This window comes from Triturus cristatus, chromosome 6 (assembly GCF_964204655.1).
Source record: "Triturus cristatus chromosome 6, aTriCri1.1, whole genome shotgun sequence".
Classification (NCBI taxonomy): domain Eukaryota; kingdom Metazoa; phylum Chordata; class Amphibia; order Caudata; family Salamandridae; genus Triturus; species Triturus cristatus.
In genome coordinates this window covers 1,869,319,738-1,869,463,022 of record NC_140589.1, presented here as the reverse complement: position 1 = coordinate 1,869,463,022, position 143,285 = coordinate 1,869,319,738, and the positions used below count along the sequence as shown (strand labels likewise).

At 45.5% G+C, this 143,285-nt stretch overlaps 1 protein-coding gene across 1 annotated transcript; it reads right to left on the bottom strand.

Annotated features, from left to right (window-relative positions):
- Positions 1–22,619: 22,619 nt before the first annotated feature.
- On the bottom strand, positions 22,620–91,817 carry CDK5RAP3 (CDK5 regulatory subunit associated protein 3). The gene is made up of 14 exons (XM_085613377.1): positions 91,673–91,817; positions 86,749–86,794; positions 85,466–85,597; positions 83,882–83,982; positions 78,935–78,983; positions 78,512–78,690; positions 75,555–75,691; positions 70,462–70,606; positions 68,050–68,178; positions 58,783–58,861; positions 36,770–36,858; positions 33,060–33,265; positions 28,708–28,879; positions 22,620–26,676 (listed from the first exon to the last, which is right to left on the bottom strand). Exons 1-14 carry the CDS (start codon positions 91,679–91,681, stop codon positions 26,611–26,613), a joined length of 1,539 nt encoding a protein of 512 aa, XP_085469503.1. The 5' UTR covers positions 91,682–91,817; the 3' UTR covers positions 22,620–26,610.
- Positions 91,818–143,285: the final 51,468 nt, after the last annotated feature.

Below are 143,285 nucleotides of genomic sequence, written 5' to 3'. Positions count from 1 at the left end.
GATAACATGGGCTGCGTCTCGACCTGCCCACTTCTGCCAATAATCCTTCCACGTGGTATACCAACGGTAATCCGCATAAACAAGCGCTAACTTTACGCTCTATTCTTTCCCTTCTCATACCAATCCCCTAACCAAACCCTCCTTCCTTTTTCTTACTGTCCTACGAGTTCCTCAGGCTTATACAGGGAACCAAATAAGACTCTGTTTACAAGGGCATAACAAAGTAAGAGATACTTTCTACTTGTCGCGTAATTACAGCTACCTTCGTCCTTGATATATGAATTGTGTCTCTGCTTAGTCCTACAACTTTTAGGAATCAAGCGCTATGCATATCCCACTGGGTACTGTTGATGCCTGGGGATCATACTGATTAGGGTGAGTACCTTATAATGTTTCTGCTGCATCACGGTATTCCATAGGGGCTTATAGTCCCACTAGCTCACTATGGAGACCCACCACCTGTTTTTTTAATCGTTTTAGTCCTCTAACGTAATAACGTTCACTTCACAAGTGTTTTAGATCAGAAGTCAGAGTCACTGTTAGACCGTGCCTATGCTTATATTGTACCACCTCAACGTGAATGATATCTATATGTGTTTTCTCCCTCAACAGGTAGATCCAGGTACTATAATCATTAGACACTACTATCGTGAGTAGAAAACCCACCACACAGCTTAGGTGTAGATAGTTATTATTATTTAGGTCCTGAAGAATCACAAGGATATTAATCCAAGAGCGAGAAACATGTTGACCTACACTGAGTAAAACAAGGAATTACACTACACTAGACATTACACTTGGGGTAGTGCCTTGTATTTTGTTTTTACTTAGGGTAGGAGACCCCCAGAATAAATACTTGCTTACTTCGGCACTCCCAACCCTATTTTAATTCATTTCACTTCATCTACACAATACTGCCCCTATACCCGCACTTCACCATACGGCATTCGGATAAAAAGATCTCCGGCAAACAGCCCCTATTATAGGGAGCCCGTCGAGTATTGCAATGCCGACCCGACGAGGAGCAGCCCAGATGATGAAGCAGGACACCTGCTAGGGTGTGTGAGGGCATTACTATCCGATTTATGGATTCCCCACACTGACCCCAGTCCTTGGGGCAGCTGGGATCCCCTTCTTCCCTGACTCTGTACTTTTTTACTTGAGAGGAACGGCATAACCTTCTTTTTGTAAAACAGACACCAGTAGTCCCACAATTTGCTTCCAAATACGAGGCGAAGATAGGGACACAGACTCCAAGTTGGTGCGTGATTTATTTTATTCAGGTAAGCAGACGCTTCGGCATGGTGGCATGATGCGTTTCGCCCGACAAGTGGGCTTGTTCACCTGGTGACAGCTTCTTGATTGTCTGCAGAAGGTGTCATAGATGTTATAATAATAAAGCTAATGGGGCGACCCGGTGTCCCTCAGAACCTGGGTATAAGTATTTGGTAAAACAATTGGGTCTGTCGGGGATTATCAATTGCTTGGCATACTCAAGCAGTAAAGACTTATTTATAACACATGTATCACTAAATGGTGAAGAGAGATAAAATAACACACACCAAAATTAGAATTCAATAATGTATTCAAAATTAAGTATCAACTATTTAGGGCTGTCACAATTTACAAATTCAATTGTAGTGAGGAATAGGTGACTGTGGTGAAAAAAGTGACATAGTGATTGGTGATATTGACAGTACACTATATACAAGACAAATAGACATGTGATACTGAGCTTGGAAAAGAAGGGGATTTTGTTTTGTCATTATTTTTGCACATATGCTGTAGGATCGATTGATAAGTTTAAACTGTGATCATGAGCGCTGTGCGGACATATACAGCAAGTCGACATTTCGACCCTGTAAGTGGCGCAAATGTAAAAAGCATCAAGGTGGGTCTTCCTCAGGACTGGAAGGGCGGGGAGGGTTTGACAGCCAATGAGCAGATGCTTCAGTAGATGAAATCTGCAGGTGGTGTGATTCCTCTTATTTAGTATAAAGTCAGGTCTCCACCAGCCGGTTGGAGCCTCAATTGTTCTTCACTTAACTTCCACCTGGTGTTGAAGTTTCTTCAGTTGAAATTGGAAAGATGTCTTTGGAGGTATAGTTGGAGGTGAGAATATGAAGCTCAGAGACTCGCCATGTTGCACAATATTGAGCACCCATCTGTCTTTGTAAGAGCATTGCCGCTCTAGCGGATGCTCCATGATGCTTCGCCGTACTGGAGGGGTATACGAAAGAGGGAGAAGGAAGGAGCCCCTTTTTGATACTGCAGGAGGCTTTCCTGCTGCCGCCAGCAGTTGACGGCAACCTTTGCCCCCTGAAAAAGTCTTATGTTGGTATGATTTGATGCTGTGGTTGCCAGTGTTGAGACCAGTGAGGAGTCTGAACCCTCCGAGGAAAGTACTGATGATCACAAGGCTTGTAATGCTTCCTGTATTTCTTCAAGCTTTACCACATCAGCTTGAGTATAAAATAAGCAAGTGTCAGAAGCAGGAAGGTTTAGGATCCGTTGTTGTGCTTGAACGTTTGGGCCAGTAAGCATTAAACATGAAATTCATTGCATTGCTAATCCATGACTGCTGCCATAGACAGCCAAGTCAGCGGAATCCTCAGTCACACTTAAGATCCAAGACAATTATTCCTTCTGATAAAAGCTCCTGAAGACCCTGTCTTCCTACTGAAATCGGTCTAAAAAGTGTTGTAATGAATTCCATAAGGGATCTGTGATCTCTGCCAAGTAAAGATCCTACGCGGGGGGATTTAATGTCAGCAGCTCCTGTGCCACACATTTTTCTCTAACTAGAATACTTACATTTACTTTTATTGAGGAAACGTTGAACTTGATGAGGTACAGTTGTATTTTCTTACTGCAGACACAATCACCAAATTTTGTTGAGGGGCTGCTCTAAATAATAAGCATTGGCATGGCCAATAGATCGCACCTATGTTGGATCTATTGGTTTTGCCAAGGTTTCTTAGCTATGTTGAAACATAACCGAAAAAAAAGCTGTATGACACAAGTCAGTGTTACCCGCGTCATAGACTTTTTTTTTCTTTCAGGCATGCTGCACTGAAGCCAGCATTGCTGTACAATACGGCTGAAGAAGACCTATTGGTTTTGTCAATGCTGTTTTTTTGTTGTTTTTTTTGTTTTACTTCGAGGCAAGAAGCACCTAGGTAATCACAGCACTGGGTAAGTATTAAAATCACCTGCCACTGATGATGATTTTAATGTCAGTTATTTTAATACTATTAGTAATTCTCACACCTAGTGTTACTCCTGACCTCCCAACGTTACCTGGGCAAATGGCTCCGCCGCTAGCCCCTTGCTGGCTCCTTCTTAGCAGTCTGAGTGGCAAACCTGTGTAATAAAACGCATGTTTGACATAGCAAAATATCTGCATAGCAAAATTAAAATACCACAACCTAAAATTAAAACCTAAAAACAACATGTAGCAAAAATATGCATGTGTGTTTTATACACGTGGTGCTTAAAAGCTGCTGCTTTAGCGAGTGCTATATTTGCTATTACTGTTTTTTTCAAGCGCTTCGTGCGCGCTACGATTAACTGCACAGTCCATGTGAACATATTTGTATATGGGTCTATTGAGTGCAGCCTATGTTCTTGGTGTTCTGCAGTGCACCATCGCATGTGGCATAGTGCATTGTGTGGGGTCCTTGAATGTACAACACGTCGTATATTTGCAGGAAACGACTTTTGTGCATTCTTATAAACACTACATTTTTTATGTATAATCAATTCAGCGCAGCACCAGTATGCACAGTTCTGTGCAGTGCACATGCCACTGACAACTTTAAGATGTACAACACATCGTATTTTTCATAAAACACTGAATAGTCTGTGTTAGACACGCAATGTAGTTGAAACCAACTGTACTGCGCACAGCACAATACCACCTGACAAAGCTGTAGATGAATCCTACAGGGTTCAAGAACACATCTCGTGTTTTGTATAAAGTGCTGGTAGTGTGCATTCCGTGATGATATCCGCTCTGACTGTACTGCACTGTGTTGCACGATGAGCCGCAGCTCTTATGAAAAGAACAGGGCTTATTTACAACTGACACGTTCTCATGTCCGAAGGACTCCATTTTTTAGGTCTCGGCCTGACGTAGGCAGCGCATGAGCTGCCTACGTCTTACGAGGCTTTTTGGAATCAATACGATTCCAGAAGCCTCGTCCCAGCTCCGCCTTCAACTTTGATTCATGCGCGTCGTTTGGCGTCACGAATTATGCCAAAGGAAGTGGAATGTTTGCACTGAAGGCATGCCACTCGCTGATTGTTGCCACCTTGTCTCCTTTTAACCACGCCCTGCGAGATTGGATCTTTTACCCGCGGCATTATACAGTAGGTTTATTTCTTGCACTTTTTTTGAATGACTTTGTAACTGTATGCTTAATGCTGTCTTTTGTTTCTTTTATTTCTAGGTTCGTTGTGCAAGTGTAAATTAAAAAAAAAGCATTTTAAATGTGTTGCCGATTTTCTTCTTCTTGTGTCCAACCCGCAAATCTGTTTTTGCTCCGTGTTCTTTTCTCCACTGTTCAGTGTCCCCGTTCGTTAACATGCAACAGTGCTGGAGTTGGGGGGGGGGGGGTGGGGGGGGGGGTGAGGAAATACTTCATCATCCCATAAATTGGGAATCAGTGTGTGACAGCGGCAAGAGGGTGGAGTCCCAAGGGATGTGTTGCCGATTTTCTTCTTCTTGAGTCCAACCCGCAAATCTGTTTTTGATCTGTGTTCTTTTCTCCACTGTTCAGTGTCCCCGTTCGTTAACATGCAACAGTGCTGGAATTGGGGGTGGGAAATACTTCATCATCCCATAAATTGGGATTCAGTGTGTGACAGCGGCAAGAAGGTGGAGTCCCAGGGGGCAGTCATAAAAATAGGAGTCTGATGGTCAATTTAAACTTTAAAAAAGATGTTAGCAGCAAGGGCAGATGTGATATCAGTCTGTTCTGGTTTACTTAATTAGTCACAGAGGGTCCGATTCACAGAACAAACTTAAGACTAAATCCTAAACTTACTACCATTCTGGTATTCACAGAATGCACCTACTACTACTGGTATTCACAGAGTGAACTTACTACTTTTGCTATTCACAGAATGAACTTAGAACTTTTGCTATTCACAGAATCCATTTACGACCACTAAACTTACGTCCGCACTCGGGCCGGAATTTCCGCCCCCGGAGCGGAAAGTCCGCTCGCGGGCCGGATAGTCCGCATACGGGCCGGAAAGTCCGCATACGGGCCGGAAACTCCGCTCTCAGGCCGGAAATTTCGCTCTCGGGCCGGAAAGTCAGGTTTGGGACCAGACTACATTAACTGTGGCCATTGATCATTTGAGCCAAGGGTAAACACCTGTCCAAGTCCCTACCATCCCCCACCATGCATCAGCTGACGCACTCCAGCCAATCCCAGCCAACAGCTCCAGTTAGCCATCAAATTGCTAGTGCCTACCATCCCCCACCATGATCCAGCTGAAGCCAATTAACACTGATTGACCAGCAACAAAAAACATTTAAAAGCAGCACACAGTGAAGGAACAGGTTCGGCCACACAGAGTTTGTCTTTGCAAGCTGACACCGGCTGAGAAAAATGGACCTCCTGAAAAGAATGAATATGCTACTTACCAGTATGCATCTGTTCTTGGCATGTAGGGCTGCTGACATTCATATCTGTGCATAGATCGCCGCCTAGTGTTGGGTCCGGATGTTTGCACGTTGTTGTCCTGGAAGAGTCTTCGAAGTATCCTGGGATAGGTGACTCCTCCCCTGGACTACAGTGCGCATGGGCATCCTCTCCATCCTCAGATTGTTTTTCGCCATTGTGGCAGTGATGGAGTAGATACAGAAAGTGATGACCATGCTTACAGTAATTCTGAGAGCTGCAGCTGCTACAGGCGCCGGGGAGGAGGGAGGGCGATATGAATGTCAGCAGCCCTACATGCCAAGAACAGATGCATACTGGTAAGTAGCATATTCAGTTCGAGGCATGTGGGCTGCTGAATTCATATCTGTGCATAGAATATATAGCAGTACCCTCTATTAGCAGCGGCTACCAGTGCCAGCTGCAGCGGTCTGAAAAAGAGTTTTGAGAACAGCCTGTCCTACACCTGCCTGCTGTTTCGATTGCACATCTACACAATAGTGTTTGGTAAATGTGTGTGTAGTGGACCAGGTGGCTGCTCTACATATATCATGCAAAGGAATGTTTCCAAGGAAAGCCATGGAGGCCCCTAACTTACGTGTTGAGTGGGCTCGTGGGGGAATCGTTAATGTGCGTTTAGCCTTTTGATAGCAAATTTGAATACATTTAACGATCCATCTGGCTATACCTGCTTTGGAGATGGCGTTACCTTTGTGGTGTGGGGCAAAGGCAACGAAAAGTTGTTTTGTTTTCCCAAAGACTTTAGTCCTGTCGATGTAGTACATGAGGGCTCTCTTTACATCCAGTGTATGGAGTGCTCTTTCTGCGACAGTTTGTGGGTTTTGAAAGAAAACGGGCAGTTCAATAGTTTGATTCATGTGGAACTGCGATATTACTTTGGGCATGAATTTGGGGTTGGTACGTAGTACGACCCTGTTGGCGTGAACCTGTATGAATGGCTCTTGAATGGTTAGTGCCTGGAGTTCACTAACTCTTCTTAACGAAGTGATTGCCACTAGGAAAGCTACTTTCCAGGTGAGGAATTGAATCTCACATGAGTGGAGAGGTTCGAAGGGTGGACCCATCAGTCGGGTGAGGACCAGGTTGAGGTTCCACACCGGTGCTGGTGGGTGTCTTGGGGGAATTACTCGTTTAAGTCCCTCCAAGAAGGCTTTGATGGCAGGCACTTTGAATAAGGAGAGGTGCTGCCTGTTTTGGAGATAGGCTGATATTGCGGTCAAATGGACACGTATTGAGGTGTATGCCAGATTGCATCGGTACAGGTGTAGGAGGTAACAAATTATGTTTTGGATGGATGCGTCTAGCGGGTTAATGTCAGAATTATTGCAATAAATGACGAACCTTTTCCATTTGGCTGCATAGCAAGCCCTGGTAGTGGGTCTCCTGGCCTCCTTAATGATGTCCATACAGTCAGGTGGCAGGTTTAGGTAGCCAAACTCTAGGACTTCAGGAGCCAGATTGCCAGGTTCAGCTGTTGCGGATCTGGGTGCTGAATCTCTCCATGGTTCTGCGTCAAATGCGCGGGTTTGATCCGCAGTCTTTGATGGGGCACCACGGAAAGTTCGAGAAAGGTGGTGTACCATGGCTGGCGTGCCCACGTTGGAGCAACCAGGACGAGTGTTAGTGAGTGTTGTCTGAGTTTGCGAGCCACCAGCGGTATCAATGGTGCTGGGGGAAAAGCGTACGCAAATCTGCCGGACCAGTTCATCCATATCGCATTGCCCTGCGACTGTGGATGTGGGAACCTGGCGGCAAAGCTTTGGCATTTTGCGTTTTCGCTTGTGGCGAATAGGTCTATCTCTGGGTGACCCCACTGCTGGAAGTACGGTTGGAGTACTGATGGGTGTAACTCCCACTCGTGCATCTGGTGGGTGTGTCTGCTGAGCAGATCCGCCATCTGGTTGTCTTTGCCGGGGAGGTGTTCCGCCATGAGGAACATGTTCCTCTGAATGGCCCACTTCCACATGCTCTGAGCCAGATGAGACAACTGTGGAGAGTGTGTTACTCCCTGCTTCTGTATGTAGTACATGGCAGTCATGTTGTCCGTCCGGATCAACACGACTTTGTTGCACAAGTGTACTTTGAATGCCTTCATGGCTAGGAAGATTGCCATCAGTTCTAGAAGGTTGATGTGCATCTTCTTTTGTTGTGTTGTCCATAGTCCCTGCACTGTGTAATTGAGTACATGAGCTCCCCATCCCTGGAGAGACGCGTCCGCTGTCAGTATTATTTGTGGAACAGGCTCTTGGAACGGTCGGCCCTTGCAAAGGTTTTGTGGATTCCACCAATGCAGAGAGTTGTATGCCCGACCGCTTACCAACACTAGGTCTTTTAGTTGCCCGTGAGCCTGAGTCCATTGACGTGCTAAGCACTCCTGAAGCGGGCGCATATGTAGTCTCGCGTGTGGGACTATGAAAATGCAGGAGGCCATCATGCCTATCAACTGCATGAACACTCGTGCGGGAAGGGAATGTTGGGGTTTGAACTTGGAAATCAGCATTTGCATGCTGTTGATCCTCACCAAATTTGGCTGAGCTGTGGCTGCCAGAGTGTCTATGGTCGCACCCAGGTACTGTTGTACGTGTGCGGGTTGGAGATGTGATTTTGGGTAATTTAGTGAGAACCCCAGGCTGTGAAGGAGGTGAATGGTGCGGGACATGTGGCTGGCGCATTGCTGGGCTGACTTTGCCTGAACAAGCCAGTTGTCCAGGTAAGGGTAGACATGAATGTGTTGCCTCCGTAAATGTGCAGCCACTGTAGCTAGGCACTTTGTGAAGACCCTTGGCGCTGTTGTCACGCCGAAGGGAAGAACCTTGAATTGGTAGTGCTGACCCTGAATAGTGAACCTGAGATATTTTCTGTGTGATGGGTGAATGGGTATGTGGAAATACGCATCTTTGAGGTCTAGCGTGGCTAGGAAGTCTCCCTGTTTGAGCAGTGGGAGGACTTGTTGGAGGGTGAGCATGTGGAAATGCTCTGAGAGAATGTAGCGGTTGAGGGGTCTCAGGTCTAGTATGGGTCTGAGTGACCCGTCCTTCTTTGGTATTAAAAAGTACAGGGAGTACACCCCCGTACCGTGCTCGTGGACGGGTACGACCTCTATTGCGCCTTTTTGCAGCATACTTAGCACTTCCTGCTGTAATAGCGCTAAGTGCTCTGAGGACATAGGACGGTGTCTTGGCGGTATTGTGGGTGGAGTTGATGTCAATTGTAGGCAGTAACCGTGTTTGATAATATCTTTGACCCACCTGTCCGTGGTGATGGAGTTCCACGTGGACAGGAACCTTTGTAGCCTTCCCCCGACAGGTGTTATGTGGTCGGGAGGAAGGGAGAGGGCGTCACTGTTTGTTCTTGGGAGAGGATCTGGTATTGCCGTATCCGCGTCCTCTGCCCTTTGTGCTTGAACCACGATATCCACCCCGGGTGTTTTTATCGTAGGTACTTTGGGTGTTGCCCTTGTTGTAGGTTTGCTGTGACCCCTGTCCTCTACCTGCTCCTCTATTTCCGGGGCGACGAAAGGAGCCACTCCGAAAGGTCTGCGTTTGGAGAGCCCCCATGGACTTTGCAGTGTCTGTGTCCTTTTTTATTTTCTCTAGGGTGGTGTCAACCTCTGGTCCGAATAAGTAGTCGGGGTTGACCGGCTGATTGAGGATGTTATTCTGAACCTCCGGTTTGAATCCGGAGATTCGCAACCAGGCGTGTCGTCGTAACATGACGCTAGTGTTTATTGCTCTGGCAGCTGTGTCTGCGGCATCCAGTGCACACTTAATGGATGCGTTAGTGAGGAGTTGTCCCTCCCTGATGAGGATCTCTGCTCCCTCTTTGTATTGGTCAGGGAGATGTTGGAGCAATGTTTCTAATGTGTCATAGTGTGCGCGATCGTAGCGAGCTAGGAGCGCCTGAGTATAGGCAATACGCCATATGTTAGCTGCCTGGGCTGCAACCCGTTTTCCGGAGGTCTCTAACACCTTGGACTCTTTGTCCGGGGGAGGAGCATCCCCAGTTGTCTGTGAGTGCGCCCGTTTGCGAGCATTGGCGACTACGATGGAATCCAGAGGCAACTGGCCTCTAATGTAGGTAGGGTCCCCAGGCGCCGACCTATATTTCTTGTCGATCCTGGGGTTTATTACTCGTGCCCTGGTGGGTTCTTTGAAAATGTCCTTTGCTGGTTTGAGGACACCTTTCAACATGGGTAGAGTTTTGATATTCCGTTCTGAGGATGCAAAAGTATCCATTAGAAAATCGTCCTCGATTGTGTCAGAGTGGAGTTGCACACCATGATTGGCCGCAGCACGTTCAATAAGGGCGTTGAATGCGGCAGTGTCCTCTGTGGGAGATGTTTTCACGCCATATAGCTGCGTGTCCTGTATCCATATGTGCACCCGGGTCTGCAGGGTCATCCCAAGCCTGATCAGGGTCCTGTTGGCCGTCAGGGTCCATCTCTCCGGGGTAGGGGACGTGTTCACCCATGTAGTCCTCCAAAACGTCGGTTTCGGAGTGTGTCAGAGAGAAGGACTGTGGATCTTGGTAAGAGGTATGGAGAGGTTCGTAAAGAACTGGTTCCGAATCCACTGGCAGCTTTTTCTTTAGAGGGATCCGGTAGGAGTCCAAAGCTGGCTCGGAAGTTATCCTCCGCTTGTGGAGCATCATTCTGCCGGTGTCGGCATCGATGATGTGGGATGGTGACGTCTCCGTAGGAGAGCGTTCGGCAGGCGTGATCCTAGTGTGGGTGACACGTGTTCTGATTTCGAACAGTTTGGGTGCCGTGGATGGCGGCAGGCCAAAAGTGATGTTGGCCGGTGCCGGAGAAGCTTTTTGAGCTTTTTTCGGCTCGGAGCCTGAAGGGTCCTGTAGGGCTGCCTTTTCTTTGATGCGTTGCAAGGACGCTGCAACTTGCCGCACCTGGAACGCCGACGGTTCTTTGGCGCCGACCGGTTCTGTAGAGGCAGGCGTGGACTTTTTCGGCGCCACGGGGTCATCGAGTCGAGGAGAGGTAGTAGCTGTTGACGGCGTCGATGATTGTGCCTTTGGTGCTGCTTTCGAAGTAGTGTGAGACGCAGCAGCTATTTTTACCTTTGTGGCTGGAGCAGATTGTTTCGGTGCCGGGAGCCGAGGCGGTTTGGCGGCACCGATGGCTTTTTTCCGTGTGTCGGCACCGACGTCGGCTGCTGCGAGCTCGGCACCGAAGTCCCGTTTGGTGCGGTCGGTGCCGACGGGTTTGGCTGGCGTCGAAGGTGTGGTGGGCCTCGATCCGACCAGTGTTACTTTCAGTTTCGGTTTCTGTGGAACCGATACGGCTTTCGGTTTCGGTTTCGATGAAGGGAAACCAGTCGTTTTGGGTAGTAATGGCTGCCGCTGAATGTCCGAGGCCGGGCCAGAGGGCGGGGCCGAAGAACTGCGGGATAGGTCTTGGGTAAGGCCCGAAGGCGATCCCTCGACCGGAGCCATAGACTGACGCACTGGGATATCCTCCGTCTGTACGGGTAGGCCTTGCTCGTCACCGGAGCTACTCTCTTCGGCCCCTAAGGCCTCATTGTAGTCTCCTACCTCGGTGTCGGCTTCGTCTCTGTGAAAGAGTCGTTCTTCGACGTCTTCCGATCCGGAGTCGTGTTCGGAAACGGGGCTGGAGGGTAGGTTCTCCACGTCTTCCACATCTTCGTACTCGGCGCTGAAGATGTTGGTCGGGGCCGGTGCCGCTTGCTGCGCTTCAAGTCTCGCTGCTCGTCGATTCCGGAGAGTCTTTTTGGATCGGAATCGGGCACAGGCCATACATGTGGACTCGTCGTGATCCGGTGAAAGGCATTTGTTGCACACCGGGTGGACGTCGACATGGGGATATTTCGCATTGCATACAGGACACCGCTTGAATGGTGTCCTCGATTCCATCGTCGAAGTCGGGTCGATGGTCGGATATGATGCGAAAAGAGTTGGTCTTGAAGTTAGTAAACTAACAAATAACTATCGATACCGATCGGGAACAGTACCGACGCGAACTAAAAGCCTTTTGGCCTGAAAAAAGTTTTTCCTAACTTGAGTCAAGATAAGCACATCCAAACCCAATGGCGGAAAAAACAATCTGAGGATGGAGAGGATGCCCATGCGCACTGTAGTCCAGGGGAGGAGTCACCTATCCCAGGATACTTCGAAGACTCTTCCAGGACAACAACGTGCAAACATCCGGACCCAACACTAGGCGGCGATCTATGCACAGATATGAATTCAGCAGCCCACATGCCTCGAACAGAGGAATTTCACTGCAGAGGAGACCACCATGCTTGTGAAGTTCATTGTCAGGCACCACAAACGCCTCTATGGACTCCCACCCTACTGCACCAGTGGGACACAGAAGGCAGCCCTGTGGCAGCAATTATCCACTGCTGTCACAGCATTGGGGGAGGAGAGGCGCACAGTCCAGGACCTCAAAAAAAAATGGCAGGATGAGCGGCTGAGGGTAAAGGAGAAACACTCCCGGATTGAATTACAACGGATCCTCCCAGCCGCATACTCTGGACCACGCATCCGCCTCACCCCACTGGAGGAGGATATCCTGACAACGATACACCCCCACTTGGTCCATGGGCTGCCTGTCAGTGACGTCCGCTATGTGGTACCAGGTAAGTGGGATGAAAAGAAAAAGTGCATGAAAAGAATGTCTGTGTTGCACTGTCAGTGTGAATAAGGAAGTAGTCCAAAGTGTATAAAAAAATCCGTCAGAGACTCCTGTGTCACCCTCTGTATGTAGCACTACAAGTCCCACAATCCTTAGCGATGGAAATGGCAAATCCCTCCCCCACTTCAGAAAACATGGGCACTGTCCAGTTGCAGTAATACACCAGCCCGCTAAGTAGCAATTGACAAATATCAGCAGAGATGCGCCAGTAACAATGCCACACGCAATCCAACTCTTGTGCAACCGCCGATGCGTCACATTTACAATGCGGTGCACTGTGGCGCTGGGGTAGACAGATGGGTGTCGCAAATGATGGCATTAGGGGGGTGCTCTGCTGGAGTAGTGTCGCAAGTGTGACGCAACTCCAAAAATGTCCATGGACCGCCTACACCTAACGTTCTGGGCCACTCAATACATGTGCCTCAAGCTGGTGTAAGTTTGCATGGCACCACCCTATGAAAAGTGACTACGTGAAAAGCCGTCGATTACAATGCATCACTTGTACGAGGCATAACCAAATAAACACACACCCTGCCTACATCACAGCTGATGCATGTTTAATGTTGCGCAGGACCGCACAACGCGAGGCATCCCCATAGATGCATAACATTGTGAATAAGTCTAAATGTGTCACCTGTATTACCCCACCGCTGTGTCACAGAAGTGACGCAACTGCGGTGTAAATGTATTACAAGGGGCGTGTAAACATGCCACAAAATATCAAAGAAGTAAATCACCCCGTGCAAGCTTAAAGCACAAAGCAGAAGGTGAGAGATTCATCAGATCTAAAAAGTCATACACCTATTCTGTTGTACATTTCCCACCCTGCCACGCCATTACGTCCCCAAAGCACCACTGCTCCTCCCTGCCCAGTCTGCGGCAGTACTGCATAACACTGTTAGCATGCAGAAGAAATGGGGAAATCACAGAAATGTCCCACAAGCACATATTCCATATGTTTAGTTTTCTCTCTTCTCACCCATTGACACATTCAGCCAGAGCACAGACAACTGCCGCAGCAGAGGTCCCTGCATCGACTGGGAGGAATCACCACCGTACAGTGATAGGCATACCACCCTCACCGACTGGTAAGTCAAAGTGGCCAGGAGATGGTCAAAATACATAAATTGTCAGGAGTGACCGAGGGACATATTGTGCCCACATATGAAAGTCAACCAGAGATGAACAAATAGCTGCATTACTATTGGAGTTGTCAATGGACATCCACCTTTAGCTAATTATAATTGTGAACAGCTGAAGACAATATATTACATGTCTTGGCTCATCAAACCTTCGTAATTGCGGAACATGACATGTTTTTCATCAACAGCCCCAGACCTGGCAATCCAATCCTGTTATCGAGTGCCACAACTACTCAAAAGGGTGTCCCCACTATGTTGTAATGGTGTCTGTAGACGTAATCAATCAATCTAATTGACAGAAATATGGCAATGATGAACAAGTGAGATCCCAGGGTCATTAGTATTGACAATGCATACACTGTCCAACTTTGAATGTTTCCAATATAGATCAAATTCCCAGTCCACACAGCTGGTCATGTACCACTTACATTGTCTGGCTTTTGTGTTGCCCATCAACAAAACACGATAGTGGACCTCACATCAGGATCCGTAGACATGTTGCATTCAGGTAGTGGGCCCATTCGAAGTTATGTGGGAGCAATCATGATATTACGTATAACACACTTCAGCAACGCTGGTGCCCACAACTGCTTGTGCTCATCCTTTGTGCCAGAAATCTAGTGCATCACATGTGGCTGCAGGAATGTAAAGTAGCAAAACACACTTATCATTGTAGGTACAACGAGGTCCTCCCAGAATCAAAGACACACACTGACTTCTGCTACAAGGTTGGTTGTGACATCTGTTCAGGGCCCACACACCGTTCCGGTGCTGTGTCAAGGGAGGGGAACCCAAGAATATATCAGGCTGACTGCTCATGAAATGTGCCTTTCACGTCCGCCGTATGTTGTATGTGTATTACAACACTGTTGTCCTGCATCACAATATGCTCACATATGGCATTTGAACCCATGCAAGATCAGACCCTGGTGGCTAATGAAAGGATGACACAAAATGTATGCCAAGTGAGTGCAGAATGGACCTTCAATAGTACCATGAGTCATATGAAGTGACCAAAACCCAACCGGCTTGCAATTCAATGATAGGAAACACCATGATGAAAATAGCATGGCTGAGGCCAACACTGATGCCAGTAGTGTACCTTTGAGATGAATGTAGGGGCTGCTAAGGTGAATCTTCCTGCAGTTACACCTGCTAAATGACTAGGCTGAAGAGCAACACGCTAATCCAGTGCAGGCAGAAGGCATCAAAGCCTCTCAGACTATCCGCAATGTGTGAGTATAAACCAAATGTTACATTCTGCTTGCCTCCTCTCCTACTGTATTCACATGTATAGGTGAGTGTTTGACATATGAGGTTTGGATGTCTGCTGTACAAGACACCAATCGTCGTCAGCTAAGTAGTACCATGATCTGGGAAATAGAGTACGCAAAGAGAGGACACTCAAAGGATGGACATAAGACATCTGTGTTCTCTCATACAAATATGTGTGACTTCATGCGTGGGGAAGCACAAATGAGCAACATCATGTCCCTGACTATTGCAAATCTCACACATGAAACCCTTTCTGACTTGACAACAAACAACATGAGACTCAGGAAATATGTAAGTCTGAATGGCAAAGGTGAAAGCAGTGTAATGGGGAGGATTCCGGGTCATTTATCCCTTCCTATCCGTAATCTTCTCATACATGTGTGTCTGTTGATGTGTCATCTTATTGATGTCAGTGCTGTGTGGAGGAAACGGCTGGCAAATGCTGCATGTCAGCAGGTGCCCAAATGTAAAGTTCAGGAGCTAAACATGTTGCACATTGTTCTGGATTACCCACAAATGGTCATTGAGAATGACATGTTGGCTCAGAGCTACCATCTGTGGTTGAAAAATATAGACCTGTATGTCTTATCACAGCTGCTGACAGGATGACACCACAGCAGCGTGCACCATCCCGGGGACTGCATGACATCCTGGCTGCAGCAGTTCAACCCTCGCGCACCCGTCCTTCAGGTAATTCTAGCATGAGGTGTGGCAGTTGATGTGTCATCTTATTGATGTCACTGCTGTGTGGAGGAAACGGCTGCCAAATGCTGCATGTGAGCAGGTGCCCTAATGTAAAGTTCAGGAGCTAAACATGCTGCACATTGTTCTGGATTACCCACAAATGGTCATTGAGAATGACATGTTGGCTCAGAGCTACCACCTGTGGTTGAAAAATATAGACCTGTATGTCTTATCACAGCTGCTGACAGGATGACACCACAGCAGCGGACACCGTCCCGGGGACTGCATGACAGCCTGGCTGCAGCAGTTCAACCCTCGCGCACCCGTCCTTCAGGTAATTCTAGCATGAAGTGTGTCTGTTGATGTGTCATCTTATTGATGTCACTGCTGTGTGGAGGAAATGGCTGCCAAATGCTGCATGTGAGCAGGTGCCCAAATGTAAAGTTCAGGAGCTAAACATGCTGCACAATGCTCTGGATTACCCACAAATGGTCATTGAGAATGACATGTTGGCTCAGAGCTACCATCTGTGGTTGAAAAATATAGACCTGTATGTCTTATCACAGCTGCTGACAGGATGAGACCACAGCACCGTGCACCATCCCGGGGACTGCATGACAGCCTGGCTGCAGCGTTGAAACCATCGCGCACCTGTCCTTCAGGTAATTCTGGCATGAGGTGTGTCACTGGCTTCGACTCCAAAGCCATGACAGAGATCCTGATTCCCCTCTGCATGTAATCAGCAGTTGTTGTGTACAAAGTGAAATACAAATCAGGAGTGTCATGTGCCTGTCTGACAATTGGTGATGCAGATAATTGAGAATGTTGTCACTTCCCTCTACAGCTGCTGGTTCAGGGACAGCTAGGCCTACAAAAGCCGTGAGGAGACAGGTCCAGCAGGTGACACTAGGGGGGAACACCAAGGGACAGAGAGTTGTGGCTGGAGCTGGTGAGTTTGCCTGTATCTGTGTAACACCTCAGTGCTATGGTGTGAGCTGTCATTTGTGGTGGTACCCTACACAGGTCACATGATCCTCATCTGTTGATGCAAAGTACAGTTAATACAAACCCTTGTGTTGCACCACATGTTATACCAGGTCAATCCCTAATATGGTTGCAACCTCTGGTCCAGGGGATGCTGAGGACGAGGATGACAGGCCTATGACCAGTGCGGGCCGACGGGGAATCAGATGGGAGAATCCCCTGATCCTCCAAGCTGTGATGTCGGCTTCAAGCACTGCTCAAGAGGAGGAGGATGAATTTCCTGAGGACGTCTACTTGGTGGATGATGAGGACTACATGTCTGATGACGATGAAGATACCAATGCGCGTTATCGTGCCAGATTGGCTAAATCGGTCAGGGCATCACATCCTCTGCCAAGCAACGTTCGTCAGCCTACTCCCAAGCATAGCATGGCCTGTCCCCAGACTCGAGCAAACCAGCCACAGCACCCACGCATCACAACACAGACATCACTCCCTCACAGTCCTCACGTCCAGGACCAACATGGTGGTTCCCCTACCCGCTCTTCCCTAGACAGTGTATCCCTGCCATCCTCTCCACCATCTGGGGGTAGTACCAGCCCTGTTGTGCTGCCGGAATCCCCTGGGCACCATTCACCTGCCCACAGGCTCCCACCTGCCACCCCCCCCCCCTGCTGTAGGACCTGCTCGTCCCATCCATGGCAGACAGCTGCAGAGAGGGCCTGCACCTGGCTGTGATGGCCAGTGGGAGCAGGACTTCTACCAACAGCAGACCGATGTGAGGCAGGACATTAGTGCCATAGGGGCTACCCTGTCCGACATGTCGGACTCCCTGCAGGACATGGTCCACTTCCCTCAGGTGGTGGAGCGGCTGAGTAAAGTGTTGGATAGGATGGATAGGACTTGGCAGGACATGTCCAGAAATATGCGAGACATGCTATCCATCCAAAGGGAAGAGGGTGCAAGACACCATGCCTTGGCCATGAAGATGATGGAGGGCATATTGAAAGTGAGCCAAACTTTCCCTTCACGGTCAACGCAGGGAGGGGAGCCATCATATCTGCCCACAGGACAGCACATCCCCACACCTGTACCAACTGCACAGCAACAGAGCAAAGGGAGACATCCACACCAGCGGCCTGAACTGGCACTCCCAACACCAACCCCTGTACAGGCACTCCCGCCACCTGCACAACCACCACCAACCCCTGTACAGGCACTCCCGCCACCTGCATAACCACCACCAACCCCTGTAGAGGCACTCCCACCACCTGCACAACCACCACCACCCCATGTACAGGCACTCCCGCCACCTGCACAACCACCACCAACCCCTGTACAGGCACTCCCGCCACCTGCACAACCACCATCAACACCTGTACAGGCACTCCCGCCACCTGCACAACCACCATCAACCCCTGTACAGGCACTGCCACCACCTGCACAACCACCACCAACCCCTGTACAGGCACTGCCACCAACTGCACAACCACCAACAACCCCTGTACAGGCACTCCCACCACCTGCACAACCACCACCACCCCTTGTACAGGCACTCCCACCACTTGCACAACCGGCCCTTGTCCAGGCACAACCATCAAGTGTGCACACACCATCTGCACCAGCACATGTAGATGACCCTGGACAGTCCCTTGGACAGTACCCACCTCCACGTAGGTGGCGAGCCAGAGCTGAGCACTCCGAGCGGTCCTCCCCCCCCAAATTGCAACGTCGCAAGCTCGATCCCCGGTGACAGGAACCCAGGACAATGTAACCACGTGATTGTGTGTTCACCAAATAAAGACCTCAAAAAAAAGAACTCTGTTGTGTCTCATGTCCTGTGTAACGATGTAGGTGGCCTCGAGATGTGAGAAGGTATGTGTGTGTGTGACACAGTTACAAGTGTAACCCTTCATTGCAACAAGCCATTATGTGCATAGCAGATGACTCACCAAATATGTGTCCTGATTCAGAACCCGACATTCTAAATGAAGTCAAACAAGTATCTGTCTTCCCTTTCTTGGGGAATGGAAAATGTCTGATCTGCTCTGAAACGGCCCCTTCCAATATGACTCACACTTTTTAGAAAGTGATGGTGTATCTGGCGGTAGTTGGGCAACAATATGCCCAGTGTCAGGATTAAGGTATATTGTTCTTGGTCTTCCATCTGGTATTTCCAATCCCTCCTGCTGGCCCAGAGGGCTGGGTACCAAAGACTTGTACAGCCTCAAACCCTATTTCAGTGTCGAGGCACTACAGGCCTCATACGTTTTGAGTCATATCAGCTTTAAGAGACCTTTCCTCAACTTTGAAACTTCTGTGGCGTCATATTCACAAACTGCACTTCTAAAGTTACTGCCGCCAAAAAGGACCCAAAAAGATGCAATTTAACCCGAGTTAAGTCCAGCACCATACATGACTAAACACTGGTACTGCAATGCTGTCGCTTAGAAAATATTGGAGGTAGGGGCTCAAAATAAAACCCATAGAAAAAAATGCTGAATTACATTATTTAAACTAATTAAAAATACCAATTAATTTAATGATACAAATGTATCTAAAATAAATCTTTATTTTGATGTAACATTTAATAAACTTTTTTAAATATAAAAATGTATGACTTTTACTAAATTCTACACACCAGTTTTAATACTTTTTAACACAATATAAAAATAAAATTTTACTTTATGTGGGAATTTTCTAACATTATAAACTTCACTAAAATAATGTTAATTTAATATATTCAAATTAATGACATTTTAAATACGGTTATTAATGCTGCAGCTGTCTTTATATTGCTCTACAATTAAAATAAATATGTAAAATTATTTAACGTTAATATTTTAAATTCAAATATTTTTTTAAGTTACTAAAACTTTTATACTTTCCTCTATTCTTTACCAATCTGAGCTTTTGGCGGAGACATCTGCCTACCTGATAAAGTTACTAGTAAACTATTAACTACTTTTTAAAAATAATTATTATGTTAATTCAGATATAATAATAAAATAGAAAATAATTGTTAAAGATTTCTTTTTAAAAATGCCACCTGAAGTAAACTGTTTGTATTTACTTAACATGTATTAAGAATTACAAAAAGCAAAATTTAGGAAAAATATTTACTTTTCTTTTAACATTCAATATAATTTATATATATTTTCAGAAAGACGAAATAAATGATTCAAAATAATTTTTGATGGGGCACTACTTCAAGACCTTGCCTCCATTATTTTCTATGGGAGGATGTTGCAGTATTAGTCGCTGGCCATGTGTAGTACTGAACTTACTCCTGATTCTTTTTGGCTGTAGTAACTTTACACTCGTAAATTTGGTTCCTCCATGTTTCAGATGGTAGAGACATGCCTTTACACTTATGAGTAACTATACACTTGTAAATGGTGAACAGCCAAAAGTAGTAAAGTTACTCAAAAGTGTAGGAGTAAACTTACAAATGAGGATTTACTAACGTTTAAGTTTCCTTTTGTGAACCGCCCCTCTTGTGTTGGACTGAGCATAGTACTTTGATACTGCGAGCAGGGCAAAACGCCAGTAGCGTGAGCCATTCTCATACGATCTGCTCCTGGGTGTTCAACTTGAATGTATTCTGTTCAACGCCATGGCAGTCCTTTTTACGATTGTCTGGCTTCAAAATCTTTCCCTTTCCCATTGCAGCAGTGAAAGCACACAAGAAGAACTCCAGCTTGACTGGGGAAAAACAATATAAGCTGAAGTCTGTATCCTGGTGCATTGTGAATTTCAGAGAAGGTACCATGAATCACCTTGAAACCAAAACTCCTTCGAACAAAAACAACTTATAATGGTCCAAGCCACACACCCGATGAAGGAGTGTGAACAGCATGTGATCTACAGCTACACAAGCAGCAAACCAAAAAAAACATCCTTCTAGGTGGCCAGCAATCAGGGCTCAGAGTGGGACCACTCACGAGGAAGAGAGAGAGAGACTTTGATACATCACCTACCAGGAAGTCTCCACCACACCTACTGGACCACTTGGCAGATTTCAAAGTGAAACACCTCTAAATTTTAGCTGACAGAATTAAAGCAGCAAAGAGAACTAAATGGTTGACATCCTTCCTTAACAATAGAGACACAAAGCTCATAAATGGAGAATGTAACTCCTTCCAACAGGCATGTACATAATGCTCCTTACAGATCCATAACGGGATCCACAAGCCACTATCCAATGTAACCAATCATTAAACGGTTCATAAGTCTACTTCAGCCTCAGCAGCTGAAACGCAACATGAATCACCTCAAAACAATACCAAACATAGCCAAATACGTCAACCGACCACCTGGTGAGTATCCCAATACCATAAATTGCACTCAGATTTAAATGCACTATGCATCATACAATGGACCATACAAGTAATAGCAAAGAGCACTTACCATCACACGCATAGTCTCACCACTCATTTAACATAATCAAGCACCATAATCAAGCACCAATTGCTTGAATAGCAGTCAATATGGAGGTTGTTTCTAGCAAGCACCAGTCACACACAGCTCTGGAATCTCAGAGAAGCCACTTAGGGGTTCAGACACCGGAGGCGTACAGCTATAAACATTTTCAGCCTCAACAAGAAGGGGAAAAAAGTAAGCTGACTTCCAGATGAACACAGAAACACATAAAACCACCTACCAGTGCACAAAGGCTTCTGAAGACATTGGACGCGTACTCTAGAACAACGAGAAGGACCACAATAGTAGTGGGAGTTATTAGGGCAACATTACCAACTGCAAACGTCTCCACCTTAGTTTAGCTCAAAAAGTAATCTACTGACTATGCAAGGTTTGCAACACTGCAACGAAAGCAGCAAAGGCCAGACAAACATTCTCCCTAGCAACCCCAGACCCTCCAAAATCTTCAGTGGTTCTGAATCGCTAAACAGATTCAAAGCCACAGGTATGACTAAAACAATGCTACATGGACTCACTCACTAATAATTCCAAGAAGAGATACACCACTACATTTCAATCTACACCAACCTGTCTATTTTCCAAAAGAAGGCGGAAGACGAAGATGGGAGTAAAACAGATTCTTCGTAGTACGGTCAAGAATTTAGACTGTTGTACCAATCGCACTACTGCACCAAATTCAGTCAATTTATCCAAAAAAATAACTCAAAGTTTAAAAAGATGATTAAACACACAAAACAATTAAAATACATTTGAGACTGAAAAACCAAATATTTACAATTACAAAAAAACAGCACAACCATGCAGGGTTGGCTAGAACACCAAGCACTGAGGTAGGACATATATTACAGTACAGCAATGCCACTTGGGACAGTACATCAGAAGTGGTGGGGGCATGAGACAGAACAGAACAGCACAGACCTGTCAAAACATCACATTGTGTCAAACCAGGGAAAACAACCCAATACCACTTTACCACAATATATGGCTACTTAACAACCATCAACACATCTGCATACCATACCAATTTAAGGCATAATACAAAACCATGCCTCCCTATACAACACGAAACCTGACAAACCATAATGCATCTGAATACATCATACTAGTGAACACACAGCTACACATCACACGTCGCAAACCATGTCAAACCACTCACTACCAGACATGCAGTCCAACCACACAGTGATCTTAGTAAAGCATACAAGTCGTTGAAGGTAGAAAAGACAGTACAGATACAACCAAGGCCAGTAGCACCATGAAAAACTAGTACGTACCAGGTGGAATCTACCAAGGGTAGCAAGACCCAATAAAAGACCTGTAGGCACATTAATGCACCCTGCATTTCTGCGTATGCAGGTTTCCACAATCAGCAGTCAGGGAAAGCACAAGAACAATAAGAATACACATGGACTACTAATACCCAACAGAAATGCACACTGACGCAACATACTCTCTGAGGGTCAGACAGCACAATTTAATTAGAGGTAAAAATACACAGATATGGGTAGCGGGTCACCTAGTTGAGGTCTAAGACATTAACCACACAAAACCAAAGCCCTAGAGTCGTGTTGGGCATTACAGCAAGAAGTGGACAGCAAGATCAGCTGTAAGAAAGTGGTAGCATAAAAGGAATATCTCTGGACTGAGATGGGATTGGGAGTTGCAAATGCTGCTACAAACTGTCTCCGTTACATGTTCTGATTCTAAAACACATAGCAGTTGGAAATATTGATTTTATAATAATTCTTTAATAAATGATGTTCTTCTTTACAGATGCAGCACGTTAGTCAGTCCCCTGGCATCCCATTTCCCCACAAAAGATGGACAATTCTTTGGTGTGTGACTGCATCCTGCTCCTTTAGCTTATGAGCCTTAATCAAGTTAAGCCTGAATGGTCACGGACACAGGTCCGAATGCTTTGGACCGGTAAGGACCCGAACTCTGATAGGTCACAGGGCAAGGACATGGAGTGCCAAAGCATGGTACTTGGGATGAGGGTCACAAGGTTAAGAGATGAGAAGTCACAAATTGGGACTTTAGAGAGTTCTGGAGTGATGGTTGAGGATAGAGGGGTTTGGAAGCACATGTTGGTGTGAGCAGGTGGTAGGGGCAAGGGACGGAAATTCACCAACCGTGTTGAATCCCAGAGATGGTTTAGCTGAATGTCAGTTATGTGTAACAATACGTGTAACAACAATATAAAAGCAACGTGCAGTAATGGCCACTATCCCTGTACTTTTGCCACTGCATTTAAAACCACAGGGCACTGCATTTACCACTAGTCTGACTATTGTTGGCCATATCTCACTATGGGAACAAACACAATGTAGCTATTGTAGCCCACAATGGGCGCCAGCCTGTCGCAACAACAGCACAGGTGACTGCCGAAGTAAAGGCACCATGAGATGTGGGTTATTTCTGCACAGGTTGCGGGCACAAGCAAGGCTCCAGTTCACATCTGCAACCTGTATGAGCAAGGGACATGTGCACACCAGCAATCTCCATGAGCGAGTGGCATGTGTGCATCAGCAACCTCCACAGGGGAAAGCGGCTGCTCCATAATTCTTGTAAAACTATTTATATTTTATTTTAGGTTGAAAAAGTATTTTGGAGCGCCTGGATATCCTCACGGGATGACAAGAAGCGCTCTACAAGTCTACTAATTAATTGATTGATAATTTCCTGCCACGGGGAAATTACATTCATAGGGTTATTTTAATATCAAATACAGATTTGTGCTAACGGCAACTGTATATTATAGATACTATATATTCTGTAGCTGTAGATACAAATCAATTAACCAGATGGAAACTAGGTCTTCCCTTATTAGTCTCCTCTGCTGTCACAACAAGGTAGTCCAGTATAAATTAATGATACAAACTGGGTGTGGTTTAAGGATTTTTTTGCACAGGTACATAACCCATTGTTACAAACTAGGACTTCTTATTTTATCAACGGGTTGGGTGTTCCCCAAGAAACTTCCAACAGAATGTTTTGTTATATTTAGATTAGAGTTACTTCTCTCCTGTAGGACTCTTTAATTCGTAACAGACTGGTCAACGTCACAATGCGTCACATTGACTCCACCAGCGGTCAATTTCCGCAGTAAAAAGTTTATGTTTAAAGATACACCTCCGGACGCAACCAACAGAAATTATTAGTGAGATTTTCAACGTCAACAACCAACTTTGGGATCAAGCCAAAATGCAGCTATGGGATAGGGGCACATTAATACCACGGGTCTCTTATGGCTTTAAAACCTGCACAGATCAAGTATCAAGGTTTGCCAAGTGTGTTATTCTAGCTTGAACTATGCCTGAGCAATCTTGCCTCAAGCATCAAGGGGTTGGCAAGACTGCTGACCAAGGCTGAGGGAGACAGCCTCAATCTTATCTCATGAGCTTTTGGGGAAATGCTGCTTTGCTGATAAAAATTCTTGCCAACTGAAGTTTGTGCCTGGTAGCAGGACCAGAGAAGACTGCAGTACCAGAGGATGCAAGAGAGGTGCCCAGCAGAAGTAGTTCCAATTGCCTGGAAGCCACATTTCCAAGAACTTTGCCTGCTGGCTGCAAGAGGTGCTGAACACAGCACATCACTAGTGGTATGACAGAGAGGTGTGGTGGGACCATGGTCATCTGATGAACACTTTTGAAGAACAGCTTTTCAGCATGTGCAGCCAACTTCATTTGAGACATTTTTGTTGTGTGAAAAAATTACAGTACAATAAACAATTGGTCACAGTAGCAACAATTTTTCAATACAAAAGAAATAACAGCATTCACAATACCAATCTTGCATAGACTGCAGTGAATGCAATTTATTATCAAAGTAATATTCACTTTAGTTTAGGCAACACAGTTGCTCTCGCATTTAGAATCATTAAAGTATTTTTGATAAAAGGTGCTCTAGTGTTGGGAAAGAAAGGGTAAGGGTATTTAGGATCAAAGTGAGTGAGGGTAGCGGACAAGGGAAAGGTGATGTGACATATATACATCAAATTCACATAGTGAGACCAATCTGGCCTATCACCGGTCATTTGTTCCAGTAAAAACACATAGCATTGGAAGACACTGATAATGAATTACAGTTGTCGGGGCTTGTACAGTAGTAGTAGTCAACGTTTTGACCCCTAGGATGTTCGAGGTGATTCAAGCCTTAGAGTGGGGTCTTCATCAGGACTGTGTGAAAGGTGCACCTAATCTGGCCAACAGCGTGTACAGTCTGGCTCTGCAGTCAAGGAGAGTGGGCTCAGCAGAGCTCTAAATTAAGGGAAACAGTACTGCCAGGCGTGCACGCACAAGCATCTGTATTAAAACTGGGGGGGTCAAAGGATCCCTCGCAGTAACAGGATAAATCTCAAAATGTAACCATCCGGCTCCACGACTGTAATGCATTCTCAGTGTCTTCTAATGCTATGTGTTTTTACTGGAACAATTGACCTGTGATAGGCCGGATTGGTCTCACTATGTGAATTTGATGAATATATGTCACATCACCTTTCCCTTGTCCGCTACCCTCACTCACTCACTTTGATCCTGAATACTCTTACCCTTCCTTTCCCAACACTAGAGCACCTTTTTTCAAAAATACTTTAATGATTCTAAATGCGAGAGCAACTGTTTTGCCTAAACTAAAGTGAATATTGCTTTGATAATAAATTGCTTTCACTGCAGACTATGCAAGATTGGTATTGTGAATGCTGTTATTTCTTTTGTATTGAAAAATTGTTGCTACTGTGACCAATTGTTTATTGTACTGCAATTTTGACTCGGGTCTGGTAGCATTTCGGGTAACGCCCATTGATACTTAACACCGTGAATAAATTAGGCCCGAAACTTAATACTTTCTACAAGATTTGGCCTCTCGCCAACATCATCCATTTACAATGCAGCATTCTTAATGTGCAGTACTGGAAGTCCTATAATGGGACTTTGTTATTCACCTCACAGAGATCAATGAACTTCCATATGAATAACGTTCACCGCAGTCATTCATTGGCATGCTTAAAGACCATCTACTTTTTATAAGTATTATCAATTCGAATAGTAAGAATATATTTTATAAATCCTTTGGCCTAAGCTCTTCTGGGTTTCATCTTTTCAGTCTACACTGGTTGTGCATACTGATTTCAGTCTTCCCCAGTACCTCAGCTAAAGGTAAGCCTTTGAATTCAACCTGTGTTGCTACTAGTGAACCAAAGAGTACTTAAAGGAGGCCCTACAACCGGCCTTAACTTGCAGTTTTCTAGATGTGGGCGTTGGGGGAACTTAGATAGTGCATGTTAAACCTGTAGCCACTGAACCAGTTGTGCACATGCAGACAGTTACCCAAAGGAGGTCAGGAAGTGATGCTTTAGGGAGGCACTAAATGATGCTCTGCGTAGCAATCAGGGAAGTGACACTGGTCAAGACTTTGCAAGTCACAGAGGTATGCTTGCAGTCAAGGCAGTGATATAGAAGGTCACAGGCAGGGTGGTGCTTTGTAGGGATAACTCCACAGGCCAGTGCTAGGTGACACAAAGGAAATGGTGCTCGTGGTCGCCAAACAGGAATGTGAGGATTCCTGGCCTGTGACATGGAAGTGCTCTGGGAGATTCCAGCGGGGAAGATGACAACGAGAGAAGGGCAATGCTTAGATGCTAATGGCATGTGTTTTTTTTGGGGGGTGGGGGGGGATCACAGGGCGATGAGTGGCTGTCAGAGGGCTGAGCTCCAAGAGATCAGAGGGTAGTCCCCATGAGGTTGACCGGACGCCTGTTGTACTTTTTGCTGATATCCACCTCGATCTGGAAAAAAAATGCAACTGAGTCAGATATTGAAATATGAACAAGCAAATGAGTGAAGAAGGAACATAACGGGCAATACAAAACAGAGGACTGGGAAGGGGGTCGCGGGACAGAGGGGAAAATATGGAACGAAATACATAGAGAAAGAAGCTAATGAGCAAGAGAGGAGGAGTGGAACCTCCGGTGGAGGGAGCCACAGTTAGACACCATCATACTAAATGTCCCAAACCCACACCTTGCATCACAACCGGAGAACCCACCCAGAGAGCACTAATGGGCAAACTACATCTACCAGTCAGTTTGTCAGTAGCCTGCAAATTCATCACTATGGGGAGGTGGGTGGGGGCTGACATGAACTATAGCTTGAAACCCAACTCTTGCATCTTCTGGAAAATATTTATGCCTGTTCGTTGCTTAAGTTTGGGTCAGCTAGCCTTTTGCACTGCAAGTATTATAGTCAGAGGCAACATATTGCTTCAGCCCCTAGATCTGGCTTCCTCTCTACTGTCAGAGGCCACGGGCTGCAGGGGGGATTGCCACTGAATGCAGCAGATCAGGGTGCAGACCTGCTTTGTCCCACTAGCAGGCACTGGTAAAGCAGAGTTCAAGTTCTCATTTCAAGAAACCAACGTCTTTGTCAAGGGCCCTTGTACTTGATCGTTTGTCAAAGTGCAGCCTGGTGACTCATTTAGTCTTATCTTTTCTAAGAATTTCTCAATGGCAGAAGAATTCTGCATATAGCCTTGAACCCTGAATTATTCCATGGCTTTAAATGATATAGACTGCCTCTGTCCCTCAATTGCTTCTGCATTCCCCACTGTCCGAGCTGTCATTCCACAGTGCTTGTCTCTATGTCTTACTTGAATCTTTAAGTGTGCCACCTCTGCAGCCTTCAGCTCACAGCTGTCAGGGTTCTGCCATCCTACCTATAGGACTAGTTGATGTAAGAACACTCTCCAGGACACTGCACACCTTGCTTCACTTCATCCTGATGCATTGTCTCTTGTGATTATGCTGAAAATTTAAACGTATTTTCACCTACGGATGCCAGCGAGTTCCAAGCCTTTATACATCTGGAACAGAGATTTAATCAGTGCTCTTCATAAAAGCTGCTGGGTGATTTCCAAGACTCTGAGACTATCTGCTCCTTGCCTCATTGTTAGGTGTATACGGTTACACAGATAATTTTCCACAGAGCATAAAACTATAATTTATGATAGTTTGTCTAGTGTTCTTGTGCTTTTTTATTGCCTTTCTGTTGTTTGTTGTACAGTATATACTTTGTTTTTCTGGTTCGGTCTTCGACAGACATTGCCTATTTCCAGACCAGTCCTCTTCCTTCTTCAGCCCTGGTACTGTATTTCTCCTTCCAGATTTCAGACGCTCCCTTGTGTGTGATGACCCCCTCCTACTGAATTACCATGTCCTGCCAGACTGCTATTTCTCCCCGTCTCTCGTTTAGTCTGGTCCCATTAGCATGAGCCCTGACAAAAATCTTTGCAGGCAGTCCTTCAATTAGGCCTAGCTTTCCTGTTATGAGCCTGTGCTGTGTTTAAGGCAGACTATCCACATTTGTTTCGGCAGCATTCAATATTCCTGGGTAAATTTGGCATTCCCTGCTTTTGCCCATTAGGAAAAACAGAATCGGAAGAAGGTGGACTTATGGTCTGGCTTAAGGAGCTTCAGTTTGACCCCATCAAGAGTCATATTGTCTCTGCTTGACCCCCCCCCCTCCCAAAGCATAATTCATGCAAACAAGATGCTTTTTCTGAACCAAACTACTAAATGGTGGAATAATGCACAGCAAATAGCTGATGCTAAACAACATTATAGGCCATTGCTACACTCACAACTGCCAGAAGAGCCTAAAGCCCATGCAACAAGAGTCTAAGCTTAGGCTGTAGGGATCTCTTACATGTGTCATCTCAGGACTGGAGGGTGGGGGGGTGGGGGGTGAGGGAGCTGAGAAGAAAGTATAGAGATGAGAAGCCATGTTGACGCAGCACCATCCAGCTCATACCCAACACTTACCAGTCTCTGGAGTTCTTTGGTCCTTTGTATCATGAGGTCCAGTCTCGGCTCCAGCGTCGCTTGCTCCTGTAGTGCTTCTTGCCTTCGCTGCACCATTAGCTCCTTCTTCACCTCCAGAAGCTCTGCCTGTTTGAGCCGCTGTCGTAGACGCTCACACACACGGTCTACGTACCTACAAATTGAGAAAATGAAAGCAAGAGCCACTCATACCAAGATGCTCTTATCTACACGTACTTCTACTTCTTAAGCCAGCCACATATTGAGTTAATTCACACCCTCTGGAAATTACAATTTATCCAGAATGATCTCGCTAAAATTGTAGAAGGGCGAAGTGCATGAATGGTCAGTGCAAACAGATAGGAGCACGTGCCAGCACTCAGCGGAACTAAATACATTTCCTACCACAAAGATGCCTGGTCCCTGCAAATGACTTAAAAACCAGAACATTTCCCACTCTTTTGAATTCAAACACTTCATAGAAGTCATTTCAAATATGAACAGAGGACACATTCATTTGCTCCAGCCCCCCAATATAAAGCAGAGAGATTTTCTTGAGCGAAGGCCAGTTCAGGCAGTGTTGCGCTAAACATGTTCTTTTATTATTTCCAACTGCCCATTGTTTATATATAAGTACCAGTCTTTCTGGCTCAACATTCTACAATAACAGAAGCATTTGCAGGGTGAGCCTGGCACTGAAAACTTCTGACATTTTCAAGGTGTTCATCTGCATTGATCAGGTAATCAACTGCTCGAGAGGCATTTAAGATGGCTGTGCACATCATGGGCCGCGCATCCTTATCCAATCTGACTAAACAGGCAAATGTGAGCGAAAGCCATCACACTATGATATTTTGTTTCCCAAGTGCGAGTGCGCCATTCACACAATAAACTTCAGGTGAGATATACACTGATTATGTATGTAGTATGAGGGGCTCAGACTTGAGTAAGAGGTTTGGTTACATAGATATAACACAACAGGATTGCTAGCACACCAGACATCTGACGTACACACCCTATTGAACATATCACTTTAAACTTTCATCTGCATGGTTAGTATACAAGTTTAAGTTCAAGAAAAGGTTTATTGAACACATTATTATTATCATAAAAACAATACTTCATATATGAAGTTATTTGTTAATACATAAATACATGAAGGTGTAATAAAGAACAATAACGATATATAATACCCATTAAAATAGTAAAAGGATAATATAGAAGATGATATGAATACAAGCAAAGGTTCACAGAAATCGTAAATAACAGTACATGTCAAAAATACACAATTAAAATAAAAACTATATATATATATATATATTATAGAAAATGATAAATCAAACATAATTATAAATAAACAATAGGAGGTCAAGGAGGCTTGGTCACTTCTTGTTGTGAGGGAGCAGGTAAAGGAGTTTTCTTCACGGTATCGTCTAGAAATTGTGTGAGTGGGCCCCAAAGGTGAGAACGTTTAGTAGCAAGAGAGATAGGATGAACGAGTGCTGTATCGAGGCGATGATTGTGACATACAGCATACCACCAAGCTAAAGAGGACAATTTAGAGGAATCTTTCCAGTTTTTTGATATTTGCTGAAAAGCTACAGCTATTAACAAATCAATAAGTGGTAACCGGGATTGACTTGTTTTCCGGTCCGGTGTTAAACTACCTAGGAAAATGTTTGTAGGGGAGAGTGGAATTGTGGTGTGAAATATAGTGTTGATTTGGTGCCAGACCCGTTTCCAGAATATAATGTTGATTTGGTGCCAGACCTGTTTCCAGAAGTATACAAGTTAAACAGCGTGATTACTATATACCAAAATATGCAATCTGTGAAAAGGCGACTTGTCTTCCATGGCTCTCTGCCTCCCGCGCTAGATGTGCTTGATTGATCACAACGTTGACATATTCGCAGAGTAGCAGGCTGGCACATATAAACATTCATATAGTTAAAGGGGCACTGCAGGGTACCATATTGCCATAGGTATTGTGTATTAATAGGATATAGATTTATGGGTACTGTATTGTGTGAGTGTCTTGGCAGCAGCATTAGGACTCACAAGTGTTAACTGTGAGTGAACAACATGAGGGGGTTTTAAGACACCTAGCATTTAATTGCAGATGTAGAGAATTAAGAACATCAGCAATGTACAATAAGAAAAGTCATTTGTGAAAATGAGTGATTTCAGGTTTTTCATCAAATGTGGAAAGCTAGGGTTCAGGAACAGCAGTGAGATTTGCAGATTTTTGTAGACACACCAAGAAAAGTGTTTTTTAGAATGTGCGAGTTGTCAGATCAAGAAATTATTTGCTGTGCAACATGTTTCTACATGGACACACTGCTGCATTTCTGAGATCAGACCTGCTGCTTTTAGTAAGTCGCCTTAGTTTGAGGCTGGCTAGTGAAGCGCTTCCATAGTTACTCTCCACTTCTCTAGGGTCAACACTAATGGCTGAAGCTCATTATATATTGTATGCAACACATGCACAGCAGAGACACCAAGTGTCCAAAGTGAAAACTGTATTTTTCCTTTTTGGATCTAGATCTGTGGCACGCAAGATCCCATGTATTGTTACGAGTTACGACATCGTTTTAATTAGTGACTTTGTAGGGGAAAACCAGATCAATTTTAGATAGTTTGGTCATGCAGCTTTCTATTATAGCCAGACATTTTATTGGATGTGATATGTCTTTGCCTGTTGTTACTTTGAGGTACAGCTGAACGTGATTGGAGGATTGATAAATGGAGACGCTCAAGCTGCCAACCATGGCTCCAAGAGCTCTCTATCAAAGCTGAAAAGTACTGGACAGACAACTACAGTATTCCTAGCATCCATATAGCGGTTAGATTTAGAATGTTCGCTAGTAGGAAGGTGGGACCCAATGGTGCAGAAAGGCAGTGAAACAGCAATATCTTTCCTGTCACTGGCGATGATCCTGTAGTCGCTTGTTATGCTAGCTGCTCGAAGGCAGCGTAGAAGCAGGGGCAGCGCAGCCCTGTCGTCCATGATTCAGATGGACATACAGCCTCATCAGCTCTTTGTACAGTGATCATACTACAACCTGGACAGACTCAGAACTGATATTAACTGATGCAGGAGCACGATTTCGGTAACAGATGGTTGATTGGCAAAGTGTTCTGTAGTTAGCGATAAGGGAATGGTCCAAAATGGGTTTTTTGAGCAGGAGGTTACTGGCAGAGTTAAATATTCCTATTCAAAGAAGGGGTCATGGTCAAGCCAGAGCAGGGTGACTGTGCTGAAGGCCGTCTTTGATTCGAGTTGTGGATTTGGGGATTAGAGGTGTTCTAAAGAAAACTTCTCGAAGATAGCAGTGTTGAGGGATCTCGGAGTCTTGGACTCAGAACCAGTCACCCCTAGCGCTGTACTGTTCGGTATCATGTACACAGCACTTCATTCATCGGATGGGGATCATAAGGTGCTCCTATTTGAATTCTGTTCCTGGGCACACTTTTCAGAATGCATGGTTGAAAAGGATGTTGTCTGTAGATTGTTTTACAAGGAGGTGTTTCTTGAAGTGTGCTTGGATTGGCGACGTCCTAAAAATATGGGGCGGCGACATTGCTGTGCTTCAGTAGGAAGGGTCACATTGAACGGGAGAGCAGAAGCGGTTGTGAAGGCAGACACTTACCATGCTCCATAAAGGTCAGTGGGTTCCAACAAGTGATACACTATGTGGGCTACCCAGGAGTGACAAAGGCTGCTCTATGGGGGTAGGATAAGTGACCAGAGAAAGATAGATGGAGTCCACCTATGAGCGACACCAGCCCAAAACCTAAACACATGGTTAATCGAACAGATGCTAGAATATAGAGTCCACGCAGGCCCCACCCCCTGCAGGCCTGATTAAACTAGCAGAGAATATTATATGAACCCATGAGCAATAAAAGCCCAACCCCCTGGAGGCACTACGTTGAGTCCACCCAAGAGAGATAAAGGCCCCCAATCACTGGATGCATGCTTAAGTAACCTAAGAACACCACCGGAGTCCACCAAAGAGTGTTACACACCCTCACCACCAACCCCTGGAAGCACGGTTAAGCAGCCTGTGTATAGTGTAGTTGGTCCCCCCTCGAGCGATACAGGCCCCCTATCCCCGGAAGCATGGCTAAGCAATCACAGAATGCTATATGGAGTCCACTCAAGAGTGATATAGACGCCCAACCCTGGTAGGAGTCCTGGCAATCTCTATACCGTGTGTACAAGACAGCAAAATTGTCTTCACTGTGTTTGCATTTAGACAAATTACCAAGACTTATCAGAGCTAATTCATATCAGTATTAGTCATTGATTAGGTGCCCAGTTACCACCAGGTACACCGCCACATCCTCCTCACCTGGGGGAAGCGAGAATCATGAAGAGATGCTGCATCCTCAGGCCCGTCAAGCGTTCGATGAGATCCTTCACCAGGGAGGCCATGGCGGTTACACTCTCAGTCGTCTGACCTTGAAGGATATTGGGGGCAAGCTGGAACTGGCTGACGGACACTACATCGGCTTCTTCCTTCATCTCCGCGAGCCGCTGTGACAGGAAGACCTTGAGCTAAGAGAGAGTGAACATCAAGATTCGACAAATCACTCTCACCCACACTGCATCTCTTGATCCCATTCTTATTGTTAATTCTCAATTATACAGCACTCAACCTGACTGTACCAACCATCAAGAAGTCAGTCACTTGCCCCGTCAAGAACAGGAAACCGTCTATGGCTCTAGACGCGAACCACTTATGCGATCTACTTTTGGGGGGCTGTATATAACCAGACGTTAACCACTTATGCACAATTGAGTAGTGGAAGCTGTGTATGACCCCAGAAGTAAATCGTGTTGGCTTTTAACAAATAAAAAAGACCCAGGGATGGAGTAATTTTATAGTATTAGGACATCTTTGATTTTCTCAACTGAGACCAAAAGTATGTCCTCATTTCATTCTACAATCCACAATATAACCTTATATCTAATCTTGTCCAGATGACATCAGGTAAAAACCCAGAGAGGCAAGATGAACAGCAGAATAGAAAAAAGGAAGGTATGCAGCCTTCCGCGTACCATTCAGCAGCAGGACATTTCACAACCTGCACTCCACTGAAGCAGTAAAAAAAAAAAGAAAAGAAGTTTGGGGTGTGGGGTGGGCCACAAAGGAAACAAAAACTATCTGAGTCGCAGCCCGCTCTTTTCCAACAATGCAGCGGCGGTCTACGTGCTGCACCTGCCGAACTACACAGAGGGAAGCGGACAGCAGCACAAAAACACAAGCACTGGAAAAGTTAACAGATCTGGCTTTAGCAAGTGGAGCAAAGGGTGCTTTTTATTTTTTTGATTGCAAGCACATGCCCAAAAAAACAAGAAAAAATTCCTTCTTCTAAGCTTAGTTTCTATATGCTTGTGTTAAAAGTGTAAATACAATCCACTGAAGCACTAGTTTACTAATGACTTTGTATGATAAAGTTCTCTTTATTTCAATTTTTTATTGCAAACATACTCCTGCCTACATCTTCAGGCTGGCAGGGTGACACAGAAGATTCAAACAAATAACCACAAAAGCATTCGGCCCTCCACCCTTGCAAACCAACTATCCCTGCTCCACCCTTCAGTAACAGGCTTAGATGCACTGTAAACGCCAATAGCAACAGTGAAGGCACCCTCACTCAAACAAACCAAAATAAGCCAATGTAGTCCTTCAATGATCTTTATTTACAAGGGTTCCTCTGGTTTGTACTGAGATATTTTATACTCCTGCGACACTTAAAACACATTTTTTCCCTGAATACCGTTAGGAGTAGTGATACACAAGGTCTCCACCGCGTTTTGAACACTTTACCCTTATGCTCGAGTATCATAGAAATGTTTTCCATACAGATTATTTCCCACGCCTTGTGTAGCCATACCCTGTAGTCAGGTATCTTAGCCGTTGCCCATGCAGCCAGAATGACATGTTTTGCTGCACCCAATAACATCATAACTAGTTTGTCCCTTGGCGGCTTCAGTGGATAAGAAGACCGTCAGCCATTCCAAAAAGCATGTATGCTGGTCACAACCACTTATGTTCAGACATTGAATCAATGTCTTATTTTGTACGCTTAGGGCAGAGCCATCTCAGGTGTAAAAGCATGCCTGTCCCTTCGTTACCCCCAACACTCTAGATCTAGAATCACCCCATGCATGGAGTCTCTCTGGGGTGTGATACCAGTATGGTGCTATCCTCAGAAGCATTTCTTTAAGTGTTGCGCTGGGTGTAGAGACTTTCGCCCTCTGATATACAGAGTTTCATTCTTTCGCGGTCAAAGTTTGCACCAGCTCAGTCGCCCTCTTCGGTCCAGAGGTTTTCACCCATGCCACACGGCTCAGTAGGAATTTGTATATTTCAGATAGCATGCGTTTGCCCCCAGATTTGGCTATCAGAAATGTCTTGAAGGGCAACCGTGGGCAGTCCGCAGCTTTCTTAACTGAGCTTTACGCCACCCAGTGCCTAAATTGTAAATATCTGTGGCTTGCCCATTCTGTTGTGACTTTGTTTTTTAAATAGCAAGCCTTTGACATGTGCCGCACAATTTCTTTTTTCTTTTCTGAATGAGAGAAGAACAAATCACTAGCTAACCAATCTTGTGCAGCTATAATGTTAAAATGTCACTTAAAGGCTTTTGTAACAACTTTTTAAAAGTGGAGCAAAATAAATTGTCATCTAGCTGGGCACCAATACTGAAATCAAAATAAATAGCTGGTATTTAATGGTAATACAAATTGAAAACGTATTTTATGAATCACCTTTAGACAGATGTGAACAATGTGCACTGGCTTTGTGCAGTCACTGTGAGGGAAGGAAGTCGATGGGAAAAGCTCACTGACCCACTACCTCATGTTGCATGCTGACCAATTGATGAAGCCTACTGACCAAAAGCCCCGCTTAGGCTGTCTCAAAGACCAGACCCAAAAAGGTAAAATAACAACACAAAAAAGGCACTAGGCAGGGAACTCACACGCACCAAAAACCTGCGCAAACCAGGCAACTGTGAATGGCGTGTGGTAAAGTGTCCTAGAATAAGAAAATGAATAGAAAGAAGAAAAAAAAGGAAATGACAAGAAAATGAGTATTCCAAGGGCGAGTCCCTGTTTTGCAGCTATTTGAGACAGAGCTGCGCTCTCTTGTTTCTTTATATTGATGGGACACACATGGACTCCAGCCCCATAAAACATGGCGATCAGTTGAAAGTGGACTGCAGGATCCTGGTGCCATACTACTAAAGATCTCCCTGGGGTTTCTACTATACCCATGTTTGTGTCCTGTTGAAAGCACCGGAAGTGTTTCAATGTGCAGAAACGTAGCGCCCATCTTCGATTTAACTCAGTATTATGTGGGTGAGCTCACTACTTCTAATCTGTGAAGTTTGTTATCATGAATAAAGGCACGTGTGATGCCACTTCAAGTTTCAATGAGCTCACGGCAGTTGCTTAATGCAGCAAAGAGCTTGCTGCTGAATACAAAACACTTGTAGGTACAGTTTCAGCCAGAGACATAGTATTAAGGCAAAGGCAGCAACAACACGATCTGTAGGGACCGTGGAAGGAGGCGTAAGAGGGAGAGCCCGGGCCCTCACTTGTATATGTTCATGCACTTTGCTAGGTCTGATGTTGACGCTTTGGTAACCCCTGTTCAGAAGTACAGAAACAGTATGCTACTAAGGCTTGTGAGGTACCTTCTTTTTATCTCCTATTCCTCACTTCTTGTCTTTTCCATTTGTATTCCTCTTCAGTTTCTCTTACTTACGTCTATCGGCTTCAATCTCTTGGCTTCCATCTAACATCATCCGGACAAGAGATGGTACAAGGATATACTGTGGATTAAGTCAAGCCATGAGACACTTTTCAGTTTCTTCCTCGTTCAGGATATCAAAGACGTCCCAACACTACAAGATGTCTCCACCCCAGCTCATTTTGTATTTGTTGTGTGTATCATGGGGAATAAAATGGAGCGTATAGCATGTCCTCCTCTGAGATACACTTTAGCGTTTTAAAGCCTCTATCACATTCTAACCCGCAATCATCACTTACCTCCAAGAGCTCATCGATAAACTGACTGCGCGTCGCTGGGTTTTGCAGGATAGTCATAGCGTCAGGGCCACGAGCCACACCGTCTGGGTCTTCAAGCGGACAGGAGTATAGAAAGCATTGAGAGGGAAGAGGAGAGAGGAAGTAAGAGAAACATTGAACTAACAATATGAAAGTGAACTTCAGGTGGCCAACACACTGGCGATAGGCCAAACTCCGACCAACCCGCTGTCATCAGGAATGTGAAGTTTCATAAAACCTCAATGCTTATGACTGATTGAACCAGCAAATGTGTGTGTGATGTCAATCACCAGGGAAGCATACCACCCTGCTCTGGTCATCACTAGACGCACCAGCCATGTAGTTCGAATGCCACGGGCTCTAATAAAAGCAAGGGAATGGGGCCTCTCATCCCTTGGCTCGGTGAGAACAAGCATTGGCAAAGTCAATAGGTCTCAGCAATGCCCAAGCTATTGGCCTTGTCAATGCAAACCTCTTTCAGCTGTGTTGACTACCAGCACCCTTGCTGTTCAGCATGACTCAAAGTCATGCTGAACAGCAGATGTCCTGCTAGACAACATGGCTAAAAGACATTCACAGTGACAGGGCCAATAGCTCGGGCATTGCTGAGATCTATTGACTTTGCCAATGCATGTTCGGTGTTGACAGGATCTTGCTGAACAAATGTGGAAGTAATAATGAGAAAGATTTGAGGAGCTTTAAAGTGAAGTGAGGATGTGGCGTAATGGCCAGAGCAGCCAACAGGGAAATTATTGAACCAGGTTGGTCTCTCGGGGTTGGTCCTACAGTTTCTGGTTCTGGGCAAATCACTTACACTTCCCCCCTACCCACGACAAATAATGCGCCATCGCGTAATGCAACTGTTGATCACTTAAAGCGCTCCAATACCACTGGCTGGTGTTAGCACTACAACAAGATGGAGGACGCAGTGACGAGGAAGGTACTGTGGGATGGGTCAAGCAGGGAAGCAGGAGGGGATAAGGGGAGATGGGCAACCAGGAGAGGGCGGGAGGAAGAAACAACGAAGGGGTTAAACAATTTACCTTAATTGAACCAGGATCAGCGACAAAAATGAATGTGTCATGCTGAGCACTTAAAGTACTCCAATACCATCGGCTTGGGTTCTCGCTATGGCAAGACAGAGGACAGAGCAAGCGCTCTAATACCATCGGTACGAGAAAGAGTGGGAGTCCCAATAAACCCTTGGAGGCTTGGGCAACTACACCTATTTTTTCTTTGTGAATTATTCACTTGAGGATTTGTTTTCGGTTTGATCAGTTACAATTTCCTGTTATATATATTGTTAGGAATAGGTGTCCACATTAGTGACAATGAGATGTTTGTAACAACAAATGCTCTGTAAATCTCATTCACTATGTGCTGATTTATATTGACATATGCATTAGTTTTTTGTACCCTTTGAAAAGTTTCCTCATTATAAATGTACGTCTTGAAACATTTACAACCGTGTAAAATTATTTGTGGCAGATTTGTTCAAATTGAAATAAGTCAATTCAATTTTTAAAGAACAATGTGAGCTACTAGATAGCGCTTGCGACCATTGTTTCTCTATTAAATGTCAAATTGTGTGAAAGTAAGGAAATCCCTTGTAGCCAATACCATCGGATCATGCAAAAAAACATAATAAACAAGTGCCGTTTGCGTTTTAACAACTTTTTAAGATTTGCATTTGTTTAGGTACACGTGCATGCATTTTAGTGGTACCTGTGTATCTGTACAAGCGAGATGGTCTGAAAACACACGTACCAAAACAAAGAAAAAAATAGCTCAGCGAACTACGATCAGTGTATGGGAGGGTCAAACACAAGAAGAGGGCATGACGTATGGCATGAAATAAAATGAGTGACGCTGAAGTTTACCAATGGTAGGATATGGGAGGCCTGTAAGCCCAAAGATGGAACACATGTCTCTTCGAGACAGCGCATGTGCTGTCTAGCTGAGGAGCGTATGCGCTGTCTGGGCGAGACTTAAAAATAATAGATTTCACACAGGCGAAACCTACTGTCTTTGCCAATGGTTGTTGTGTTTAGAAACGGGGAGATTAAGTGATTTATCCGTAATCACAAAATGCGGATCTGAGGCCGAGGCTAAGAAGATGATATGGCGTCCTTTCGGGAGAGGATGTGGCGTAAGGACCAGAGCTGCTGACTATGAAGCTGGGAAACCCATGTTTGAGTTTCGGCATCAGCTCAACATCCTTGATTTTGGGCAAATCACTTAATCTTGCTGTGGTTCCAAAAATGAATGTGTCCTTGTGTAAATTAAGTGTTGTTAATGTAAAGTGCTCCAATACCCTCGGGTGGTGTTGGCGCTATATATAAAGCTTTAACGTGTGCTAGGGAATGAAAGTACTATATATAAAGCTGTAAAAAAAAGAAACCGGTGCTTATGTAAAGCACTTCAAGACCTTCGAGTTGTGTTGAAGCTACATAAAACCACACAAGAAAATTTGAAAAACAGTTTGCAGAGGAGGGGTCTGTGCAATGGAGTCAGTGGGGGCAAGCAGCAAAGAGCGGGACCGGCAACGAACAGCAAATGTGGGCAGCCACCGGGAGATTAAGTGATTTGCCCGTAATCACAAAATGTGGAACTGAGGCCGAGGCTATCTGGCATCCTCTTGGGAGAGGATGTGGTGTTTGGGCCAGAGCTGCCAACAATGGAGCTGGGAAACTGTGTTTGAGTTTCAACGTCAGCTTAACATCCTTAAATCTGGGCAAATCATTTAATCTCCCCGTGCCTACAAGAATGAATGTATCCTTGTGTAAAGGAACCAGTGCCAATTTAAAGTGCACCAACACCATCGGGTGGTGCTGGCACAATATAAAACTGCACAAAAAAATAGAAAGAATCCTAATATTAGGCCGATTTATAGTAGTGGACATGAGCAAATACATTGCCTCAGCAACCACATTAAAAAGACTACTTTTGCCATGGACACTGAGGGATAGGCAGACCTTGATGATGTCAAGACACAGCCTGGCTCCTTTGACGAGAATTCAAGTTAAGCAACAAGGGCACACAGAAACACTTCACAGGTGAATGTGGAAAAAGTAAGAAAGTGTCTAAACTGGAGACACCCTACGAAACGAGAAGCAACAAGATGAGACACGAACAGTTCAATCATTTCCCACTGGAGAAACGTGGCTATGGAATTATAGCACAAGGCACAGGTACTTTAGAAGTTCTGACATGCCCGGTGATAAAACATACCTTATTCACTTGAGCACTGATTTTCTAGCAATAAAGACTGTAGGAAGTAGGATCTGCTTCTTATGGTTACCCCAACTTTTTGCCCGGTGTTACACTGTTTTGACTAGTCTGACTGGGATCCAGCTAATCAGGACCACAGTGTATCTGCTTTCTCCTTGAAACATTATGCCATGTACTTTGGTACACTCGAGATTGGATACTAGGGTAGCCTTATAAGTCCCTAGTATATGGTACACATGTACCCAGGGCATAGGTACCCCAGAGGCCTCCCATGGGCTGATGCATGTATTATGCCACCCCTGAGAGGCAATGCAAAATGAAACTACAGGCCTGCCATTGCAGCCTGTGTAAGCTGGTGCTTGCACCACTTACTTTAGATAAAGGGTCAATATATCTATAGGTCACTACACTTAAAACTTATAAGTCACCCCTACAGCAGGTCTTAACAATCCTGAAGGCAGGGTGCTGGGTTTTACGTGAGAGGGTGCCCCTGCATGAGCAGAGCCCCTTTGTAGCCTTCGGAGACCATTCTCCCAGGTTGTCTGTGACTCAGCCAGACATTTAGGTAGAGGTTCATTATAACCTCACAGTAAATGCTATCTCGAAAACGGCTAAAACAAAACATGTTGTGTTTGGTATCAAACACCTTGGAATCATACCTTCACACCGGTAACCAGTGTGGAGGTATGTGAGAAAGTGTCATCTTTCTTACATGGTATGCCCCCACTTTTTGCTGAATGTACTTTAACTGAGTGTGCCCTGGACTCCTGCCAATCAGGTGCCCAGGGCCTATGTTCCTTCCCTTAAAACCTCAAACACAAACTGGCAAACCCTGGCCACATGTCAGCCCCTAGTAAATGGTACCCTAGGAACCCAGGGCCTTGTGACCAAGGAAGGCCTCTAAGGGCTGCAGCACTCATTGTGCCACCCTTAGAGGCTCTGTACCGTAACAATAACTAACCCCCCCCCTCCCCCTGGCAGGCTGAGTGTCTGGCTACAAGACAAAACAAAGAGTCGACATTACACACATCTCTGTGTTTCATGCCCACCACCTACACTGCCCTGGCATACATCAGCCACCCCTCTAGCTGGGTGCCCTATGCCAGTGGTGTGGGCACAAAAGCATGACCTCCCCTCTGTCCTGACCCTCCCCTAGGAGGGTCCCCCGAATCTGTCCAACCCTCTCCTGTGGGTACATAAGGGCTTACCTGGCTGTAAGACTTTGGATTGTACGTGGACAAGATTCTGCAACAAGAAACCACTAACCTTCGACCGTCTGGACACTCTGGACATCGACTGGGCCCGACTTAGTCTCCCTCTCCGTCCAAAGCATTGTCTGTGCCCTTGCACCATACAGTCTCCGAGCAGGACCTGTGGAGCACTAAGGACAACTGAAGAATCTCCCTTGGAGTGAAGGAGTCACTCCCCTGCATTCGCAGGCACCGTAACGCAACTGAAAGGTCTGCTGATACTGAGCTCCTGCAGACTCCAAAGGCTCCAGCAACACAGGACGTGGGTTCCGAACTTCATTGAGGTCGATCTGATCTCTCACCGAGTTTGAGGCCAGTAACCCTGGTGGGGACCGCATAACCCAAACCCCTGTGCACCGTGTTCTTTTGCAAGTGCATGTTCTGGCTGTCAATTACCGAGCTTGTGCAGTGGACTCCGTGTAGTCCTGACCCCGAGCAGTATTTCCACCAAAGAACTCTGACCTCCTCGCACAGAGTGCTCCGTGGGCTGGTACTTTGTGATCTTGCTAGAGGTCCAATTGCGATACATTCGCCCTGAGGGTCATATTGGGCTTTCCTGGTTGCTCCAGATGTGCCCTGACTCCCCATTGCTTGGTGAGTCCCCTGGACCTTGCTGGTCCACACCGTAACCTGCTTGACCTTCCTGTGTGGGTTGCTGTTGCCAAGGCTTATTGGTGCTCCAGCCAGACACTAGCCCCTCAGCACTCGACACTCTTCGTGAGACAGCTCGCATCCGGCTCCTGGTCGTCCTCGGCGTTTCTTGGACCTCGTGGCTGCTGAGTCAAGCGTCCCTTCTTTGCACCTGAAGCACCCGACATCGGTGGGCATTCGTCTACCGAGCCCCTGGTCACCCTGAAGTGACCCAGGCTCTGTCCCCTCTGCTTTCAGGCTCCTACCATCACAAATCTACCCTTGGATTCCTATGGACACTTTCTTCCTTCCCGGCAGCAGCTCATCTTCGCAGCCCTCCATTGAGAATTACAGCGCTTTCCGTCATCACTCCAGGCCTATGCACCCGGCTCCTCTGGGATAGGTAACTCGGGTACTACGGTATCCACAGGTGGGGAGGCTCTCCAACCTCTTAAGTTCCAAAGGGATCCTTCGAAGTCCACCGAGAAGGGTCCTTAAACTTTAAAGTTGTAACCACAACTTCCCAATCAAATTGTACGGAGCCCGCGGCTGTGTTAGCACACTGCACCCGTCCTCCTTGGGGTCCCTTTCTACTCACCTTGGCTGGTTCCTTGGGGTCCCAGCGATTCTACGTGTTCTAGACACTGGCTTGACTCCAGTCGTGGTTCTTATACCACTATTTTAGTATATGGTTTGGTCTCTCCCTGGAGCCCACTGTGTATTGTGCTACTTTCAATTGTTTCTTTGCTGAAGTATTGAGTGGTGTGTGTTGTATCATTGTGTAGAGGATACTAGAGAGTGTTATATAGATAAATACATATTTATATAACTACTGTGTGGTTCTCCTTTCATTTAGTTAATACTAACGGTGATATTCTGGTAAAACAAGCTGCTTTACATTCCTTCAAGATAAAGCCTGAAGGCTGCTCTCCACAACTACCACTAGGATAGCTTTCTAAAGGTTATCTTTGACCTCATACATCATAAGGGTCGTTTGGACTGGTGCAAGGTGCCCACTTTAATTAGTGGACAGCATATACCAGGCCAACTTCTCACAAGGACCATTGCCGAAAGATCACATACGGTGTAAATACGCACACATCTAGTACCCACACGGGGGCGTGGCTAACCGCCGAACATGGCGGCCACACATTAACAGAGCTCCCGGCCAGGACCCACATAATACTGAAATTACATGTGAAATCTGGGGGTAACACTGCTGAAATCGCACCTCCGATCAGCCGAAACCTCCTGGCATCGATCGACTGGTGAAGGAGCTTCACGGAGACCCGCGCCTGCTCCGAACTACGACTTGAGTCTCCCGCTAGTGCTACGTGGACCTGCTGCTACGAGGGTGCAGCTCCCTGGGAGTGTTCGGCCGGAGACCATGCGTCAACTACTTTGCTGATTTACCCTGCCTGGCTCCTGGAACACACTTACAGACCTGTGACCGCTCCGACAGTGAGTGCAACCCTGAGTGGCTGGGATGACACACTCTAACCTGCATGTTGGAGGGTTCCTGGACTTGTTCTCTGCAGCAGGAGGAAGTGCGACGCGACCCATCTCCTCGTGGGCGCTGGATCTCCTTTGTCCTCATGCTGAATGGGGGCCCTGACTAGGTCCTTGCTGCTGGAGGTGTCTGTTTGTGACCCGCTCCCTGACACCAGTGCCGGACTTGGAATCGGCGGTGAGCCGCCATTGCACAACGTTTTTACAGCGCCACTGCGACCCCTGGCTGCGGTGTGACTGGGGCCCTCCTGCTAATGCCGGCCTCCACATACTGGCGTGTGTAAGACGCGTCTACTACTGACACCAGCTGGCGCTCTATATCCACGCAGCTTTCCCTTTGTTCTACTAGTACTAGGTGAACGCTGGGCTCCTCCTGAGATCACGAGGACCCTATCAGCGGTGGATTGTATCGGAGCACTGTTGCCCGACTGTGCTGGGGACAGGGACAACATTCTTACTGACGTCCAGAGGCCCCCTTTTTAGCTCAAACTCTCAGTGGCTTGTGACTCCCTACCATGCGGCTTTGTGACTTGAGTAACAGATTATTGTGTATGACCTGATCGGTGCACCATCAACTAAAATACTCTATCCTGTATGTAACAGCAGAGTGTACTAAGATCTACCTGTGCAAAGTCGCAATTACGCCTACCTCCATAAAGTCAACCTACCTACTCGGAGACTGTATTGCACTACAAGAAATGGAGTGGTGACCTCACTGGTACTGGCAACACCTTAGGCGGCTGTTGCTCTGAACGCTTTATCCAACACACAACTGGTCCCCACGCGTAGCAATGGGGCGCACTAAAGGAAAGCAGACCGAGATCCCATCTGAAGACTTAACTGTCCAAGGGGACTCAGATTCATCGTCCCAGGCCCCATCATTCAGTTGTGTTCCCCCGACGGTGCTGACACCCACATAAGATAAGCTTGACCAAATTTTGCAGGAAATAAGGGAATCACGTCAGTCTATAGAACATCAAATTGGCACCCTCACCACTGGCTTTACTCTCTTACATGCGGACCATGATAAACTATCCGAGTCTGTCAAAAATAACAAACAAACATTACTAGACATAGTGCCACAACACAAAGAACATACCGAACAATAGACTCAAATGCACAAACAACTGACCACCCTCCTTGATAGAGTGGAAGATGCTGAAGGAAGGGCCCGACGTAATAACGTCCGAATTATAGGTTTTCCGGAACGCTCGGAGGGCACCAATGCGACCTAATTTGTGGAACAGTGGCTCTGGGTGCACGTCGCCCCAGAGGGGTTATCCTCTTTGTTCTGTGTAGAAAGAGCACACCGAATCCCCACGGGCAGGCCGGTAGCAGGAGATCCACCACGACCGCTAACAGCCTGTATTCTCAATTTTAGGGACCAAGACCTCCTGCTTCAGAGGGCTAGAGAGAATGCTCCGATACAATTTGAGAACAACCGGATCTCTTTACCCGGACTGTATTGTCCAAGTACAACGACAAAGGGCCTACTTCCAACCCTTAAAGCGAAAACTTCAAGCATTGGATCTCAAGTATGCTCTACTATTTCTAGCATGTTTGAAGATCATCTATAATCAAAAATCTCACTTTTTTTAATGTCCCGAAGCTGCCAAGGACTGGCTGGAGTCTACTCTCCCCTCTCAAATGCTGGACAAACTTGACCAACAACTACAGAAAACCTCTGTGCGATCTACGAAACCAAACACTCGCGGTAACAGATCACAGCGTAGGCCTCCCATGAAGAAACCACTGCCGGAACAGGCCTTACTGGAACGAGAGTCGGCATTGGCGAGGGCATCTTCTATACGTGGCACTACCCAAATAGCGACGTCGGGACACTCAGATGAAAATGTAATGTACTCTTGACTCTGAAAGCAATTAAATACTATTTCCGTCGATCACCCCACAAATAATGAAGGACCTGTTCGGCTGAAGGACATTGACACAGTACATGGAGAAGAGTGACGTTCGGAGTCAACCTATGTGATCTGAAGGGACGCAAGATGTTTTCAGAAGTGTGATTTCTTCTGTCATTTTCTTTCTTCTCCCCCAGAATTCACAGGCTATATAATTAATATGGGTCCTGCAACGTGAGTAGCTCTGAATGGAAATGTACCATCATGTTTCATGTGGGAACCACCCCCTCTGCAGTTTCCGCATCTTGTAACCGTTTGGAAACAGTTTGTTATGTATATGTTTGGATCGACGTAGTTCTCTTGATGGCCCTAGTATTGGGTTTAGTATTTAAAATAGTAGTATTGGGTCTCTGGCTCCTCCTCCCTACTGTTACAAAACTCCTTTCTCGTGCTCTCCTGGGACGTATCGTTGCATTTGTCCGCCTATTGATTGGATATGTTGAGTAGCTACAAGGTAATTACTTGGGATGGGTTCAGTTCACAAACGCCACCGGATATATGCTCAATTAAATAGAGGAAAAGTGCATACAGCCCTGCTTCAGGAAACCCATCTAACCAATTCTGAGGTACTTAAGATATGCAAAAAATGGAAAGGCCAAATTTATAATACGTCCTATTCATCATTTGCGAGAGGGGCACTTATTTGGGTTGGACATGGAATACCCTTCGTGCTGGGGGAACAGCGTGTAGATGTAGCAGGTTGTTATATATTAGTCTAAGGTATGCTAGATGGTGTACCAATTGTAATAGGTAGTGAATAAGCTCCAAATTATGAACAGCAGACTTATCTCACTGGCTTAAATACAGTGCTGTCGGACTGGGTTGCTTTTCTATGGATGCTGGGTGGTGACTACAACTCTGTATTAGATGTGTACCTAGATCACTCCCATCCCGCGGTCCGGGGTGCAGCCACCATCAAGCTAGCAGAATTCCTACAATCCTGGGTTGCGGGTTGGACGCTACAAGACATATGGCGTTTTCAAAATCCAACTAGTAGGGAATACTCCTTTCACTCTCCACCACATCAGTTACATACTAGATTGGATAGGATACTTTGCTTCACATCTCTGATATCCCAGATTCCCCAGTCTACATATCTAGGGGAAACACTACCAGATCATAACCCACTTGAGATTGTATTGAAATGGGGAAAGGTATCTACCCCGGTCCCGACGTGGAGACTGTGGCCACAGACTTTAGAAGATGCAGTGTTTCAGAATACGATGGGTACTACCATCACTAATTACTTTGCCGAGAACGAGGGTTCTGCGTCGTCCTGTCTAATTGAGTGGGATGCCTTTAAAACGATAATTAGGGGTACAGCCATAGGGGCAACTGTGGGAACCCGACAAGAAGTACATAAGTCACTTACTTCGGTCGAGGACTCTGAGTGTTCTAGAGCAAGAGGCTAACACCGACCCAACTAAACAAAAATATTTACAGGAAGCAAGAATTAAACATGCTGAACTCCATAAACAACTTCGCTTAATAGATTATAAGACATATACTCAATACAGTCATGTTGAGGTGAATAAATCCGGTGCTCTACTGTTACGTATCACACGTGACACTCCCCCTCCAGTCCCGATACCAGAAATACAACTTCTGGATGGCACCATTGTTCGCACTCAGGTGGAGATCAACCTGGCATTCAGTACTTATTATAAAACATTGTATACTGCTCCTAATACCACACCACTGAGCCACATAACTGATTTTTTACGAGTTCTCTCATTCCCTAAACTACCACCGGCAGCTAAAAAAAAATGCAAATTCCTATCACTAGATCCGAAATCAAAGCGACCATTAAAGAGCTCCCGAATGATAAAACGCCGGGACTAGATGGATTACCATCTGAATTCTACTCCACATATGTGTACAAATTAGCTCCAAGATTGGAAAAATTATACAAAGCAGCCTATGAGAGACGCTCTCTCCCGCTGACTACCATGCAGGCACTAGTCATATCCCTCCCCAAACCCAATAGCGATCCCGAGACATGTCAGGTTATCACCCTCTTTCCTTATTGCCCACTGAATATAAAATACTCAGCAAGGTAAGGTACTGGCAAGACGCCTACTTTCTTATCTTTCTCAATTGGTTCACCTTGATCAATGTTGTTTTGTACCCAGTCAAAATACTTCACTCAATATCAGGAGATTACATCATATATTAGAAGCAGCAGCCGAACTTTCTCGTGATGCGGGGTGTATTTCTCGGGATCTCCAACAAGGCGTTTAATACTCTCAACTGGGGGTATATGTTTGCAACCCCGAGACACTATGGAATACCGGAAGGATACCTCAAATGGGTTAAATTATTGTATACCGCCCCTACGGCACGTGTCCGGACAGAGTCTCACATATCTCACCCATATCCGGTAGAAAGGGGCACACGTCAAGGATGTCCCTTGTCGCTACTATTATTTGTTCTATCATTAGAACCCTTACTCATTAAACTGCACACACAGGCTACAGCTCTGGGGATCCGGATAGGCCAATCGACACATAGTATCGGCATATGACGCTCTTATAATCTTCCTGCAAGGCATGGCCTCGGAAATAGATCCCATTCCCTCCATAATTCAACAGTTTGAACGGGTCTCTGGTCTGGCAATAAATGCTCCTAAATCACATGCATATTTCATACAATATAGGGACAATCCGGAGCCTCTTAATTTTGGTGATCTTATTATCTCTGCGCCACACACCTTTAAATACTTGGGCATACAAATATATAGATCCCCACAAGATCTATTGGATGGCAATATTATGAAGACGATTAGATCCTTACGATCACAGGTCTCTTTCTGGACATCACTGCCCTTGTCGGTGATGGGTAGGGTTGCCATTTCCAAAATGGTGATGCTTCCCAAACTTTTATACTTTTTTACAAATTTACCGATCTTAATTCCTACATATATCTTTCGTACACTTGACACCCTTCTGATAGAACTTATCTGGGGAAATGGTGGCAGGAGGATGAGCCTTGCTAAATTACAATTGAGGCCCGAGGAGGGGGATTTAGGGGCCCCTGATTTTCGTGCATATTGCATGGCCAGCCAAGTGCAGTGGTGGTCTTATTGGTTGGCTGGGCGAAACATACATGAGATTGGCTACACGCCAGAACTTCTTCAACGAGGTATACTTCACACATTGCTTTTACCTAATACTAGGTTGCCCAACATGGTTCCCCCTTTACTCAAAACTGCTATATTGTTCCGGAAGCGGACACTACAATACACTAAGCGAACCCCCCCGTATTCTCCCAACATTCCTTTGTTGGGAATACCTGTGGCTAATGGACTGATCACTGCCCGTAAAATCCTACAATGGACACAGGAATGAGTGTCGACAGTCGGGGCACTGTTTATAGATAGGGCACTAGCAGATCATGAAAATTTCACGAGTGCACAAGGTGTCCCCCAGACATTTATTCTACATGCTGCCATCTCTCATTACATTAAAGGACACTGGTCCCCAGACGGAGTGGAGCCTTCTACTCATGAACTAATATACACGGTACATTTAATGGGCGAAGGAAGACATCCTACCCATTGGCTATATAAGGGCATCAGATCACACGCTAAAATATCACTCGACCCGATGCGTGAAAAATGGGTGGGCGACTTGGGCAGGAACTTCACGGACAAAGAACGGGCAACTGTTTTAGAATTTCCTAAAAAGGTATCTAGGAATGCTAAATTTAAGTATATACAGTGTATGATCGTACATAGGATGTACCTTACACCACACCGCCTTAATAGTATGTACCCAGAGGCTTGACTTTCCTGCCCTCGATGTCAGTAACCTGACGCAGGTGTCCTCCACATGCTTTGGGAGTGTCCACGCCTGAGAGGATACTGGCACAGCATAGGATACCTGATACAAGAACTGACAGGCACGACTGTCTGGACAACACCTGAGAGTTGCCTATTGGGGGTACACTCTTGCCCGAAAGGGATGAAAGTACACTATAGGTTTGCAGACATGACGATTCTTATAGCAAAGCGCGCAATTACTCTGAGATGGAAATCAACCCTTTCCCCTACATTACTTACCTGGCACACAGAAATGACCTGATGGGGCAGCGCAGAGAGTGCCATTATACGTAAAGAAGAATCTAGAGGTTTACGTAAAATACCCATATCAATGGAATGGGACCGGATGCTGGAATCATTAAAAGCTTTTGATCCATTGGAATGCCCAGTCTGCCAAAATGAAAACCTAATCTCTCCACTAACGCCTGATAATGCAAACGTACCCGTTTAGGATTATATGTTAAGAGACTCCGTAATGTTTCGATGACGATCAAGGATACATTGTCTAATCCTACAATTATGCGCGAGATTACTCACATCACTGCCACATACATTTAAGGGAGGAGACCATGGAAGCAGGGGGGGGGGGGACTTTTAGAAATAGAATAGTTTTGTTGCAATGTTTCATGAAGAAATAAATTATTTACTCGTGACTATATGTACACTGTAACCGTCATTTTGTATGGCATAAGATGTATACTTGGGACAATGCTGAAGCTTGTAATACTATACTGACGAAATGCCCATACATATGTATCTGTCATCAATCGATAATGTCATGTGTATCTTATTTGACTGTCGTTAAAACAATAAAAATTGTGTTAAAAAAAAATAATCTAGTTCCAACACACGCAGAAATAAAGAGAGACTACACATGTGCAAAGCAGCTGTGTACTCATGCTCCTATCAGCATGTAAGCTATATACTAACAGGACATTAAAAGGCAGAGCACCACCACTCACTAGAACGAAACAGACTACAATGGGGGTTTAAGGCAGGGATGGGGTCGGGGTGATTTGTGGATGGGGAAAGCACCAAGAGGTGCGAGGGAGCAAGCAGAGACGGAAGGGGGGAACAAAAAGCAGCAATGTAGGGAAAAGCAGTGTCGGGGGAGGGTGTGATCTGTGGATGGGGCAAGCACCAGGAGTCGCGAGGGATTACGCAGTGGCAGGAGGAAGGAGGTGGGGGAAACAAAAATCAGCAATGAAGAGAAAAGCAGGGACTGGGTGATCAGTGGATGGGGCACGCAGCAGGAGGTGCGAGGGAGCAAGCAGCAACAGAAGGGAAGAGGTGGGGGGAAACAAAAAGCAGCAATGATGGGAAAAGCAGTGATGAGGGAGGGGGTGATTTGTGGACAGGGCATAAATGCGCGTGGAAGGAGAGGGAGCTGGTAAATGCACAAGCACTGTGTAGAGTGTTGAAAAAGAAAGAAAAAAGTAGGTCCTAGAATGGGCGTAAAAACAGGAGCAGTGGATGATTACAAGTACTTTGTCCGTGCTATGGGGGAGGGCTAAACACAAGAAGAGGCATGACCGTGCATGCCAGGGACAAATGGTGACAGAGAATCTGAGGCAGACGATGGCGTGAGCAAATGGGGAGCCAGTGCGCAGGCTGAAGCCCACAGAATAAACACGTCTCTTCGAGACAGCTCATGCGCTGTCTAGCCGAGACCTAAAAAAGAAACGATAACTCGGGTGCAGAAGCCCTCACCCATTTACTTGGGTCCCGATCCCACTGTACCTGCTACACTATGGATTGAGCATTTGGAAATGCATATCAACTGAGTTTATTTATTTAAATATTTTTAAAAATATTTTAATATAGGAGACCATCTCGTTCTGCAGTTAAGATGCACATTACTTAATCTGGTTCTAAAGCTATTAGCCATTTTATTTGATAATAAAGACATTCTGAGACACCCTTTCCCCCCTTACCACTAGATCTAAGATCATGAGAGGAACATTTGGTATTATTAAACTGTCATGTATGCTGCATGTGCAGGCCATGAAATATACCCACTTCATGTCTAAGTGAGAGCATCAGGTTGGCTGTCTGACTGACGTGCATCAAAGCCAGAGTACAGCTACAGTACACTCTCTCTTCCAGGTGTGCAACTGATAGTCCATGCAGCTGAATTTTCAATAATCTCAAGATACTGAGCCAATCTGTCAAGTACCTTTCATTTTTAAGCTCCTGTCTTTGACCTACTGTAGCACCAGCATCCTTTGTGGATCATCCATGCCACTTGACAGGCATAAGCAGATCACTGCTGACATAACAATCACACAGACCATGTTCTGAGAAAACCTGACTCAAATAGCTGCCAAGGTTTCAGATTGCTTATGACATTCAGTGACCATGAGTGACACTTTCTGGCGAGCAAAATCAAACAATGAAGAAACAAATATCCGAAATTACACGCATATGAGCAACAACAAACTAAGAAGACAGTAAAACTGCTGCTAAGCACCAGAAATGGAAGGGCACTGGGAGACTAGATTGTACCAAACAGGATTTGAGAGGCCATACGTCCTGCAAATGAGCCTCATGTTCCAGAACTCCCATGGCTACCAAGTTTTCAGATTGCTTTGTGGAAATGAGCCTTTTTCGGGCCTCACTGGTGGGGGGCGGGGGGGGGGTTCACCCTTATCTGTCCACTGGTTCCTAAACCAACAAAGAAGAGATTAATATCCTGATCCATTGCTAGGTGGGCATTTATATTTTAAACATTTCTTTTAGCGGGTATATATATAAGGTATAGGTAGGAGCACAAAGGAAACAGAGCATTGGGTCACATTAAATACAGAGGCAGCAGGAAAACAGGATCGCAACAAATATACATAGGGCTGATAATAACTTCCAGCCCCAGATGGAAAACAGTGTTCAAAACCAACCAGTCCAAGTCCATGTCCCTGAGTTCTGGAAACAATTTTTGTTTTGGGGGACCAGAAGGACCAAACGGGGCCATGGGAATTAGGACTAGGGGCCGCAAAGGGCTGCTCCTCCTCAAAAATGAGATGACCTAAGGGGTACATTGCTAACAAAAACTACTTGGGTAATTGAAGCCGCTGTACAACCAGCCAGAGGAGAGTCTTCTCTCTGGGTCCGTCTGAGCCTCACAGGCAGGCTCCTATCGTTCATCAAATGTTCACTTCTCCAACGGTGGAGCTGCACAACTTGCAACTCAGAAAAACAATCACGGCCCAGGCTGAAGAAGAAAACTTTCTTTCAGGATAAGGCAATCACCCTCCGGGGCAAATACCCTCAACGATCCTGTCCAGTGTCTCAGGCAGATAATTATACAGACCCTCCAGGATTTCGCGATTTCGCGGCTTCCCGCGAAATCGTCACTTTTGTAAAAATGCCGCGATTTTTACAAAAGTGCCCGCGAAATCGGCACTTTTGTAAAAATGCTGCAATTTTTACAAAAGCTCGAGCTCCGGAGTGGCGCTCGCATCTACAGCATCGGTACAGCAGAGCGCTCAAGACAACCACCAGCTACCTGGACGGAGATTACGGGTGAAAGGAAGGGGAAAGGTTGGGCTATGCCCCAGCAACGTCCTGTCAGTTCATTTGTGCTGGAGCTTCTGCGGGGATCAGCCGTTGGACTGGAGGTTTTCAGCCGCCGAGAGGGGTTACTGGGGATACTGGCATTGGTGAGGCTCTTCACCAGGTCAGAGAAATTCCCACTTTAGCGGAAGATGTACCGAAGCCTGAGGTAAGGGAGATAAAGCCCGGAAAGCAGCTGAGTGTGCCGCCTGTCATGCATAAGGTAAATGCCATAACTTGTTCACCTTTGCCTGACTAATATATGTGACAGCTAAAATGATACAGCCTGACCCCAAACTTCTGAGGCTACTTTAGATCTGGAGGGGGTTTGTTGGATAATTAAGTAATGGGTCCAAGTATGGTGGTGGAGTAAAGGTATAGATGCCCCCAAAATATAACTAAACCACAACGGAGGTCTAGAAAAGTTCGACAGTCACTGGCGCAAGCCTCGAGGATGGAGCATGAGACAATTGACTACAATCTTGAGACTAATGACTGTTACTTTTCGCTGTCCGATGAGACATGGTTAGCAGACGGGTCAGGCTCACTCACGGAATCTAGTGAAAACAACAGTATGCCTGATATAAGTGGTGTTGATTCAGCCATCACAGCGCGCAAAGTGACTAGTAAACGAGGATGACAAAATGCAGCCAGGGGAAAAGATCTGAAGTGGGATTATTCACCAACAGAGCAGTTGATTGGCATCTCGACTATCACTCCCCAAGACGCCCATAATACAATACCTCCTACTCTGGATACAACCCTTCAATGTATCTTGTCGCACTGTGAGAAACTCGGCAAGACAGCCGATGAATGCAAGCAGCCATGCGCTAAGTGCAAGGGGTAGTCGGAAAGGTGGCCAAGTCTTGTAAAGCCATTGGGGAACGCTCAGGCTAATCTCCACGCTGCTCTCATAACATGAGTGCAGCGCGGGGATTAGATGGGAGTCTGTCCGAGGGGCTGATGGGACCAGGGATGGAGAATTGCATTTCCAAAGGATAACAGCCTTCACCTGTGAGCTGCTTCCTCTGTTCCATATTCCAGGTTGCCTATTCAAAGTGGAATACTCTGCTAAAAGAGTTTCCATTGATTTAAGGCTGAAAATGAATGATTATGAGTAAAATAAAGTGCCGCAAAAATGCCGCTAAATTTCCATATTTGTGCCGCTAAATTTCCATATTTGTGCCGCTAAATTTGCGAATCCATGCCGCTATATCCTGGGGGGTCTGATTATATATGCAGAACTAATTCAATAAAACAGTATATGATCACCCAAACGTTCGGTATCAAAAATATGTGTAATTTTTATTTATACAAAAGAAAAAAAGGATAGGGGAAGAAGGATATTATCTTTAAATAAACAATCTTACAATTTATACAATGTTAGTGTGTCTAGTGCACATTTGTTTACATTAGATACATTGTTTTTATGTCATCCATTCCTTGTTTCCATAATACATTTATAGAAATATGAATCGTACACAAATCAATTGTTATAATACATTATAAAACAATCAGTTCTCGCATGGCTGTTGGGTATCTGGGTCCGACGCGCGTTTTGGCGATGAGCCTTCATCAGGAAGCCATGTAAACATTATGATTGAATCCACAACAGGTGCATATACAGAAAAAAGTATATATAGATATAAAACGGTTCTGCTAAAAATACGCTCAATGACAGGGTCAGAATAGCTATTAACACAAAAATTACAGCTAAAAATAGACTTGTCACAAGTAAGCAGAGAGACTTTAATGGGGCATGAAAAAAAGGAGAAAAGGTTGTGATGGACAGAGGTATGTAACAAAAGTAACCACCACCACGAGTCTTACAAGATGAAAGGGATAAGAATGAGAGACCAGGGCGAGAATAAAACCCAAAGGTAAAGGGCTACGGTGTAACTAAAAGTACAGACAAGAATTTTATTTGAGTGGTTTGAGAATTACATGCATTGCATGATCAAACAGAGAATGGATCAAATGAAAACCCAAATGGCAGGAAGGTGGAACAGTACAAATGTAGTAATAAGATTCAGTTACCTGGTATTGCCAAAGGGTTGATCTAACCAGGGTCGAACGGATTGATATAAAATATGATGGTTACGTACTTTGTAAACGACCGGTTGTAAAAACAGGAAAACGTTGAGGGCAAAGGTTATTATTGAGAACTGCCCAGGTTGTTACTACAACCTATCTATATTCTGCGACAAGATACTCTACTGTCTCATTCTCAGAATTTTTTATGGGTCGCTGATCATTTAGAAAAGATGGTGAAGGAAGAATCTATATGCCGTCCATGAGATTCTGAGTCCCGTAATGATAAAAAGTGCAAATATACAGATCTTCGGGTGGCATTGATATCCAAACTACAGAGGAAAGATACGCAAAAGGCAATTTAGATCAATGTGAATCAGACTAAAGATATAAACAGAAGGAGTACATACCTACATTATTCAGTTGCTGTGTTCACCACAGTCTATTTGTATTTCTTTTTAGAGATGGAGGTAATTTTACAATGTCGCGTACTGTGAAAAAGAATGGAGACTATATTTAGTCCTAGTCGCGTATGTTTGAGCATTTAAGGAAAACACTTACATCCATCGGTGAACTAGTTATCGAAGTAAAGCAGAATAATTGCTTGTGTGATTTTAGGTGCAAGTGGTAGATTGCGGACACAACCTCTCATTATGGTTACAGTCTAGCATACACTTCCGTCTAATACTGGGAATAATTAGATCTACATAGTGTGAAAATACGTACCAAAATGAGATATAATGAATGGTACGTGATATGAATACAAATATAAAGAAGATGGCCTAAGTCCTGTTGCTGTTACTGCCTAGGGATCATAGTAAGTTGGTAAGTGAAGGGGCGGGATCTTAAAAGCTTACCGCGATGTGAGAGCATCTGGTGCTCTTAAGGGTACTGTGAGGACTGTTCATGCAGGTACACGGTTCCCGGCGAAGATAGAGAACTCTAGTTTCTCAAATAGGCACCGCACCTCCTTCTCCCAGCAAACATCGACGGGTGATGACCGCCATGATCTGCAGCTGCTTGGTTTAAATACCAGAGTTTGAAAAAGACGCGCCAGAGAGTCTGTCTTCCGGAAATTGGGTTGCAGTCATGTGACCCTCTGTTGTATCAAAAAGGGTTGTAGCTACCGTGATAGACGATTGAAGGCCAAAACCACGGCCATCTTAGGACGATGTCTCGTAATGTCTCTATGTACATTTTAGACATTGAAAAAGATAGTTGTTTAAAACCAAACGAAAAAAAAAAACGAAAAATAAAAATAATCGGTGCTGGGTATAGGAGAAAGTGCATCTGTGTATTCACATGCTCCGCACTTCAATAGAGTTAATGTCTGTATAGTGCAAATAATTGCATAAATGGTTACATAGGCCTAAGAAGGAAATTGTGTAGATATTATGACATCTCGTGAGAAATTAACTACAGCAAAAGCCACCAGCTATGGGGCTATATCTGTTTATATTATCATGTATATTTAGGGAAGAATAGCTGAATTCGTATGGGACAAAATTAAGTAAAATTGTATTTTATCGCTTGATCCCATGGGATTTCATTGTTCATCCCGTTTTGTTAGGTGTTCAAAGAAAATATCCAGTATACCTCTCTACATTTACGTATACTTGTACTGATGTTACCTGTATTGGTTCATATTTTTTCCAGGATCAGCCATTGTATGTCCTCTGTGGTGTGTTGTGCTTCCATGCATTGTTTGCCCCCTCCACCTCAGAACTACCAACAGGGGCAGAACTCATAACCAGACATCACCAATATTGGCGAGATTGAAAGAAATTTCCATCTTTAACCCGAGTAGCCAGATTTTGGACCACTCCACTGAATCTCTTCTAACTAAAGGCCTCTCGTTTGTTCCCCACAGTAAAACCAAAAAGTTTGAAATCTTTCAAGGCCTAATGGTCTTCTTTAGAAAAATTTGAAAATCAGGAAGATCGGAACTGTCAATTGTCTATTACGGTAGCTACAACCCTTTTTGATACAACAGAGGGTCACATGACTGCAACCAATGTTCCCTCTAATTGTTTTCCTCTGTGCAGCGGTGGAGGGTCTCTGTGTGCTGCAACCATGGCTATGTGCGCCAGGAACCAGATTGCGCGTGCGTGCGGTGCCAAATGTCACTCATAAGGTTTACTTTAAAAAGTGAAAAGATGGTGCATTTTCACACATAAAGCGCGACAATAAGGGTCTTAAGGGCAGTTTGCAAATTGACATGAATTGGTTGCACAGGCAAGTACACTTCAAGTTTAGAAAAGCACAAGACTTCAATGGTGGTACCATCATAAGATTTTAATAAATATTCTTAACTGGAGCACTGTTCATTGGGTGGGGAAATGTGGAGAGCCTATACAATATCACATATAAACAATAAGGGAGAGGGCCATTCAGACACGTCAAGTGGCATCACTAGATGGGTGACAGAGTTGCTTCTCACGGCGATCCTTGCCATTTTTAACTTTCCCATTCAGGAGGTAGGCCTTTGTCCTCATCAGCATATCCAAATGCTTCTGCTCTAGTCTATTCCTCAATTTACTCTTGATAGTATTCATGAGGCCGAATCCTCGTTTACAATCTGCACTAGATGCTTGAAACGTTGTGCAGACATCAACAAGCTGGGACACCACACTATACTGAGCAGCATTGCGTACAGTGAAATTCACCATGTCTTGAAAGGTGGTAAATAACCCACCCTTTACATGTTCTGCCACCACATATTTATAGTCTCTGTATTGTCGAAAAACATCTTCTGGTGTTTCACAGTCACCCGGGACCAAGACATTTTTATACTTTTCAACAAGTCTTTGTATATTCTCAGTCCCAAAATCAAAATGTGATTGTGTTGCTATTGCCTGGATTTCAAAACTTGCCCATTCTTTCAGCTCATCTTCAGGGAACCTTTTTTGCATGTGCTCACAAAGAAGGGAAACAAAAGACAAAATAGGCCCACTGTCAAACTCTTGCCTTTCCTTGCACAACACCATCAGATCTCTTACATTGCTGCTCCAAAAGACAGTGTCCCCCAAATACTGTTGCTTAACTTGGCCAATCTTTGCTCTTGCATACTGTACAGCTTCAACAGTAGTCAAAGAACCTTTTTGGAATAGTTTGCACAAAGATGCAAATTCACTCAGAATGTCATTAAGTACTGCAAGTAAAACATGGTAGTTGGAGTTTGATAGCTTTTTGTAACAATATTTAGCAACTGGATCACTCTCCTCAACTTTCTCATGCTCAAAGTACTTAAGAACAGCCTCGTAATTACGAATTAGTGCACCAACAGCAAAATGCCTTGAAAGCCACCCGACTTCATTAAGTGGTCGAAAAGAGACCACTTCACATTCAGTGACCAATGCAATTTCATCCAGCTTGGACTTCCTTGCAGGAGATCTGGTGAACACAGTGTAGACAGTCCTCAATAATGTCTCCATAGGAGTGGCTTATAGGTTTATATGTGTCTGTATATGGTAGTGATATAGGTAGCCTATACCACTGTAAGGGGTGCAAGCACACCCTTACCCAGGCTGCAGTAGCAGACCTGTGGTGCCATTTTGGAGTGCTTCCCAGGGGTGGCATAATACATGCTTCAGCCCCTGGTAGGCCTCTGAGGTACCTATGCCCTAGAGACATAGTATACCATATACTAGGGACTTATAAGGCACTCCAGAATCCAATTAGATATGTACCTAATGTACATGGAAAGCATTTTAGAGAGGAATAGCTGGGCTGTGATCCTGATTAGCAGGGCCACAGCCAGACTAAGGTCGAAAAACAGTGAAACACCAGCAAAAAGTGGGGGTACCCATGTGAAGCAGATCCTACTCTCCTACATATGGCACATGTTCACACGGTAACAGGTCTGCATATTAAGCCTCTAGACCAGGGCTCTCCAATGTCAGTCCTGGAGTGCCGGATCCATGCCAGATTTTTAGCATATCCACATTTAGATAAATGTAGTTATGACAATCTGGCATGGATCAGGCCCTCCAGGACCGACACTGAAGAACCCTGCTCCAGACAAGTGTGTGCTGCTCTTCGCCAGGCGCCACTCACCAGGAGTCCCAGATTCCAGTACTGTTATCAGCTCGGCGGCGCCGTTCTCTGTGATGTTCCAATCTATGGCTCCAGTGGCCTGTAAGAGACAAAAAAGAGACATGAGGGTCAGTACACACCAATGGACAGCCTGGTCCAAACAATAACCTCCAAGTAACTGAGCCTTCGCCTTATGGCTCAGGCGCACTAACCACCTTTGGGCAGTCACACCCTCAGTTATAGACCTGGGCTCCCCTATCTTTAGATGACTGCATAATCAGGTGGAGAATTGGGTCCACTAGTCACGGTTAGAGCCTCGTGTCTTGAGCTGAAGACCTGGACCCACTAATTCTCACTAGGTAGCCACATCCTCAGCTGAAGACATGGACACACTAATCGCCTATAGAAAGTTGCATCCTTGGCAGGAGACCTGGGCCCACTAATCACCCCTAGGGACCTGCAGCCTCAGCTCACTAATCACCCCTAGGGACCTGCAGCCTCAGCTCACTAATCATCTCTATGGACCTGCACCCCCAGCTCGCTAATCATCTCTAGGGACCTTTACCCCAGCTTGCTAATCATCTCTATGGACCTGCAGCCTCAGCTCACTAATCATCTCTAGGGTCTTCACCCTCAGCCCCCTAATCATCTCTAGGGACCTTTACCCCAGCTCGCTAATCCTCTCTAGGGGCCTTTACCCCCAGCTCGCTAATCATCTCTAGGGACCTGCACCCCCAGCTTGCTAATCATCTCTAGGGACCTGTACCCTCAGCTCACTAATCATCTCTAGGGTCTTCACCCTCAGCCCCCTAATCATCTCTATGGACCTGCACCCCCAGCTCGCTATTCATCTCTAGGGACCTGTACCCTCAGCTCACTAATCATCTCTAGGGTCTTCACCCTCAGCCCCCTAATCATCTCTATGGACCTGCACCCTCAGCTCGCTAATCATCTCTAGGGACCTGCACCCTTAGCTCGCTAATCATCTCTAGGGTCTTCACCCTCAGCCCACTAATCATCTCTATGGACTTGCACCCTCAGCTCGCTAATCATCTCTAGGGACCTTTACCCCCAGCTCGCTAATCATCTCTAGGGACCTTTACCCCCAGCTCGCTAATCATCTCTAGGGACCTGCACCCCCAGATCGCTAATCATCTCTAGGGACCTGCACCCTCAGCTCGCTAATCATCTCTAGGGTCTTCACCCTCAGCTCACTAATCATCTCTAGGGACCTGCACCCTCAGCTCGCTAATCATCTCTAGGGACCTGCACCCTCAGCTCGCTAATCATCTCTAGGGTCTTCACCCTCAGCTCGCTAATCATCTCTAGGGACCTTCACCCTCAGCTCACTAACCATCTCTGGAGACCTGCACCCTCAGCTCACTAATCATCTCTAGGGTCCTTCACCCTCAGCTCATTAATCTCTAGGCGGCCGCACCCTCCATTGGGAAGCATAAACCCACTAATCACATTTAGGCAGTTGCACTCTCAGTATGAGACCTGGGAATGTGAGAAGTTGGCCTGGTATATGCTGGTCACTAGTTATAGTGGCCACCTTGCACCAGTCCAATTCGACTCTTATGGTAGATAGGTTTAAGACAACCTTTTAAAGAAAGCTATCCTAGTGGTAGCTATGGAGAGCAGCCTTCAGGCTAAGTCTGAGGAATGTAAAGCAGCTTGTTTTACCTTATAATCTCTTGAATTATCAAATGAAAAGACGCCACCCAGGTATATATATAAAATATATATGAATTTATTTCTAGATACACTCTACTAATCTCTTTATGAGATTAGAAGTCAGGAACATATGCACAAATCAATGTTTCACAACAAATTTAGCACTTATATGGCTGGGGCCCTAGGGGCGTACCAGACCATATACTAAAAAGAGGTATAAGAACGACTTGAGAAGGGAGAAGGCCTATGGTCTTCAGAAGTGCTGGGGCCTCACTAATTCACCCAAGGCAGGTAAGTAAAGGACCCACGGGAGACGCATGCAGTGTGAGAACACAGCCGCGGATCCCAATAGACTTCAATGGAGCAAGTTGCGGTAGAAATTTTAAAGTTTTAAGATACTTCGGGAGAGTCTACAAGCAAGTCACTTACAGGGTAAGTAGTTCTAGAGCCAACACGCACAGGAGCACCGGAGTACTCGAGTTACCTCACCCAGGGAAGCCGGGTGCATAGGTGTCTTTTGGTGTCGGGTCGCGGCGTCGTTTTCAATAGGAGCCAAAGAAGACTTGCTGCTTGTGAAGACAGGAGAAGTGTCCGGTGGAATCCAAGGCTGGATTCTGAAGAAAGAAGACCTGAAAGCAGAAGGGATAGTGTTCAAAGTCACTTGCCAGTGACCCGGGGCCAAGAAGATGGATGCCCACGGTAGTCGGGTGATTTCAGGTGATTCACGGGTGTCTTGACTCTTCAGCCACGAGGTCCAGGAGGCGTCGACGACGACCAGGAGCTGGATTCGGAGTGTCCCACGAAGTCTGCAGCTTACTGAGGTTTCGGCAACCGGACTGGAGCCAACAAGCCTTGGCAACAGCAAGTCTTGTGGAATGTGAAGAAAATCAGCGGTGCAGACCAGCAAGGTCTGAGGGACTCACCCAGCAAGGGTAAGTCAGGGCAGGCCTGGAGCAACCAGGGGAGCCCTTTGGTTCGATGAAGAAGTCTTCAGGGGACCCACAAGCCAACCGGCAAGGGATCGCGAAGACGCCTTGGGAGGATTCACTTCACAGGAGCCCACGGTCACTCGGGACGAGGTAGGCCTCTGATTTTCGGTGGAAATCCTGCTGGAGGCTTGGACCACACGTGGTCCAATGTACAAGTTCGTAGAACATCGTGAAAGGGTTGCACTCTACAATAGTGCACGGTACCCGGGTATTGTTGTTCCTCGTCACTCGTGGGGTCCACTCGCCTCAGGTTTGCTGGGGACTCACAATGGGCATCGAGAAGTCAGGAAATCCACTTCCAGGGCTGCAGGGACTTCGGACTCCGGCGGGAGCAGGAAAGTTTGCGACCGTTGATTCAAAGTTTTGGTGCCTGCCAAGCAGGGGAGTCACTCCTCGACTCCAAGGGAGATTCTTCAGTCTTCCAAAGGTAGTCGAACGTCGAAGGTCCAGGATTCTTCTTGTAGAGCGTCGTCCAGGGATGTCTAGTTTGCTATGGCAAGGTTTCCCGATCTTATACTAAAAGAAAGGGAGGGACTAGCTCTATGACCACTCCTCTGGGAGGGTCAGGGGAGTGGGTGGTTACACCCACTTCCCTTTGTCCAGTTTCGTGCCAGAGCAGGGGCTGGTAGCCCCTGAACCGGTTTGAGCTGGCATATGCACAGAGGAGCCTACTGCTCCCCCAGTGCAGGACTTCAAAGCACTCTAGGAGTGCACCCACCCAGCCCCAATACACTAAATCCTGTCTGGAATGTGGTTACACCTCCCTGTGACAGGATGCCTATTGTTGGGCCTCCTCCACTGCGAGTTTCGGTCAGCAGCAGGAGGGCAGCCCAGTGTCTGTGCTGGTGGCATCCATTTTGTGATGCCGGGGCTCTTTCAGGATTCTACAGTGTTTCCACAGTAGGTACATGTCTATCCCTCTAGAAGGGTGGGATCATACTCCCACACCAGTTACTAGTGTGGGGGTATGATTCCAAGGCGTTTGACACCAAACACGACATGTATTGATGCAGCCATCCCAAAGTTAGCATTTACCGCTAGGTTATAATGCACTTAAGAGTATATGGTTTAACCACATCCACAAACAGCTACAGAGAATAGATTCTGAGGACTGCCGGGGGGCCCTGCTCATGCAGAGGCACCCCCTCACATGTAAACCAAGCACCCTGCCCTCAGGATTGATAGGGCCTGCCTTAGGGGTGACTGGTTTATATGTGTGTGTAAGGTGAGATATAGGGAACCTATACCTCAGTGAAGAATGCCAACACTACCTCACCCAGGCTGCAGTAGCAGGCCTGTGGTGTCAGATTTAGTCTGCTTCCCAGGGGTGGCATAATACATGCTTCAGCCCCTGGTAGGCCTGTGAAGTACCTATGCCCTTGGTACCTAAGGTACCATATACTAGAGGCTCATAAGGTACCACAGTATCCAATCACTAGTACATCTCATATGCACTCCAAGTTGTTGAGAGAGAACAGAGAGGCTGGGGCCCTGATTAGCAGGGACCCAGCCAGACTATAGCCAGAAACCAGTGTAAACATCAGAAAAAAGTGGGGGCAACACAAGTGCAGATCCTACTCTCCTACACCTGGGCTCACTAATCATCTCTAGGGACCTGCACCGTCAGCTCAGTAATCATCTCCAGTGACCTGCACCCTCAGCTCACTAATCCTCTCTAGGGACCTGCACCCTCAGCTCACTAATCCTCTCTAGGTGGCCACCCCCTCAGTTGGGAGGCATAAAACCACTAATCACTTTTAGGCAGTTGCACCCTCAGTTGGAGAGCTGGGCTTATTAATCACCTCTAGGTACTTGCAACCTCAGCTCACTAGTCATCTCTAGGAGGCAGCACACTCAGCTGGAAACCTGGGCCCACTAATCCCCACTAGGATGTTGCGCTCTCAGCTGTCCACTATACACCTCTAAGTGGGTGGAATCCCAACTGGAGGCCCAGGCTCACTAATCATCTCTAGGCGGCTGCACCCACATCTGGAGACTTGGCCCCATAAAACACCTCTAGGCAGTCATGCGCTCATATGGAGACCCGGGCCTACCAAGCCATTCTAGGCGATATCACTCTCAGCCGGTGACCTTTTCCCACTAATCATTTCTATGTGGCCATGCCCCCAGCTAAATACATGGGTCACTGATCACCTCTTGGCCACTGCACCTTTAGCTGGAGACAGGGTCCTACTACCATCTCTAGGTGGCTGCACCCGGAGTTGGAGACCTAGACTCAGTAATCACCTCTGGGTAGTTGTGCCCTCTGCTGAATACCTCTGCGCTCTCCCCTCGAGTGCAGACCTCCGCGCACTCCCAGCGGCTGCCGACCTCCGCGCGCTCCCAGCGGCTGCAGACCTAAGCTAACCAGGAATGGCTTCATGGTTAACTGGGCAGCAGGTAATCGTGATTTCTAGCTAGGTCTGTAAATTACCAATAGGGCTGCTGCACAACCAATCACAGTGTTCTTGCCACCTTTCAGAGGTACTGCTTTGCTGCAACCAGTTGAGATTTTCGAAGGCATTATTTCTTAGAGCATACAGCCCTTTTCTTCTTCAGAGGCAGACAAACCCCAAAACAATACATCACATGATATTAGACACTGACTTGGTATTTCCTGTGTTCAGCCTGGATGGTGATGTTCAGAACTCATCGCCAGAGTTGCATCTTGGTCTTTGTGGAAGGACCTGACAGCATTAGATCATGACCAGGCAACCTGGACAGAGTGAGGAACCATCTAATGCTTTCATTACCTTCTCATCACAAGCAGGAAGTGAACAGTGAGGTCGTACTAGGCCGGAAGCAGCGTACAGAATACTTACGGGCCCAGACACTGTCGGGGACCACAGAAAAGAGTTACAGAGTATCACAATGCGTTAGGCCACCAGGGGGCAAATTTCCTGCCAAATTGAAAGACACCAAGTTTCAACGGTGCTCCTGCTGGTTGTGACTGGTGTAGGGCTTGCACTAATTTAATGTTTGGTACTTGTGAGAAAGTGGCTCTGCATATACTGTTCCCAAATAGGTAGTGTGTACAGAGTCCACAGTCCCCAGAGGTTTGGCAGAGGTTAAAGTTAGATATAACCTTACTCTCTAAAGTGGTAGCTTGGTCGAGCAATAAGGCAGTATCAGAGGACAGTGTAAAGCATTTGTTGTACACACTCAGTCAGCAAGTGGTCTCACACACTCAAGAACGGAACTCTGGGCCAATGGTTTATATAAAAAATATATGTTTGTTTTATTTTAGAACCAACAATAGGTATTAAAATATACTTTGTCAGAATGAGATGCTTTAGGTAAATACTTTTGAAATATGCAATTGACTTTTGTAAATACTGGTTACAGGTTGTTGCAATAGGCAACACAATTTCAAACACAATAATGCATTGAGTTCAAAAGAAGTTTTAAGTTATTTGCAATAGATTACTTTCAGGATTACTTTTGTAACTCCAGTACTGGATCCTAGATTCAGTCCCGGGACAGTTCTTAGAAACAAGTGATAAAAGCCGACTTAGTTACAGTTGTGATTTTTAGGCAATATTTTGCCATTTTAAAAGTTGACAGAAGAAATTTCATAGAAAAACAGTCAACCATTCCCTATGGGAGAAAATTCAAGTTGCAGGTATAATATGTTCTCGTTTCTTTTGTAATCCAGTACGGGGCTCCTAGACTCAGTACTGGGACCTCTATCTAAAACAGGTAAGTAAATAAGTTTTCACAGTTGGTACGATTTTTAAAGAACATTTGTAGTTTGCAAAAATCGACAGAAGAAATTTCACAGAAAAACAGTCAATGATTTCCTATGGAAGAAATTTGGGTTAATGGTAAGTATGGTTGTGAATATTCTTCAGGGTCAGTGCTGGGCACCAAGATCCAGCACTGGGATCTCTCCTAATAGCAGGTGAGTATTTTCGTTTTCGTTACTCGGTTGATTTTAGGTGAATATTTTACGTTTTGGAAACTCTACACTTAGAAGAAATTTCAGAAGAAACCAGTCAATGTTACCCTATGGAGGAAAATTGGGTTATCGGCTTTTGGGTAAGTACTCGACTGGCAGAGTTAAGGTTCTGGGCACATACTCAGGGGTCTCCCAGGGTCAGGTAGGTACAGTGGTTACACCCTCAGCGGCACAGGGGCAGCCACATGCAGAGTGAGTTAGGCCCAATGTTATCCTATGGGAGGCAGGGGGGCCTTGGTTGGTGGCTGCTGACTAGCAGGCCACGCGGCTGTGGGAGCTGGGCTCCTGGTCACTTGCTCAGGGCAAATGGGGAAGTAGATAGGTGCAGAGGTTACACTGCCAGGACCACTCGGGCGGCTGGGTGCAGGGTGCTTTTGAGCCTTCGGGCGCTCAATGGATTTCAATGGGAAAGCTCCTGGTTGAACAACGGCTGCAAGCTCGGGGAGGAAGATTCTTCAGGTGCCACCACCACTTCGAGAGGTAAGTTGGGTAGTTGGACGATAGGTAGGTACCCAGGAGTTGGGCACAGGGGGCCGCAGGTCACCGGGTGCAGGGGTGCCTTTTGGTGTCGGGAAATCTTACCCTCTGTTGATCGCGGTTGGGGGGGGGGGGGGGGTACCTGCTTCTGAGGTTGCAGGCGTCGTCAAGAGCGTCTAGGTGAGTCCTTGGGTGCCGGATTCGAGGTCACAGTCGCCGGGGGGGACGTCCTCAGGGTCTTTGTTCACTCCGGCACAGGCCAGGCTTGGTGGGTGCAGGGTTTGCGGTTCCGGGCTGATGCCAGGGGTTAGAAGCTGGTTTTGAGCAGAGCCTCTGCTCATGGGAGTCCAAGGTGCTTATTGTTGTTATTGTTAATTGTAGTTTGTAAAGCGCTTAATACCTGCAGGTCTCTAAGCGCTGAGAGCAGAACTACGGAAGTGCCAGGATGTGGATGTATCGCAAACAGGGTAGTCAGGTCCTCCAGGGTTTGTGAGGTTGCTGGCCACAAGAGGTGCCGGGATGTAGCAGGAGCAGGTTCGAGGGTCGACAGGCCGGTAGGGCTGGGGCCAAAGCAGTTGGTGTCTTCCTTTTCTTAGCAGCTGCACGGCAGGTCTTCTTTCTTCTTGCTATTCTTAGTTTTTCGGACTCTGGAATCTGAGGAAGGAAGGTTCAGGGTGCCCCTAAATACTAGATTTAGGGGCGTTACAGGTAGGTAAAGGGCAGGGACCAATGGGTCCCTGCCCTGGGGTGGGTACACCCCCTATCCTGCCACTCTCCTGTGGGAGGGGGGCAGTAGCCTAGTCCTGATTGGGCAGGGCCTTCCATCTTCAAGATGGCGAGTGCCCGGAGATGTGCTTCACCTCGCCTCCCCACCTGAGGGGTGGGGTTGGCAGGCTGGCACATCCCCTGTCCTTATTTGGGGTTTCCGGACAGTCTTCCCGCCAGGGGGGGGGGGGGAGGGGGGGAGGGGGGTGAAAACCGGTGGGGGCCTGGGGAAGCTCACAGAGGCGGCATGCCTTTGAAGCTTCCCCCTGTCCATCCTGGGGGAGGAGACCTAGCACCTCGCCCAGGATGTGCATTGTTGCAGGCCCAGGAGAGCGGGGGCTCTCCTACCCAGGGGTCCAGCAACATGTCTGCTGTGTGGCAGCCTAGGTAGCCTCCCAGACGGGACGTGGATTGTAGGTTAGGTTTCAGGGGGCATCTCTAAGATGCCCTCTGTGGTATTTTGTACATTAAATCCTACACTGGCATCAGTGCGGTTTTAATGTGCTGAGAAGTTTGATACCAAACTTCTCAGTCTTCAGTGTTGTCATCATGGTGCTGTGGAGTTCGTGTTTGACGAGCTGTCAGCACCATGTACTCTTAAATGGCAGCACTGCACTTACAGTGCCCAGGAATGGACCTGGGAACTGTAGGGGCACAGGGCTCATGCTCTTGTGCCCACACCACTGGCATAGGGCACCCAGCTAGAGGGGTGGCTGATGTATGCCAGGGCAGTGTAGGTAGTGGGCATGGCACACAGGGATGTGTGCCATGTCGACTCTGTTTTGTCTTGTACCCAGACACTCAGCCTGCAAGGGCAGTGTGTGTGTGTGTATGTTAGGGTACAGGGCCTCTAAGGGTGGCACAATGAGTGCTGCAGCCCTTAGAGGCCTTCCCTGGTCACAAGGCCCTGGGTACCTAGGGTACCATTTACCAGGGGCTGACATGTGGCCAGGGTTTGAGGATTTAAGGGAGGGAACATAGGCCCTGGGCACCTGATTGGCAGGAGTCCAGGGCACACTCAGTCAAAGTACATTCAGCATTTCAGCAAAAAGTGGGTGCATACCATACAAGAAAGATGGCACTTTCTCACAGTACTCATCACATTTGTAAGCAGCAACTACCTGTGGTAGGATAACGGTGCTGCAGCACCTTTACAAACAGCACTAACAAACCCCACCTGGGGAAGCACACCCAGTGAGATAGGCCACACACACACTTCCCCATTTCCTCCAACTCTGGAAATAAGCACTAAACGTCCACACTACTGGAGTACCACAAACACAGCTTGTTTTTGCCAGCATCAAATACAGGTGGTTACCCCGGGAGAAGCACCCACACCTGGTCCCTGAGGAATAACCCCCACCCCTGGAGAGCCCCTGAAAAGCAGCACCAACCTGTGACTATCCGGTTCCTCACACTCACCTCTGGGTCCTGCTCCAAGGAGATACCCCAGTCAATGTCATCATTCTGGGCCTCTTCGCCGACAGAGATGCCGTAATCGATTACTTCCGGAGCAGACACAGACTCGGTGCCGAAATTGCCCCAGTCAATCTGCAAAGGCAACGAGTGTTGTGGTCAAGTAATGCAGAAATATAGAACCTAGCAGCAGATGTGGATGTGCATTGTGCCCAATGTTCCTCGGACTTTTATAGTGCATGTCAATATCCTGCTATCTTGCCATGAGGCTGCATTTCAAGGACGCCTTTCAAGGTCGTGCCTGCAATATGAAGACTAGCCCGAAACTTCTAGCACCCCGCATTTTGTTTATTAACATGACCTCCTGTCAGTACCGGAATCCAAATCATTCTATGTGCGTTTCTGGTTTTCCTTTGATCTCATTGCATTTGATTCTGAGATCTGTGTTGTTTCAGGAAAACAAGAGCTGATGGTTGAACCTTGATTATTATCCATACGTGGTGCCCCAGAGAACTGACTAGGGTGGCAGGAGAGAGGCGGCAAAGCCCGGTCATTCAAGGAAACATTTCACACAATGCGGTTCTTTATTGCCAGGGTATCCGCTTCTTAAATGTACTTTTTAAATCTACCAACCAAGGCACTGTGCAGTTTGTTTCAAAATGTTTTCATTTGAGTGAATTTTAAGCTCATCTTTTCCTTACAAGAGAGATGTGTGATTTACAATAGGTGAAAGGGACAATGAAATATTATTTTCTTATTAATATATGTAGTATCATTTATTATAATTTTTGCTTTTATATAGCGGTCAAGCACTCAAAAAGGCTGCTTCGCAGCACAAATAAACACGAGTCATTACTTTTGATGTTCACCTGACATGTCGAGTCCTGGAATAGTTTAAAATATCAGCGACAGCATGAGAGAGCACATAGCTGCTTAAAGCAATCGGTTCATTCATGAAGCGGAGTTTGGTCACAGCGAAGCAAGCATGGGGAGGGGTATCTGCGGACAGAAGCTTACTTAGGAGCTATTAAGTCGCATGACATTTGCAGACTGCAGTTTTTCTAACTTCGCTGATTAAGCGTGCAATGTTTGTTAATTAACTTGCTGATCTGCTTTTGGTTGTGCGTGTTCCTGCACGCACGCACCATGACGTGAGAGGCAGGATGCACCAAAGGCAGCAAACACTAAGAATGTCCCTAATTGGTCATGACCTGCCCTAGTTTCCTCCAGACACTTTCCTGGGTGCACGAGAGCTGGAGAGACATCCATAGTCATGCTTTCCACCTACAGCAGTAGTTCATTTACTTGCACTGCGAGTGACTGTCTGGTACAGCAAAGTCCAGCATTGTCTCCACTTATCTAAACCCTTCCTTCCTATAGAATCCAGGCTGCTTCTACAGTTTCCCGCTGATCTGCTGATCGCTATTTTTACTGTTTTTGTCCATCGGCTTCTCTGACATCCAGCGTCTCTCCCAGCCTCTTGTATCATCTTTGGCCACTGATCGGCTAGACCTTGACTTTCAGTCTCCCTTTGATGCCCTCAATCCACTTCCCTGCAGCCCTAAATTAGAACTCCCTTCATGCACTCTGCTTTTGGTTTTCCAGGGTGGGGTGCAGCTTTCACGCAGCGGCTGAGGGGGCACCTGCCCCTGGATGAGTGGACTGCCCTTGTATGTGAGTGACCCCTTTCCTTCTATCTCAGTTGACATGCCTGTTTTAGAGAACCTGAGTCTATCGGCTACTCCTCTGCAGATCTCCTATGTCTGCAGACTTATCTTGCTTGTTATATGCTCAGACTTTAGGTTCACATTTCAGCATTTCTACTCTGGATCTCTGGCATGATTTATCTGATTTCTCTTTATACTCTGGTTTTTAGTCTCTTCATATCATCCATGGTTATTATCTCAGCTCAGTATGAGTATAAGACAGATCGCACAGTTGCTTCCACACACTGAAGGCCCTTGTATTTTCACACATACCTTACTCTGACCACACCTTTTACTCAAAACATTTGTGTGGTTGCTTAGAGCTAGCTCAGACTTCCGGTGTTCATGTGACCACCAGTTTCACTTTGGGAGGTTGTGTGTGTGGGGTTAGCTCCAGAATCAACTGAACATGCCTCGCCTCGTTGATGAGAGGCCCGGTTAAAGAGATTTGTGTCTTCAGATATGTATGTCACTGCACTTGTTTTAGAATCCTCGGTCTTTTGGGTGACGATGGCATTTTCTGTCCCTTTTTTATATAAGTTTACCAATATGGCTGGGTGAGTACCCGACTCTGCTCTTGTCCACCAGCTTTGAGGGAATATAGTCAGTCTGAAGATTAAGTATTGTGACTCACCCTACCTATCCTACCCTCCATCATGCCACCGACACCCCACACCCGTCTCCCCAAACTCTTCAGCAATTAGAGGTTTACCGCTTCTTCTCCAACTGGCTCCGCAACTTCCACTGTGTTTGTGGGTTCAATGGTGGTGGGTGGTGTCCTGGTTCGCCACTCGTACACCGTGGTGTCACCATATTCTTGGACATACCTCAGCAATGGAACCACTTCATCTGAGGGGCTGTGAGAGAGGGGTGAAAACGTATCAGAGGAAGGAGGTTACAAGAGAAAAAGTCCATAGTAGGAGTACATACAAAAGTTCGTTTTTTCTCTCTCTCCCTCCCTCCTCAATTTTGGGGTTTACACCAGTCTCCGGTTGTGTGAGAAGTGATTTTTTTGCAACTCACCCCATAAATAATATTGAAGGTCCTGTTATGGTGCCAGGTGTTGGTAGTTACATTCACCGCAGCTAACGGATTGATACTATTAGAATTGGGGTGAAGTAAATTTAGGATGAAGCTTCTACTGCTACCGCCGTGTTCGCAGCATCAATCCTTTTGCTTTATTGATCACGTGTTGGGGTATCCCGCGTGTCCTGCATACATGCCCTTTGCTCTTTTGCGTGCCATGGAATCTGGTGGAATGTGCTTGTGAATCAAAATGAGACCTTGCAGTGCCAGCTTAGATTTTTTCTCCCCCTCAGTGTGGGTGCTTTGACAGGGTCGATGAAATTGTCGGTGGAGCATTTGATCATGCTTTTACGCATCAGCAGGAATTATAAACATCGCTTCACTTTAGAGAGTGCCTCGATGAAGAAGTCATCTACATCCATCTGGGGTTCGACTTTGTGGTTGTCCACTGAGCATAGTATGACCCCAATGATAGGTGGTTGTATTGCTGGGCAGGGAGGATTCACAGGCCATCTAAGTCACCCGTGGGCAGTAGATCACATAACGGGTGAAGATGAGCTTGAGCATAAACTGTGAGTGATGCACTATCCATTGCCCTCTTTTTGGTATGTGGGTAAGCCCCAAGCTCTTCTGAAATTAACTCCTCCTTATGTGTGATGGCTTTCCATGTTGTGGGGTTGGTCAGTGTGAGGAAAGTGGTGTATTATATGGTGTGGGTGTGAGACTTTACTGTGCAATACAATCCCAGTACCATCTTGGGTCCTCACTCTTGTTTGTAAAACCTTTAGCTGAACTCTGGGCGGCTGTGGCTTTGAGCAGTCAGGCTTAGACAAAGGAAAAAGTGTAAAGCATTTAGAAGTACCAAAACAATGAAATAAGAAAATCACAAAAGGAATCTGAAGCCAATTTATAAAAATCAATCTTATTTTTATGATTTTTTAGACACCAAACCGAACAAAATCCACAGGAGAGTTCTGGCGATATAGATTTTTAAGGAAAACATAAATCACAGTAAAAACCCAACAAGCACTGGTAAGTATATAGCCTGGAAACTTTAAAAAAACTTTAAAAAAGTTATGCTTGGCTACTCCGGCCTGCTTTGGGCAACCAACTCCAGTAGGGAGGAAGAGGTCAAGGGGGTCAGTAAGGAGGTATAGGACAGTTACCTTGCCACCAAAACAGTCTACAGTCTAGTTCCAAGCTCTATGATCAGACCGCCAAAGACTTTATTGTAATGGATGTATGACGTAACAACGCGAGTCATTACAACGCGTACAGTTACATCGCGGTCGTTACCACGACTGCGATGTTACTACGCTATGCCATTACAACGCAAGTCTTTACATCGACTTGCGCTAGATGGCGTGCTAACATTAGAAAAGCGTAATTTACTATTCCAACTCCAGTACACTTAACAGTAGGGAAGGTGTTGGGATAGTAAACTACACTATTTGTAATGTTAGCACGCCATCTAGCGCAAGTCGATGTAAAGACTTGCGTTGTAATGGCATCGCGTGGTTACATCGCGTTCGTTGTAACGACCGCGATGTAACAGCATTGCGTTGTACTGAATGCGATGTAAACGATGTTTCCCTATTGTAATGGTTCGGATGCAAGGGATATAGGATGCTGAAGATGCTAATGATGCTGTGCAGTCAACAGGGGTCTTCCTAGCGTAACTCCTAGGTCCAACATCAACAGGGGTCGATGTCCCTCAAAGTCCTCTTTAATCCAACAGAAGTCCAATTGGCACTGGACGACTTGTCTCCGGCCACAGCAAAACCAGCAGTTGCCTTTGGTTAAGGCTAGTGTCCATCTGGGGAGACCAAACTGCACTCTGACGACTCTCCCAGGTCCAGTAGACTCGGGTGTAAATTTTCAGCATCAGCTTCCGGTTTCCCGGGCTGCACATCAGCAGTCAGTGGCACTCAATTGATTGTGGCTACTGACTTGCCAGAATGGACTTCTTCGTCCACTGTGGCCTTGGTGCTGTAACAGGAAGTCAGCCAACTGACTCTTGGAGTTCACCTCTTCTGCCTGGGGCTTGGGAGGGACTTTTCCATGAGCCAGGCACCACAAGCACAGTCCGATTCTTTGCCAGCCCAAGGGTCAGCAGGCACAGTCCAGCAGTTGGTGAAGTCTCTTACCAGTCCAGGAAACAGCAGGGCAGTCCTTCGGTCCTCTCTCCAATCCAGAGGTGGCCTGAGGTCTGAGTGCCAGGTGTGCAATCTTCATGATCAGAAAGCGCCCTCAGGGATGAAGCGGTTAGTAGCCAATAGGCTACTAGACCCCTCTCGGCCTGATGATGACTTCCTGCAATGTGTGGCAACTAGCTATCCTAGAGTGGACTATTCTGCCCACAGCCAAAATGGCTGGACCCTTCTCTCGCTGTGTGGAGCTCAGTAGTTCACCCTAGAGGTATGGTTACCTGTGGGCTACAACCGCACAGAAAAAACTGGTTTGGCTACTGGTCTCCCCTCTCTGTCCGAAGCAAGCCTGTCTACATTAACAAAAGAGCAACCCCTCTCGTGTGCATCCACCATTTACCCTTCAAAGGACACTTCCCTTTTGAAGCTCTCCTTTTGGGCTCACACCCTATGTGGCTTTGTGCCAGGGAGAGGTCAGACCTCTTCCAAAGGCAAGCTTCTATTGTTTCTGCTCCTTGGAGTCGTTCACACTTCTCCCCAGGAGGGCAGAAGGCTTTCGAGTGGCCAGCATCTCCAAATGGCCATTGGAAAACTTGGACAACAGAGTGGCAACTTTCTAAAAGTTGTATATACTTAAAAGTTACATTAAATTCGACTTGGCATTGCTGGGTGTAATGAAATGATTCATTTGATACCATGAAGTACCAACTTTAGTAGTACCATTCATAAGTTAGCACAACTGAGTGTCAGCTATAAAACTGTATTCACCAACGGTGTTACTAGCCTGCCCACAGTAAAAAACAACAATTTGGGTTTTTTACTGTCCTACTTAATAATAAACAGAACCCTGCCTTAGGACTCCATAGGCCTGCTGTAGGGCTGACATATATTAAACAGGGAGGTTTGGGCTTTGTGACTGGTTTAAATTGAAAAGTCGAGTTAGCAACTTAAAAGTTGCTCTTACAGGTTGCAGTGGCAGGTTGGGAGACATGTTTTCATTCTAACACTCAGGGTGGCACTATAAATGCTGCAGTCCCTGGTGGGCACTTTAACTTGCAGGTCCTGGGCACCCCTGTTACCATATACTAGGGACTTATAAATTAACTTCTACCAATTGGGTGCAAGCCAATTAAACATACATTTTGCAAGGGTCAGAGCATCGGCACTAAGGTCTGGTTAGCACACTTCAGTGCACTCTGAGTCGAAGAAACAGCAGAATCAGTTCAAAACTATGGGGGTGATCATGCAAATAAAAGGCATTTCCTTACAGACAGGACAAGGCCATTCAAGGATTCGGCTGGAGACTGGATTAATGTAAATCTTGCTCTGCAGTCAGACGGGTCTCCTTTGTCTTCAGCACTGAGTGGGTCGCTAAGAGCCAAGTTAGAGGCTGTCTTTGAAGTCAACTATGGTGTGGATCTGAGCTCCGAGACAGGCTCAGCTGGATTGAGTCAAGGCTCAGTGACTCAGCATCAAGGCTCAACCTATGGAGCTTGAGGAGTCACGAATGCCGAAAGTGTTCTTTTTTGGCTTTGAGTGTCCTGAGGCACAGGGGCTGGTGCCAATTATGGCGCTCTCTGGATGTGCCTTGCACTGAAGCAGAGGCTCCATTTGAGGTCAAGCCTCAGGGGGAAGATCTTTTGTGTGAGGTGTGTAAAATATTTGGGGCTCCATTCCCCATGGGTCTCTAGACTACTGGAGGATTAGAGTAAGCCCCTTTGACATCTTCAGTGCCCTGCCTGCATCCTATTATGCGCCCACGTTCTTTCCCCCTTGTGGTGAACAGTCGTTTTGCACTGAAAGGCTTTCCACACCAGGTGACCTCTTCATGGTCCCCAAGGAAGCTGAAGTCAGAAACCCCATTATGGTCCAACCCAAGAAACTTATCATAACGGAGAATGCATCATTTTAAAGACCGTGTTCTCCATACCCACTCCCTGCACAAGTCATTCACGTACAACCCGGTTCCAATCTCCCCGACACTTTACCACCGAAGCGGTCAACTAGCCTCATGTGTTGTAAGGTGTCTCAAGGTTGGTTCGTCTTCTTGGGTCATCAAAGATTTTCAGGTTCTGCTTTTTCCACTTGATGGAGGACATCAGCCATACACTAACATCATTACATGCCGGCACAGCACTTCCTCGGAGTTACAGGACAGCACTGCACTGGTTTCAGAGCATCCAGCCGCTGCCCGTGCAGGTAAGAGCGGTGGGGCCGGGGGGGTTTCGATATACGACCAAGAGGGGAAATTAATTATTTATTTAATTTACCCTTGTGGTAGTCAGTCAAATCACCCCAAATTCGGCCCCACAGCCCTTACCTGCATGGGCCACAGGTGTGAGCATAACACTATTATAGCCACAAAGAACTGCACTATCAAGACATACAAGGCAGGATTTGATGAACAAGTAGAAAAGATAATGATTGCATCAACAGTAAGATACAGGAGACTGTACTGCAGTAGAATTGAGATACACTTCTGTAACACAGAAATACAGGATGGCACTGACCCGGCATAGATGTAGCCCAGCACAGCGTTACAGTGAGGAACAGACTGGCACTGCACACACATTGAAATGCCACAGAGATACACCCCTTCCGCTTCCAGGCTCCTCCTGAGTAGAAGCCTTACCTGTCACATATGAATTGCACGCAAGCCTCATACAAGTCGATGGCACCAGAGAGCACACTGGTGGAATCCGCAATCTCCTTCAGGTGGGTTGGGAGGTCACTGACAAGGGACTGAAGCTCCCTCCGCATGTCATTCCCCTGGACAGAAAGGAACAGTCTGTGAACACTAACCCCTGCAGGAGCTTTCAGGCAAGAAAAGATGCTTGAATTAATGTTGCACATTCAGATGTCCCAATGAAAGGAAGCAGCAGGCTCCTAGAGGCAGAGGGTTGTCTGAGCAATAGTCACACTCATTGGACAGGAGGCAGGAAGCACATTTTGGCAGATGGGATAGCTTGCTTCAGATACAACAGTGTCGAGGAAGGAACACAGTGGGAACAAGTCTCACGGTAATGGTGGAGTCACACTCAGTTAAATAGGAAGTCAATATCCCGGACCCAAAAGGCTTTCACCTTTTGCGGAAGCATGAAACGAATGATCTGCAACCTGTGAGATGCACTAACCGGGATAGTGAAAGGCCTGTGTATGTGGAAATGGGACTTGTTCCTTATATTGATGGCAAGGGCTCTGGGTTGGTGGGGTTTTGTGCTCACCATGATGGTGAAAGGCAACTAGGGATAGAATGACGGGGTATGTTGCTCACTGTAATAGCAAAGAACTCCTGGAGTTCAAGGAGGAAGGGTCTATTATCACAGAGATGGGCCCATTGGATTAGGAAGGGGAGCATTGCTCACAGTCATGGTGATGGTGACAGATGCCTATAGTTGGAAGACAGGCTATATAGCTCACAGTAATGGTAAAGGGCCTCTGGGATTGGCAAAGAGATATACTCCTCACATTAAAGGTGCAGGGCTCGTACGGTTCGAGAGGTGTCTTTTACTCACGATGCTGAGGGAGGGCCCGCAGAGCTGGGGAAGAGAGGTATAATCCCTCACAAAAATGGTAAAGGGACCTAGTTTGGTAAAGGTACCTAGTTTGGTGCTCACACTATTGGTGAAGGGCCTCTAGAGTGGGAGAGAGGGGTAAATGGCTCTGAGAGTTGGTGAGGGGCCATCGAGTTGGGAATTTACTCACTATTTTCCTTAGTGATGGTGAAGGGCCCATGGGCTTGTGGAGAGGTATATGACCTACAGAGATGATGAAGGGTATATTTCCTGCAGTGATGGCCGAAGGCCACTAGAGATGGGGAAGAACACCTGGGGTTCGACGGTAGAAGTATAATCCTCACAGCGATGCCGAACGACCCACAGGGATTTAGAGGAAGAGTAGATTGCCTTCAATGACGGTGAAGGGTCCCTAGGGTTAGGGGAGGGGTATGCTGCCTACAATAATGGTGCAAAATAGTCATGGGGTAGGAGTATATTGCTCATGGGTGATGGGGAAGAACCCCTGAGGTTGAAGTGTGAGAGTATAATGCTCCCATAGATAGTGAAAGGCCCCTAAGGGTAAAGAGTCTCAGGATTTGGGACAGGTGTATATTGCATACAGTGATGGTAAAGTGTCACTGGAGTTGAGAGAGAGATACAACGCATGAAGTAATGGTGAAGGCTCTTGGGGTTTGGGACAGGGGTTTACTGACTACAGTGATGATGAAGGGTCTCAGGGTCTGGGACAGGGGTATACCGCATACAGTGAGGATGAAGGGTCTCAGGGTCTGGGACAGGGGTATACCGCATACAGTGAGGATGAAGGGTCTCAGGGTCTGGGACAGGGGTATACCGCATTCAGTGAGGATGAAGGGTCTCAGGGTCTGGGACAGGGGTATACCGCATACAGTGAGGATGAAGGGTCTCAGGGTCTGGGACAGGGGTATACCGCATTCAGTGAGGATGAAGGGTCTCAGGGTCTGGGACAGGGGTATACCGCATACAGTGAGGATGAAGGGTCTCAGGGTCTGGGACAGGGGTATACCGCATTCAGTGAGGATGAAGGGTCTCAGGGTCTGGGACGGGGGTATACCGCATACAGTGAGGATGAAGGGTCTGGGACAGGGGTATACCGCATACAGTGAGGATGAAGGGTCTCAGGGTCTGGGACAGGGGTATACTGCATACAGTGAGGATGGAGGGTCTCAGGGTCTCAGACAGGGGTATACTGCATACAGTGATGATGAAGGGTCTCAGGGTCTGGGACAGGGGTATACCGCATACAGTGAGGATGAAGGGTCTCAGGGTCTGGGACAGGGGTATACCGCATACAGTGAGGATGAAGGGTCTCAGGGTCTGGGACAGGGGTATACCGCATACAAGGAGGATGAAGGGCCTCAGGGTCTGGGACAGGGGTATACCGCATACAGTGATGATGAAGGGTCTGGGACAGGGGTATACCGCATACAGTGAGGATGAAGGGTCTCAGGGTCTGGGACAGGGGTATACTGCATACAGTGAGGATGGAGGGTCTCAGGGTCTCAGACAGGGGTATACTGCATACAGTGATGATGAAGGGTCTCAGGGTCTGGGACAGGGGTATACCGCATACAGTGAGGATGAAGGGTCTCAGGGTCTGGGACAGGGGTATACCGCATTCAGTGAGGATGAAGGGTCTCAGGGTCTGGGACGGGGGTATACCGCATACAGTGAGGATGAAGGGTCTGGGACAGGGGTATACCGCATACAGTGAGGATGAAGGGTCTCAGGGTCTGGGACAGGGGTATACTGCATACAGTGAGGATGGAGGGTCTCAGGGTCTCAGACAGGGGTATACTGCATACAGTGATGATGAAGGGTCTCAGGGTCTGGGACAGGGGTATACCGCATACAGTGAGGATGAAGGGTCTCAGGGTCTGGGACAGGGGTATACCGCATACAAGGAGGATGAAGGGCCTCAGGGTCTGGGACAGGGGTATACCGCATACAGTGAGGATGAAGTGTTCCTGGGGTACTGGGGGAAGGATTATAATGCGGCCAGGGATGATGGAGGCCTGGCAGCATGCGCAATTGGAGGGCAAACCATGCTCACAGGGATGCCGTACTGCTTGCAGGAGGTGTGGAAGCGCTCCCTCATGTCAGCGGCCCCCAGCAGCTGCTCCTCCTCCCTTCTGCTGAACTCCTGCTGCAGCTGCTGGCACTTCCCAATCTGCTTCTTCAGTGATGGGATCTCATAACTCACATTGCGCACCAGCAGGCTTGCCACCTCCGCTGGTGATGCAAGGTCGAAAAGGGTGGCATAAATGGAGGGCCAGGTGAGGGGGAGGAAAAAACAGAAGATAACAGATTAATGAAAGGGATCAAAATACATGCCTAGCAAGAAGGGACAGTCCAGAGAGGATACTAGCACACAGAGGGTAGTAATGAATGGGTCTTCCCCTCCATCTCTGAATCAGCTGCAGGGCACAGGCAAGTGGAAATCAGAGCCCAGACATGTCCAAGGAGGCTGACTTACCAAGGTAGGTGTTCTCGCGCTCATACAAGGACACAATTTCTTGCCAGTCCTGGGGGGAAGCAACCAGAGACAGGTGGGTGAGAAGATTTGTGAACCACACAAACAACAAACTGATGAACCAAAGAAACAATGTATAAGCTAGTCAAAGGTCACGGAGTGATGCACAGAGCAGGTGTGAACAGCCGGGTAACCCCATTTTTTGTAGTTTTCATCCTTTGATATTTTTGCATTTTCCGATATCGGACTATCCATTAGGAATGGATTTTGAAGAGCTCTTGTTCACACATCCATATGCTATTATAATTCATTGAAGTTCTTCTATACTCTCACTGCTGCTCCTGTTAACTCAATTGGCACAGCTGGCAAATGTAAAGCGGCCTGCACAGCATCACCTAGACCCTGGCACGGTCTCATGTTCTTTATACAATACTTAACCTCACAATTCTATAAAGACCAACCCGGACTAATGTGGATTTGTTACTGGCCATCACCATTTGTTCTGTTTTTGTAAATAAAATTATTGTTTTATCACCATTTTACCCAGATATTGTTGGCCCAATGACTGATCCATTACTACCTCATGTCCGTTCTCTCCTAATTCACGACTGACTAAAAGATTCCCATTGTTGCCTCTCTTACTTTCTTTCAAATGAACTTCCCTTTACTTTCTATCCTCTGCACGCCTCCTATGAGCACGGCCTACTCCAAGTCACATCCATTTTCAGCTTAATCCCGATTACTGTATTTCTGCAAACTGCTCACACCTCAGCTCAAACCTCTCCTTTAAAAGGTTATACCCCTGCAACCTGCAACCTAACAGAACCTAATCTCCTGTAGCACATCTGTTAATACCGCCAACTATTTACATGGATTGGCATACCCCTCCCACTAAACATTACACCTAACTTTCATTAATTTAATATACCATATAGAAACTGGTGCAAATGCGGACTGGTTTCCTTAACAGCACAAGACTAACTCCAATAACCACCAGAAACAAGCATTAGCATAGCCAATAGGTCTTGCCTTTGGGACCTTATAAGTGTTTAGCCATGCAACAGTTGCATAACTAAATACTTATAAAGGTCCCAAAAGCGAGACCTATTGGCTATGCCAAGCGGCCGTGCGGCCGTGAAAGTGATCGCGGTAAAGCGCGGCGCACGCGCCCGCGCACATGCACTGTAGCTCTAGGCTGGCCTGGTAGCACTTTTTGGAGCCCTCTCAATAAGTCTCGCCAGACCAGCGCATGCGCTGGGTCAGGCGAGACCTAAAAAGTAACCTTGGTTTCCAGAGCAGTATGCTGCCCTTCAGAAAGTGCTTCAAAGCCTCATAAGGGGTGGAAAGCACTATATAAATGCAATTACAATAGTATATAATCTTCCTAGCCCATACTAATATAATAACTCAGAGGCCAGGCAGCAGATTGTAGTTCATATATACTGCATAAAAATGTCCTTCTGCTGCTGGATACTGTACCGCTCTCATAAGACAAATCGGCTAAGGATCATGTCCACCACTCAGTACTGTACCAATTCACATCAATAAACCAGCCACTACCAACTGAGCAGACCTGGAATAACTGAAGAGATCTACTACATGCCACTGGACAACAGAGGACTTTAATTTAGTTTAACAATGGAGGTCCCAACAAGCGACATACTACGATGCTTCTTGACATCCCACAACAATCAGATGTAATGACATTACAAAAGTCCATCCCAGAAGATCTATGTCTCTACTATGTCTTCCTCCAAACTATGTATGCTCAGGACCACAAACTTTAAACAAAATATCCACGAATGGTCATTCCAGTACAGTAGCCAACTAAGTGGACCATGATCATAAGAAATACAAAAAAGGGACCTGCTGAGCTGTTCAAAGCTGCCAGCATACTGAAAACCATAAACTGCTTTACACTTCTGCATCCATCACACTGCTAAGCGCTGCATCCTGTAACAGGACAACTGCACCTTGGTGGTCATTGTGTACGAAATACAAACACTTTGCATATAGCATCAAAACAAAGACAACACACTTCCAACCACACCCCCTACATGCTGTAGCAGGCTACTCGTGTAGGCAAGTGCTTCAGCACCTCACACAAGGGTTGTAAACATTATATCAAGGTTGCAATACAAACCAATCAGAGCACAAAAAATGAACTTGCCCACTCGCTATGGCAAGCCAGATTTAATACGGGCAAGCTATTTTTAGGACCTACTCGCCCGTTCTGACGAGCTGACAACAGGTGTTCTGCTTGCTCACAAAGTGAATGAGCAATAAAGATGGCTTTAAATATTGATCTCTTGTCACATTTTCTCGGCTTTTAGAGACAGAGGTCAAAAGTGAGTTTGTCTTCCTACACTTACTTTTCTGACTATGACTGAATTTAGAGGATTTTGTAAACTAAACTGTGTGACAATCACGCTGGAAAAGCATGTGAAATGCAAAGCAGTAAGATTTCGGGCTTTTTTTCTAACACAACACTGAAATAGCTAATAAGTGAACTGTTCAAACATTTCAAATGTATTTCACTAGTTCTAAAGACACATTTTTGTAATTCTGTGGTGAAAAGAAAAATATTTCTATAGGATCTAAACAAATCAGTACATTTTACTTGGTGATGTGCAAATTTTAAATAATTTTGCTGAAACCCAATTTTCAAGCATTGTTTATGCCCTATAAAGTTTTATGAGTAAAACTAGGTGTTAGTGGGAATGTTTTGTGGCCATTTCAATAGAAAATGTGCTATATGTAAATGACAGTGCACTACCACATCCTGCTTTCTGTAATATATTTATGAAAAGTGAGTTTTTAATCATGAACTGGAAAATATTCCTTCTCCTGCCCAGATGACAACGTAAATAAAAAGAGGTTTTTGTACTGCAGAAATAGAGAACTTGAATATTTGTAGGTGTTTTATGGGATAATGAAAAAAAAAGGCTGCTTCACAAGACAAAATATTTGCCTAGGATCCCACAATATGAGACCATTTCGTGGGTCAAGTACATTACAGTTAGGTCAAGTAGATTATTCAAGTTACTAGACCTGCAGGTCTAGCAACATTTTTATGATTCTTCGAGCCCTGACAATACAATTTCCAGTTTTTCAGTAACCCCACCACATATATTGTCCTTTCCAATACAGTTGTGATTTCATTAATTAATACAGTTTATTTATATAATTGCCATCATACTTGATTGAGGTCCTTTTAATGACCCCCACAGCTTTTCATCCAATTTACTCTTTTCATTATTTTCTTGTGCTGTAGATATCTTTAGTTTTCCTGTTATTTATAAATGGTCCTGCATTTAAATACGTTTAGTATAAGAGATTACCGTTAAGCCATTAATTGACTTTCTACCATCTTATTTCATTAGCAGATTACTGCAGGCTTATTACTGTGTGTGCTTGGAATATTTTCTCTACCACTTAAAAGCACCATTTACGATACCCTCTGCCTAGAAGAGGTCTATTTGACACTACTAGGTAAAATACTACTAGATTAGTTTAACAATTAAGATTACCCAACAGTCGTTAAGTACTAATAATTAGTCAATCCATACCACAGCAAATGTTACCTTTGCTTATCTACACCCTTTGGAGTCATACTTTTACTCTATTACCTCTTATTCTGTCTGAATTATTACGGTATTACCTTAAACCCATTAGATGTTGTCCTCATCTGTTCCTTACCAAATACCCTTTACACATAGCTTACATAACTTATCTTTGCCACAATGCCACAGGTTTCCTATTCAACTAACCCATTCCATTCCAACTTTAAATAACTTGAGAATGTTATCCTTTAATAAACATAATACCCTTCGCTTTTAGGTTAATAACAAACGTGTCCCTACATCTACTACTCCTTTTATCTTCTATGAGCATGTTCGTTATGATAAATCTTGCTAGCCCATCTTGTCACTTCTCCACAATGTTTTTTTCCTCTGCAGGCTTGTTTTACTTTGGTGACTCAACATCCAACTTGGTACCTCTGTCACAGTTCAGTACTTAATGAGGTAAATATCTTATAGTTCTCTTTAGATATGTACCTCAGGTTCCATTCTCAACCTACTTTCTACTCTCTTACAGCCTTGAAAAAGTTCCTCAGGCAACAAAACATGCAATAGCTGTTTCTTGCCCCTGGTCATTTACCAAGTCTGTTCAATTTTTTCATATCATCTAAACAAACCTTTCAACTTTGCGCAACAGAAGCAACAAGCAATACTTCCAAACATAACATACGATACATGGAACTTTTCTTCACCAAGTCCTACCCATGGGGCCGGTGTTAGCACTGGAGGCACCCAGTTCGACAATCTTTTTTGGTGCCCCCTCCTCTTACGATTCCCTCACTACCCCTGGCAAAAGTGCCAGTCATCTCTCCATAGCCCCTCTCTCACATACATTTTATTTATTTTAAAGCGCTGGTAAAGGCTGGCTGTACTAATCCACTCAGCTATCTACATAAAATACAGATCTGTTCTTTGCAGCAGGCATATTAACCCTCTGCGCAACTTTATGGCGAGTTAAAACTGTCACTAGACAAAACTCCGATTTCTCGCTCTAGCAGGAACATTAATCACAAGAGTTATCTTGACGTTTTTCTTGCTGCCTGAAAGCTAGATGCACAAAGAACTCTGCAGCAGGTGCTTTTAAATTGTAGGAAATTGCTAATACAGTGCTCCCCATGAGGCCAGTGTTCCCCCTCCAGGTCAGCGGCCAGTGCAGCTGCACCGCCCTAAAGCAGGCCCTGCCTACCCATCGGATTGAAGGAGTTTAAGTTTATATTTTTGTTTCATGGTCTAATAGACTAGAGCATTCTCAGGCAAAAATTAAACAACACAAAGCCACTGAATTCAGGACGATTATAATGTAGTTTGTGGACTACGTCACATAATACACTTTGATTGCTACTTTATCTAATGCAGGACAGACACTCACCTTCATACGCTGGGAGGAGTAGCGGCCAAACATATTCTTGGAGGAGGCCTCTGTCCCTTTCAGGATTTCCACAATGCGCAAGCAATGGAAGTAGTGAATGTCTAAAAATAAAAGAGAATGACAAGGTCAGACCCAGCTCTGTTCCTACATCAAGAAAGGGGTCACAGTTCCCAAAGTACTCTCAACCAAGATTTCAATGTATGACATGCCCTTACTAATTGAGAGCAATGACTCAAACCCCTAATTCATGACCACTTCCTGGGTAAAGACCTCCGCCGTGAGAGTGAGGGAATGGCATTAACTGTACAGAGATCAACCAGCCCAATAGAGGACCTCTTGCAGTGGGGCGGTTATCATGCCCCGAGTATTTAGACTTCCCTCTATTTTCCCCATAGCGCATCCGTATCTGCCTAACACCGGGCATCCATTGCATGACCCCAACACTGCCGAGGAGAAGGGGGCAGGCCTCCTCATTTCTGCCCTGCAGGAGGCTCCCAGATATGCCCTGAAGAGGGCATCCACCCCAGCGCGCTATTACTCTAGAAATGCAGAGCGATGCTTCATGCTTTCTGCTGTGCAGAGGTCCTTCGTCCGTGCTGCTGACAGACGCCAGCCATGACCTAGTTATGGCATCGCGAGGGATCATTAGCCTCCCTCTCTTTTAGTATGGATGTCCCCGGTTCATCGTGGCTGCTGCACTTTAAAACTGTGTAAGGCTTAGCATAAATTACTATGTTCTAGCGAGCACGGCGATCCCTTCTTTACTAGGTTCAAAGTGTCACTGAAAGTAGTATCAGTATACAGTTCACAAGCTCACCCACAGTGCTTTCCAGACAGCAAAAGAGACAAAAATAAAGAGAACCATTAATTGCCTTGCCCTCACGTAATTTCTGCCAGCCCTGACTTGAGGAAGCAAGGCTCTGGATTAGAACTAACCCCATGGTAGCACCCTTAACGGGTGCCCCGTTTTATCCACGCTTTAGTACCCTGTGTGCTGTTGTGCTCACTGTGCGTCTTTAACTAGTGTTTGAAACCAGATATACTGTATTTGTATTGCTGTTTTGCTGGTACAGTAGGGGAGGGGTCTTAATTGAGCAAACTCGCCACTGTGTCTAAGATTACCTACACTATCAACAGTCCACAAAAAAGGAAGACCTAGTGAGTAGTCACAGGTAAGCACCTAGAGCTGCTGTGGCTAAAGTTTGGTTCTGCCATGGAGCAGCTCAGGGAATGCCCGGGAGGGGCCCAGTCAACCTTAAAGTAGATCTTACCTGGTGATTAGCACGCTCTACATAACATCTTATGATGCACTGTGCATGGTAAGCAAATTCCAAGTAACAAAGCAGAAGTTCCCTAAGACGACTTGAGCTGACTTTGAGGGGCTTATGTGCACCCTTGGACAAAGTATATTACTTGTTCTGCCCTGCTGTAAGCCTAGCCCCATCTTGGATTCATCCAAGCCCTTGGCTTGATGGACCCATTTGACCACAGTTCGGAGAATCTGGGGTTGCATTGAAAGAGGTGGTCATGGTCAGCCTCTGAGATGGCCTAAGCATTCTCGATCACCGATCATGCAGCACTCACAGGACCCGGCCAGCAGCTGTTCGATCTCCTCGTTCTCCGGCATATCCTGGATTGCGGCATTGATCTTCTCCCGAATCGTCAACACCTGGGTCTGCCATTTCAGGGCACAGTGACGTCTATCGACCAACCAATCTGTGGATAGACAAGATGCATGAGTAGCCAAGATTGCCTGACATGCTTTCTCCTTGCAGACTACACGAGAACCATAAAACGGAATAAAGAACTACTAAGCACCAAAAGGTGGCACAGAGAAGGGGTTACCGAGAGCATAGAGAACACAAGGTAGTGGGAACGGGAGAGAGAATGTAAGAAGGAAGGTGCAGGTGCGTAGGGGAGAAACCAACTACAGCCAGAAGAGCCAAAATGACAAACAAAACAGGCCAAAAGAGGGTGGTGCAGAGACCGACACACACCATAGAGAACCCAAGTTAGAGAGACTGAACATGTGCATTGTGCACCTACAGGAATGAGATTTGCTGAATCCAAAAAAGACGATACAGCACCCAGAACAGCAGTGAGGTGGGGGGGGGGGTAGGGTACTGTCTGCCCCTAACGCTCCAAACAGAGAGACCGCAGCAAAGAGATAAAGGTAGCTGCTAGGCATCAGCTGGACCACTTTCATCAAGAACTCTGAGCAAAGTCCTTTACTAATGTGAGGACCAGACAATACCACAGTATAGGTCTTCCAGACAAACCTGCACAGACACCTGACGCGTAGTTAGGTCTGCATCATATTCAAACATCAGATATTCACATTTAGGCAGGCACCAGCACAGCCATCTCTGACCAGGCACACAACAAACCCCTCCGGTAAAGCCTGCAACAATGCAAACTACTCTCAAACAAGCCTACTACACCAGCAACCGGCCTCCAACCATGCCAGCATCAAGACTAGTCACCCACAATCAATACTAGGCATTTGCAGCCAAATCTACAACAAAGCCAGTCACACCTCCAGTCGGGCCTGCATTAACACCAGACAATGCACCACGCCTTCACAAGCACTACTCACCTCCAGGAGGAATCCCTCAAAAAACACATTTATAACTAGGCCTACACAAACACCGGAACCCTTGGATAAAGCTGGTACTAACAGGCAAATCTGTTCAGGCCTACACAACCATACACAACCATCTGACCAATGAACGTCCAGCATTTATAACCGCAGCAAATAAAACTGACACAATCAGAGCACAAGTGACCATCTCATAAGTCACTGGAGGGGATCTGCCCACTTCATAGCTTCTCCTCAAATACGCAGCACTACATATTCCTAGGATTACCTAGCAGCTTGCCGGTCTGGATATCAATTGGCAGCGTCTGATGATCCTGTTAAAAACAAAATGCAGCAAGAAATCATATAGGAGGGAAAAGGAGAATTTGTGTTACAATTTTGCATACGAGAACGCAAGTCTAAGGCAGAGAACTCTGGTTGTGACAAAAGCACCCACTTGTTAACTGCTCATTGTGAGAAGTTGGCCTGGTATATGCTGTTCACTAGTTAAAGTGGACACCTTGCACCAGTACAATTCGACTCTTATGGTAGATAGGTTTAAGACAACCTTTTAAAGAAAGCTATCCTAGTGGTAGCTGTGGAGAGCAGCCTTCAGGCCTAGTCTTTAGAGGAATGTAAAGCAGCTTGTTTTACCTTATAATCTCTTGAATTACTAAATGAAAGGACACCACACAGGTATATATATAAAATATATATGTATTTATTACTAGACACACTACTAATCTCTTTATGAGATTAGAAGTCAAGGACATATGCACAAATCAACATTTCACAACAAAAAAGCACAAATATGGCTGGGGCCCTAGGGCCGTACCAGACCATATACTAAAAAAGAGACTTAGAGATAACGACTTGCAAGGGGACAACGCCTTGGGCCTTCAGAAGTGCTGGGGCCTCACTAATCCACCCAAGGCAGGTAAGTAAAGGACCCACGGGAGACGCATGCAGTGTGAGAACACAGCCGCGGATCCCAATTGACTTCAATGGAGCAAGTCGCGGTTGGAATTTTAGAGTTTTAGGATACTTCGGGAAAGTCTATAAGCAAGTCACTTACAGGGTAAGTAGTTCTAGAGCCAACACACACAGGAGCACCGTAGTGCCGGAGTTACCTCACCCAGGGAAGCCGGGTGCATAGGTGTCTTTTGGTGTCGGGTCGCGGCGTCGTTTTCAATGGGAGCCAAAGAAGACTTGCTGCTTGTGAAGACAGGAGAAGTGTCCGGTGGAATCCAAGCCTGGATTCAGAAGAAGGAAGACCTGAAAGCAGAGGGGACAGTGTTCTAAGTCACTTGGCAGTGACCCGGGGCAAGGAAGCTGGACGCCCACAGTCGTCAGGTGTTTTCAGGTGATCACGGGTGTCTTGACTCTTCAGCCACAAAGGTCCAGGAGGCGTCGACAATGACCAGGAGCTGGATTTGGCGTGTCCCACGAAGTCTGCAGCTTACTGCGGTGTCGGCGACCAGATTGGAGCAAACAAGCCTTGGCAACAGCAAGTCTCGTGGAAAGTGTAAAAAGCCAGCGGTGCAGACAAGCAAGGTCTGAGGGACTCACTCAGCGAAGGTAAGTCAGGGCAGGCCTGGAGCAACCAGGGGAGCCCTATGGTTTTGTAGAAAGGTCTTCTGGGGACCCACAAGCCAACCGGCAAGGGATCACAAAGACTCCTCGGGAGGATTCACTCAACAGGGGCCCACGGTCACTCGGCGCGGGGTAGGCCTCTGATCTTCGGTGGAAATCCTGCTGGAGGCTTGGACCACACGTGGCCCAAAGCACACGTTTGTAGAACGTCGTGAAGGGGTTGCACTCGAAAATAGTGCATGGTACCCAGGGATTGCGGTTCCTCGTCACTAAGGGATCCACTTGCCTCAGCGTCGATGGGGACTCACGATGGCCTTGGAGAAGTCAGGAAATCCTCTTCCTGGGCTGCTGGGACTTCGGACTCTGGCGGGAAAGTTTGCGACAGTTAATTGCAAAGTTTGGTGCCTGCCAAGCAGGGAAGTCACTCCTTGACTCCACAGGAGATTCTTCAGTCATCCAGAGGTAGTGGAACGTCGAAGGTCCACTATTCTTCTTCAGAGCGTCGTCCCGGGATATCTAGTTTGCAATGGCAAAGGCTCCCTAACTTATACTAGAAAGAAGGGAGGGACTAGCTCTATGACACCACCTATGGGAGGGTCAGGGGAGTGGGTGGGTGTCCAGTTTCGCGCCAGAGCAGGGGCGGGTAGCCCCTTTACCGGTTTGAGCTGGCGTATGCACAGAGGAGCCTACTGCTCCCCCAGTGCAGGACTTCAAAGCACTCTAGGAGTGCACCCACCCAGCCCCAATACACTAAGCCCTGTCTGGGAGGTGACCACACCTCCCTGTGACAGGATGCCTATTGTTGGGTTCTCCTCCACTGCGAGTTTCGGTCATCAGCAGGAGGGCAGACACTCCGTGACTGGTGGCATCCATTTTGTGATGCCAGGGCTCTTCAGGATTCTACCGTGTTTCCACAGTATGTACATGTCTATCCCTCTAGAAGGGTGGGATCATACTCCCACATAAGAGGCTGGGGCCCCGATTAGCAGGGTCCCAGCCAGACTATAGCCAGAAACCAGTGTAAACATCAGAAAAACAGTGGGGGCAACATAAGGTGCAGATCCTACTCTCCTACAGTCATGTTCCACAGAGTGCACTGGCAGCTGAGACACCAGCTGAGAGCACCTGAAAGATGCACTGCCTTTTAGTAATCCTAAAAGAGCGAAGGTTAGGTTTTTGAGTGCTTCCCTGAGTCTTAAGGGTTTTCTGTCTGTATGTTTTCCTTATCACTTAGAGTGGTAATGTCATTGTAAGCATGACAGTTATGTTCAAGAGCGAACACTTTTTTTGTTAATTCCTATTTTTCTTCGGATTTTGAGTTGTGAGATCCTTCACTCCATTTACATTTAGCGCTATGAAGAACTTCAGTGGCCATGTCCTTCGTATACAAATACTAATGCACAGATAAAGAAACGGAAATACTACAACAGAACCCATCTCGATGACGTTCAGACAAAACTTTGACCCAAGACTGCTTCGTCCAGATTTCTGGGGTATATTGTTATTACTAGTAAGGAAACAGATGCAAAAAAGATTAAACAAACCACAGTTATTAAAACTCCGGTCTTCTTCTACTAAAGCAACACTGTATAATATAGTGCCCCGACTCTGATAACTAAGGGCTATCCTCCCACGCGCTGCAGAACAGAACATTTTCGAATGGTAAAACTTCAGCTCTACCTTCACACAAAGGTTGCGGGGGAGGGTCTTCCTTGACATACTGCACGTAGACTGAAAGTCACGAAAAGAAATATTACATAAAGGCACTCGCCTTTTATTAGTGCAATGTGCACGGATAATACAGACTCACATTTCAGCCAATGCACGGCGCGTGATTAAAAAGATGCATACGTGTTATTATTCTACATAATGGACATACCTTAACAAGCGTTGATAGCGTCAATATGTTTGCTTCTTGTGAAGTGCATGCACATACAAGAATTACCAGAGAGACGTTCTGACACTGCAAAACACAGACACAAATGCTCGCAGAGTAACAGACATGCATGCACAGACAGCAACATACGTAGTAGGCACTCAACATGTACATATAAAGACACATGGATACAACTGGATGAATGAGTGCACAGCAGCAGACAAAATTTACGGCTGCATAGGTTGACTGATCACAAGATTCATCATTGTGGGTGGATACATGGATGATCAAACAGGTGTGGGTGCACATTCGGGGAATTAGTTAGCCAATGAAAGAAAAATGTGTTTACATACAATTTGCAAAAACGTAGTTGAAAAGGAAAATGGAAAAGATCAATGGCTGCAAACTTCACATTGACACATACTGACAGAGTGCAAGTAAAAGAAAATGCAGTGGTTACATGCGAGTGAGTTTGTTGTATATGTAGAGGGATTGTGAAATAAAGGAAATATAAGGAGTTACATACAGGTGAGAGTGATATGAGAAGAACGATACGCAGAGAGCGGTTTACAGAAAGATGTGGAGAGAAAAGGGGCATAAATGTCAAAGAAACACTGCAGGGGAACGTGAAGGGAAGAACGGGCGTGACTAAGACACTCTTGTGACTACTACCCATTCCTCAGACCTCAATAATGTTCAATTTATAGTCACATATTTTCCAGAATTGAAACATTTTCAGCTCTAAAGATTCACAACAAATCCACTGTTATTCATCTGATACTGCTAGCAAGCACTGTCAAAGTCAACAGGTGTGGCTTGTCTTAGGTGCATGTACGTTACTGTGTCCGGATGCAATAAAGAAAGCGCAAAGAGAAGCGCCAAGTTACTGTATGGCTTGTACATCATGGAAAGCACACGATTATAGTTTACATATTTTAAGCCATGCCCTTCAATATATAGGTCATGACCCTTTTAGAGACACCCCACTTCTTTCATACCACCTAAAGTCTTGGCAAAATGGTTCCTGCTTTTAGACTGGAGCTGCAGAAGTGCTCACTCTGATATCAGCGGACTCTAATAATGTCGGGTGCTGCTCGGCACTTGTCACTGTAGATCTGGTTATAGTCTTGTTGTGATACAGCCTGCTGTGTGTGGGATTTCATTAAGATCGCTAAACGTGCAACTCTAACTTATGATAAGTGACAATTGAGATCTCTACCTCAGCAGTAATCAAAAGGCCTACAATATTTTTTGGAGAACAAATACCTTACACATGCAAAGCATTTGAATAAGGACTACTAAGGATAAAGTAAACCTAATAAAAGAGTCTCCTCTTCCGGGAGTTCCAAAATAGAAGTCCCGGATTTGCCAGCTATCCAGTGTCCATCGGGACATTTTTTTGCACATGTAACATATGCCCTGGCTATTGACGGGAGGCAAGTGTTCGTGTTTGGTCTAGTGGGATTAGATAGCAATGTGTGTAACCGGGAAGAGACTGTGTATCAACACTCACATTCATTGTGTTTTCTATATTGGTAAGTACAGTTACGTAGGTAAATAGAGCAGAACTACATATCCCAAGATACTAAGCGCGGAAATCAACCACGACTTCCCGTACAAAGGCACAGACATACAGGGCTCTGAACAGTTTGGGCTGGAGTGGGAGAGTACGAGAACCGCGTGGTAAACTGTAATTCCGCGTAAGTATTAGCACAAACTTAACCCCAAAACTTCAGGTACCGACCTGCATCATAACCGGAACCACCGCAAAATTGCAGTCTTTTCAATAGCATCCGCCGGAGGCCAAGCGGTAAGCTGATTGGCCAACGTGGACGTGTATCGAGGAGACGAGGAGCGTGTGACGTTCGACATGATGATACACACATAGCGGTCGTCACCAGCTTCGTCCAATCACAAAATCTAAACTATTTCTAACCAATAGCGTCGTTTCATTCTTTGACCAGTCAGAATGTGCAGTGTCAGCGCTTAATCGCTTATATCTTCCTGTTCCACTTCCAACTTGTAACCTTAATTACGTAGTTTATGTAATCGTCCATCCTGATTTCCAGCGATCGCCCCATCAAGAAAATGACCTTTTCTGGTTTTATGCATCTCCGATAGCGAGTTTCAGTAATCTGAGACAAAATCACCCAACTTTCCAAGAGGAAACGCAGTGTAAACTCTTGTTTACACTGCTTGTTACGGAGCGGGGTGTCAGTGGAGTGTATACATAGAAATGTCAGCGTGCTTCTGGGATGGCACACTACACGAGATCGCTGGCGGTATGAAAACAAAGGGAAGGGAGTTCTAAAAGGAGCATGGCTTAAGAAGCAGAACTAAGTTAAAAGGAGCATGGCTTATGAAGCAGAACTAAGAATCTTTTCCAAGAGGCACGACCTATGTAAATACGGGTGTGACTTTTTAACATAAAGCATAAATATAAATAAGTCCAGCAATTGCATCAAGAATGTTTAATTCCATTAACGACTCAGACAAGATTTATGTTTTGTTGCTGCAAAATAAAAAAAACATTCTAGCATTTGCTACAAGAATTTTCAATTTTATTAAGGACATGGAGGTGAGGATTGTGCTTATTTTACTTTAATCAATCAATCAATCAATACATTTATAGAGCGCGCTACTCACCCGTGAGGGTCTCAAGGCGCTGAAGGGAGGGGGGGTGCTGCTACTGCTCGAATAGCCAGGTCTTGAGGTGTTTCCTGAAGGTGAGATGGTCCTGGGTCATTCGTAGGTGTGCGGGGAGGGAGTTCCATGTCTTGGCTGCCAGGTAGGAGAACGATCTTCCTCCGGTGGTGGTTCTGCGAATCCGTGGGACGGCGGCGAGGCTGGCGGAGCGGAGCTGGCGGGTGGGAGTGTAGAATGAGAGGCGGTTGTTGAGGTATTCGGGGCCCATGTCGTGGAGCGCTTTGTGTGCGTGGGTGAGGAGCCTGAGCGTGATCCTCTTGCTGACGGGGAGCCAGTGCAGGTTTCTCAGGTGGGCGGATATGTGGCTGTGGCGAGGGATGTCGAGGATGAGTCTTGCGGAGGCGTTCTGTATGCGTTGAAGTCGTTTCTGAAGTTTGGCTGTGGTTCCTGCGTATAGGGCGTTCCCGTAGTCCAGTGGGCTGGTGACGAGGGCCTGGGTGACCGTCTTTCTGGTTTTGGTGGAGATTTTTCGGAGCATGCGCAGGGTGTTGAAGCATGAGGACGAGACGGCGTTGACTTGCTTGGCCATCGTGAGGGAGGAGTCCAGGATGAAACCCAGGTTGCGTGCGTGGTCCGTGGGTGTCAGTGCGGTGCCCAGCGCTGTGGGCCACCAGGAGTCGTCCCAGGCGGATGGGGATTGTCCGAGGATGAGGACCTCCGTCTTGTCTGAGTTCAGCTTCAGACGACTGAGCTTCATCCATTCTGCGACGTCTTTCATTCCTTCCTGGAGGTTGGTTTTGGCGGTGGCTGGGTCTTTGGTGAGGGAGAGTATCAGCTGGGTGTCGTCGGCGTAGGAGATGATGTTGATGCTGTGTTTGCGTGCGATGGTGGCGAGGGGGCTCATGTAGATATTGAAGAGGGTTGGGCTGAGCGAGGAGTCTTGGGGTATGCCGCAGATGATCTCGGTGGCCGCGGAGCAGAAGGGAGGGAGGCGGACTCTCTGGGTTCTGTCGGAGAGGAACGAGGTGATCCAGTCCAGGGCCTTTCCTTGGATCCCAGTGTTGTAGAGGCGGGTTATTAGGGTGCGGTGGAAGACGGTATCAAAGGCTGCCGAGAGGTCCAGGAGGATGAGGGCGGTTGTTTCTCCGTTGTCCATCAGGGTCCTGATGTCGTCGGTGGCTGCGATGAGGGCGGTCTCAGTGCTGTGGTTGACTCGAAATCCGGACTGCGATGGGTCGAGCGAGTTGTTTGTCTCGAGAAATGCAGTCAGCTGTTTATTGACGGTCTTCTCGATGACTTTGGCCGGGAAGGGAAGAAGAGAGATGGGGCGGAAGTTCTTGAGGTCTTTGGGGTCCGCTGTGGGTTTCTTCAATTTTTCAGCAGCCAATCATTTGTATTGTATTGGCATTTATAAGGCGCATAAATCACCCGTAGGTTTCAAAGCGCCCGCAGAAACTCCAGTGATGAACACTAATCAGACACAATTAGAATAACCAGGTTTTCAGAAGTTTGTTGATGCTGTGTATATAAAACTTATTAAAAACACTAAGGGGCAGAGTTACAAGTCCCTTGTGCCGCCATTGCGTCAAATAGTTTGACGCAACCGTGGTGCAAACAATGCGACCAATTTACAACGCGACGCATCTAGGGAGATGCGCCATGTTGTAAATCCCTGCGTCACTTTATACCTGCGCCGGGTATAATGTATGCAGGCTAGGCATTCCCACGCAAAAAACAATGTAGAACTGATGCCGTGAAATTTACAACATTTCACTGCGTCACTCTACGCCTTCACTACGTCAAAATCCCTACGCCTGCTTGGACCAGGAGTAAGGAATGACGCAGGGCTTTTTGTATGGGACTCACCTATCTGTTGTGGCACATTGCTGGAGTTGCTTCACTTTCATGAGCAACTCCAGCAATGCGTTACTTTTGTGCCAACAGATGTGTCAGTATTTCTGGCGCATCTGTTAATTCTTGCGCCATGGGGCACTGTATTGTAAATACAGCAGATCCATGGTGGCACAAGGACATTTGGCACTGGCGCAAGGAAACTGATGCATCTATGCAGATGCATCAGTTCCTTGTAAATCTGCCGCTACATTTCCCATGACAACTTCATAGTCTCATGATCATCCATAGAGTCCCAGCCCTATGTAACCCTCTTACAGCAATACAGCTTCCTCTTGGCTCTAGTCCAAGGAAAAACAGTTAAACAGTCCAAGATCCTGCAACAACAGGATCATTAACAAACTGAGACCATCACCATCAACCCCAACGGGAGCCTAACTTAAAGATCTTGCCTTTGTGGTACCCGAAGTCCTACGACTAACAACAGGAAACGATCATCCGAAAGCAAACTCCGAAAACAGCGAGGCAAATGTGCAACATTTTGGAATGCCATCGAAAGACAAATCACTACTTCACATTTCCTAGCAAGGAAGTAAAAACACCAAAGCCGTAAACACTGGTCCCACAAAGGGCATATTGTAACTAATAACTGGGAGGTAAAACAATTACATTTCAAACAATTCATCCCAATAAATATGTATGCAAATAATTGTATGCAGATAAAGAAAATAAACGGGTGGGATAATCCTCGCCTCCATGAATTAAATATTCTTGTTCATGCTGGAATTTTTTTATTTTATGTCAGGACCGGAGGCTCAGATTATGCTTATTTAAAGCTGAGTCACCACCACGGAAGCAATTTCAACAATATGTTTATAATAAAAATACTTAAATGTAGATTCCGCTGACCAATCTGCCCCTTATAGAATATCATTCCAACTGGAACCCAAAGCAAACAATTTGGAAGCCATAGCCCCTCAAGCTGAGTGGGCACCATACACAGGTAACAATACACGCCTCACTAATACACCATTGCATCCATCTTGCAAGAGTGGCAGATGCCACCAGACGAAAAGGCTTCTGCAAAGCAATTAACAATTGACCTCCCATATCTTACGAAATAAAAGCAGTACTCCCTTCATAGACTTTCAGACATTGCACTACGCAAAGCTTAGAATTATACCGAAAAGCTGGGTAAGATACTGACATGGAATTTGTTAGAAATGGGTGTCTCTAGTTTGCAATGGTTTGCACCGTTGTCCAAGTAGGGACCCTTCTTCCTAGTCAGGGTAAGGGGATACACTTCTAAAATAGCCCCTGCTCACCCCCTTGGTAGCTTGGCACGAGCAGACAGGCTTATCTCAGAGGCAGTGTGTAAAGCATTTGTGCATCTTTGCAGTAATACAGTGAAAACACTACAAATGGACACCACACCAGTTTAGAAAAAGACGTAATCTGTATCTAAATTAAACAAAATCAAAATGACAAAAATCCCCAATACAGTACTGAAAATATGACTTTCAAAAGGTAGAAACAGGTCTATTCAAAGCAAATTGCAGATGCGACACTCTTCACACAAAGTACCTTGGATGCGTCAGAAACACAAGCAAAAAGGGTTGCAGGGAAGGTGATGCGTTGGTTCCTTACACGCAGGGAAGGTGATGCGTCGGTTCCTTGCTCCCAGGGAGGTGATGCGTCGGTTCCTTACTGCTGTGCAGGTGAGGTGATACTTCGGTTTCTTACTGCATGGGGAGGTGATGCATCGGTTTCTTACTGCGTCCCCCAACGATGCGACAGACCTGGTGCCTCGATGCGATGTGTGACGATCCAAGGGAGGATGCATTGTTTCTTGCAGCCGCACAGCAGGACCTGCGTCGGAATCGGTACGGTGATCTCCGACTTCGAGGATAGGTGCACTCAATGCGGCGTGCAGCTACTTCTCGAGCCTCGGGCAGGCTCTGCGTCGGTTTCTTCGGCGATGCGTCAGAAACAGGTGCAGATGCGTTGCGCTTCTCCTCATTGCGTTACTTTTCCAGCTCCCAACAGCAGGAACAACCTCCAGAGGCCCAGAAAGCAGCAGGCACCTCTTGGCAGGTCAGAAGTGTCAGCAAGGGAGTTCAGGGGAGCTGGGGTGAAGTCTTTGTATCCCTGAGACTTCAACAACAGGAGGTAAGCTCTACTTCATGTCCTTGGAGATCTTCCTCAAGCAGGGGATACAGCACACAGCAAAGTCCTTGTCCTTTCCTTGGCAGAAGTAGCCACTTCAGGCCAACCCCAGACAGCACACAACAAAGGGGCAGTACTTCTCCTCAGTTTCTCCAGCTCTTCTCCTCGGCAAAGGTCCCTCTTTAATTCCAGAACTGATCAAAACACACAAACCTAGCAGAGGCACACAGGATAGCTAAGCAAGAAAATGCCTACTTTCTAACTGGTATTTTCAAACACAGAATTTAAAAATCATCCCCACTAAAAGATGCAGCTTTACATTCTGAGTTCAGGCATACTAAACTATTTTCCTATCTTTTTTATTTTTTTATTTGTTCTTTTTGGCATTTTACAACACACAGTATTATACCACAAAGTAATGTGCAATAATCCCCAATATTCCAAGTACAAATCAGTCCATTGAAGCAGAGTACGACTATGTGAGGACAACCTCATACATTCTGGAAACATCAGAAAAAGCATTACAAATATTGTGGTGTATATCAACTTCAATGCCACAAATTCAAAAAAGCTTCTTTAAACTAGAACAATAACCCCCCCCGTATATCCGTCCAGTCCCTTCGAGCAAAATGATTCATGACGGTAAGTATACTATCTAGGTAGCCTACGCCACCTATTGATGTACTGTCCCCTCCAGATCAGGGCTAGCAATACACACTGTACCTTGAGGTGTGTCTGGCCGATCTGCTGGTTCGGAAGTCCAGGGTCCCCCTGGAGGACTATTATCACGCCATGCCTCACCGTCCTATCTTTTTCTGCCCTATCATCTCTTCTCACAAATTTCATTCTGATGAGCTCCGCCATTGCCCACTCCTTCATATCCCTTAGCCAGTCAGTGTAAGTCGGTGTTTGGGGTTGCATCCACTCTATAACTACTCGCCGTTTAGCCAACACCAATCCCAGAGTTACAAATTTCCTACTCAGTGCCTTTTTCTTTGGTTTGGGTAGTAGGCCTAAGAGCACCTTTCAGAAATGGGATCTCTGGTTGGCTAAGGCTTGCGCCAAAGCCAGGCAGAGACCACCACTCTAAGTCAGGGCTGGGGAGTTACACGCCAAAGATAACCCCTGCTCACCCCCTTGGTAGCTTGGCACGAGCAGTCAGGCTTATCCCGGAGGCAATGTGTAAAGCATTTGCGCGCGCACACAGCAACAACACCCTAGGCCCACCACAAAAGAAACTCCACACAAGGTTATATATAAAAAATAGCCTTTGTATTATAATAAACACATTAGATGATAATCACATAATTTACACTGTGCCAACTGGCACTGGGCAGAATTTTACAGGGGACTATTTACACAAGACAGGGCCACATGGACCGCTGTCAGAATTAGCACAAATCACAAATTGTAAATGTAGAACATATACCAACTGTAACACAAATTATAACTGTAGAGCACAACCAGTAACTACTGGCGCAATAATGACCTCAGCCTTATCACAATAGAATCAGGTATAAAATCTATCCTGTATACATCACAGGACCATAAACACATTATGCACGGTATCACATTAGGCGCCAAACGCATTGTACGCCAACCTCATCAGCATAAACACATTATGCACTTCTCTCACAAGTCTAAACACATTAGACCCTAACCTCCTAAGCATAACTACCTTAGGGAATAATTCTCATTAGCATAAACCATCATATGCGAACCAACCTCATAATCATGAATCACATTTAGGGGTATCAACACAGGGTGCGCAAATCATTCTACACACGGTACATTTCCTAACACCCAAAGCATTAGTATATAGATCACAATAGCACCTAAATCACATTAGGGCCTGGCGCCATAAAATCTCAACAGCCCCCCTGGCCAACCGGCCATCTCAAACAGGGGCTCAAATGTCCTGTGTCGAAACAGTCAGGGCGCGCTGCCTATGCAGCGAAGGTCAAGGTGCGCACTTTAGCGCAGACCTAAACGTTGCAGCTGGCACTAAGTGCTGCGCAGCTGTGCAGGAAAAAATGGGGGCGAAGGAGTGCGTCCCACTCCTAAAGTCAGCATGTCCCCTAAAGAATTGTGCACCTAAACGTTGCAGCTGCCCACTACTTGCTGGGCAGCTGTGAATCAGATAAGGCCTGGTACCACTGTGCCTTTAGAACAAATATGCAGAGCATTGGAGCCACACGGGGCTCTGTAAATAATCATGCCCCCTTGGAGCGCACTGGTTCCTGAAATACTCATGCGCCAATTAGAAGAAAAAAAGAAAGAACTTGCCCCCAGCGTTGGAGCCACCAAGGCTCAGGAAACAACATGGCCCCCAAAAGGAACTCAGCGCGGGCACCTCGGGCCCCAGGACGAACACTGCTCCCAGGGAGCACAAGTAATCTGCTCCCACCCCAGCCTCCACTCACCGGGATGCGCTGGGTCTCTGTTGGACTCCCTGCTCTCTTCGCAGGCGAAGTCTCCTCTCAGTCCCTTGCCGGCTCAGGCGATATGGCACCTCTTCACCCGGGCCCCCTCCTGGGACCCGGGACTCTGCATGGAGCTTGCGAGGCTCCCAACACACAAGGCAGCACGCGGGGCTCCTCTCGTCACCACGGGAGCCCCGCCGACGATACCGCCTCCTCTTCCCTCGGCACAGTCCAGCGTGGGGTGGGCTCCCGCCTGGACTCTCCCATTGCTTCCCTTCACCAGCGGCGTGCGCGGGACTTCCCGAGAAACCGGAAGTCCCGCCCACCGTCAGGCAATACGTTGCCTGACTTCCTGGTTGGAAGCAGTGTTTTCGTAAACAGGCAAATCGCGGGGTGGGCACCCGCGACGTAAAAGAAATAAACGGGATGGGCACCCGCGACGTAAATAAAGAAATCAGAAAGGCGGCCATGACGCGGGGTGGCACCCGCTCGATTACGGCAATGTGGGGGGAATCCCTACACTGGGGATTCCCTCCGGAGCGATGGGCAGCTTGACGCTGCGAGGCTCTAGCACTCCCCTCTCCTAGGGGAATTGAAAGAAAGCGCACACGAGGCGCTATATGCAGTCCCAGTCCTCAAGGCCATGGAATATAAAAAACAAAGCGGTCACAGGACGCAAGGAGCCCTAGCTCCAAAATCACAAGTCCTCAGCAATCAAAAATAATAAGTCCTTAGGAATGAAGATCAAGGACAGTCTCCCAGCAATCCTCAGGCCAGGCAGGAGGGTCCAAAAGAAGTCCTCCAGCATCCAGGGCATCCAGGGGCTGGGCAGGGCCCAGGGAGGCAAGCCTTCCCCTGGGCCCCAGCAGCAGCACGCCCCTGGTAGATTCAAGTCAGAACACAAGAACATTTTCATGGGGTCACAGCCCCTCTTTTATACACAAAATCCTTTGTCTCCAAAGGTGCAGGGAAGGGGCGAACCAGATGCAACTAGTTCCTGAGCACTTTGTTTTGCTCAGCCTCTCTCCCTATTCACAGGACAGGCCAGGGACATCAGACGCACCACAGGGGGGTGGAGCCAGCATTGTGGAGGGAAAGCCCAGCCCTATTCAGGTCCCAGGTGTACTCCTCCCTGCCATCAACATGCAGATCTCTCCATTCACCACCGGGGCAGACCCATCCTGACTCCTGGAGCCAGGCACACCAGCCAATCACAAGCCAGACAGTCACTTCACATTTATTACACAGACATGCTAGCTTCTAGAAGTGGCACTTCTACGCTAGACACAGTAACGCCGCACACATCATTGCGCAGCATTCAATCTCACGAGTTCGCACATACCAAACTCGGCCCTGCACTCCTCTCACATCAGGACTTAACACGGTCACTCAGATCCCCCATGCATTCCTATGAGAGGGCAGGTCAGTCTCACTAAAACATACACAGAGCGCACGCACTTTCCACTGGGACACAGTGTAAAAGCGCCTAGAGGCCTAAAACCACTAATACAACATAGGAAAAAGGCTAGGATAAATGCAAAAAGTTCTAGGGGTGAACTTGCCAGAAGGGCCAAGTCGAAATGCACCTGTCTAATCTCTTGTGGTATAACCCACCCTGCAGCCCCTCCAGACGTGTCAAAACACTGTCATGTGTAAAAAGTCCGCCCCCCCCAGCAGCGCATCTGGGGCAAGCATCCATTCAGTGTGGGTATATCGCTTGGAGAGTGCGCGGGGTCAGATACACCTGATGTATGACATTGTAGTGAAGTAATTTACATCTTGCATTTGCATTTACCTTATGAACCCCTTCATGGACTTTCCCCCATTCCGCCACTGTCAGGGGGGAGGGCAACAGTAAGTCCCACTTGTGTTGTAGTCCCAATGGCTCTTGCGGGATGTCTATTATAAGAGTATGCTGTTCCCCAAGGATGGACAACAAGAGTGGAGGCCAAAGGAGGGAGGACCTCTTTTTACGGAACTAGAGTCCTCACACACCCAGCAAGCTAGGTGTCATGCTTAATCATATGGACTCGCTCCTCGTCGGGTCGGCGGTGCAATACCCGACGGGCACCCATAAAGGGGCTCTTTAGCGGAGATCTTCTGTTCCTTGCCGTATGGTGCCGTGGGTGTGAGGGCCCTAGGGGACTGTGTAGATGTGACGTGAGTGAGTGATGTTTAAAAAAGGTTGGATAATCCAAAAAACATATGTATTGGGGTGGTTTTCCACCTTATCAAAAGAATAGAAGAGTGGCTGCTCGCTGGCTCAATGGTCCAGTGGAGCAATGCTCAGCTCTAAGAGGGTGGTCGACATGTTTCACGCAATACGTTCAATAATGATACACTGCATTTCATCAGGACCTATGTGACAAAAACTATCTACACAAGGTGGTGGGCGGAAGAGTTCCTACCTACCACTATTCTTGGGTGCGAGCACGAAGTCCCGCCAAACCTAGTAGTAACCTAAACAGGGATGACATAAAAACAAAATGACTAGAAATAGTGGTCTAGCAAATGAATATTGTCATCCTCACAGCCCCACACAAGTGTCCATTAGGTCAGTGCATTGTGAGTGTGTAATGCACCCATTATTAAAAAACAAAGCTTAAAGGAGAGAATGACTGAATGAAAACGGCATTAAAAAGGGAGAGAATCGTATCCATAGTGGTTTCGCTCACCTATCTAGATAATAGCGCTTGCTTCATAAGGTTTTCTCCGCTCCTAACACCTAAATTGGTGGTGTCCTGCAGAGTGGGAGATAAAGCAAAGCGTAGTGACTGTCGTCACCAGAAGACCAGCTATGGTGGAGTAAGCCTAAAACAGGTCCCAAACAGGTAATCAGGCGTCCGATAGATCACCCATACTCTAGCGCAACAAACGCGTGTGCCTACTGGCCTCCGTGGATCAACACGTGGCCCATGGTCGAGACGATGGGCGCACCCCCATCAGCAGCGCTGTTGGGGTGACCCATCCAGAACCAGCCATTGCCGCTGCCTCCCCACGTAGTCATGCAGACCATGCCACTAAATGCGCCAGCAGCCCGGGAAGGTACTGGGCGTGAAAAACCAAGTGCGATAGGACCCATTCAGTCCCCACAACAACACCGCCAATACACCATTACATGTTGCTCAGCCCGCTCACTCCTGTCCTGGAAGGACGCGTGCTGGAGATTTACCCCGCGCTGAGCCAAGAAACCGGATCGTTGGATTGCCGGTACAACAAAGGTTATATACAAGGCTAGCTCATTACCTACGGCCAACGGGGGTGGGGAGCCGGCGTAGCGTCACGTCGAGTCATGTGGTGGCTCCGGCGTCCCAAGCGTGTAATACCTATTGGCTCTGGCAATGTGGCGGCCATCTAAGAGTGAGTAAGCTTGGTGTCAAGCGCTAATACTTGCCGGTGGCAAGTGATAAATCGTGAAGTCCGCATCAGTGGGACACAAGACAGGCGGTCATGAAATAAAGGAGACATTATTCCAATTTTATGCGGGTGCATATAGGACAAGAGGATGGCCTCACAAATAGTAAGGTGTAATCAGCATAGAACATGGCCACACTCATTTAGAGACAACGTAATACATAAAAAGCACAACATTAGTCTAATATTCCGGATAATGGGGTCCCAGTGATAATAGGGCGGTATGTTATGTGTACATGTGTAAATAATGTATCAGAACACATAATCTCTGTGGTTACAGTATGGAACCCACGATGTAAATAAGTAATGTAGCCAGTCTGTTTAGAGGGGAGGATAAACCAAACTCGTTGTCATCCCAACGGGAATCAAAGTATGGAATCACAGGATTCTAAAAGACAGGCACAAGTTATCTCCTAGTCACAGCAGCCCAAGGTATGTTATCATTAAGGCCAAGTGAGTCCCTAGATAGGCGGTGTAACCATCTCTGCTCGATTCTGAAAAGGGCCTGGTGTGTGATTTTAGGGTGTGCCTCAAGTATCACCCATTTCAAAGAATCTGCCAAGTGGTTGAGGTCCTTGCAATGTGTGTATAATTTGGTGGTGGTTCTCATACATCACACGTTACTCTTGTGTTCAGTGATGCGTAACGTTATCGGCCTCATTGTCATCCCCACATACTTTTTCTCACAGGGACATGTGATCATATATATACATCTAGGTGTATTGCAGTTAATGTGTCTCATGAGCCGCCACGTGAAAGTGTCAGTGAGCATGATCTCTCTGACGGAGCTCGTCTGATCACAGACCGAGCACATCCCACAAGGATGGTGCCCGGTGGTAGGTCCCACCGAGTCCTCTGGACCCCTTGTTCCTTCATTTTGGGCCTAGTATGTATTAAGAGGTCTTTAAGGTTTTGTGTGCGCTTGAAGGCAAACCTCGGTTGTGGGAGGCTCAGGTCCCCTGTGTTCACTATACCCCAATGTTTATTGATGATTTTTTTGATTAGTAAGGAATTGGTTGTGAAAGAAGTGACACAAGTAAGGACCTCCGTTTGTTCTTTAGTTGAGACCTGAAGCAGTGCCTCTATTGGGTTGTTCATAGCCCTCTTATAGGAATTCCTAACTTGGTGTCCCGGTTAGCCTCTCTCTCTCAGGTTGTGTTGTAAGCACTGGGCCTCTGTTTTGTAGTCAGCCAAGGTACTACAATTTATCCTAATACGGAGGAACTACCCAAAAGGTAGATTATTCCTGAGGGCCCTGGGGTGGTGACTATTGTATAGGAGGAGACTGTTCCTGTCTGTGGCCTTCTTGTACAGGGTCGTACTCAAACCTTGCGGGACGTCCTCTCATAACGCTCGGTAGAGGTGCGCTATAAGGAGTCGCCCCTGTGCCATTTATAACATTGTCACTAGTATATAAGTGGTAGGGGGGATCGGAGGGAAAGTTCTGCCACAACTCCCGGGCTACTGTTGAAATTTTGGCATATTGCAGGAAATCTGCCGCTCCCAGGTCAAACTCAGCTCATGCTTCTGCTTGTGTTATAAATTGTCCATCCCTATAAAGGTCTCCCAGAAGTAGACAACCCCCCTCCTTCCAACGTCTGATCGACAGTCGGAAATTGCAGCGAAGGGTCTTATTTCCCACAGGGGTATGTCCGGCGCGTATGGTGTGTGACTGACTACTCGGCGAACTGTTCTCTCCCAGAGATTAGCTACATGGCGTATTATGTATAGGTAGCCTTCAAGAACCGCTCCTCCCATCATTAAAAGTCTATTTTCCCATCTTGTTCCCACGGGCAGTTATACTTATAAAATGTTATAAGTAAACTCCCCATTCCATCCTATGTGACAGATAGCCTTTCAATAGTGAAAAATGAAATTGGCAGTATTTCACTATCAGGACATGCCACACACATCAGGGCATGTCCTACCTTTCACATACAACTCACCCAGCCCTCAGGGGTAACATGGGCCTACCTCAGGGGTAACTCACATGTAAGAAAAGGGAAGGTTAGGGCCTGGCAAGTGGGTGCACTTGCCAGGTCAACATGGCAATATCAACTGCACACAGACACTAGTGGCAGGTCTGAGTTACATTTACCGGCTGCTTATGTGGGTGTCATATTCAGTGCTGCAGTCCCACTAGCAGCATTTGATTTACAGGCCCTGGACACACCCAACGACTGTACTAGGGACTGAGTAGTAAATCAAATATGCAAATCATGGACTCACCAATCCATTACAACAATTTACAGGGAGCGCTTGCACTTTGACACTGAACAGCAGTGGCAAAGTGCCCAAATCAGCAAAAACAAAGTCCAACACACAGCAAAATAAGAGGAGGCAAAGGCAAAAATAAAGGGGAAACCCACGCCAATGATGCCAGGTCTAATAGAATTACATTTGGTCTGTCGAGAAATCGAGAAGGTAACACCCTCAGGAGAAAAAACGATCCCCGCCAGATATTTATTGTCTGGCCAAGAATCTAAAAATCTCAGGACTATATTGACGTCCCATAAAACAGTATCTAGGATGAGTGGGTTTACCATTCGAATACCTCTTTTGGGTTTTCGCCTACTGGTTTACCATCAATGGGTAAATAACCTGCCGAAATAGTAGACCTAAAGTTCATCACTGCTCGATAGGCAATGCTAGCGGAGGGCAAGGAGGACAAAATGTTTATGATAAAACTATAATCCGCTCCAACAGAATTTGAACCCTGTTCACGGTACTAGCAACACTATTGTCTCCAAGTGGATGCATATCGTTTGTGTATGCTTGAGGGCCAGACTTGACCGATCAAAGCATTAGCTTCCTGTGAAAGTCCCGGGAGAGTCCATCTCTCCTGGAAAATCTCCATGCCGTTAGAGAGGTGTTCCGACTGGATTAGTGGGTGTAGAAGGCCCACTGGATCCAGAAGAAGATTCCAATAGAAAGGAATCAGAATCGGACAGGCACAGGCCATTTCCAGAATTACCGGAAACTACGCCTGTGCTCACCAAACTGGAGTCACTAAGATCAGCTCCTCTCCTTGGCATTTCAACTTTTCCAAAACCCTGGGACTCATCATGAATGGGGGAAAGGCATAGTCCAGGAAGGGAGACCAGTCTTGAAGAAATGCATCTGTGGCCTGGGCTGCCGGAAGGCAGCTGAAAAAATTCAGGATCTGCTGGTTAAGGTGAGATGCAAAAAGGTCCACCAAACATGGTCCCCAAGAACAGTGAAGCGCATGGAATACTTTTGAGTGGAGTCTCCAGTCGCTGAAGTCCAGAAGATTACACAACTGCCATTCCGCACTGGTATTGCTTTGCTACTCCACTACCACCAATATCAAATGTTGGAGACAAAAATGCCAAAAATCTTTGGCTATTTCCATAAGGAGGCTGGATTTTGTCCCAACCGGTTTGTTCACATAACGCACAGCTGAGATGTTGTCCATATGAAGAAGCATGCAACAAATAGACTTTTCTGGGGCGAGGCTCCGAATCACAAACAAAGCCGTGAGAAGCTCCAATCAATTGATGTGGAGATCCAGCTCTGCTTTGGACCAATGACCCCTGTTGAAATGGAACTGCAACAATAACCCCAACCCCACCGGCTGGCATCGGACTCAATTATCATCTCTGGAGTCGAGGCAAAAATCATCCTGCCATTCCAGGCCTCTGTATGATCCACCCAGCACAACATCTCCGCCCTCGCCTCCTCTGAAATAAGAATCTGTTCTGAGTAACTGAGGCCCTTTCGGAGATGCTGAATTTTGAGTCTCTGAAGGGTGTGATAGTGAAGGGGACTGGGGAATATGGCCTGAATCGATGAGGCTAACAGGCCCACAATGCAAGCTAAGGACCTCAAGGATACAGTCTACCTGCTCAGCGTCCACGTCAATTCTTTATTGATATTTCCAACTTTCTAGAGAGGCAGGATTAGTTGGGACAGGAGTGAGCCTAAGTGAAAACCCAAGAACTCCAATTGTTGAGAGGGAGTCAGGATCGACGTCTGAGCGTTTATGATGAAGCTGAGATCCTAGATGAGGAGAATTGTCCACTCCAAGTGGGTTAGGGACCATTGAGGGCATTGAGCCATGGTAATGATGTTGTATAGATAGATGATCAGACGAACACCTCAGGCTCTCAGGGATTCCACCACCGGTCTCATGACCTTTGTGAAGCACCAAGGGCCGAAGTAGAGACCAAAAGGGAGGGCTTTGTAATCGTAACAATAACTTTGCGGGAGCAACTGAAGAAATCGTCGATTAAGTGGCAAACTGGGGATGGTTAGATAGGAGTCTTTTAAATCCATCCCCAGACCATCCAATCTATCTCTTTAAGAATTTCCCTTAGGAGATGGATACGTTCCATCTGGAAATAATGGTAAACGAACCAACCATTGAAATCCCTCAGATCCAGCACCTAGCGGGAACCGCCTCCTTTCTTTTCCAGTGAGAAAATGCAACGGAGAAACCCGTTTGGCTGGGTAAATGACACCTCTATGGAGCCTTTCTGCCGTAGAGCTTAAACCTTGGAGGAGATGAAGTTTTTCTCTTGTTGGTAAAAATACACTGTGGTGGGAGAGGTCTGCATCAGAAAGTTATAGAACTCTAACCTGTAACCTTGAGCGGCCTCTTGTGTTATACTCTGCCATTTGTGCAGGAATAACCTGGTCCTGCCCCCCCAGCAACTCCTCTGAAAGTGGAATTATGCTCACCTGTGGAACCAGACTCCTGGGAAGAGCCTTGTGACACTCTATCGTCCCTTCTGGAAACGATTCCTCTTGGCTTGGGGCGGGAGAGTAGAAGTTGGAATTGTTGAAGGAATCTTGGTATCCACCTCTGTCTTGTTGATAAAAGCCTCGCTGCAGGCCTTGTTGATAATCATGTCCAAATGTTGCCCCCAGAAGCCTCCACCCTGCGAAAAGGTGGGCAGGATAACTTTTTGAGTGACCCATGAGCCTTATCCAATTTACTGAAAGTTGCTACAAACTTCGACAATTCCTTTAGAAAGGGGTTTCCAAACGACCGAATTTGGGCTATGGGACCTGAACCCAAAGACACAAGCTTGGTGAGGTTCGGGTTGAGTTTGAGGAGGATGGACCGGCGTAGTTCGCTGGATATGGCGTAGTTTGCATTTCCCAGTTGGCAAATAGCTCTTTGGGGCAAGTCGACCAAGACAGGTTAGTGGGATTTGTTTACTCCTTGGCGTGGTAACCTAGTTAAAGTATTTTGGTTAGAGGACCTGATACATCTAGTAGCTTATCTTGGCACCGCACCAAGCCCGATCAATACCTTTGTTCGAATCCTTAGAATATTTTTTCAGGTAAGTACTTTGGGTCGGAGCCCCCTCAGGTGTGTTAGTGACCTTGCCTGGAAGGTCTGGTTTGGAGCACTCGGATCGCAGCCGTGCTCTGACATCCTTGTCAAACCCTTGTCAGATATGGGATTGAACATAATACGCCATTTCTTGTGGTGGGAGCCACACAGTAGACTTCGGGTGGATGATCTCATTAGGTTCAAAGATGAGCACCTTAGCTTGGTGTGTTATGTGTGGCATGTTTTGCGTTTACGCTTACTAGGGGCTAGTTCATCTCCTTGATCTGAGAAGAAGTAGAGCTGGAGTCATCCTGCCACAGGTCGGGAACTGTGGGTACAGGTGGACCGCTATAATCGTGCTCTTTCTCCCGAGAATTCGCAGACTACCCAAAATTTGCAGTGTGGGGGCCCTTAGGGTTTTCGCACTGGCCTTGGTCTGCAAGGCCGATTGATCACCTCCAGTTCGCAAAGGGGGCATTGGAAGCCAACCTTGCTGTTGAGCATACCCATTGAGCATACCCACATAGATGTCGCTTTAGAGATACAATGGCCCTCACCAGGGCTTTGTTCACAGAATACTGTACTCCAGTGTAAAGCGCATCCACCAGGTCCTGCTCCAAAGACCCACCAGGGTCATCATAATAATAGCCCTCCATATTATAATCATAATACTCAGCCATCCTTAAAATCTGCCCACTAGAGATAGAAGAGCCTAAGGGGAGAGAATAGGACCAAAGGGCAGGAGGATAAGGTCAATCCACTAATTAGGAGAAACTCAGGAGGAGTAAGCTGATCGCACCCCAACTGCATGTCAAGCCTAACCACGTTGTGTGGTTGTAAAACAGTTAAAATGTGGAGGGAGGACCTGCTACAAAACTCCAGGCAGAGCCTATGAATATCTACCAACCCTGGGGGAGAAAGTCAACCCACCAAGGTGTAAGTGGGGAGCCAAAAACGAAGGCCTGAGGCAAGAGAAAGGGAAGCATCTCACTGCATCCACAAACTGGCTGCTAAAGCTAGAATCAAGCAATGTGGCCACCACGTATGTGCGCGGTTTGCCCAATCATTTACACAGAAAGAGGACTGCGCTACAGTCAGTCGCGCGTCCTCTTTCCCCTTCTCCCTCTAAACACAGTAACAAAGGCGGGGCAGCACTCCGCCCTGCTGGGAGGATAAACTCTCCTGTTTCACCAGTGCGGATCCCTCAACACAACGCACAAGTGACCTGCAACGCACCCAGTGCATTAGCAGCAATATCAAACAAGCATTGGCATAGCCAATAGGTCTCGCCTTTGGGACCTTATAAGTGTTTAGCCATGCAACAGTTGATGTTGTTGTAGCAAGGATATTGTGCTGCATAACTAAATACTTATAAGGTCCCAAAAGCGAGACCTATTGGCTATGCCAATGCTTTTTGTGTGTGGAGCACATTGAACGCGACCCGACGCCTCAGGCAGCACCCACTGCATCCGGGGGCACCCAGGGTGCGACGAGAGCAGACACCTACAGGAGGGAGATGTCCAGGAGGAAGCAACGGAAGCCCCAGCAGGTCATCTCTGACTGCGAGACCTCCACCGGCTTGGAGAATGGTGAGGTGGAGCAAAACGCTGTAGGGGCGCACGAGGGGCGCCATGTGGGAGGTAGGGAGGTGGAGAGGATGGGTGAAAGAGCAGTGGAGGTATTTGTTACAGTGGAGGAAGCCTTTGACGTGCACCCCCCCCCATTAATTAAAAACTCGCACTCACAAAAAGATATGGGACAGGTAGGGTGGGAGCGAAAAGTTGTTACTTAGAGACCGTAAGAAGCAACATTGATCAAAGGCTTTGTAGAGTGAGAAGGAGGTCTGAAAGCTTGTGAAGCCAGGACAGTGACATCAAGACGAAAACTGATGGCGCTGGAAGAAAGAGGAAAGCAGGCAGACTTAGTGTGACTGAATCACACTGAAGCCAGTGAGTACAAGAGGTAGACTGCAACCTGGAGAGACGGATCAGAGTGGCAATGGAAGAAAGAGACAGAGAGTGACACTCGGAGAACAGCACAAAGTGACACCGAGAAAAGTAGACTGCAAGAGGAACAAATGCACTCAGTGAGGTAGAGTTACTCCGAGGGCGGCTGGGGTAAAGAGACAGAAGAGAGAGCCAGTACAAAGAGAAACAGGGACTCCGAGAGAAAGACATGTGGGGACACCGAAAAAGTCAAAGAGTGACACAGAGAAAGAGACAAAAATAGACATCCCCCGAGGGCAGAGGGGCGCAGGCAAATACACTTGTGCTTGTGCTGGCATCCGCCTTGCGGGAGCGAGCAGCGGCAGCACGAGAGACATATGTTGCCAATTACCACGCGCGCCTCTGCTTGCGCCCGCAAGATGGATGCCAGCACAAGCACGAGTGTGTGGAAAAGGAGCGGACTGATGGCTAAAGGCCTTCCTAGAGCAGCGCAAGCGCGCTGCCTAGGCGAGACCTAAAAATGAAACAACCACTGTAAACAGGAACAGTATTTCAACAGTAGAAATCGCACGGTACATGTGAAAAAAGATCACAATAGTCAATTCAAGATAACAGTAATAAATCAAATGCCCAATAATAGAGGAATGCACTTAACAGGCTGCAAAGCAGCAAAGAAAGAGGAAGCTGTATTGCTGCAAGAGGGCTATATAGGGGTGGGACTCTATGGTTGACTATGTGACTAGAAGTTGGTCATAGGAAATGTAGTGTTTGAAAAAGTTTTATATGATTGACTGATGAAAAATTGAAGAGTAAAGAAAGAGAAGCATAATTAGAGCCTCTGGTCCTGATATAGAATTTACAACAGCCAATGAGAACAGTTAATACATCAAACTACATTTTGTATAAGCTTAGTAACAAATCAGTGCATCCATATTCCTTTAACAGTCAGAGATGTCATGTTACGTCACCCTTGAGGGTATCCAGGCAATTGAGCAAGTGTGTAGGTCAAGTGAGAGTGGCTGTGAGTCAGCTGGAAGGGATCTGTAGGTTTAGTTGAACAGCCAGGTCTTCAGCTTCTTGTGGAAGTCTAGTAGTGAGGAAGAGGTTCTGATGTTTAGGGGAGGTCATTCCAGATGTTGGCGGGGATATAGAGAAAAGAGCGATCTCCAGTTCTGCTTCTGTGGATATGTGGGATATGTGCGCGAGAGTGAGAGAGACAGAGATCACAGTTGTTTGGTGAGTTGGTAGAAGTGTAGGTGGTGGTTTAGGTAGGCAGGTCCAAGGTTGTGTTGGGCCTTGAATGTGTGGGCGAGTAACTTGAATTGGCAGCGGATGGGGAGCCAGTAGAGCTCTCGGAGGTGAGGAGAGATGTGGCTGCGGCGACGGAGGTGAAGGATGGCAGCATTCGGAGTGGTCTAGAGTCCATGATAGAGGTGGGTTGGGATTCCGGCCTAGCATGAGTTGCGATAGTGCAGCCTGCAAGTGATGAGGGCTTGAGTTATAGTGCACCTGGTGGTTTGGGGTAGCCACTTGAAGATCTTGCTTAGCACTCATAGAATGAGGAAGCAAGATGTGGTGACGGCATTTACCTGGGGTGCCATGGTGAGTTTGGTGTCCATGATAAGTCCTAGGTTTCTGGCTTGATTCGATGGGATTGGCGTGGGTCCTAGTTCGGCTGGTCACCAAGAGGAGTCCTAGGGTGAGCTATTGTTTCCGAAGATCAGTACTTCCGTTTTGTCTGTGTTAAGCTTTAGGAAGTTCAGTTTCATCCAGTCTGCCTTGCTGGTCATGCTGTTTATGAATTTGTTTCTGGTGGTGTTGGTTTTATCTGTAAGGGATAGGATGAGCTGTGTGCCATCAACGTAGGATATGATGTCGATTCCCTGGGCCCTGATGTTGCCTACGAGGGTTGCCATCGAGCTGTTGAAGAGGGTCGGACTTAGTGATTATCCCTGTGGACACTGCAGATACATTGGTAGGAGCTTGACCATCTGTGTTCTGATTGTAAGGAAGGAGGCTAGCCACTTTAGAGCTGGTCCTTGTATTTTTGTGTAGTGCAGCCTTGAGATGAGGGTGTGGTGAGAGACGGTGTCAAAGGCTGTGGAAATATCGAGCAGGATGAGAGTTGTGGTGTGTACCTGCCCAAGGATGGTTCGGATGTCATCAATGGCCACAATGAGGGAGGATTGTGTGCTGTGTTTGTTGCAAACATGCTGTCCAGCAGTTGGTGATAATCTAGGTGGCTGGAAAATTGCTAGTTGATCACCTTCACCATGACTTTGGCGTGGAAGGGAAGCAGTGAGATGGGTCGGCCAATGGATATTTCAGGAAGGCGTTGACTTCTGTGTGCTTCCAGTAGACCAGGAAGGTTGTGCATTTGATGGAAGTGTTGATGGACGTGAGCACGTGGTTGATTGCGAATTCTCCTAAGTTGTAGATGTTTTGGGGGCGTTGGTCTGTGGGGACTACTGAATAGTTGGATTTCATGATTAGGGCAGTGTCTTCGATGGTGAGTGGGTTCTAGTTAGTTAGTGGTTTGTCCCTGCATGTGGTGGTGGGCAGTTGGTTAATGATGTCTTCTGGGTTGAGCTGAGGGTTGAAGTTGTTGTAGATCTTTGTGATTTTTTTGTGGAAGAAGTTGTAGAGGTTGCTACAGAGTTCTTGCGATGGTGTGATGGGGCTGATTGTGGCTGTGGGGTTGGAAAATTCTTTGACGATGGTAAAGAGCTCTTTGCAGTTGTTGAAGCTCTTTTCTATTCTCAGTGCTAGGGTTTTTCTTCTTGTTTCTCTGATTTGTAGGTGGTAGTGTCCAAGTGTAGTCTTGTATGTGTTTCTGGCAGTGGTGTCCAGGCTGGTTTTCCATTTTCTTTCTAGTCGTTTGAAGTAGTATTTGGATTCTCAAATACCGTTGGTGTACCAGTTGGCTTGCTTGTTGTATCTCCATTGTTAGGTGTGCTTGACGGGTGCTAGGACGTCAGTATAGCCTGATATCCATACGTTTAAAGTAGCTATGTCGTCGTCTTGATCGTTGGTGGGGTTTGGGTGGTTGGTCTCAAGGATGTTGGTCGAGTCTGCTTCAGTTATTTTATTCCCTCTGTGTCTGGTGGTGCTGGGTATAGTCGGAGTGGTGTGCTGATTGAGTGATCCATCCAGGTGAACAGAGTAGTTTGGCTGAATCTGATCTTGTTGCTGGAGGTGAATATGGGGACCATGGTGTGGCCAGCATTGTGCGTTGGGCCCTGGAGAAACTGTGCGAGTCTGACGTTGAGGGTTTTGAGCAGGGATGCAGAGTTCAGATCCAAGCTGGAAGTTGAAGTCACCAAGGAGGATGAAGTCTTTTGAGCTGATGGGGATAGGAGCCACAAAGTCAGTGATGTGGTTGCAAAAAGTGGTGCGCGATCTGGGGATCTCTATATGCAAGGGTTTCTTTAATGTTGTTTTTTCAGTTTGTGTGAAGTGCATGTGTTCTATGAATGGTGTGTTTTTGTCTGCAGAAGAGATGTAGTGAATCGAATCGTTGTGGATGATGGAGAGACCTCCTCCTGGCTTATGGGGTATGTCTTGGAACTTTATCTTGTAGCCATGGTCCCTCCTCTTTATTTTCCCAGTCAGACAAATGTCCCCAACACTTAACTTGTCACTTTAACTTAAACTTCAAATAGAATGTAAGAGTCACAGCGCTTAAATTGTGCACCGATATTCTTTAACATCCAGAACACCACCAGTTCATAAAACATTCCGAAAAGAACCTCTTCCAGGAAATCTCTGGTCGCTGACTTCATCCATCACACACACATTTCAGGAACTCGAATCTTGCCTCCAGTCCGGCGTCAAACACGACCCTTTAAACCCCAAGGATGACCATTACTCCTATTTTTGATTGTTTTCTGAAAAGACAAGGAGTGAAGTCGCCTCTGTCCACAAATATAAAACTTCAACAGCAGCGAGGGTCAATTACAGCAAATTTAGTCCACAGGCATACAATGGTAATAGTTACATAACACTGAATGATTTTAACAGTTAAAACATATTGGTAGGAAAATCATTGCTTCTATCTCCTGAATAGCATTGAAAATTATTGATGGCATCGCTAGAAAATGTTTCTTTTTGTAGCAGGACGAGAGGCTCAGATTAGGCTTATTCATACAGCTTTTTCACCACCACATTAGCAATCAGCTTATAATAAAACATTTTGAAAATAGAATCAGAGGACCAATCTGCAGTCTTCATAACATCTTTCAACTCAAAACCAGTAGAAACGTCTTTGATGCTAACGCAACTCTGACAGAATGTGCCTCAAATTTACAATTCCCGCCTCCGTCATAACCGTTTGACCCATCCTCCCAAAGGGGTTGATGTTACCGGCTTAAGTGGTTTTTGCAAAGCAATCAACAGTTGCTCTTTAGAATTCCATCCAAACTCTCTAGTACAATCCTTGTATGTTTTTAAACATTGTACTATGCCAAGCTTGGGCTTATTATGAAAACTCAGATAAGACACACGTTCGGAAAAAGTTTTATTGCATCTAGAAATATTAAAAAAAAACACTTGAGGAGAACATACTGTGCCTGTTAAGTCCAGAGCTCTCAATAGAGCCCATCTACTTCCTAGCCCTATCAGATGCCCAGTAAATATTATGCCCTTGAAAGGATCTGCTACAGAGGATGGTTACCCCATTGATTTTTGCAGTGTGTGAAGAGAATTGTGTCAGAAATAACATGGAATTAATTTTGGGCCAATCAGACTTAAACAGGCGTGTCTCCTGGAAAAGGCAAATATGTGTCTGGCTCTCCTTCAATAGGCTAATGATAAGCTTAACCTTAACTGGGGCATTACGCCTCTTTACATTAAGGCCAGCTAGCTACTTTCACCTTACTCATGGTATAAGTGCAGCTTGTATGTTAGTCTTTACAACCAAAGGTGGTGTTTTTCTATTTGTTCTCCTCTTCTTGTCTATGGTAACCCACTTCACTTGTGCACACCTTTCCATTTATATTTCTGCGATGCTCACTGGCCAGGTGTCCTTTACCAGACTCCATGCATGTTCCTCTCCCTCTTGGATGCCCTAAAGTCAATATTAGTTCACTTAATCTTACTCCCTCAATATCACCACTTCTTAAATCCCTCCCTGATCTCTTACAGTGAAGTCCAAACAAACAGAATTGCATCTTCTTCCTCTTGGTCTCGGTTGTGGTCATCTTGAGTTTGTATCGATGGTATGGACCACACAATCCGTCATCCACAAGCATGGATGCCTATTGGCAGTCTCCCTGTCGATCCCCTGGAGGCCTTTTCTAATTCGTAGAGCTTCTGTTGTCACTTCGGTCGTCGCCTTCTTCCTGCCCTTCTTCATTCAGAGCATATGTTAGTCCCAAAATTTCTGGACTTTTTCTTGGAGACCAAATTTACCCTTTTCAATTTAATTTTTCTGAAGGGGTTGAGCCCTCATTTGAAGTGTTGCACTGTCTTTTATTACTCTCTGGAAAAACGTTTTCGGGCTGCGGATTTACTTCTGCCGAACTTATGTCTTCTATGATTCCCAGTATTCGTTGAGCCTCTTCAAGATATGTAGTGTAGTGCTTCATGTTGTTTAATGTGAAAATAAGGTGGAATAGGTCTCGCCATTGATAGTATAACATGCTTACCTTGCTTGGCCAAGTAGTCACTGATTTTTCTATGTTCTCCCCTTCTCTTGAGTGTTGTGGGAGCTGAATCATGGTAAAGCTTATATTTTGGTCCGCCATATTCTACAAATACTTTAGATCTTGTGAGTGACATAATTTCCTCCTTTTCTTAAGAGAAATAAACTCAAGTGAATATGTCTGGAGGAGCTTCCCTGCGAGGACCCAATGCTGCAACTGTGCAAGTCCCATCAAAGCAGGCTGGTGGGTCTTCTGGTCAGCCTTTGATCTGGTGGATCAATTGCTGTACACAGCTTCAAAATCTCACCCTTCTGCCTGATTAAGGAGGCCCCTGCCATGAATGTTTGTCCACCAGGAACGGTTCTCTAGGTCTTCTTGTTTGAGAAGGATTAACATTATATTGTTCTTCCAGGATCAGCACCCTACTCCTGATTAGGCGTATTTCTTCCAAACTTTCATAAAGACTATTCTTCATATTGTTGACTCTCGTTCCCAGCTCTGTACCATCCTGTTGGATTAGATACTCCTTCAGCCTCTCCCCCGATTGTGCCAATCTCATCTTTGATTCCATTAAGAAAATGCTGAAGAAATTCCTGAAAGATGGGTGTCGATGACCTTTGTTTAGTGCCTCTTTCGGGGATGACCAAGTAGATTCCTGAGACCTATCATTTTTGTCAGCTATGCTACCTTTAAGCCAATAGCACCTCTTGAGTGGTCTTGACGACCTCTGCCAGCATGATCCTGGATGCCAGCTCTAACAGACACTGGGCTCTCCACCCTTGTGGAACGCTGGTGACTCAATGGGGACTGAATTGAAAGGGAACCCTATTTCCTTCTTTTCTTTTTGGCCCTCTAATAGGCCTGGTCCCCAACATCCAAGGGCACTATCTCAAGTCTGTTGCGTTCGGCCTCTTTCTCGCTATCCCATTGGGGCCTGCTGCTCCCTCTTCCTTGTCTATTTGTTATGTTATATTATACAGATTCCACTTCTTACAGGACGTAAGCCTGAACTCCCTCGTAGTACCACTGGAACCAGCTCATGGCCAGGGAAGTCATCCTCCAAGCTCCTTGATGAAGCAGTAGTCCCTCCTGGGTGCTGGGTCTAGCGAGAGGGGCAAGTTAGCCAAGTCCTCTTAAACAAGGGGTCACTACCCCAAAGCTGTTCACTTCAGCCAAGAACTTAATGACCGAAGTTCTCATGAAGATGGGGTACTTGCCAGGCACACCCTCCCCACCTCTGCTAGAGACAGGGAGGGCCCACAATTCGATGCAGGCCCGCATCGTCTCTACAATCCCCTCTGAGTGGATCCCTGTGTCCCACCAAGCAAATCAGACTATGCCGGAGCAGTCTATTCAGCGCCTCCGAGATCCCCAGTTAAATGACGGATGTCTGGTCTCCCCGCCTACCAGCTCCTGTAAGGACCACACTGAATACCCTGAATGACAGCAGCCTCCCTCAGACAAGAGGCAAGTGAAGGGTTAGGAAAGTTGGCCCAAGCATGCCACAAACCCCACTGTTGCACCGCCCCCACTCCACTAACCCTGTCACAAAGATAGGAGCCAGCTGTTGCCAAGTTCATCTGCCACGCATTTTCTAGGAACTCTGCTGATCCTCCACAGCCTGGTAATGCCACAGGCTCCTGGCATTATGGGTTTGTTATCCTCTGGGGCAACAAGGGGCGCTAGATAAAAGCAAATATAGTGTCCCCTTCTTTTTCTATTATACACTAATTGGTTGTAGAACCATCTGAAAGACCTAAATCAGGATATCCTAAAATATGTAATCAGTATAAACCTGTTCTTTTCATGCAGGTGATCCTGTACTTATGTCAAAGGCAGCAATTGGATTACAAAGGTTATTGGAGGGATACTTTAAGTTTATGGATGACTTAGACCTAATAAAATGAGATCTAGATTTTGCTGTACAAAACCATATAATATGAAAAGTTACTGCCTTCGGTTTTCTTGCTGTCATTTGTAATGGCTTGGACAAGTGGGCTCAGTTGATGTGTAGTTCAAAACGTCTATACTTATAGACTCAAACTGCTTTTTTACATTTTGCATCCAAACTGGACAACAAACCAGTGAAGTGTATGATTGGCATTTAAAACTGTAAATGCATTTCTAAGGTTGGTTGTGGTGCTGGATGTGGAGCTATGTTGATGTAACGTATCTGCAAGTGGTTGAAAACAATTATTGTAAGAAACTACTGGGCATAGCGCAAGAGAATGACACCTTTGCTTGTCACGAAGAGCTGGGTCACACACACACACACACACATATATATATATATATATCAAAAAGAAACGCACGCTCTTACAGCAGCGTCGAACAGGCCACACCAACTGCTTCCAACAGATCCTTTTATTTCAGTAAAAGCCAGACAGGCATTACGCGTTTCGAGTCCAATTACTCTTAATCATATGCCACTTGCTGCTATTTGATGTTTAAAAATGGTGACCAGACAAAAGTAAAGTAAACTTGATGAAGGCCGCTCGAGGCTGAAACGCGTTGTTTACAGCTTAATAAAAAGTACCTAAAAGCACGGATGGTTGTGCTGCCTTCTTCCTGATCTTGTGGAAGTGAACCCCTTTTTGATATATATATATTACCTACTGGCGGTCGCCAGTAGGTAGTTATAGTTAGGACCCCTTTTCCATAGGAAATCCGCAACATTCTATTTTGAATAACTTTGGCGCCGGTCGACGAATCCTCGTGAATTTTTCAAAATAGGTGGGGCGCTACGCTCCGCTCCTACCCTGAAAGTCTCGGGGGGATTCGTCAAGCGGGGGCTGAGAAAAAAGGGGGGTCCCAAAACGCGTTTTCCCCATGCATTTTTCCATAGGACCTTTAGACAGGGCTACAGCCCGAACGGCTGAACAGAATTACTAGAAATTTGGCAGAGAGGTAGTCACCAGGTCAAGGAAGTGCCTTTTGTAGGTTTGGTGTAAATCTGTTCAGTAGATTATGAGAAAATAGCCTTTAAATCAATATATATATATCTAAGCGCGCTCCGTGCGCGCTGGGTGCGCGCACCTCGCCGTGCGCGAGCGCAATTCTGATTGGTTGTTAGATCTTAGTAAACATTCGAATCGGTGGAAATCAGGAAGCGGCGGCCGCCATTTTGTCTATCGCATAAAGAGGGGGTGATAAACAAAGGGGGAGAACTTGAAAAGGGGGCAGAGTGGGTAGAAATAGACCCAGTAGGCATTGTAAGGGGGTCAAAGTAGGACCTTGTAGGGCAAAAAAAAAGATTAATATTTTGTTAAAAAATATCGCCGAGTGCGCGCACCCAGCGCGCACCCGAAAAAAACCTTAATAAAACAAATTAAAAAAAAATCGCATTTAAGTGTTTAGATATAAGGTGGCTCTAAAAAGAGCCCTTGTGTTTATTGTTTGTTTTTTGGTACCTACAAGTAAGTACCGATGCAGAGTCTGAGGTTCAAGAGGAAGACTCTGTTGCCTTCATCAGTGAAGTGCACACCATCTCTTCTATAAATGTCTTGCATGTCGTAACGCAAGTTGTTGTGGTAAATGGAACCCATACCATAGTCTCTGAGGAAAGCAGAAATAGATTTGTTGACGTGCTTCCTTGCTTTGTCAATCTGCGGACAAAATTGGTTGGACCAGTTCCACTTTTGCCTTTGGCATATGTTAGAATATACAAAGGCAGTTTGTGGAAAAAGCAACATCAATTGCACAAAGGTGTCCTTAATAAGCATTTCCAGACCTACCCCAGTTAAAGTGCCTAGATCATTACCACCACAGTGCACAATAATAAGGTTAGGCTGTGGGAGATGTTGAAAGGTTTTCACCAAAGGCATTAATTGGTGCCACTTTAACCCTCTCTGACCAATCCATTTGATGTCTACATTTGGCAAAGCAAGGTCTCTCACCGTACCTCTTTTCTCTGCAAATTTTTCACTCCAGAAGACATAGCTGTGTCCTACAATCCACACTGTGAACATCTTCAAAGGAGAACTGGATGCACTCAGGAGGTGTAATTCAGTAGAATGGTAAAAAGAAATGAAAGACAGTTTGGAAATGGAGGCATACATATTTTTTTATAAAAAAAAAAGAACTGATTGGCTGTTTCATACCATTCTACACTAAAAACTAGGCTGTATGTGTAAAATAATAGAAGCATGTTTTGTATTGGTACAGAAAAATGTGTTACCAAAGAACAGTACTATGGATTTGCTGTAAGGTTTGAAAAGTCAAGCACTCTTGCTCTGTGGAATTGAAACATTGTGTGGCGAACTTCTGACCTAACTCCACACAGCAGTGTTCCATGAGCTGTTGCTATGGTAGCAGGCAGAAGTCAAGTTGGGGGAAGGGTACTAGGCAGAAGTCCAGTAGGGGGAAGGGTACTTTTGGAAAAGGGTTGGTTTTCAACCAATAGAAATGTGTGATTACATTTGAAAAAAAGGGGGAAGCAGTGAGATTTGAAATTAACATGTATATGTGTGGAAAAATAGAGGGAAACTTTGCCATTATCTGGTTCTGCTGAGAGGAGAGAGGTGTAGAGAACAGAGATCCTGGCTCTGATAATCTGCTGTTTGAGTGCCACATTTCTTTCACAACTAACTAATTTTAAAGGTGAGTTTAGAGTTTGAGAGGAGATGTATATGGTAAATTAAGAAATGAATAATAAAAATGTAATTCTTATTGTTGAAGTTGTGTTTATTATTTTCTGTTTTGGGAGAAATTTAAATGTGAGGAACATGTAAAATAATATGGACTATGTTTTCACGATAAATTAAGGTGTATTGGTCTGGACATGGGCTTTTTAAAAAATCTGAAAAGTGGATTCATAATGTGTCAGTCTGTAAAAGTGAATATTACTTGTCAAAAAAAAGAGCAGTAAGTGTGCTTTCAAATTGGCAAAGAAATTTCGTTTTGTGACTAATGTGAAAACATGACTCTGTGTGCAAAGAGGAATTACAGGCAGAGATTTATTGCGTTTTGCTCTGGTGATTTCACAGTTGCATTAGTAGGAAAAAGGGGGAACCATTTTTTGGTGCAGAAGCAGACTCTTAGCACACACCCAGCTCCTTTCCATGTATAATCATGCACAGTATTTACAAGCGAGTGGGGTTTTGAGGTTTCAGTCTGTAATGCAAATACATTCAGCATCACTAAGGCTGGTTGCCCTTGCTGGAGTGTAGGCAGTCACCCAGCATACACATGGTGGTGGTCTGAAAAAGCAGTTTGGACATGTGCATTTAAAAAAAATCTGAAAAGTGGATTCATAATGTGTCAGTCTGTAAAAGTGATTTTCACTTGCCAACAAAAAAGAGCAGTAAGTGTGCATTCAAATTGGCAAAGAAATTTCGTTTTGTGACTAATGTGAAAACATGACTCTGTGTGCAAATAGGAATTACAGGCAGAGATTTGTTGCGTTTTGCTCTGGTGATTTCACAGTTGCATTAGTAGGAAAAAGGGGGAGCGATTTTTTTGGTGCAGAAGCAGACTCTTAGCACACACCCACCTCCTTTCCATGTATAATCATGCACAGTATTTACAAGCGAGTGGGGTTTTGAGGTTTCAGTCTGTAATGCAAATACATTCAGCATCACTAAGGCTGGTTGCCCTTGCTGGAGTGTACTCAGTCACCCAGGATACACATGGTGGTGGTCTGAAAAAGCAGTCTGGACATGTGCATTTAAAAAAAATCTGAAAAGTGGATTCATAATGTGTCAGTCTGTAAAAGTGATTTTCACTTGCCAACAAAAAACAGCAGTAAGTGTGCATTCAAATTGGCAAATAAATTTCGTTTTGTGACTAATGTGAAAACATGACTCTGTGTGCAAATAGGAATTACAGGCAGAGATTTGTTGCGTTTTGCTCTGGTGATTTCACAGTTGCATTAGTAGGAAAAAGGGGGAGCGATTTTTTTGGTGCAGAAGCAGACTCTTAGCACACACCCACCTCCTTTCCATGTATAATCATGCACAGTATTTACAAGCGAGTGGGGTTTTGAGGTTTCAGTCTGTAATGCAAATACATTCAGCATCACTAAGGCTGGTTGCCCTTGCTGGAGTGTACTCAGTCACCCAGGTTACACATGGTTTGTGGTCTGAAAAAGCAGTCTGGACATGTGCATTTAAAAAAAATCTGAAAAGTGGATTCATAATGTGTCAGTCTGTAAAAGTGATTTTCACTTGCCAACAAAAAAGAGCAGTAAGCGTGCATTCAAATTGGCAAAGAAATTTCGTTTTGTGACTAATGTGAAAACATGACTCTGTGTGCAAATAGGAATTACAGGCAGAGATTTGTTGCGTTTTGCTCTGGTGATTTCACAGTTGCATTAGTAGGAAAAAGGGGGAGCGATTTTTTTGGTGCAGAAGCAGACTCTTAGCACACACCCACCGCCTTTCCATGTATAATCATGCACAGTATTTACAAGCGAGTGGGGTTTTGAGGTTTCAGTCTGTAATGCAAATACATTCAGCATCACTAAGGCTGGTTGCCCTTGCTGGAGTGTAGGCAGTCACCCAGGTTACACATGGTTTGTGGTCTGAAAAAGCAGTCTGGACATGGGCTTTTAAAAAAATCTGAAAAGTGGATTCATAATGTGTCAGTCTGTAAAAGTGATTTTCACTTGCCAACAAAAAAGAGCAGTAAGTGTGCATTCAAATTGGCAAAGAAATTTCGTTTTGTGACTAATGTGAAAACATGACTCTGTGTGCAAATAGGAATTACAGGCAGAGATTTGTTGCGTTTTGCTCTGGTGATTTCACAGTTGCATTAGTAGGAAAAAGGGGGAGCGATTTTTTTGGTGCAGAAGCAGACTCTTAGCACACACCCACCTCCTTTCCATGTATAATCATGCACAGTATTTACAAGCGAGTGGGGTTTTGAGGTTTCAGTCTGTAATGCAAATACATTCAGCATCACTAAGGCTGGTTGCCCTTGCTGGAGTGTACACAGTCACCCAGGTTACACATGGTTTGTGGTCTGAAAAAGCAGTCTGGACATGTGCATTTAAAAAAATCTGAAAAGTGTATTCATAATGTGTCAGTCTGTAAAAGTGATTTTCACTTGCCAACAAATAAGAGCAGTAAGTGTGCATTCAAATTGGCAAAGAAATTTCGTTTTGTGACTAATGTGAAAACATGACTCTGTGTGCAAATAGGAATTACAGGCAGAGATTTATTGCGTTTTGCTCTGGTGATTTCACAGTTGCATTAGTAGGAAAAAGGGGGAGCGATTTTTTTGGTGCAGAAGCAGACTCTTAGCACACACCCACCTCCTTTCCATGTATAATCATGCACAGTATTTACAAGCGAGTGGGGTTTTGAGGTTTCAGTCTGTAATGCAAATACATTCAGCATCACTAAGGCTGGTTGCCCTTGCTGGAGTGTACTCAGTCACCCAGGATACACATGGTGGTGGTCTGAAAAAGCAGTTTGGACATGTGCATTTCAAAAAATCTGAAAAGTGGATTCATAATGTGTCAGTCTGTAAAAGTGATTTTCACTTGCCAACAAAAAAGAGCAGTAAGTGTGCATTCAAATTGGCAAAGAAATTTCGTTTTGTGACTAATGTGAAAACATGACTCTGTGTGCAAATAGGAATTACAGGCAGAGATTTGTTGCGTTTTGCTCTGGTGATTTCACAGTTGCATTAGTAGGAAAAAGGGGGAGCGATTTTTTTGGTGCAGAAGCAGACTCTTAGCACACACCCACCTCCTTTCCATGTATAATCATGCACAGTATTTACAAGCGAGTGGGGTTTTGAGGTTTCAGTCTGTAATGCAAATACATTCAGCATCACTAAGGCTGGTTGCCCTTGCTGGAGTGTAGGCAGTCACCCAGGTTACACATGGTTTGTGGTCTGAAAAAGCAGTCTGGACATGGGCTTTTAAAAAAATCTGAAAAGTGGATTCATAATGTGTCAGTCTGTAAAAGTGATTTTCACTTGCCAAAAAAAAAGAGCAGTAAGTGTGTTTTCAAATTGGCAAAGAAATTATGTTTTGTGACTATTGTGAAAAGAAATGTAGTAATATATTTAAATAAAATAAAGGAATTTTTTTTTAGTTTTTTTCAGGTATTGCTGAAGAGCAGTTAACAAAATTTAAGATGCCTACAAAATCCAGAGTTCAAAAAACGCACAAAAAAAACCTATATTTGAAGACAACTAGAGGACCAAAGTTAGTAGAAGATGCTCATGTTGGGAAAAAGGAAAAATCTTCTGGTAAGCAGAAAAAACAATTTCTAAAAAATATATTGAAAAGAATGAAAAATGTACAAAATGTCTGTACTGGAAAGAATGTTTTGAAAAGGAAAAGAGAGGAAAAAATTGAGAATTTAGTTAATGCAAATATACCTTCTGCAACTGAAAAGATTTATATAAATAGAAAAACAGCGTTTAAAGAGATACGTAGAAAAATGTTTCAGAGAAGAGTTATGTCCAATTTGATGAAGGATGTGAAGAAATATAAGAAAAAGACAAAGTTTTATAAAAGAAAAAAAGAAATTGAAGTCATTGCAGCAAAGGCATTAGAATTAAAAAGGAAACTATTCATTTTAATTTTGAATAGGATGCGTACATTAGACAAAATGGTTAATGTACTGAAATCACATAGCAAAAGGAAAAGAGTAGTGAACAGAACAAACTTTTGTAAAGTGTTTTTAGGAAAGTGGATGCATAGTTCAAGTAGTGAACCTTTTTTTAATGAAGAGAGCTATTTTCAAAGTAATAGTTTGCTGCATGCAGTTGACACCAGAGGTCGTGGTTACGAAGTGACAAATGGTTGCATAATGGAGAAGGAGATAATGGTTCCAAGAGATGAGGTACAAGTGATGGCGGATGAGGCTATGGGGAGACGTCCTAAAGCCCCAGTGTACACTTGGAATTGTAGTAGTATTTGCACTGTGCGTCAGGAATCTATTGACAAATTTCGTGAGTTTCTAAGAGAATATAGTAAAAAAAGTATAAAACAGAAGATTAAGGTGCTTCAAAGTCTGGATCCATGCAGAGTGAGAGAGAATACTGGTTTGCAGGGTCATTCTCTGGCTTGTCTATCTAGAAAAGTGTGTAATAGTGTTTTCCATCATTTTAGGATGCTGGCTGTTCATCATACTGAAATGAGAAAGTTTGTGAGACGGTTGTATTTTGCAAAAAGTCCAGCAATAAAGTTAAATGAATTGAATAGGGCTCTGGTCCGAGGAACGGTATCAGATGTAGAGAAGGTTGTTGATGAAATTCAGTTTTGTTACTTTGGTCCTGAACAAAACAGTGCAGAGAAGGACACAGTAAATGAGGAAGAAGTGGAAGAGAATGTAGAACCCTCTGTAAGTAACACATTTAATGATCACATAACAAAATTTGCAATAATCTCTAATGAAAGACCAAATTTTACTTGTATTTGTTGCCGCAGAACTCATTATAGAAAACAAACTAGGAATGTTGATCTCTACAGAAAGAGTGAAAATGAAGATAATTATAAGTGGAAGGATTTTGCCACATATATATTTCTTGAAAATTGTTTTGATATGGGTGAAGATCAGCGTATTTGTAAATACTGTTACAACAAGTTAGAGGAAAATAGAATGCCGACCAGAGCTGTACATAATAATTTAGAATTGGATGCTATTCCTGCTGAACTTTCTGAATTAAATACATATGAGTCTATACTCATTCAATGTGTTCATCCGTTCCAGACCATAGTACGTATGGAGCCCAAAACTGGTAAATTACCTCCTTCAGATTTACTGAGAGGTTTAAAAGGTAGAGTGGTGTATTTGCCCTTGGATTTGAAAAAAAATATGGAAACTATTGATGCGGATACTGTTGTAAATTAAAGCAGCATGTGATTAAGCATTTACTGAAAACATTAATGCTTTCCCTTTAGATCATGTTTTCTTCGTTATGTTGACCGAAGTCCGGACTCCATTTTGTATTGACCTGCTGCCACGTGTTCGCCATGAGGAGAGTCCGACCTCTGTGTTAGTTGCTCTTGTAATCTGCCTAGTAACAGTTTATAAATAGCTCTCTTGTCCATCTGGCGCATGCCCAGACTTGACCACATCTGTTATAATTAGCCTTGCTTGACCATGTGTTTTCGCGGGCTCAAGGAGTGTGTTAGCTCCGCCCATGTATTGATTCAGTATCGAGAATGACCATAAATGGTAATGTTCTTCGGCCTCATGTTGTATCCACCCACTTATGAGCCCCTCTGTTGTGTATAAAAGGGGACCATGTACGAATGTTCTTTGTGCTACTCCATGCAATACTGAAGAGTGTTGTGTGGATTGTAGGACCACCCTTAAGGGTTAATAAACGTTGTTTCTGTACTTTGCAGTTTCCGTGCCAACTTCCTTATAGATTCCGTTACAGAAGGGCGAACCCTTGTGCCTTGCGGGCCTAGCTGGGGCCTGTATTCATCAATTGGCGCCCGTCACGTGGGGCTCATCGGTGACTCGGATGCCCGAAGGACTGGTCGCGACGAAGGTGAGGAGTTTGGCCGGGGACGTGATCACTGCCAGTGGCGTCTTAGCCCTGGCATCCCGAGGTTTTTCTTCCTTCCCTTCCGAGCTGACCATCTGGGTGGCGCCGGTCCTCGACTGAGACCTCTTCTGTCGGTCCTGCCGTGAGAGCCGTTTGGGCGATTGTGGAGCTTGGCAGTTGGAACCTGGACTCTTGATTGGTAAGAACCGTTGTACGGTACTTGCTCCGAGTTTTTGACGCCTGGGTTGGCTATTTGAGTTTGATTGATGATGACTAGTCATATTTTGAATTTGTCTTAGTGAAAATATATGCGTTGCAACACATATAGGCAGGTAATGTGGAGAAATTTCTCCGGAGCTGTGTAAACTTTGAACGGCGCAACGATTAAGTGCCATTTTTCTTTATAATATTGCATATTTTGCATTATTGCTAGCATGCCTGCTTTTAGCGCACTCCGTAAGTGGTGCTGCTGTTTTGGAAACCGGTTGAACCTCGAGGAATCTGCTCCAGCTCCCCCAGAGGGGACTCCTAATAGGGATATGTATGTGAAGCATGGTCTTTCTTCCATAATGTACAGCACGTTATGGAGGAAATACACGAAGAAGGATCCTGAGTTGCGATGGCCTTTGTATGGATCGTTTGATATACGTAAGATTGAGTATGTGGAACAGTGTATGTGTAAGCGACGTGCTCGTCAGGATATGTTTGAGTGTGTGCGATTATGGGTGAAGGAAGTGCGTGAGCGAGAGAAGCGTGAGAAAGCGCTGTTTGATAAAGAACAGCGGAAGAATGATCATGTGCGAGCCCAGGAAGCGAAGCGTCGGGAAGACAAAGAACAGACAGAGAGACAAGAGAAAGAGCGTAGGCTACAAGTTTCGGGTCAATATGCTGTTCGGCAGCCACTTTATCCTGTCCTTAATAATCTTGATGATGATTTTTATTTGCTAGATCGCTCTCCGCCCCCTTATGTTGGTGCGTCTGCTCCACGGCCGCAAGACTCTGACCCAGCTTCGGGTAAAGTAGACACACGGTCCATGCTGTCGGCCGAGCAAATGGCTGAGCTTCGGACAATTTCCTTCCGTGCGCTTAAGGGCAAGGTATCCGTGGAGGACTTATTTCAAACTTGGCTGCCGTGGCAAGAGAGAGATAAAGTGTATTTTCTGGGTCATTTCGCAGATGAAGTGATTACTGCTTATCGAAAATATTCTCATGTCCTTGAGCCTGACGAAGTGTCTTCGGACGCTAGAGCAATACGTAACGGTGTTTTTTCTCCCTCTAAGGCTCCTGAGGCGGCTCGGCGGCTGTTCGCCTTGCGGGACGAGGTGCTGGCCCTTCGAGAGAAAGCGCGTCAACAAGCGGAGGAGGAGAAGCAGTCGGATTTGGTTGCGGCAGGGGGCCACCCATCCTCCTCCCAGTCAGATAAGGATAATATAGTGCATGCTAAACCAATGCGAGAGGCGGCGCCTTTGTATGTTCCTCCTAAAGGAGCGGGGACTAGCTCGGACATTAACTCCGCCGATGCTAGGGGATATTTTGTGTATAATTGGGTTTACACTCCATGGCATAGGGCCGATGTTATGGCATTAAAGAATGCGTTGCCTGACCCCCGCAAGAATCCAGCGGCCTTCTATGAGGCAGTCGAGGGGGCCTTGAATTCTTGCATTATGACCTTAGCGGATATAGACCTGTTCTTTGGCCTTATTCTACCACCGGACACGTGGCGGTCTGTCCGAAAGGTAGATGATACAGTTGCCTTTAAGGCTCGATGGTCTGATCTTGAGGATGAGGATAGGGAGAGGAAGCCCGCCCAGAAACCACCCCAGAGTATTCTAGATCTCCCTGCGGCTATTGTGGCTAAGTTGAAAACAATTATCCCCCCTAAAAAGATTGACTGGAATATGTTAGCTGCATGTAAACAGAAAACTGACGAGTCAGTTGCAGATTTCTTCACGCGCTTTGAAGAAACGTTTCATGACTTTAGTGGCCAGTCGCTTACTGACGAAACGGGCCGCCACCTTTTCGCGGATAAGTATGTAGCTAATCTGCTACCGGCAGTTGCGGCCCGGTTGAAAGCGAGTGAGAGTTCTTGGTCCTCCGCGACACCGACGGCCCTTCTGACCATCGCTCAGTATTATGAGCGTCAGGAGCACGAGGCGAAGGGCCAGGAGGAGAAGAAATCGAAAGATCTCAAAACCAAGGTGATGTTAGCACAAGTATATGGCCCGCCCCGTCGGGGTAATAATAATAGAGGAAGGGGCGGATCTTATGGTCCCCCTTCGGGCCGATCTGATTTGAATAGGAATCAGTGTGCGTACTGCAAGCAATTGGGCCATTGGGCCAGGGATTGCCCAGCGTTGCGTGCTTCGCGTCAGGGGCACACTCCGGGTGGCCCGAGAGGTAGAGGGGGCTTCTCGAACTTTAGAGGGAATTCTAATGATAATGTCCGTTTCGATACTGCCGGGCAGCACCGAGATAGCTCAAATGTTTTCGATCGCCAGCACCAGTATCATGTATCGGACGTCGATCGCTCGGGATACCACGATTCTCAGCATGCATAGGAATGCGTTGGATGGGGGTCCGAATCAGTTGAGGTGCCGGTCGATCAGACGGGTCCTTATGTATCGGCTGAGGTTTTAGGTTCTACTGATCAGTTCCTAGTAGATACAGGAGCGACACGTAGTGCATTGTCTAGGTACTTGGTTCCGGGGGCTCCCCCATCCGGCTCAATGGTTACATCGGTAGGGTTTGACGGTACACTCTCCCGAAGCCCTCTTTCACAGCCCCTTGCATTCAAGGTTGATTGTTTTTCTGCGCCCTGTCCGTTTCTGCTTGCCCCGTATACACCGGATAATATTATGGGCCTTGATATGTTAAAGCACTTTAGGGCTACAATCCGCTGTTCCCCTGAGGGTGTGAGGGTGATCTTAAATGACAACTATCCCAGGTCTGAGCGGATGTGTACGATATCAGAGGATGCGTTGTTGGCTACCCTCCCCCGAGCTTTATGGGCGACTTCGGACACAGATGTGGGACAAATGGTGATTCCGCCGGTCCACATTAGTGTCCAGGAGGGGGCGGTGTTACCACGCCTCCCACAGTATCGTATTTCCCAGGAGGGCGAGGAAGCTCTCATACAGATTGTGCAAGATTTGATCGCAGTAGGAGTAGTGGAAGAAGTTCCCTATAATATCTGTAACAGCCCGATTCTCCCTATTCTGAAAAAGGACACGGATGCAAAGATCTATCGGTTCATAATTGATTTGAGGGAAGTGAACAAGATCGTGATACCTCAGTACCCGGTGGTCTCCGATATCACGACGTTGCTCACCTTGGTCCCGCCTACGGCGACCATGTTTTCAGTGATTGATTTGAAAAATGCCTTCTTTTCTATTCCCATTCACCCTGATAGCCGATTTCTTTTTGGGTTCACATTAAACAATAGATCTTATCGTTTTTGTAGAATTCCCCAGGGCTATACAGAAAGCCCTAGTATTTACAGTCAGGCTTTGAAGCGCCAGTTGGATTCCTTTGTTTTACTCGAGGGGGTCGCCCTCATTCAATATGTTGATGACATCTTGTTGGCGGCTGACACCCTGGAATTGTGTGAGAAGAGCACGTTATCACTACTTTCCTTTTTAGCATCCCACAATCATAAAGTATCTAGGAAGAAATTGCAATTCTGTAGACCAAAGGTGACTTATTTAGGTCACCTTTTGTCTAAGGAGGGGCGTGCACTCACACCAGATCGTATTCAAGTAATTCTGGACACACCGAGACCATCCACGCAGAAGGATGTGCGTGCATTTTTGGGCCTTGTTTCTTTTTGTAGACAGTGGATATTGGGGTTTTCACACATAGCTAAGCCATTGTTAGCCCTTTTGACAAAGGACACGCCTATCCCAATTCCTTGGTCAGATGAGTGTGATGCTGCTTTTCAGCAATTACGACAGGCTCTTTGTTCAGCACCAGTGTTAGGGACCCCTGATTATACAAAACCCTTTTCGTTGTATGTGCATGAGAAAGATGGATGTGCATTATCAGTTTTAGTACAGATGCATGGCGATAAGCAACGCCCTTGTGCATACTTTTCGGCCGTACTTGATCCTGTCGCCCGAGCATTACCAGGGTGTTTTCGCTCGGTTGCGGCGACAGCTGTGTCAATACGGCAGAGTGAAGGAATTGTGTTATCCCACAAGCTGTTGGTGTTAGTTCCCCATGCTGTTGATGCCCTGCTTAATCAAACAAAGACGCAGCATTTGACCAGTGCCCGTTTAACGGGATATGAGTTGACGCTTTTGGCTCCTCATATTACGTTGAAAAGGTGCGTAACGTTAAACCCGGCCACATTGTTGCCATACTCCGAGACCCAGCCCGAGGCGCAGAAAGCGCATGATTGTATTCTTGTGACTGAGGAACAAACAAAGGGTCGTATTGATCTCCAGGATACGCCCTTTCCAGATGTAGATGGAGAACTGTGGGTAGATGGATCATGCTTGAAGCTACCAGATGGTACGACTTCAGCAGCGTATGCAATTACCACATTACAAACGATAGTGGAGACAGCACGCATACCGCAGAAATCAGCTCAAGCAGCGGAACTGATAGCATTAACACGAGCATGTGAGCTCAGTACAGGATTGTGTGTGAATGTTTACACAGATAGCCGCTATGCCTTCGGAGTAGCGCACGATTTCGGCCTACTCTGGAAGGAAAGAGGGTTTCTAACGTCACATGGGGTGCAGATAATGCATGGGGAGTTAGTCCACAATCTTTTAACCGCATTGACATACCCGAAGAAAATTGCCATTGTTAAGTGTAGTGCCCATAGGAAAGTAGTTGATAAAGTTGGAGAAGGGAATGCGTTAGCAGACCGAGTAGCACGGGAGACTGCGATGCAGCCCGGTACTACTGCCATGTATGTAGTGAAGTCACAGGTGGAGAGATGGCGTGATGCAAAGGAAGAAGTGCGAGAAATGCAAAGGACCGCTTCTGATAAAGAGCGGGAGCAATGGGCTAGCGAAGGAGAGTTGGATGATGAGGGTTGTTGGAGAAATAAACAGATGGATAGATGGAAGTTACCCACGGCTTTCGTACAACCTATGGTTCAAATGGCACATGGGCTAGCACATGTTGGAGCTTCCGCAATTGTGAAATTGCTTACCCAAGTCTGGGAGCATCCAGAGATTGCTAGCACGGCAAAGAGGGTGGTGCAGACCTGTATGATCTGTCTGAAGTATAACCCAGGAAAAGGCACGCGAACTCCAGCAGGAGGATTTGCGACACCCACTGCACCCTTTGAGGTTCTGCAGATGGATTATATCCAGCTTGAGCGCTGTAACAATTTGAAGTATGTTCTAGTAGTGGTTTGCGCCTTCAGTAAATGGGTTGAGGCGTACCCTACGAAAGACAATACTGCAATGACCACGGCGAAGCTACTGCTAAAAGAGTTTTTCCCTCGATACGGTGTCTGTAGACTTCTGTGGAGTGATAATGGCCCTCACTTTGTAGCGGATGTTATAAAATATGTCTTGAAGGGCCTAGGCATCACCCAGAAGTTCCACGCCGTGTTCCACCCCCAGTCTGCAGGACTAGTCGAGAAGTATAATGGTACCCTGAAGCTTAAGATCGCCAAAATTCAAGCTTCAACGTCTCTGACTTGGCCAGACGCCCTGCCACTGGCGTTATTGTCAATTAGGTCAGTGCCACACTCTCGAACCGGCCTTACGCCGTACGAGATAGTATTTGGACGCCCAATGAATATTTGGGGTCCACCAAGGCCTAAGGCTGTGTATGATGTACCGTGTGTAATGATGAGTGATTATCTGGCACAGTTAACGGATAACTTGGTTTCTATTCATCAACAGGTCCGAGAGGCGCTCCCTGATCGGTCTACCGGCGAAGGACATGGTCTCTGGCCTGGTGACCATGTGATGGTGAAAGTTTTTGACAGAACGAACAGTTTGGAGCCGAGATGGGTAGGACCTGAGCAAGTACTTCTTGCAACGAGGACGGCAGTGCGAGTCTTGAACAGGAAGAATTGGATCCATTCCTTGCACTGTCGAAAGGTACCGCCCGGATTGGTGGAGTCTGCCGTGCTGACCGATCAACGAGAAATCCTAGCAGCAGAGACAGGCCGTGCTGCGGAGCCGAATGACACTGAGGAGCTCTTTCCGGACCACACGACTTCTGGAGGAAGGCGATATCATCTGCGACCAAGGAAGTGAGGTTTCCAGTACCGGGACATACTGTCAGAACGGCCCTTGGGTTAGTGAAACGGAGAGCCGATGAGGCAAGGGGGGGGGGATCAGCCCTGCATTAGTGTAGTGACACCCGTCTTGGCCCGCTGGTGAAGAAATCAACCGCTGCCCAAGGGGAAGAGTTCTGACAGACCTTTTTTTTAGTTTCAGGAAGATATCAGGGTATTGTTTCTTTTGACATGGAGAAGAAGAAAATCCTTTGTGCATTGGGGTTCATGCTAACAGTAGCTATCGTTGGCATAACCACATGGTTTGTGGAGGAGGTAACTCCTGCTCGGAAAACACTTGTGTTGACGACTCCAGTGCCTGCGGAGCACTACTTTTATACATTACCATATCAAGAGTTGAAGCATCGACAGTCTTATTTGAATAACACTTTCATTCAGATGCTGCATCATACCCACGTTGCTACGAACGCTACGAACTGTTGGATATGTGGGATGATGCCAGCCCATCAGAAGAAAGGAGGTACGCCATTCATACCACTTCCTTTCTCTCATAATGGCTCTTGTAGAGCATGGTACACTTTGCTGTTTGCCACTCGGAAACCGACAGTGGGACGATTGCTTTTTAGACTTAATAAAGAATGCCATCAAGACAAGAATGGGTATCCACAGGCAAATGGGACAATTTGGGAGTGGGAAGAGTACCGACCAGACAATGAATCCATTCCCTACATCTTCACGAACACCAGAGACACTGTGGGGAAGGAAAAATTCGTGATCCAAGTGGCACAAGCTCAAGCGGACCTGTGTGTCCAGAGTGTGGGTTTTATCCCTGTCGGTGTCAGTGATTGTTTAACTGTCCTGAACATTGACGGGTTGAACAACAGTACCTTCCTAGCGTCCCATAATACCTACTTTGTATGTGGAAATAAAGGTTATTACCGTTTGCCGGCTGGGTGGTCTGGGGTATGCTATGTATCATTCCTATTACCTCCTGTATTCTTAGCACCCGCGTCATATCATAAGGATTTGAAATTGTTGAATAATGTGACTGTAAATAGATATAAACGTACTTTATCGATCGACGATGTGGATCAAACTGATACTAGCTTACAACAGTATATTGATTTTAACTTAGGACTGTTTTTCTTTGTTGGAGCCGCTTTGAATAGTAGGAAGATCCGAAGATTAACAAGAGTGGTAGAAGCTGTGACTAATCAGACTGCTGCTGCTCTTGGGAATCTTACGGAAGAGTTACAAATAACTAGGATTGTTGCATTGCAGAATCGTATGGTATTGGATGTAATGCTAGCTGATCGAGGTGGAGCCTGTAAAATTATCGGGAGTAGTTGCTGCGTGTTCATCCCTGATCATACGCCATCTGTTTATAACGCCATTAACAAGCTGCATAAAATAGCAGCTGAAATCCACACAGAAAACGGCACTTGGTCCTTTTCTGGATGGTTTTGGGCGTTGGTTACTGCCTGGGGATGGAAGGTCTTGACTGGTCTCTGTATTATTATAGCAATTCTGTTCTTTTTCTGTATGTGTATTCAATGTGGACCATTGTGCTGTTCCGTATGCATTTCATTCTGCATTCCAGATAAGAAAGCTATTGCCGATGTTGCTCACCAGAAGGGTCTAGCTAAAGAGGTTAAAGGAATGATGATAATTGATATACATGATGATTATTCTTGGAAACCGGATGTCTTCAGTAAATGCTGAAAGGGTCGTCTGTTGTAAATTAAAGCAGCATGTGATTAAGCATTTACTGAAAACATTAATGCTTTCCCTTTAGATCATGTTTTCTTCGTTATGTTGACCGAAGTCCGGACTCCATTTTGTATTGACCTGCTGCCACGTGTTCGCCATGAGGAGAGTCCGACCTCTGTGTTAGTTGCTCTTGTAATCTGCCTAGTAACAGTTTATAAATAGCTCTCTTGTCCATCTGGCGCATGCCCAGACTTGACCACATCTGTTATAATTAGCCTTGCTTGACCATGTGTTTTCGCGGGCTCAAGGAGTGTGTTAGCTCCGCCCATGTATTGATTCAGTATCGAGAATGACCATAAACGGTAATGTTCTTCGGCCTCATGTTGTATCCACCCACTTATGAGCCCCTCTGTTGTGTATAAAAGGGGACCATGTACGAATGTTCTTTGTGCTACTCCATGCAATACTGAAGAGTGTTGTGTGGATTGTAGGACCACCCTTAAGGGTTAATAAACGTTGTTTCTGTACTTTGCAGTTTCCGTGCCAACTTCCTTATAGATTCCGTTACAGAAGGGCGAACCCTTGTGCCTTGCGGGCCTAGCTGGGGCCTGTATTCATCAATACTTTGGAAACTGAACCATTAATTATTCTGGTTAATGGTGTACCTACAAAGAATAAGAAGATTTGGCAGGAGCTGGTAGATGTGCGGAAAGTACAAAGAGCAAATTTGTATTTGAAAAGGAATAACAAATGGTATGAATCAATTTATATAGAAGAAGAAGAAGAAGAAGATTTACAAGAAGACACAGAAACACCAACTGGACAAATTGAAAAAGTGGACAAGTCAAAGAAAGAAGAAATATATGAACATTTTAGCATACATCCTCTCCATTCAAAAGAAGTTATGGGAGACAATATTGATCTGTTTCAGATGAAGAAAGCAAAAGGAACTCCCGTGAGTGTATGGGAGGAGAGCTTGGAAGCTCGATGTTTTACCCAGCTGTTTCCTTAAGGAAAAGGAGGACGATACGATGAACGTCCGGAACAGATTCCAGCTTCTGAGTATCGGACTACAAGACTATATGCTGAAGATCCCAGATTTCGACAAAGTATTCCTTATTTGTTCCATCTTTTATTTGAAAGCGACTTGTCTGCACTATCTTATGCAGTAAATCACATTTTAAAAAGTGGAGTACATTTACAAAATGTGTCTGCTAAGGATTTTATGGAGAAAGTGCAGCACCGAGATGATCATTTGGAAACACAACTGATTAATCTGATGGCTTGTCAGCGTGGGACAAATGAATATTGGTACCGACGCCATGGTGAATTAAAATGCATGTTACGGAATTTAGGAACACCAACATGGTTCCTTACCCTAAGCTGTGCCGAGTACGCTTGGGATGATTTACTGGATTTTCTACGAGAGGCAAATTCAAACATTAAAAACATCGAATACAAGACAGCAGGAGAACTGTGCTCATTGGATCCAGTTAATGTTTGCAGATATTTCAATCATAGATTTGAGGCTATGATGTCCTTCATCTGCAATAAAAAAAATCCACCTCTTGGAGAAGTTGTAGATTTCTTTTGGAGAAAAGAGTACCAGGCAAGAGGTGCTCCTCATATTCATATGCTGTTGTGGATCAAGGATGCCCCAAAGTTTGGAACAGATGCTGATGAAGCAGTGTTATCTTACATTGAAGAATATGCAACATGTGCTATACCAAAAAGCACAGAAGAGAAAAAGTTAAAGGAGCAAGTTTTACGTTTCCAAAGTCATCGGTGTGGAAAGTACTGTCGACGGAAATACAAGAGCAAAGATAAATACTACACTAAATGTCGATTTGGATTTCCTAGACCTGTTCTTTCAAATGGAAGAGTAAACAGTTTTATGTCAGCTGTGAGACATACTATCACAAGAAAATCACCTAAGAATACCTACAACCTAAAAAGAAAAGAAGAATCAAAAAATATAAATGACTACAACCCAGTCATTTTATCCATGTGGAACGCTAACATGGATATACAGTATGTAGCTGACAATTCCATTGCTGTTGCTTGATATGTAACGTCTTACATTACGAAATCAGAAAAAACAGAATTGAAGGAAATGTGGGAAGAGATTTCTCACGAGAAGACTGTCAGTAAGAAGCTGTACAGTTTCAGTTTGAAGATGTTATCGCATCGAGAAATTGGATCCTACGAATGTTCAGATAGGTTATCTTCTGCAAGTCTCTACTCGAAATCAAGAAGAATAATTTGGGCAAGTTTAGGCCTTGCAGCAATGAGAAATCGGGTACTGAAATCTGTTGGAGAAATTGAATATTTGGCCGAGAATGACCCACAAAGTACAGATATTTTGAAATCAAACATGTTGGACACATATTATCCAAAAAGAAGTCAACATCTGGAGAACATGTGTCTCTATGAAGTGCTGCAGAACTACATTTATTCACGGAAAGCCGCAGAAGACATCAAAAATGGAAAATATAAAGTGATTGGTGAGGAAGGATGTTTGGTGAAGCAAACAAAAGGAAGTTTGATAAATCACAGGAAGCTGAGTTGCGACACTACTGACAAAAAGGAATTTTACTACTTGGCTCTTTTACAGCTGTTTAAACCATGGCGTTCAGAGGACGAACTACTGGGAGAATTTCAAAGCTATGAAGATTCTTTTAATGCTTGCAAAGACAGCATACAATGCAGTACATTCACAACTTATCTGCAAATGTTAAATGAAGAAATTGAACAGGAAACTACAATTGCAGCAGAAGTAGCTAGAGACAGTTCTCAAGACAGCCAAAGTTCAGGAACACTCAGTCAAGCTCTAGGACAACCAATCGTTGAAAATGAAGCATCCATAGCCATGAATGAAGTGGAAACGGCTATGAATCAAGCGCAAGAAGAATTTATAGACTTACAAAATTTGGAAAGACAACTGAATGAAGAGCAGCAACAAATTTATGAAGAGATCAGAAGCAAAATTGATCACGGATTTCAACATGAAAAAAAAGAGTGCTCATGCACATCATTTCATCCAATCAGGATGTATGTAAGCGGACAAGCTGGAACTGGGAAAAGTTTCCTTATAAAAGTCATCAGAAGCTACCTACAGCAAAAAGCGGATTCTACTTTGTCTTGTGTGGTTACTGCTCCAACTGGGTTAGCAGCATATAACATAAAAGGAATCACTTTACATCGTTTGCTAATGTTACCAGTGGAGCATGAGAACAAAATACAATACAACAAGCTAACTGGAGAAGCATCCTTGGAAGTTTCAAGAGTATTGAAGAAGATGAAAGTTCTCATTATTGATGAGGTGAGCATGGTATCAAACTTAATGCTTGCCTTTGTGCATTTAAGAATGCAGCAAATTTTGAAGACAGACTATGACATGTTATTTGGTGGAAAACACGTCATAGTTTTTGGAGATCTTTTGCAACTTACTCCAGTTAAAGGACAACCAGTGTTTAATACTGTCACACATGAAGACACGAAGAAGTCATTGGGAAGCATCGGTAATACAAATATTTGGTCCTTCTTTGAGTACAAGGAACTTACTACTAATATGAGGCAAGCAAACGATGAAGAATATGGAAGTATTCTGAAAGATATCAGAATTGGACTACTCACTGAAGCTGGCACAAAAGCATTACAGAGTCGGCTGCTACATAATTTATTTCCAAAGGAAGAAATAGTTGCAGAGAAGATATACAAGAACATTGCAGAAAACAAAAGTGTCATCTGCTTAATGCCAACTCTACGTGAATGCTCAATATTCAATGAGGAGCTTTTGAAATTGGAAAAGGAAGATATCAGGAAATTGGAAGCAGTTGACAAAATTGAGGATGGAAGAATTACTATCACATTAACAGGCACACTGAAAAATAAATTGAATTCACTAGAGAAGAACATTTCCAAAACAGCTGGATTAGAAAAAAATCTATATGTTTGCATGAACTGTAGAGTATTTTTAAGGAGAAATTTGGATGTTGAAAAAGGTTTAGTTAATGGAGCTATGGGAAGAGTTGTGGGTTTTATTAATTATCAGAAAAAAGATGGAATTGAATGTTTAAAAATAAAATTTGATCAGATAGAAGAAGTTAAAGATATTTGTCGTTGTTCAGTTCGTTTCATGCTTGTGAAAGACTTATATGTACGTAGAAAGCAGTTTCCATTTTCTCTAGCATATGCTGTAACTATTCACAAGTCTCAAGGATTGACTGTAGATTGTGCATTTGTGAACATTGGTTCAACTGTGTTCAAAGAAGGTATGGCTTATGTAGCTTTGTCACGAGTGAAAACATTATCTGGTTTATTCATGATAGACTTTGATGACTCAAAAGTTAGTGCTGATGCAAATTGTGTAAAGGAGTATAATAGATTAAGAAGAACCTATGCTCCTCATTTAGGTCAGTATCCTGTGTTGGAGAAACGTGTAGTTTCTCGTAAAAGGAGAAATGAGAATATCTGTAATGAAGATGTAGGAAAAAAAAGAGGAGTGATGTAATTGCAAGCAAAAAGAAAAAGGAAAATGAAGAACAGGTTGTAGGATGTCATTTTGAAAATAGCTCTGGTGTCAACTACTACGCTAATGTAGTGCTGAATGTTGCATTTTATCTTGAAAGTTTGCAAGAGCAGATAATAGTAAATCAGGGAAAAAGATTCTGTTCTGAGCTGAGTCTCCTTTTTCATAAGCTGAGTAATGATAAAAGTCAAATAGAAAGTGCTACTGAAATTAGAAAACTTTTAGATGTATGTTCAGGACGAACACAGTTTTCTCAAATTGAACAGCAAGATGCACATGAATTTTTGATGTATTTTCTACAAGTACTGGAAGAAGAAGAAGTTGCAATTGATATTTTATTTGGTCTCTCTTATAAATGGGAACATACTTGTGAAAACTGTTATAATATATGTGGCTCTAATGTTGATAATGAAAGGTTTATTTATTTGACATTACCAAAACAGTCACTTTTGCTAAATTAGTTAAAGATGCTAATCATAGCATGCAATGCGGTGAGTGTCAATCTGACATGTTTTCAACATTAATTTTAAAGGAATACGGACAGTATGTAATTTTAATGATGCAACGATGTAGAGCTGATGGTTCAAAATTGGATACTTTAATAAAGAAGTTTACAGGACAGCAATTATCAATTTCAGGAAAACTTTTGTAACTGTTGCAATAATTTTCCATGAAGGACCTACTGTTACTTCTGGACATTACACAGTTTATCTTAAATGTGAGAAAGGCTAGACACTGTGTAATGATTCCCAATTGGTTTTTAAGCAACGTTTGCCTTTTGATTTAGCAAATTCCTATCTAATCTTCCTGAAACCTAAATTTTAGAGAGACTTGGCAAAATCTGGACAAAACAATTTTACCATTTTATTGGATTACCATTGGAATTTTCAAAAAAAAGATTTTTTAAATTATCATTTGGCCTAATGGAAAGATAACCAATTGTAATGTGGACTTTTATAATTTTTTATGAAACTTTCAAAAACCAAAAATTTAAAGAAAATCGGTAACATCTGCACAATTTAAATTTTGGAATGTTATTGGAGTGCCATTGGAAATTTTTTCAAAAAAGATTTTTAAAATTACTATTTGGCCATGCGGAAAAGTAACCAATTCTATTGTGGACTTAATAAATTATTAATAAGTCTTTCGGGAACCAAAATGTTACAGAGAATCGGTGAGATCTGTACAAATTAAACTTTAGAATTTTATTGGATTACCATTGGAAATTTAATCAAAAAAGAATTTTAAAATTACTATCTGGCCTAAAGGAAATGGAATCAGATGTATTGTGGAGTTATTTGAGATATAATATTGTGATTATACTTCTGAAACAAAAATATCAGACAGTATTTTAAAGAAATAAGTATTGTTTTTAGATGATATTTTTTTAGAATATTATGCATTTCTGTAATGTTAAGTTTAAGTGAGAAGAGATTCTGGGCTTTTTTAATACAATCTTTGAGATTGTTATTTTTTTTTTGCCCGCTGTTAAATGATGAATGCAATTGCTTTCACAATTTATAGTGAAATGCAATATATTCTGAAAACAGCAAAAATAAGGCAAAAATATTTTTTTTTTATTTCAAAAGTTTTTTATTGGTTGTTACAGCATAGACATATATAAAGCAAGTCCATTAGTGTAATATGATTCATAAATTTACGAATCAAAATTACTATACGCTACAGTACATCATAGTAAATGTCAGTACAAAAGTACAACAGTAGAGCACGTATCACATACTCACAACAATTCAGTAACAGACATTGTATTTCAACAGCATTTTACTCATTCATTAAGGACAATTATTTACGGTGGCTAGGAGTGCAATGAAGGCAGTCGGGCAGCATATGTTGGTGAGTCGTGGACGGTGTGTGGGCCCATCTAAGGTGGCTTACGTGTCGTGAAGTAGTTATCAAGAGTCGACCATAGTTTTCTCGTGGCAGGACGCCACGGTGTCTGAAGGAGTGTAATATTGTCTGCTCCACGTAAGCTAATTATCCAATTTAACCACCCTGCGTAGTTGGCCTTGCTGGTATCTTTCCAGTTGCTGAGGACTGTCTTAACTGCAGCCGAGAGGAGGAGGTCAAGTAATGCCCTATCATCTGCATCAAGGGATGGGTTCTGGGTGAACCCGAAAACTAGGTAAGGGAGCTCTTTCACCGGTGAGATGGAGAATAGCTTTGAGATCAAGTCGAATATATTCTCCCAGAATTGCGCCACGCAGTCGCATTCTAGGATGATGTGTGATAAGTCACCCCCCGCGCGTTTGCAATTCCAGCAAAAGGCATCTGGGGAGAGGTTGTGTGCAAATAATCGTGCAGGGGTCCAGAAGGCTTTGTGTAAGAGCCAGTATTTTGTCTGTGATAGTGTAGGGCTGATTTTGTGTCTCGTGCAGGATATCCATGCGTTGGTCCAATCTGAGTCTGTGATTGGCCTAGATGAAAGGTTATTCCAGAATTGTGTGATTGGGGCAGTAAGGCCAGATTGTTGGGGACGGCTGAGTTTATAGAGAAAGGAAACCTGGTGTCCTAGTCTGTTTAGTCTGGCAAGGTATGGTGGGAGTGAGGGCGGTGTCGGGGAGAGTTTGAGTTTGGACAAAGCCGTTTTTACGTTTAGGAAGTTATAGAATTCAATTGGTGCAAGATCGTATTTGATTTGTAGGTCGCTGAAGGGAATAGGGTATTCCCCCGCGTACAGCTGGTGTGGGAACAGTATGCCTTTTTTGATCCATGTCTCGTTGTGCATGGGCTTACCCTTGTACAGAATGTTACGGTTGTCCCAAAGGGATTCCCATCGTGAGCCCCGGATGTTGATTTCTAGGATTCTATCAAACTTTAGGAGAGCAGATTTTGTGTTATGAAATATCGATTTAGAATGGGTCAGTTTGTTCAGGTTGGATGAGAGGGCCGCGCTAGGGGAGATACCGTTAAGAATTTCCTCCTCAATTTCTAGCCATACTGGGGTGTATTCAGGTGAGGGAGCGAGCCAGTGGGCTCCTTGTTTGGCTAGGAAAGCGGTCTCATATCTCTTAAAGTCTGGTAAATTGACCCCTCCCGCGGATTTGTCTAAGCGAAGCTTTTTTATGCTGATTCTTGCCCTTTTCCCTTTCCATAGGAAATTAGAGATGGCCATGTCTAGTTTGTGATAGAAGTCTGGTGTGAGGGTTAGTGGGAGCATAGATATGAGGTAATTAACTAGAGGTGAAATCATCATCTTGATGGTTTCCACCCTACCCCACCAAGTGATGAAACGGGGGGACCACCCCTCTAGTTGCGTCTTGATTTTATTTAAAGTGATTTTTTCATTTCGATGGAGGGTCTCCATGAGGGAGTCACCAAACTCGATACCTAGGTACTTCACAAACTCTGGTTGCCAACATAGCCCTGAGTCTCCCAGCACCTCTTTGGTGGTTAAAATATTGAGTGGTTTGACCTCAGATTTATCCCGGTTGAGTTTGTATCCTGAATGGGAAGAGTAACTATCTATGGTGGACATTAGTGCAGAGATTGAAGATTCTGGTGATTCCGTTACAATCAGGATATCGTCCGCATAGGCGGCGAGTTTGACGCACTTATCCCCGAATTCCACACCTTTGATGTTATCATTTTTTTTTATATGTGCAATTAGGGGCTCCATTGCCAAGAGGAAAAGTGAAGGGGAGAGGGGGCAGCCCTGTCTAGTCCCTTGTTCTAAGGGAAAGGCGCCCGACAATGAACCGTTTATAGCAATGCGTGCGGAAGGTGACCGGTATAGGGCCATAACCAAATCAGTGAAAGTTTCTCCCAGATTAAAGGCGGACATGCAGCTCTTGAGAAAAGACCAGGAGACTCTGTCAAACGCCTTCTCTGCGTCGAGGGTAATGGCTACGGCCGGGGCTGCGAGCATTTTGGCTTTTTCAATGACGTGACAGAGGATCCTCGTATTATCGTTAGACATGCGCTGTTTCATGAAGCCTACTTGTGATGTGCTGATTAGCTTTGGGAGTTGTAAATTTAGACGTGTGGCGAGGATCTTAGCATAAATTTTGCAATCTAAGTTAATTAGGGAGATTGGCCTGTAATTTTTGGTTAGCAGAGGGTCTTTACCATCTTTAGGTATGACTATGATGGTAGCTTCACTCATGGACTTGGTAATACTTTTTGTTACGCTAAAGGAGTGGAATAGTTTTAGGAGAGTTGGGCTCAGGGAGTTTGTGAGTTCTTTATAGAAGCTGGCTGAGAACCCGTCAGGACCCGGTGCTTTCTTACATTTAAGCGTCTTAATGGACGCTGATATTTCCTGAAGGGTAATCGGAGAGTTCAGTGTGTCCTTATCAGTACCGTTTAGTTTAGGAAGACCCAGTGAGGTTAGGTACCTGTTACACTCTTCCGAGTCAAAGTCTAGGTTATTTTTGTACAAGTCTTGGTAAAATGATTTGAACGTATTAAGAATTAGATTCTGCTTTGTTTGGATGGCATTGTTGCTATCTTTAACTGAGGCAATGTTGAATTGCTTATTTTTATGTTTTAGATATGATGCTAAGATCTTCCCAGCTTTGTTGCCCTCACATGTTCTTAGAGCCTTAAACTTATTGATCCAGACCCCTGCCCTTCTGCTGAGTATCGAGTTGTATTCATATTTGAGTTTGGTGAGGTCGTTTAAAATATTCGAGTTTTGGAGATCTGCTATATGGGCGGTTTCCAGCTTTTTGATGTTGTCTTCCAGAGTGGACAAGTCTTTGTTTAGTTTTTTGTTAGTTTGAGCTCGGATGCCTATTATTACTCCTCTCAAAGTGGCTTTGAGTGCCTCCCAAACACTCGCTATGTCTGAGTCGGGGGTGTCATTATGTTTGAGGTAGTCAAGGATGGCCTCCTCGATTTTTCGTTTGTTTTCTGGCTCGGAGAATATTTCGTCATTGAATCTCCATCTTTTAGGGGGGAGAATGGAACTGGAACCCACTAGTTTGGTCTGTATGCTTGAGTGGTCGGAAATCAATTTAGGGGCAATACTGGTTTCTTCGATGAGGTGGGTGAAGGGGCTATTAATGAGGATATAATCTATCCTCGAGTAGGAATTATGAGGAGGC

Coding starts and splice junctions, on each gene's coding strand:
- CDK5RAP3 (XM_085613377.1), bottom strand. Junction 68,179..70,461: donor AGCCAGTTGGAGAAGAAGCG/GTAAACCTCTAA, acceptor TTGCCTTTGCAG/ATTGACTGGGGCAATTTCGG. Junction 28,880..33,059: donor ATGATTCTCGCTTCCCCCAG/GTGAGGAGGATG, acceptor CTCAATTTGTAG/GTACGTAGACCGTGTGTGTG.